General features: G+C 27.5%; 44 protein-coding genes across 44 annotated transcripts; 17 read left to right on the top strand and 27 right to left on the bottom strand.

The window, feature by feature from the left end:
• Positions 1-870: 870 nt before the first annotated feature.
• COX20 (Cox20p) lies at positions 871-1407 on the top strand (the record flags this gene model as incomplete). Its single annotated transcript, XM_011276952.1, has 1 exon — positions 871-1407. The coding sequence occupies one exon, from the start codon at positions 871-873 to the stop codon at positions 1405-1407; it is 537 nt and encodes a 178-aa protein (XP_011275254.1).
• Positions 1408-1935: 528 nt separating this feature from the next.
• BN7_2477 (DODA-type extradiol aromatic ring-opening family dioxygenase) lies at positions 1936-2886 on the top strand (the record flags this gene model as incomplete). Its single annotated transcript, XM_011276951.1, has 1 exon — positions 1936-2886. One exon carries the CDS (start codon positions 1936-1938, stop codon positions 2884-2886), a length of 951 nt encoding a protein of 316 aa, XP_011275253.1.
• A 716-nt stretch (positions 2887-3602) lies between these two features.
• On the bottom strand, positions 3603-5177 carry IVY1 (Ivy1p; the record flags this gene model as incomplete). The annotated part of the gene is made up of 1 exon (XM_011276950.1): positions 3603-5177. The coding sequence occupies one exon, from the start codon at positions 5175-5177 to the stop codon at positions 3603-3605; it is 1575 nt and encodes a 524-aa protein (XP_011275252.1).
• A 359-nt stretch (positions 5178-5536) lies between these two features.
• On the top strand, positions 5537-6322 carry MRPL11 (mitochondrial 54S ribosomal protein uL10m; the record flags this gene model as incomplete). Its single annotated transcript, XM_011276949.1, has 1 exon — positions 5537-6322. The coding sequence occupies one exon, from the start codon at positions 5537-5539 to the stop codon at positions 6320-6322; it is 786 nt and encodes a 261-aa protein (XP_011275251.1).
• A 170-nt stretch (positions 6323-6492) lies between these two features.
• Positions 6493-7398, bottom strand: GGC1 (Ggc1p; the record flags this gene model as incomplete). The annotated part of the gene is made up of 1 exon (XM_011276948.1): positions 6493-7398. One exon carries the CDS (start codon positions 7396-7398, stop codon positions 6493-6495), a length of 906 nt encoding a protein of 301 aa, XP_011275250.1.
• A 724-nt stretch (positions 7399-8122) lies between these two features.
• PCF11 (Pcf11p) lies at positions 8123-9910 on the top strand (the record flags this gene model as incomplete). The annotated part of the gene is made up of 2 exons (XM_011276947.1): positions 8123-8240; positions 8376-9910. The coding sequence occupies 2 exons, from the start codon at positions 8123-8125 to the stop codon at positions 9908-9910; spliced, it is 1653 nt and encodes a 550-aa protein (XP_011275249.1).
• A 2826-nt stretch (positions 9911-12736) lies between these two features.
• On the top strand, positions 12737-14086 carry BN7_2472 (uncharacterized protein; the record flags this gene model as incomplete). The annotated part of the gene is made up of 1 exon (XM_011276946.1): positions 12737-14086. The coding sequence occupies one exon, from the start codon at positions 12737-12739 to the stop codon at positions 14084-14086; it is 1350 nt and encodes a 449-aa protein (XP_011275248.1).
• A 5542-nt stretch (positions 14087-19628) lies between these two features.
• Positions 19629-20405, bottom strand: BN7_2471 (3-oxoacyl-[acyl-carrier-protein] reductase; the record flags this gene model as incomplete). The annotated part of the gene is made up of 1 exon (XM_011276945.1): positions 19629-20405. One exon carries the CDS (start codon positions 20403-20405, stop codon positions 19629-19631), a length of 777 nt encoding a protein of 258 aa, XP_011275247.1.
• A 7198-nt stretch (positions 20406-27603) lies between these two features.
• On the bottom strand, positions 27604-28353 carry ADK1 (adenylate kinase ADK1; the record flags this gene model as incomplete). The annotated part of the gene is made up of 1 exon (XM_011276944.1): positions 27604-28353. One exon carries the CDS (start codon positions 28351-28353, stop codon positions 27604-27606), a length of 750 nt encoding a protein of 249 aa, XP_011275246.1.
• An 890-nt stretch (positions 28354-29243) lies between these two features.
• BN7_2469 (Meiotic sister-chromatid recombination protein 3) lies at positions 29244-30627 on the top strand (the record flags this gene model as incomplete). The annotated part of the gene is made up of 2 exons (XM_011276943.1): positions 29244-29248; positions 29346-30627. The coding sequence occupies 2 exons, from the start codon at positions 29244-29246 to the stop codon at positions 30625-30627; spliced, it is 1287 nt and encodes a 428-aa protein (XP_011275245.1).
• Positions 30628-31068: 441 nt separating this feature from the next.
• BN7_2468 (Zinc finger protein) lies at positions 31069-32898 on the top strand (the record flags this gene model as incomplete). Its single annotated transcript, XM_011276942.1, has 1 exon — positions 31069-32898. The coding sequence occupies one exon, from the start codon at positions 31069-31071 to the stop codon at positions 32896-32898; it is 1830 nt and encodes a 609-aa protein (XP_011275244.1).
• Positions 32899-43866: 10968 nt separating this feature from the next.
• On the bottom strand, positions 43867-45336 carry BN7_2467 (Kynurenine/alpha-aminoadipate aminotransferase mitochondrial; the record flags this gene model as incomplete). Its single annotated transcript, XM_011276941.1, has 2 exons — positions 43867-44381; positions 44469-45336. The coding sequence occupies 2 exons, from the start codon at positions 45334-45336 to the stop codon at positions 43867-43869; spliced, it is 1383 nt and encodes a 460-aa protein (XP_011275243.1).
• A 418-nt stretch (positions 45337-45754) lies between these two features.
• BN7_2466 (Minor capsid protein) lies at positions 45755-46669 on the top strand (the record flags this gene model as incomplete). The annotated part of the gene is made up of 1 exon (XM_011276940.1): positions 45755-46669. One exon carries the CDS (start codon positions 45755-45757, stop codon positions 46667-46669), a length of 915 nt encoding a protein of 304 aa, XP_011275242.1.
• A 227-nt stretch (positions 46670-46896) lies between these two features.
• On the top strand, positions 46897-48432 carry BN7_2465 (uncharacterized protein; the record flags this gene model as incomplete). The annotated part of the gene is made up of 1 exon (XM_011276939.1): positions 46897-48432. One exon carries the CDS (start codon positions 46897-46899, stop codon positions 48430-48432), a length of 1536 nt encoding a protein of 511 aa, XP_011275241.1.
• Positions 48433-49461: 1029 nt separating this feature from the next.
• Positions 49462-50712, top strand: BN7_2464 (WSC domain-containing protein; the record flags this gene model as incomplete). The annotated part of the gene is made up of 1 exon (XM_011276938.1): positions 49462-50712. The coding sequence occupies one exon, from the start codon at positions 49462-49464 to the stop codon at positions 50710-50712; it is 1251 nt and encodes a 416-aa protein (XP_011275240.1).
• A 5352-nt stretch (positions 50713-56064) lies between these two features.
• Positions 56065-57471, bottom strand: BN7_2463 (Nitrilotriacetate monooxygenase component A; the record flags this gene model as incomplete). Its single annotated transcript, XM_011276937.1, has 1 exon — positions 56065-57471. The coding sequence occupies one exon, from the start codon at positions 57469-57471 to the stop codon at positions 56065-56067; it is 1407 nt and encodes a 468-aa protein (XP_011275239.1).
• Positions 57472-70972: 13501 nt separating this feature from the next.
• BN7_2462 (Aromatic amino acid aminotransferase 2) lies at positions 70973-72496 on the top strand (the record flags this gene model as incomplete). The annotated part of the gene is made up of 1 exon (XM_011276936.1): positions 70973-72496. One exon carries the CDS (start codon positions 70973-70975, stop codon positions 72494-72496), a length of 1524 nt encoding a protein of 507 aa, XP_011275238.1.
• A 5693-nt stretch (positions 72497-78189) lies between these two features.
• On the top strand, positions 78190-79911 carry BN7_2461 (Liver carboxylesterase; the record flags this gene model as incomplete). Its single annotated transcript, XM_011276935.1, has 1 exon — positions 78190-79911. The coding sequence occupies one exon, from the start codon at positions 78190-78192 to the stop codon at positions 79909-79911; it is 1722 nt and encodes a 573-aa protein (XP_011275237.1).
• Positions 79912-84083: 4172 nt separating this feature from the next.
• BN7_2460 (uncharacterized protein) lies at positions 84084-84953 on the bottom strand (the record flags this gene model as incomplete). The annotated part of the gene is made up of 1 exon (XM_011276934.1): positions 84084-84953. The coding sequence occupies one exon, from the start codon at positions 84951-84953 to the stop codon at positions 84084-84086; it is 870 nt and encodes a 289-aa protein (XP_011275236.1).
• A 2708-nt stretch (positions 84954-87661) lies between these two features.
• Positions 87662-88033, bottom strand: BN7_2459 (uncharacterized protein; the record flags this gene model as incomplete). Its single annotated transcript, XM_011276933.1, has 1 exon — positions 87662-88033. The coding sequence occupies one exon, from the start codon at positions 88031-88033 to the stop codon at positions 87662-87664; it is 372 nt and encodes a 123-aa protein (XP_011275235.1).
• A 489-nt stretch (positions 88034-88522) lies between these two features.
• On the bottom strand, positions 88523-88867 carry BN7_2458 (uncharacterized protein; the record flags this gene model as incomplete). The annotated part of the gene is made up of 1 exon (XM_011276932.1): positions 88523-88867. One exon carries the CDS (start codon positions 88865-88867, stop codon positions 88523-88525), a length of 345 nt encoding a protein of 114 aa, XP_011275234.1.
• A 775-nt stretch (positions 88868-89642) lies between these two features.
• Positions 89643-90005, bottom strand: BN7_2457 (uncharacterized protein; the record flags this gene model as incomplete). The annotated part of the gene is made up of 1 exon (XM_011276931.1): positions 89643-90005. One exon carries the CDS (start codon positions 90003-90005, stop codon positions 89643-89645), a length of 363 nt encoding a protein of 120 aa, XP_011275233.1.
• Positions 90006-91174: 1169 nt separating this feature from the next.
• BN7_2456 (uncharacterized protein) lies at positions 91175-91555 on the bottom strand (the record flags this gene model as incomplete). The annotated part of the gene is made up of 1 exon (XM_011276930.1): positions 91175-91555. One exon carries the CDS (start codon positions 91553-91555, stop codon positions 91175-91177), a length of 381 nt encoding a protein of 126 aa, XP_011275232.1.
• Positions 91556-93761: 2206 nt separating this feature from the next.
• Positions 93762-94112, bottom strand: BN7_2455 (uncharacterized protein; the record flags this gene model as incomplete). Its single annotated transcript, XM_011276929.1, has 1 exon — positions 93762-94112. One exon carries the CDS (start codon positions 94110-94112, stop codon positions 93762-93764), a length of 351 nt encoding a protein of 116 aa, XP_011275231.1.
• An 833-nt stretch (positions 94113-94945) lies between these two features.
• BN7_2454 (uncharacterized protein) lies at positions 94946-95272 on the bottom strand (the record flags this gene model as incomplete). The annotated part of the gene is made up of 1 exon (XM_011276928.1): positions 94946-95272. One exon carries the CDS (start codon positions 95270-95272, stop codon positions 94946-94948), a length of 327 nt encoding a protein of 108 aa, XP_011275230.1.
• A 643-nt stretch (positions 95273-95915) lies between these two features.
• Positions 95916-96281, bottom strand: BN7_2453 (uncharacterized protein; the record flags this gene model as incomplete). Its single annotated transcript, XM_011276927.1, has 1 exon — positions 95916-96281. One exon carries the CDS (start codon positions 96279-96281, stop codon positions 95916-95918), a length of 366 nt encoding a protein of 121 aa, XP_011275229.1.
• A 2407-nt stretch (positions 96282-98688) lies between these two features.
• On the bottom strand, positions 98689-99042 carry BN7_2452 (uncharacterized protein; the record flags this gene model as incomplete). The annotated part of the gene is made up of 1 exon (XM_011276926.1): positions 98689-99042. One exon carries the CDS (start codon positions 99040-99042, stop codon positions 98689-98691), a length of 354 nt encoding a protein of 117 aa, XP_011275228.1.
• Positions 99043-101723: 2681 nt separating this feature from the next.
• On the bottom strand, positions 101724-102185 carry BN7_2451 (uncharacterized protein; the record flags this gene model as incomplete). Its single annotated transcript, XM_011276925.1, has 1 exon — positions 101724-102185. One exon carries the CDS (start codon positions 102183-102185, stop codon positions 101724-101726), a length of 462 nt encoding a protein of 153 aa, XP_011275227.1.
• Positions 102186-102960: 775 nt separating this feature from the next.
• Positions 102961-103323, bottom strand: BN7_2450 (uncharacterized protein; the record flags this gene model as incomplete). The annotated part of the gene is made up of 1 exon (XM_011276924.1): positions 102961-103323. The coding sequence occupies one exon, from the start codon at positions 103321-103323 to the stop codon at positions 102961-102963; it is 363 nt and encodes a 120-aa protein (XP_011275226.1).
• Positions 103324-104449: 1126 nt separating this feature from the next.
• On the bottom strand, positions 104450-104794 carry BN7_2449 (uncharacterized protein; the record flags this gene model as incomplete). Its single annotated transcript, XM_011276923.1, has 1 exon — positions 104450-104794. The coding sequence occupies one exon, from the start codon at positions 104792-104794 to the stop codon at positions 104450-104452; it is 345 nt and encodes a 114-aa protein (XP_011275225.1).
• Positions 104795-106386: 1592 nt separating this feature from the next.
• On the bottom strand, positions 106387-106731 carry BN7_2448 (uncharacterized protein; the record flags this gene model as incomplete). Its single annotated transcript, XM_011276922.1, has 1 exon — positions 106387-106731. The coding sequence occupies one exon, from the start codon at positions 106729-106731 to the stop codon at positions 106387-106389; it is 345 nt and encodes a 114-aa protein (XP_011275224.1).
• Positions 106732-107187: 456 nt separating this feature from the next.
• BN7_2447 (uncharacterized protein) lies at positions 107188-107574 on the bottom strand (the record flags this gene model as incomplete). The annotated part of the gene is made up of 1 exon (XM_011276921.1): positions 107188-107574. The coding sequence occupies one exon, from the start codon at positions 107572-107574 to the stop codon at positions 107188-107190; it is 387 nt and encodes a 128-aa protein (XP_011275223.1).
• An 897-nt stretch (positions 107575-108471) lies between these two features.
• Positions 108472-108843, bottom strand: BN7_2446 (uncharacterized protein; the record flags this gene model as incomplete). Its single annotated transcript, XM_011276920.1, has 1 exon — positions 108472-108843. The coding sequence occupies one exon, from the start codon at positions 108841-108843 to the stop codon at positions 108472-108474; it is 372 nt and encodes a 123-aa protein (XP_011275222.1).
• An 885-nt stretch (positions 108844-109728) lies between these two features.
• BN7_2445 (uncharacterized protein) lies at positions 109729-110601 on the top strand (the record flags this gene model as incomplete). Its single annotated transcript, XM_011276919.1, has 1 exon — positions 109729-110601. The coding sequence occupies one exon, from the start codon at positions 109729-109731 to the stop codon at positions 110599-110601; it is 873 nt and encodes a 290-aa protein (XP_011275221.1).
• Positions 110602-110636: 35 nt separating this feature from the next.
• HUT1 (UDP-galactose transporter HUT1) lies at positions 110637-111635 on the bottom strand (the record flags this gene model as incomplete). Its single annotated transcript, XM_011276918.1, has 1 exon — positions 110637-111635. One exon carries the CDS (start codon positions 111633-111635, stop codon positions 110637-110639), a length of 999 nt encoding a protein of 332 aa, XP_011275220.1.
• Positions 111636-112019: 384 nt separating this feature from the next.
• SRP68 (signal recognition particle subunit SRP68) lies at positions 112020-113618 on the top strand (the record flags this gene model as incomplete). Its single annotated transcript, XM_011276917.1, has 1 exon — positions 112020-113618. The coding sequence occupies one exon, from the start codon at positions 112020-112022 to the stop codon at positions 113616-113618; it is 1599 nt and encodes a 532-aa protein (XP_011275219.1).
• Positions 113619-118947: 5329 nt separating this feature from the next.
• BN7_2442 (uncharacterized protein) lies at positions 118948-121044 on the bottom strand (the record flags this gene model as incomplete). Its single annotated transcript, XM_011276916.1, has 1 exon — positions 118948-121044. One exon carries the CDS (start codon positions 121042-121044, stop codon positions 118948-118950), a length of 2097 nt encoding a protein of 698 aa, XP_011275218.1.
• Positions 121045-123808: 2764 nt separating this feature from the next.
• On the top strand, positions 123809-125707 carry BN7_2441 (uncharacterized protein; the record flags this gene model as incomplete). The annotated part of the gene is made up of 1 exon (XM_011276915.1): positions 123809-125707. One exon carries the CDS (start codon positions 123809-123811, stop codon positions 125705-125707), a length of 1899 nt encoding a protein of 632 aa, XP_011275217.1.
• A 240-nt stretch (positions 125708-125947) lies between these two features.
• On the top strand, positions 125948-127120 carry BN7_2440 (uncharacterized protein; the record flags this gene model as incomplete). Its single annotated transcript, XM_011276914.1, has 1 exon — positions 125948-127120. The coding sequence occupies one exon, from the start codon at positions 125948-125950 to the stop codon at positions 127118-127120; it is 1173 nt and encodes a 390-aa protein (XP_011275216.1).
• Positions 127121-127251: 131 nt separating this feature from the next.
• Positions 127252-131958, bottom strand: IQG1 (Iqg1p; the record flags this gene model as incomplete). The annotated part of the gene is made up of 1 exon (XM_011276913.1): positions 127252-131958. The coding sequence occupies one exon, from the start codon at positions 131956-131958 to the stop codon at positions 127252-127254; it is 4707 nt and encodes a 1568-aa protein (XP_011275215.1).
• Positions 131959-132409: 451 nt separating this feature from the next.
• On the top strand, positions 132410-134140 carry BN7_2438 (Myosin-XVIIIa; the record flags this gene model as incomplete). Its single annotated transcript, XM_011276912.1, has 1 exon — positions 132410-134140. The coding sequence occupies one exon, from the start codon at positions 132410-132412 to the stop codon at positions 134138-134140; it is 1731 nt and encodes a 576-aa protein (XP_011275214.1).
• Positions 134141-134457: 317 nt separating this feature from the next.
• BN7_2437 (Tubulin-specific chaperone C) lies at positions 134458-134838 on the bottom strand (the record flags this gene model as incomplete). Its single annotated transcript, XM_011276911.1, has 1 exon — positions 134458-134838. The coding sequence occupies one exon, from the start codon at positions 134836-134838 to the stop codon at positions 134458-134460; it is 381 nt and encodes a 126-aa protein (XP_011275213.1).
• Positions 134839-135681: 843 nt separating this feature from the next.
• On the bottom strand, positions 135682-137793 carry HSP82 (Hsp90 family chaperone HSP82; the record flags this gene model as incomplete). The annotated part of the gene is made up of 1 exon (XM_011276910.1): positions 135682-137793. One exon carries the CDS (start codon positions 137791-137793, stop codon positions 135682-135684), a length of 2112 nt encoding a protein of 703 aa, XP_011275212.1.
• Positions 137794-138603: 810 nt separating this feature from the next.
• Positions 138604-140439, bottom strand: BN7_2435 (Siderophore iron transporter; the record flags this gene model as incomplete). Its single annotated transcript, XM_011276909.1, has 1 exon — positions 138604-140439. One exon carries the CDS (start codon positions 140437-140439, stop codon positions 138604-138606), a length of 1836 nt encoding a protein of 611 aa, XP_011275211.1.
• Between the last annotated feature and the right edge of the window lie 2600 nt (positions 140440-143039).

Genomic DNA, 143039 nt, shown 5'->3' with positions numbered 1-143039 from the left:
ATCACTACATTTAGTGATGATGATGATCTTCGGGAATCTATGCATTTTGAGAATTATTAAGGAATGGTAAAATTATCAGGAAAAACTAGCAAAAAAACTTTTGAATTCTTTAGTAGTAATATTTAGATGATTTTGAATAATTTAAAGTGACTTTTAAAAGGAAATCTCAGCTAACATTAATTTATTTAATTTTTCATAATTTTATTGACCTAATAAATTTTATTTTAACTTTGAATTAATAAAATTTCAAAACTCCAAAAAATCCAAAATTTTAAAACAGCTTTAATTCAAAAGAAAAGTATATCATTACAAACTTTATAGAAAAAAGAACCATATAAAGCTTTAAAAATTACAAAATATCAGCAATAATATACTTTTATTTACAAATTAAATCAAGCATATCACGTGATAATCAGATGCATTTTTCACAACCTAAAAAACAGCAAAATTTCACAGATATAAACAGCTTGTATGGCGCAGTGGTAGCGCAGCAGATTGCAAATCTGTTGGTCCTTAGTTCGATCCTGAGTGCAAGCTGTTTTCTTTTTTTTGCTATTTTTCTGGATTTTTGATGCTTAAACCATAGAATAATAGTATCGGTAGTTGTGGGTTTTTTTTCAGAAAAACTGTAGTTATTTTAAACATTCTTTTCGCCTAAATTTAGAGTATAATTTATGTTTAAAGCTGTGTTTGAAATTTTATTCAAACGTTTTTAAAATTCGCGGATTTTTGATGAAATTTTTATACTGACGGGCTTTAACATATTGATTTAATACTGATAACAAGTTTAAAAAGATTTAGATCTCTTATAAATTTATATTGATTCATTAAAGGTTTACTCCCAGTTATCCATAGACATAATATTCCAATATGGTATGGCCATTCAATAAAAAGGAAGAGTCCAAAGAAGAACCTAAACCAGTTGAATCTTCATCTTCATCAATTCAACAAACAAGAAGATCATCAGCTCCAAGATCAGAACAACCATTATTATTAGAAGATACAGAACCAAGATTCAATAATGGTCCTGCAAACCCAATAAATCCATTAAAACAAGCAGTTGATACAATCAAAGCTGATGATTTTAAACCAACTTCTTTAGTTAAAATACCCTGTTTAAGAGAAGCTTTAATGACTGGGATATCTGCATTAGGTGTCCTGGGGGCAGTTATATTTATTGCACAGAAAAATGCTTCAAAAGCTGTTAATTGGGGTGTTGGTGGGTTTTTATTAGGTAGTACAGTATCATGGGAACAATGTAGAAGTAAAAGAAGAAAAGAACAAGCATTTGCAGCAAAAGCTAGAGAAGTTGTTGCAAATAAAGAAAAACCAATGTTACATAAACGTGATGATGAATTAAAAGAATCTGGAAGTAGAGAAGAGGCAAGAAGTTGGTGGAAACGTTAATGAAGGTAATGAAATATATAGTTTTTGGAAATAATATTTGTAAATAGTTAAAATACGTTAAGAGTATAAATATAATGAGTATTAAACATTGTAGCAATTATATATGGAATCCACCTATCTCTAATAATGGTTAACAAAGTGACAAAATTAAATTTTTAATTGAATTATTCAGATTTGTCACAATCATTTCTATTTTTTCAGACCGTTGGGAAATTGATAAACTGATTCCTAATTGAAATTTTACGATTACTAAAATTACTAAGTACGATAAATTTTCTATTTATCCGGAAAATCAAAATCTTTTATACTGAACAATGCATACGTATAAATAAACACAAAAATCCAAAGTTAAACTTGAATTGAAATGTATAAGATGTCAATACTATATAAATGACAAACAGACCACTTTGGATCATTATCATTTCAATCATAGTCTTAATCATCACATTGTTTAGCTCATTTTTCACAAGACTGTTAGGAGTCAATACAACTACAGCTTCAATTACAAGTACAAAAAACTTAACAACCATGCCATCAGTTACCACATTATTTGATCAAACAAAACCTAAAACTCCTGTGTTTTTTTTCAGTCATGGGGGTCCAACTTTTATGTATCCTGATGAAGAATTTGGTTCAGATAAAGGTGCTTATAAAACTGTTAAAAAATTAGGTCATTATATAATAAATGTTATAAAACCAAAGTTCATTATTGTTATTTCTGCTCATTGGGAATCAAATTCATTTAATTCAGGTGTTGATATTGGTATACCAGGATCCCAATCATCTCTTTCAAAAAATTCTAAAAAATTAGATAAAGATGAAATTGATTTAATTTATGATTTTGGTGGATTCCCAGATTATATGTATGAAGAACAATTCCATTCAAAAGGTAATTTAGAATTAGCTAATGATATTAAAACCACATTAGCCAATAATAAAATTGATTCCAAGCTAACCAAAAGAGGTTTAGATCATGGTGTTTGGGTTCCTTTTAAAGTTGCATTCTCATCAAATAAACCAAAAGATCAAGAATGGGATCTTGAAATGCCATTAGTACAAATTTCATTACCAGGAACTGATGATTTTAATACAAATTATGAATTAGGTAAAGCTTTATCTAAATATAGAGAATTAGGTGGTGTTATAATTTGTTCTGGGATGAGTGTTCATAACTTACGTGATTTTAGAGCAGCTATGGGGAAAGGTTCATCAAGTCCAATGCCATATGTTAAACCATTTTCTGAAAAAGTTAAAAGTATAGTAACTGAATATAATGGAGTGGAAAGATTAAATAAATTTAATGAATTAGTGCAAAATGATAAGAAATTATTATATGATGCACATCCTTCATTAGAACATTTTATGCCTATTGTTGTTGCTTCAGGCGCTGGTGATGAAGAATTAGCAAAACAAGTTTATGATAATCATGTAAAATCTTTAGCTTGGGGTATTTATCAATTTGGTGAATACAAAGAATAATACAACATCTCATATATTTATAAATAGATAGAATAAATAATAAATAATAATAAATAAGTTTTTGTGGTTTTATAAATAATAAATAACAAATGGTATATGAAATCAATTCAATACAATCAAGGCTTCTCATTTAACACCAAGTAAACCTTTCAATTCTTGTTCAATTTGAGATTTATCTAAACCTTTCAACTCTTTTTTAACTTCAATCCCCTTTTCAAAACGTGCATAAACAACAGGATCAACATTTTGTGCTTCTCTAATTAAAATTGGTAATTCTGGATTATACATTTTTATAGTTGGATAAGTTTTTGTCAAGAAGTTTCTATCAGACCATGTTAATATTGTATCCTTAATACCCTTAATATATGGAGATCTTAAAACTCACCTTAAGGGAGTACTACCCTCTGCGACTTGTGATAAATGGAATCTGATTTCCTTAACAGTGTTATTGACAACGAATCTAGTGGACATATTGGTATTTAATCTTTCTAAAGTGTATTGAATTACAAATTAAGAGGTGTAAATGGTGATTGTTCAAATTCAAGTTTATTGTCAATATTATTTGATTCTTTGGGGAAATTTTAAACGGTGGGGTTATAAACCCGGGCTAAAAATGACAGAATTCAAGATTTATAAACAAAAAACTACAAAAAAGGTTGAAAAATTCTCATTTAAATTAAACGAATGTCCATTTATTTATTTCTCTCCTACTTCTTCTATTCTTTTGGTAAACTTGTTTGTGAAATTCCTGCTCCTAATTTCCCTATTTCACTTTCATTCCCTGAAGTATCTTGATCTGAATTCCATTCTGAATGTGATGGATATAATTCTTTTCGTAGTTTTGTAGCTGGTGATCCTTGATCTTCATCATCTTCTTTAAGCTCATGATCTGCTTCCTTTTTTGGTGATGAATTATCAATTTCTTTTGGTGTTGATTTAATATTATTTCTTGATGAAGAACCTGGTAATGGTAAAGAAAATGAATTATCATCAAATGAATCATCAATATTATTAGGTTCTGGTGAAAATTGTCTTGGAGTACTTGAATGTAATACATCATTTGAATTTAATGTTTTTTCAAATGATTTTGTTGATGTTGAATGACTTAATGTTGGATTTGATGTTGAAGATTTAGATTGAATAAATAAACCATTTGTTGTTGATGATAAAGATTGTGGTTTCAATTGTGGTATTGGTCCTATAGTATCATCATCATCATCATCAATATCATCATTGTCATTGTCATTATCTTCATATTGTGGTTCTTCCAATTTATTATCATTATTATCATTATTATCATCATTATCATCATTACCATTATTACTATATCTCCCATTATCATAATCATCATCATCATCTTCATTAGTGAAAGGATCAGGACATCCAGCTAATAATTCATCTAATCCTCCACCAGACCAACCTTTCCTTGCTATACCTTCATAAATTTCCACTTGAGCACGAACTATTGAACCAACTTGTTTTAAGATATTTTGAGAAGTATCTTGGACCAAGTCAAATGAAGATTGATAATAATCATGTTTAACTTTATCAATTTCATCAATATGAGAAGTTAATTGTTGTAATTTTGATCTATATGTAATTAAATTTCTTGTTTTCAATTTTGATAATTTTGAATTTTCATATTCTTGTTTTTTCAATAATGTTATTTTTTCTTTTATATTATTTTTGAAAATTTCATCATTTTTGGAAGTTTTCAATTTAAATTGATTAATTTCTTTTAATATGGGTTCTTCAAATGAATTTTTAACACTATGTGCTAATATTTGTTGATGATTTGCAACAAGAAAATAAAGTCCACTTGCACTTAATAATCCATCTGCAGAATTTCCAGAACCTTTACACTTGGCACCATTCTCCAAGGCAGCACCAAAATTTCCAGCAGCTTCACTCACTTTTAATAAAGCATCTCTATATTCTTTTGAAGTTGATAATATTTCATTATAAGCTTCAGTTGTTTTATTTATATCAGTCTTGGTGACTAAAGTTTGTAAATCTAAAGTTGAAGGAGAAAATGAGTTGAATGAATTCATCGTACTAAAAGAAGGTCTTCTATCAGAACCTGGACCACCTCTTGACCTTGGACTTGGACCATCACCATGACCACCTGTTGTTATGGAATTTGTTGATGATTGTCGACTATGTTCTTTTTTGATTTGACCACCGTTTAAATATGGATAAAACTCTGTCAAGTGCGTGGCTTTGGAGTACCGTGAGGGACTAGTCTGTGTAGACGTTGCACTCTTTGGTGATTGACTTGGAGTGTAACTCATGATATTGATTTGATGGTGTTTATTGATTAATGTCTCAATGCTTAAAATGCTTAAAAACACGCGTTTGAAACAGTTGAAAAGAGGGAAATGGCACTAATTGACGTGTAGAATCCAACAATGATATCCAAAACAAGGATAATTCAATTCTAAACCTCAATAATTTGATATTTCCTTGTAATTTCCTAATTGTTTACTTTATTGATTTTTTTCGTTTCTTGTTGTTTTTTTGAAAGTGATTTAAAAATTCTGATTACGTAATTTTTATTAATTTTTCATGAATTTTTCGTCCAAAAAGAATTTTATTTAGAAGTTTATACTAATAAAATTGGTTTAGTTGGTTATTTTCCAAAGGGTTAAAGATGTTTGGGATAACGAGTATGAACAGGGTTCAATGTGTGAACAGAATAAGTGCTCATGGTGCTTTTGTTGGTGCAAATTCCGGTACAAGATGGGCTAGTTCTAAAATTCAATTTCAAAAAGGTTCAACAATAATTCATAAAGATGTATCACCAACAACTGGACTTCCACCAAAGAATTTAAAAAGAGATGATTCTAGAAAGACATATTTGATAAATAGATATAAAACGTTATTACAAGATAGTCCAATTGTATTATTTGCTCATCATAATAATTTATTAAAAAATGAAGAAAATCAATTAAGATCCACAATAAAAGAATCTGGTGGTGATTTACACATTTTAAGAAATAATTTATTTTTAGCTTATTTAAAAGCTGAAAATGAAGAATATCCTTCAAGTATTGAAGCATATGAACGTACCAAGAAAAATTTCCATCCTTTACAACCTTTCCTCAAAGGTCCAACTTCAATGATTATTATTAAAGAACAAAATCCATCAATCGTGGGTAAAATCATTAAGAATTTAAAAAATGCAAATGAAAAATTATTTATAATTGGTGCCCGTGTGGAAAATAATGTTATGGATTTAACTCAAGTTCAAAAATTCAAAGATTTACCATCAAAAGATCAATTACAATCAGAATTGGCTGGTTTATTAACTATATTGAGTGGTGCTGGTTTAGTTCAAACCTTACAAAGTGCTTCACAACATTTATATTTATCTTTAGAAAGTCATCGTAAGAATATTGATCCATCTGAAAAAACAGATGAAGTTAAGGAAGAATAGATATAGGTTATTCATGTATATAAATTGTAATTAGATATGAAGTTTTATGAATTAACAAATGTAGTTAACAAATAATAAATTAGTATATTGAATTAAACTTTTATATATATACAAAAACAAAAATCTATTGACAAGAAGAATATATCCAATAACTTATGTAAATGAATTCTCTATTTGGTGAATAATTTATCAAAAGCTGGGATTAAAGATTGAGCTAAAGCAAATGAAAAAACTAATTTAGGACCAGTAGTTAATAATTTTGGAGTTAAACCTTTGAAAAAAGCAGAAATACCTTCATTCTTAATTGTATTTTTCAAAATTGTTAAACCAGATTCAGGATTTTCAAAATTTTTATTTTGAATTCTTGTTTTAATAACATCTAATGGAGCACTAACAATAAGGGAAGCTGAAGCACCAAAAATTGAAGAAATAAAATTTTGTGACCAAGTAGCTTGTGAATAATCTTTTAATCCAAGAACATATTCTTTAGCAAATGCATTACCACCAAACAAAGCAAATGAACCTGGTGCATTTCTTGCAGCAGTCCAACCCCAACCTCTATAAAGACCAAAACCTTCATCTTGTAAGATTTTAATAAAACCACGACCTCTAAAAGATTCTGGATTTGTTTGTCTTTTAATTTTCAAGACATCTAATGGTAAAAGGACAACTTCACCAATACCAATTAAAGAACCAGCAGTAGCACTCATTAAAGCTTTACCAGTTTTTGGACCAAAAGTATCATCAAAACTTGATTTGAAATTTTTATTTAAAAATTCATTTGCAAATGGTTGACCACCATATTTATAAACTCTTTGTAAAATTTTATAAACAGCAGCATAACCTAAACCTGGGAATAAAGTAGTTAATCTTGAACCAAATGCCTTTGAAGCATGTTCTCTGAAAACAACTGAATTTAATTGAGATAAATTTGAAACTTTTGTATTATTACTCATTAATCTTTTGGAAACAGTATCAACTGGATGGAAAACACCAATTTCACAGATCCCTGCAGAGGCTGAACCAAGGACTCTTGCGATCCCTGATTGTTTCTTGTCGTTATTAGCTGGTGACATTGTATATACTATAGAAGTCTATTAAAAGTCTATGGTTTTGTTGAATTGTTGGTGAAGTTTTTTGTTAATTTAGTCATAATTTTTCAATTTTTTTTCGAAAACGTTGATTTAATGGAAAAAGATAAGATTGACAGGGGTATAAAACCAGAGATATCTCAACCAATAATAATGTGATTTATATATAAATAACACTATGAGAATCCTGAGACTTATAGGATCATTTTCATATAAATTATAATTTCATAACTCCAATAATTAGTATATTCACTGCATAACCATACAAACCAAAGCACCGTGTTTTCACATTTATGCAATTCTGGATTTCAATTTTAAATTCAAACCAGCGATTTTTTTTTCTTTCTTTCTTTTAAAACAACAACAAAACAATCAAATCACAGAAAACACATCAATTCAATTAGAAACTATTGGATATTATATCGGTCGTTGCTGCTGCTGATACTGACTTACTATTGTGTGTTTTTTCCTTGTGTTTTTACTGTGTTTTTGAAGGATTTTCACTATCTTTTTATAAATTGTGGCAAATTGTTGATATTGATTTGATTCAATTACTTTTTGATACATTTTTAAGCTAATTTTTTATACTTATATACATTCTATAATAAACTGTTCTTTTAAGAACTTATTATTTATTGCTTTTTTGCTAAAATTTGCATCTAAAAGAAAATACCCTTTTTTGCTCTAAAATTCTGATATAATTAATATCATGTCTGAACTTGAAATCATTGGTGAAGATTTCTACAAGGCTTTGGAAGACCTAACGTTTAATTCAAGACCTATTATTCAAACATTAACTATTCTGGCTCAAGAAAATGTTCATGCTGGTCCTTATATAGCGAGAGCTGTAGAGAAAAGAATTGAAAAGGTGAGTTATAATAAAGTTAATACAATGAAAATAAGATACTAACATGTTATATAGGCTATTCCAAATCAAAAATTATATGCATTTTATTTATTAGATTCAATTTCTAAAAATGTTGGTTCTCCTTATACCTTGCTATTTGGTCAAAAATTATTTCAAACATTTACACAAGCTTTTTTATTAGTTGATGATATTAATAGGAAAAAATATATTGATTTATTTAAAACTTGGAAAATTGCTAAAACTTCAAGTGGATTACCTTTATTCCCTCCAGAACCAATTTCTAAAATTGAACAATTCTTAATTAAAGCTAGTTCTTTATATAATCCACCTTCTCAAAGATCAACTCCAACTCCAATACCTCAACAACAATTACCTCAACAACAACAATTTATTCCTCAAATACCACAATTCCAACAACAACAGCCACAAATCACTTCATCAATATTAATTCCAATTGTGGATCATTTATTAAATTTGACTTCTGAAAGACAAAAATTAAATCCAAATGATCAAGATATTATTAAAAAAATTCAAATTATAAATCAATTAAAATTTGCTATACAATCTCAAACTTTAGATCAAAATGCTTTAATTCAATTAAAAACAGATTTAGAATCAATGACAAAATCTGAAGAAACTTTTATAAAGAAAAATTCACCAAAAATTCAAAACCCCAAACCAACTTTACAAAATTTATTAAAACCTTCATCATCTCCATCACCATCACCAATACCTATATTACAAGATTCAAATGGTAAAAACCCTTTAGGTTTATTAAATAATATTGCAAATTTAAAAGCTCCAAAAAAGGATTTATCTTCATTAATTTCAAATTTAGAATCAAAAGGTCTTGTTAAAGATAAAAAAACTAGTACATTACCATCAAATTCCATATTAAAATCATTATTAACTAAAAAAACTACACCTAATACAACCAAAAACCAAGAACCTAATGAAATTTCAAATTTATTAACTCCAATAAATCCATTCAAACAATTTAAATTAGATAATAAATTAAATATAGATCCAACTGATTTATATAATAAATTTTTCATTTCTGAAAAACCAAATAAATGTGGTACTTGTGGTATTCGTTTCCCTCAAACAGAATCTGGTCAAACCCAAAGAAGAAAACATTTAGATTGGCATTTCCGTATAAATAATCGTCTAAAAGAATCAAAAATCGTTCAAGCAAGATCTTGGTATATTGATGATGAAGATTTTGTTCAATTTAGAGATTGGGATATTTTTAATGGTTCAAATTCAAATCAAGATGATTCAACCCAGGATGATAAACCTAAAAAGGAAAAAAAATATGTTATTGTCCCCGAAGGTGGTGATATGAATATAATTTGTGGGATTTGTAAAGATTTTATTAAGGCAAAATTTAATGATGATTTAGGTGAATGGATTTGGGATGATTGTATTGAAAAAAATGGTCGAGTTTTCCATGATTCTTGTTTTGAAGAAAGTACTAATGATAAAAATACTACTACAATAACTGGTCTTACTGGTGGTTTACAAAATTTATTAAATAAAAAAAGAGAAAGACCTTTGGATCAAAATAATGTTGATTTTGGGAAATTGAAAGATATTGTTAAAAATGTTAAATTGAATCCAAAGAATTGATATGATATAAATGATGTAAATATATATAAATTAATGAACAGAGAATTATATTCCAATGATTCTGTAGATTCAATATGAACTCTTTAAAAAAAGAGATTGATATTTATACTTTAATTACACCAATCTTACATAATCTGATGACTTTTTCTGATTTTGATAAAATGAAGAAAATTTCAAAGAACGAACAACGAACAATGTTAAATGTTTTAAATTGTTGGATTTTTTGATTGAGAAAGAATTTCTTTCACCTAGTATATGCTTCAATATGAATTTTTGACATATTTAAATGTTTGACTGGGGCTAAATTGGTAAAAGGATTTCATTTATTGTTCCATTAAAGGTTTGGAACTCTATGTATCTGTGTATCATCAAACTTAGTAATAACTTCTTTTGGTATTTGGTTTGATAAGTAAACTGAGATATCGTACGTTTCAGATTTCTGTTTCCAAACTTCGCTTTGCATTTGGAGTTGATTTACTACTAACAAGATTTAAGTATACTATATTAGTATTCCAATACAAATATGGATAATTTATACTTACAAAATCATATTGATTCATATATATCAGATTGTTTGTATGAGGTTTTCACAAATATCGTCGACAATTTGAATTTAATATATGAACTGTACTTTTAAAAGCTTTTACATGTAGATTAGATTAAATTAGATATAATATAAACTTGTTAAATTAAGAGAATACCTTCAATATTATATTACTGTGATGACAACAAAATTACATAAGCAGACCATTTTTTTCCCTTTAAAAGGTTTCAAAATTGAAGAATTCAACGACTGACAAACTAACCACTTAATATATGAATATTAGACTTTGGCCAACATTCCGGTTTCCTTGATTTGATTCAATGTTGGTTCCTTCGAACCTTCAGTTACCTTCAGTTACCTTAACATTAGAGCAATCAGCAAAATTATCTGAAAGCAATTTTCTCAAGATTTAAGTACACTTTGAAATCTCAATTCAATTGAAGAAAACATGAGTGATTTATACTTAACATTAAATCAACAATATATATATATATTTCAATTATGTTCGTATGAAGTTTTAACAAATATCATCAACTAATTCTTGAATAAATATATGTACAATACTATTTTTGCAGAAAGCTTTAATAAACGTAGATTATACGTCATAAGGTCAAAAATGATTAAGAGTACTGTCATTATTTGAGAGAATTGGATCACCTACCTTATATAATTTTAACCTGCAAATAGAGAGACTATATTTAAAGCGGATCGACAAGCGACTATTCAGGTTTATTCATGCTTTTGTGGCATCAACATTACATTACCAAGTAGGGAATTGTTCAAAAATTACCATTTTAGTAAATATCTTCTCTTATCGTAATTATTAATACACGAAAAAAAGTCTAGGTTTTTCTGAAAAATATTACCATTGTATTAATATGGTAGCATGTGTTGAAATTTTGATCTAAACCTTGTTTTGATGTAAAAATAAAGTATGTCTTTCCAGAAGAGTTATCATAGTTGAATTTTTTTTTGGTATTTTCATAAGTTATGGTATGAGAATTGAGATGATGAACAGATTCTTATATAGTTCTTATGCATATTCTTCAACTATTTGGGATGTTTTTGGTGACAATGGATTAACATATAAGGATTACAAGATTTAAGTGTTATTTAGTATCCCTATGGGAAAATTATACTTACAAATCATATTGACTCACATATAAATCAAATATGTTTGTATGAAGTTTTAACAAATATCATCAAGTACACTTTGAATAAATATATGAGCTATACTATTTTTGCAGAAAGCTAGGTTTAATGTAGATTATGTGAGGGTCAAGAAGGATTGAGCTTAATACTGTTTAAAAGAATTGGATCCTATTGCAGATACATTATAAACCCATGTATATTTAAATGAAGAGATTAACAAGTACAAGCTCATACAATATTACATTGAAATTTGATGACAGCATATTACTAGCAATAACACAGACATTATCAGCAAACGTTCCCTTGTACTGTAAGGCATAAGGATGAGCTGTTTACGTACTTAGAGAGATTTATTAACATTATGTCGATATCTCATTTAGTAAATATCTTCTCAACATTTTTATATATTAATAAAACATATAAAAAAAGTCTAACTTTCTGAATTATACTTAATTTAGTTTAAGTTTCTTCAATATTACCACATTTAGCTCGTGAAATCTTTTGATCTCTTATTTCTGTTAGGTGTTCTTTTTTTTAAGTTTTTGCTCTTATTATATCTTATTAGAGCCAACGTTTAATTTTGGTCATCATGGCTGAACTTGATTTGAATGATATAATTAGTTATAATATTGAAAGTTTTGGTTATACTGGTTGTCATCAATATTTTCAGCTTGCACAAGAAATTTAAGTATTTTTTAAAATATCCTATACATTCAATCATGCAAATGAGAAGAAATGGAATATGATTTATACTAATTAATATATTGACTCACATATAAATCAAATTGTTTGTATGAAGTTTTAACAAATATCATCAACATTTGAAATAATATATGTACTGCTATTTTTAAGAATTCTGTTGTAGTCTTGAGTATATAGTACATTGAGTAATTTATGAGAGGTAATTTGAACATCATTTTATGGAGTACTATAATGTTCTCAACAGGAACATTGATACACTCAATAAAAAGCTCATAAAAATTGAGTGATTAATATCATAAATAAACAGAAAATGCTAAGATATTTTGTAATTTAAAATACAGTTCCCTTCAGCTGAATATTGATAAATTCTTATAATCACATTATATTATATAGAAAAAAAACTATCTTGAATTGAAGTATCAAAAACAATGACATACCCATTAAATTTTCTATACCAAAATATAGATTCATACCTAGAAAATAATCCTTCATCAGACCCAAATCAAAGAGGATTAACAACAAGATATAATTCTCAAAATCCAGGATTCCCATTCCCAATTTTAGAAACTGATGATTTCATTTCAAATGAATTAAATCTTTATAATTTATCACTTACTCATAGAAGAAAATATTTTGATGATTATAGAGATTCATATCTTGATAATATTGATTATCAAAATCATTATGGATTATTACCAAATAATACATATATCCCACAACCATTCATTGGATATATTCAAACTTTTCATTCATATCTAAATAGATTTGGTCATAATTATGACTATCAATTTTCATTAATGTGTCCTCATCATGATGAATTCAATCCAAGAATTCCATGTTTGAAAACATTTGAATATAATCCAGATTCTGAAGAATGTTTCCAAGAATATTTTAATCATTTTAAAAATTTTCATTATGATGGAATTTTCCCTATAAATGAATATCAACATCCATTTTATGAAGGTGTTGTTAAAAATAATGATTATGAATTAATAAGAAATAAATTTTTACCAATTGATTTAAAATTATTTAATCAATCAATTGAATATCTTCAAAGAAGTTGTTTGAATGATTCATTACAACCTTTTTATTTATATGGATATGAAGATGTTTTAAAATTTGATGAATTTATTTGTAATGATGATGAAGAATATGAACTCAATTCAATTATTTATGATGAAAATGAATTTTTAGAAAGTATTGACACTTATAAATATTATTATGATCAACAACCAATAGCTTTTGAATTTGATATATTAGATGAAATAAATAGAAGAAAAAGGAATGAAACTTTACTGGTTCAAAATGCTTCTTCTCAAATATCTGATAATGATGATAATGATGATGATGTATTAGATGATCATAGACCAATAAGAAATTATAGTATGATTCCTAGATATGAGATTCATGATCAAAATGATGGATTGACAGAAATTCATGATGGAATTAATGAATTGTGGGACAATTTCCAAGATTTGCAAGATGAAATAAGATTAATTGAAGCAGTTGATTCAAATGGATATCTATTTGATGACATTGATATAGATTTTTATGCTTTGATTATTAGAACTCTTCGACATGATCATATTCCTGAATTATGGGATTTGATAAACATTGAAGAATTTATTAGGATTATGCAATCAGCAGAAGAGCAAATTAAAATTGAAATATCTAATGATCCAAATTATTTTGAGTTTGGAAATTCTGTCAATAGTGATGACTATTTGTTTAATGAATTTATTGATAAAATAATTAGTGAAATTGAATTAAGCAGATGATTTGAGTATGATGTGTTAAGTTGAGAGCATGAATTTATCCATAATCTAATGGTGATTCTTTTAATGATTGTATAGAAATTCCTGTGTAAATCATGTCTTGAATTAAAAGTTTTATAAGGATAATTACGTCCCAGTAATATATTATATATTCGCGAGCCGAACTAATAAACACACTCAAAATATTCAATACTAAATTAAGACATCAAATCCCAATTAAAATGTTTAAATAATTTGATAATCTTACTCCTTATAAAAATCTCATTCTCATCATGTTTTCAGAAATTCCAGAACTTTTATTATTGTTGAGTTATTCAAGAGTTTATACAAAAATACCCACTCCCTGAATTCGTGATTGTTATTAACAGATGTTCTGGTTTAAAATGATGGGTTTTGTAAGATAACACAAGAACTAAAAGTTTCGGAAATTAATTTCAATACAAAAGTATTTATATTAAATTCAGTGCTATTGGATGACACTGTTAATAACATACCATGTTTTCAAAAAATATTTAGCACTTCAAGTCTTCATGTCAAATCCAAAATGACGAAAACCAAATTCGTTCATTTTCGTCAGTCAAATCGCACCAAAAAAATTCGTTTTTAACGAAATTTTGTTTTTAATAGTACGTACTATAAAGAAGCTTGCTTCCAATTCAATTTGATTTAAAGTATGACCGTCTTTTGACAAGGTGTAATTAAGTTTTGGATAGTAACAGTTTTCCCAAGATGAGTTTATCTTTTAGTGAACCAGAAATGAGCGTATGTACTTACAAAAAAGCTTTGAACAAAGGTAACTTTTGTATCATTCTTTCGGCTGTACAATTGAATTCTTTTTACCTAAGGTGCAATTTCTACCTTTGGGAGAAATTCTGGAAATGATTTCTAATTATTGTCATAGGTAAAACATGTTTCATGCTGTGATTGACTCATGAACTTGATCAGGGGTAAAATATCCCATCACAACATTGAAAACATCACATTTTAACATGTATAACTCATTTTATTGTATTAAAGTTGACTACAATTACTTTATCAATGATGAATAAATATATATGATTTTGATTTCATTTTCTAACTCCATATTATAACGTACGTTCATACATGTTGTTTGGGTTTTCAATAGATCAAAAAATTTGTGAGTCGTTATATTCTGAATACAAATTATATGTGGGATATTGAATTGACTTGGGTAAAATCAGTTCATTTTTGTGTCAAGGTCGCATTATACGTCATGGTTAAGTGGATTACACAAAGATAAAAGTCTATTTTTAGTTCTTTTTATGGTTAAGGTTTTGTTACACCATAGATCTTTTTGTGGTTTTGTGGTTTGTGTTTTGTGACGTTTTAAATATGTGGTTTTTAGTTTTGTGTTTCGAAATTTGGAAATATTAAGTATAAAGTCGTCATATTCCCATTTTTTCTTTATACTTTCTTGTTATAACCTTCTTTCTCCATTTCAATCATTGGTTTCTCATTAGTCTTATGGATTGTTGTTCAGGGTCCAGGGGTTTAATCTCTGCTATATATTTATAGCTCCGGGGATTACCTGATATCATTTGTTATCACTCTGTTATTATTTTGTTTTCTTTGGGATGCAGTGGAATTATATTATTCAAGATAATTTCGTTACTATGTACTGGAGTTTTTGATGTATGACCATACTGAGTGATTTGGATGTGCCGGTCCTTTTTGTGACGTGTGTGTTGTTGATTCACGAAGTCTTCTTTCAGGTTCGAATTACAGATTTTGGTAAGTTTATTTCAGTTAAATTTCTGTTACGTCTTTATTGCAACTCAAGATATAAATCTCCATGATCTCATTAGTCTTATGGATTGTTGTCCAGGGTCCAGGGGTTTAATCTCTGCTATATCTATAGCTCCGGGGATTACCTGATATCATTTGTTCTCACTTTGTTGTTATTTTGTTATTTGTTTTCTCTGGGATGTGGAATTATATTGTCCAAAAGAATTTCGTTACCATGTACTGGAGCTCATGATGTATGACCATACTGAGTGATTTGGGTGTGCCGGCCCTTTTTATGATGTGTGTGTTGTTGATTCATGAAGTCTTCTTTCAGGTTCGAATTACATATTTTGAGTATAAGTTTATTCCAGTTGAATTTCTGTTAAGTGTTTATGATTTGGTTATTGCAATTTAAGATATAAATCTCCATGATATCTAGGACTTATTGATAAATGATAATACTGAGTAATTTGGGAGCGCCGGCCCTTTTTATGATATGTGTGTGTTGTTAAATCATGAAGCCTTTAAATCAAGTTTGAATTAGATATTTTGACAAGTCGTCTGGGATTCCAGTTGAAAAGTTTTGTTACATGTTTATGATATTTCAGGTTTGACAAATCGTGTTGGATTCCAGTTGAATTTTTGTTACATGTTTATGTCTTTTGGTGGTGCAATTCAAGAGATTCAATGTGTACATTGTTTATTGATATGTGACTACATGTGCGCATCATTGATCATAAAGTCTTCAAATAAAGTTTGGATTATTTTGACAAGTCGTATAAAAGATTTCATGGATATTTTGAAATCTACTGTTATGATTCAAGATTAACCAATAGCATCCATCATTTAGTGATCATTTCTTGCTGGTACCTGTGAGAATTTAAAGAAATTTTGCCATATTGGAAATGCTATGATCACAAGCTGCTTAAATGTGAACAAAGCCGACGTCAGAACAAAGTGTCGCCAGGTTAGGTAAAGAATAGTTGAATTTGAGTAACGGATGAACCCCATATGCTATTCTCTAATAGCATGATGTCCATATGAAATGATTCTTTGGGCTTCTTGGAACGTCGTTCAAGCATCATTATGGAGGAGGTTACTTATTAGACATTATGAGGGCCAATGTTCGCTATATGCTATATGTCAATTTTTTTAAAGGGCATATTGTCACCTGCTTCTTAATTTCTTTATTTTAAGATCAGGAGTTTTAAAGGTTGCCAACTTCATGGGGACTGTTATCGTGCTGTATCTTCTGCTTCAGCATTGTCAAGCTCCAGATGAGGGTTATAGGTTTGGGCTGTGGACCATGGTTCAAAAGCCCGTAAATCGTCACCTGCATTCATGTTCTCTTTGTGAGTGAGTCAAGTTCAAGTGGTCATATTGGTCTACTAATAAACTTCGTGTGCTCCTAGATAAAATTATCGCCAGCTTATCATTTGGTTGTTACAGATCAACACCATCTGATTCAATCATAAAGATTAAAGATCATGACAAAATAAAATTGATCCATGTCATACTTATGTATCGGTTGGTTCTCCAGTGATATTAAGAAATTGAGTTAGACTCGTGAGTCATGCTTGATTCAAAGTTACATGGAAACACAAAGCCATAGGTGTATTCTTACAGGGGAGACTCAAAATATCCACACCGGAGGAATTCGCAATGGTGGTAGGAGACTGTATGATAAATGGCTCACGTGTAGAGTCTACACACGATTATATCTGAGAATATAATCTCCAGATTTTTCATTAATAACATGTCAGATGTGTTCTCTTTTCTCTCTCTATATATTAAGAAGCTGTATCATGTTAATGTATAATATACGATTTACGATAGTAATGGTATACACCCCAATTATATATTATAATGCATATAGTTCCTAGGTTCTATCTGTTTATTTATATAATTGTTGATCTGTTGAATGTTCATTTTGATTCACATAGTTTTTTTTCTACCATAGTTAAGCTCATAGTTAAGCCCATAGGAAAACTAATTTACTACCACTGCCAAACCAGGCACTTTAGAGAGCTACAAGAGACGGCAATACCACCAAGCCATACCTCAAGAACAAATATATCCTGCTCTGAACTCGATTAGACCACGGGAATATCATCAGAAGCATTGCTTTATCTCTCTCATAGTTAAGCCCGTAGTTTTTTTTATACCATACTTAAGCTCAGAAAGCCCATAGTTAAGCGAAATCTGAAAATTAATTTATTACAACTGCCAAACCAAGCACTTTAGAGAGCTACAAATAGCGGCAATACCACGAAACCCTACCCAAAGAATACATCTATCCAGGTCCCGTCTTGATTGGCTTACAGAAATATATGAATTGGAATGGTATATTTTTGCCCATAGTTAAGCCCGTAGACGTGTACTAACACAGCTAGATAATGAATCAATTCATCAAGCGTAATGTGTAACGCAATAATGATGTTAGATGTACACATATATGTCACGTATTTCTTTTCAATTGATCAATTATATAATACTACACCAAGCCAATTATATAATATAATCACTTCAGTAATACTACATGATATTGTTTGAAGTCCTGAAGAGCATCTAATGGATCAAAAAAATATTAAAACATGAATTTAATTAGTAGATCACTATAATCACAAATGAATCAAATACTATTAGAATTACATGTTCACCTTTTCAATATCAAAAAGTATTATTCAAGTATCATGATATCTTAAGATGATTAATAATGAAGAATTTGAATATCTTGAATTGTTTTCTGCTGCTTTGTTCATGATATGACTGGCCTGAATAAACCCTTAAATTCACAAAGCAAGCTGCAGTCAATTTAAATTAATTACACCAAAAGAATATTAATCATCTAAAATTCCGATTCACTGATAATGGTGCAGTTTAGTTTCATCTGATTCAAGGTGCATCAAACACCAAATTATACAAACAAAAAAATAGTACGTTTAAATTTTACTTCGCGAGCGATCACCACCTAATAACACACTCAAAATATTCAATACTAATTTAAGACAACATAAACAAGTTAAAATGCTCAAATAACTCAATATTTTTACTCCTTATAAAAATCTCATTCTCACCATGCTTTCAAAAATTTCATGGCTTCTGTTGTTGTTGAGCTATTTCGAAATTTATACAAAAATACCCACCCCCTAAATTCGTGATTGTCGCTAACAGGTATCAAGGCTTAAAATAGTATATTTTATGAGATAACACAAAAATGATAAGTTTTGAGAATTAGCTTCAATATAAAACTATACTCACAAAATTTAATAGAATAGCATAATATCCTTTAAAACATCAAATATGTATAAAAAATATCCAAATGTTTTTTCCCCCATGTCAAAGCCAAAATCAAAAATGCGCAAATTTTGATTTTCGTCAAATCGCCACCACAAAAAAAAAATTGTAATTGAATTTCATGGTTTTCATAAGTACATAGTGGTAACTTATAGAGTGATTCTTTATTGTTCCAATGGATCGTTCTGCTATTGAGTTCGCGGTGTTACCAACTGGAGCTGTACCTACATATTCCATGAGACGTGGATCCATGATATAGCATATATGACCAACGCTATGCTATCTCTTGTGAATATAATTTATTCATTTTATCAAGCATGTTTTATGTTGTGAGCTTATAATCATTAATCATTACATGATTAGGGATTAATTGATATCGAAAACATCAAATTAACAGGTATATGATTCATTTTATTGTATATTAAAGTTGACTACAATTACTTTATCAATAATGAATGAATATACGCGATTCATTTTGATTCAGTGTATTTCATTTGTATACTTAATTTGCTAAAAACCCACCATCAACAAATAAAGAATCACCAGTAACGTAATCACTAGCTTCACTTGATAAAAATACAATTGGACCTTTAAAATCTTCAGGTTTACCCCATTTACCTTGTGGAATTCTTTCCAAGATTTTATTATATTTAGTTTGATCTTCATTTGCATGAGCATGAGCAGTCATATCAGTTATAATGAAACCAGGGACTATAGAATTAACGTTTATACCTTTTGAAGCCCATTCATTTGATAACCCTTGAGTAAGAGATCTAATTGCACCTTTTGAAGCTGTATATGCAATAACTTCTTGACCACCAATAAACGAAAATAAAGAAGCTGTGTTTATAATTTTACCTTTTTGCTTATTTGAAATCCAATATTTACCAAATGATCTTGATAATTTATACACAGAGGTTATATTAACTTGTAAAACCTTTTCCCATGTTTCATCTGTTGAATCTTCAGCTGGACTTTGTTCATTATAAATTCCAGCATTATTTATTAAGACATCAATTTTACCAGTTGAAGATTTTGATAAAGATTGTGTTAATATAGTATCAACTTCTGAATCAATCAGCACATCTGCAATCACAGTAGAGACGTTAACACCTTTGGATTTGACTTGTTCAACAGTTGATGAAGGATCTGTGGATTTTCTATGAACTATAATCAATTCAGCACCAGCTTCTGCTAAACCGATGGCCATTCCTTGTCCAATCCCTCTTGTTGCACCTGTGATGACAACCACTTTACCGGTTAATGAGAATAAAGACATTGTTGTTGATAATTGAGTCAATTGAGTTCCACTAATTGAATGTTGAATTAAATCATGATTAGATATTGATTAGAAAATAAGTTAGAATTTTACCAACTGATTATCGGGTCAATATTTACTGTGGTTCCTTATGGTGTAATTTTATTAATCCGAGCCAATATCGATCGCGTAAAAAAAGATATAAGTAGAAAAAAAAAACGCTAAACCTTTAGCTTTGATGCTTTAATGTTTTGAATTGTAATACCTTGATGCACTAAAGCAAGATTTATGATTTCAACTCTGTTTATTTTGATATGTTGAGCTTTCTAGACCAATATCTTTTACTAAATTTTGCAAAGAAAAGAAAACCTAATGAATTTTGGTGATAAATTGGGTGATATAAAATGTTAAATATTTAATATATTTATAAATGATATATTATAAGCTTTCTGCATGAGCATCATACGTTTTCTTTCCAACAAAACATCTTCAATCATTTTTTCATCTAGAATTCAGTATATTATCTGATTGATCTCGACTGATTTGATAATTCAACATATTCAAATTTAAGAATCAAATGCATGTTAAGAATATAGATCAATCACTTTTCATTATGTATAATCTTATTGTCTGTATGAAGTTTAACAATATCATCGACATTTGATTGAAATACATAATTTTGTTTGTTTTCACATTATAGTTGATGTAGTTTTACATGTTATAGCTACAAAAGTATGATGATTAAAAAAGGATAACTATAACAATTGACTATGAACTATGATCCATGAAAAGTGTTTAGGAAACTTAGGTTATAATGATCAAGCATCAGATTGAAATTCATGAGGTGACAAATGTTTCAATAATCTTTTAGAACAACAAAAATGTGGGCTTTTGGATTGATATGGTAAATTCAGTTGTTTTGTGTCACAATCATGCATATCAAATGTCATACTTGAACAAATAAACCAAAAATAGAATTATTTCTAATTATAACTCTTTTTTATGGAGTTTGTGACACAATCAATCTTTTTGTGGTTTTGTGGTTTTGTGGTTTTGTGTTTTGTGACGTTTTGTGGTTTTTAGTTTTGTGTTTTGAAAATTGGAAAAAAGTATAAAGTCGTTATTTGTCCTTTTTTCTTTCTAACTTTTTGTTTTACCTTCTTCTCCGTTTCAATCATTGGTTTCTCATTACTATTATGGATTGTTGTTCAGGGTCCAGGGGTTTAATCTCTGCTATATATCTATAGCTCCGGGGATTACCTGTTATCATTTGTTTTCACTTTGTTACTTTGTCCTTACTTTGTTATCACTTTGTTTTCTCTGGGATGTGGAATTATATTGTCCAAAAGAATTTCGTTACCATGTACTGGAGCTCATGATGTATGACCATACTGAGTGATTTGGGTGTGCCGGCCCTTTTTATGATGTGTGTGTTGTTGATTCATGAAGTCTTCTTTCAGGTTCGAATTACATCTTTTGGTAAGTTTATTCCAGTTGAATTTCTGTTACGTGTTTATTGCAATCCAAGATTTAAATCTCCATGATCTCATTAGTCTCATGGATTGTTGTCCAGGGTTCAGGGGTTTAATCTCTGCTATATATCTATAGCTCCGGGGATTACCTGATATCATTTGTTTTCACTTTGTTGTTACTTTGTCCTTACTTTGTTATCACTTTGTTTTCTCTGGGATGTGGAATTATATTGTCCAAAAGAATTTCGTTACCATGTACTGGAGCTCTTGATGTATGACTATACTGAGTGATTTGGGTGTGCCGGCCCTTTTTATGATGTGTGTGTTGTTGATTCATGAAGTCTTCTTTCAGGTTCGAATTACATATTTTGAGTACAAATTTATTCCAGTTGAATTTCTGTTAAGTATGTATGATTTGGTTATTGCAATTTAAGATATAAAGCTCCATGATGTCTAGGACTTATTGATGTATGACCATACTGACTGATTTTGGTGTGCCGGCCTTTTTTATGATGTGTGTGTTGTTGATTCATGAAACCTTTAGATCGGGTTTGAGTTAGATATTTTGACTAGTCTTGTGGGATTTCAGTTGAAAAGTTTTGTTACATGTTTTTTATTTAGTTTTGCTGGTGCAATTCAAGATTTGTTTTGATAAACGACCATACTTAGTGATTTGGGAGTGCCGGCCCTTTTCATGACATGTGTGTGTTGTTGATTCATAAATCAATCATAAATCAAGTTTAAATTACATATTTTGACAAAAATTGTGGGATTCAGTTGAATTCCTGTTATGTGTTTATGATATATCACTTTTGTTTGTGCAATTCAAGTTATCTATCTCCCATGTGTTCATGGACTATTGATAGATGATCATACTTGAGTAATTTGGGAGTGATGGCCCTTTTTATGACATGTACGTGTATTACTGATTCAGGAAGTCTTCAAATCAAGTTTGAATTACACATTTTGGAATTGCAGTTGAAGTTTGGTACATGTTTGTTTTTCAATTTTGCTGGTGCAATTCAAGATATCTATACATTGTTTATTTATAAATGACCATACTAAGTGATTAGGGAGTGATGGCTCTTCTAACGAAAGGTATGCGTTGTGAAATCATGAGGTGTTCAAATAAAGTTTGAATTATCATAACAAGTAATAATTTAGTGATAATTTATTGTTGGTGCTGTTGGAATCCAGAGAGGATTTACGGGCTTAAATGTGAATTATACAGACGTCACAACAAGGCGTTACCTAGACAGACAAGTCATATTTGTCTATATTCCCATTTCATACCTATAGGATTGGTCAATTTTATAAAATTATTGTCAGCTTCACTTGGCTGTCACAAATCAACGCCAACAGATCCATCATCCAACTATCAACTTTGTGATTCCACACAAATCGTAGTGGAATCCAAGATACGTGAATAATAATGGTGCTTCTACTTTATCATATGGGCAATGACGGTTGCTTGATAAAATATCTTGAAGTTACCTTTCCAGGCTCTTATTAGATCTTCATTTCATGGGATATTTGAGCCGTTGATGATAGTTCCACAATTTGTGATGGCTAGGGTTATTATATGCAAACATGAATTGTTCGAGTTTGTCATGAAATTGTTATATTCTGATGATTGATGGCGCTCAGGCCACTGATTCTCGTTCCATTTCAGTTGAGAGGAAGTTTGGAATGGGGATAAATTAAAGGATAAGTAAAAAGTTGGGCGGTTAGGATCAATTTATATGCTTCGCGAATTTTGTATATTTTCTTTGAGCCCTGGTGTCCTTGAGCTCATTGAAAAACAAAAAATTTTAAATTCTTTAAAGTTATTTGATACATATCCATGTTTGATAATTAGTTGTGATTTTATTATATTATAGCTAAACTTGTCAGAACTACCAGAATGAGAATCTGAATTATTGACGTTGAAAAATGACGTTTTGTAAATGTATTGAAGGAGCATGATTGTTACCCAATGCTCATTTGGATGATGAGGAATTCTGCAAAATGTGACATTATTTAACATCTATTTAAGCTTAAGGCTACACATGAATGGATCTCTAGTGGTATCCATATGAGTTTCTTAGCTAGCTTATCATATTTTATATATTGATCAATTGGATATTAGTATAAGGTTTAAACCAGACTTTATCAACAATCATTGTCTTAATATATACCTACTTTTTGAATAATTACTACATGACGTAGTTCTCAATTAAAATATCATTATATTCTTCTTTATAATGGAATTGTTTATAAATGATCACACCTTCTTGGTTTTATTTGTTTATAATTATACTTTATAATTGATTGAAATAGCTCGATCAACTTTTTGGAGATAAATCTTGAACTTATAAACGCAATATTATATGATCTCTCTATATATCGAATCTGTATCAGATGCGAGCGCTACTGCTTATTTTCATAAGCCATTTATATAATCCTTAGCTGTACACATCATATATTTCATTTTCAAAAATTACACTTGTTACAGCAATATAATTATCAATCTTGCCGATAGTATTAGTACTACATGTAACCATCTAATAAATCATTTAAAAAAGAATATTGAAACATGTATATTGAATAGTAGACCACTGTAATCACAAATGAATCAAATACTATTCAAACATGTCTTTATGAATATTGATAATCATGATATTTAAGTACTATCGAGAAATACTATCATTGAAATAGAGCATTTGAATATCTTTATCAATACGATAAAATACTGATTCGATCTTTCGAATAATATCAGTGTTATGCTATGCTCCAGATTTGATAGTAGATGAACAGTAACATTGTTTGGGTTGATATATTCTTGAAAGCACTTAATATTGATAACATTATCAAGGGCATGAAATACAGTTGAATCAATTTTATGAGTATGAACCAATAAACATAGAGCTCTTAAGTAAAAGATTGGAAATAGACGAAACCATAAAAGAAGATTCTCAAAAAAAAAAAAGGTTGGTGGGACGTTCAAATTAATTTATATATTTCGCGAATTTTAATATATGTTTCACCGTTTCACCTTCAGGCTTCAATACTTTTTAATTTCTCACCGTCAGCAAGAGCTTTGGTTTTGAGGGCAATTAAGGATTGTTCATATGATGAAGACGCAGTCATTATTTGGATATGTTAAATCGAGAGCTAAACGTCCATCTTGAGCTTATGCATCGGTATATTCATGATTATAGCGCTGACATTGGTCTTATTAAACCCTTTATGGCTCAGTGTGTTATTGATCAAGCTAAAAGCTTATACATGAATATCCCCAATGATATGATATTTTATAAGTCTCATAACTTATCTTTTATATACTTGCAAGAATATTACGTATAAGTTTCAACCATACTTTATCAAATATTCATTGTTTTAATATATACTTGTTACATCATCCTCATTTAAATTTTCAGGACACATTAACGAATAACACAACTCCCTTCACGACGTAGTGTACTTTCATTGTGAATTAAAGCCGGGTTCAATTTATATGATTAGTTAGCTTAATATACTAGAATAAGAACATTTTCTTCAAGAGTTAAAGCTTCGGGATAATATTACAAATTTTGATTCAATTGTAAATTCCTAAAAGCATTGGGTCGATTCAGGCAATATAATATTCAGAAACAGAATATAAAGTTTTAATAGATGAAAATTAAATTCGTTTAAACAATTTAAATTATTTAAGGACCAAATTATTGGTGCAATTTATCAACCAGAAGAAACAACTAAGTCGAATTATTTTTATATCATAGACAAGTCTCAAGCTGATAGATCTAGTTTCTTAGATTTTGATGAAGTATGCCGGCCCTTTCATCTGCAGTGAAGTTAAATAGATTTCTCAAGGTGTTGAATGCAACAGCTTTTGGGACTTCATTAAGAAAAGCAGTATATACAAGATAACTCAAAATTATTAAGTATCTTAATATCCAAGGAAAGTTCGTATACATTTGTTTCAAAATGGTAATAAATCTGATAGGGAAAATAGTGATGGGAAATTTCTTTCGTAGCCCAAGACGTCGCGAACGGTAAAGTAAAAGCAAAAATTTGTTTGAATTTTCTCGGAAAGTTTCCAATTAATGACGTTAGAGAAGGATCATAAAATGATCTGTTGTTAATGAAATAAATGAATACGTGCAAAATTCTAAGCATTGTTGTTGAGAGATTGGATAATAGAGCAAAAGACTTTTTTATCATTAATATTAAGATTATTGATGTCTAAATTATGATCATCTAAAATCAATAAAGAGTCATGCTTTATTCAATATGTTAATTAAAGGGTCTACAGAAATTGAATTCATAATTACTTATTGGAAAAACAGGAGACAATTTTTGTAAAGCAAGAGACGTTTTAGAAATCATACGTAAGTCTTATAGCTCATCATCTATATACTTGCAAGGATATTATAGTATAAGGTTTAAACCAGACTTTATCAATATTCATTGTTTAATTAATATATATCTTAATTTTGAATTGTGGTACTACATGTAATTTATTCAATTTATTCGAAATATATTATACGTCCAATTTTCATATAAATTAATATACAGAGTTTAGTTATACTACAAATATTATCATAAAATTGTCAATATTATAACTAGATCTCTTTAATTATTTGTTTATTAATCAGCTATAATTCGATCATTGCATTTATAACATTTCATTTTCGAAAATTACACTTGTTACAGCAATATAATATCCATATCAATCTTGCAAGTATCAATACTACGTCATGTAACCATCTAATGAATCAAAAAAGAATATCAAGACATGTATATTGAATAGTAGATCATTATAATCACAAATGAAACAAATACCATTAAAACATGTTCAGCCTTTATGAGCTGTATTAATTTCATTCATATATCAAGAGATATTATCATTGAAATGAAAAATTAATTTAACATATTTTTAAAGATTTTTGATCTTGAAACCTTGACCATGCAACTTGAACCAGCGTTTTGAAAACAGTTGTAATGTTTGATAATATTATTTTCAAAGACTTTATGAGATATGCTGGAACAATCTCATTACAAGGCAAAATATCGTTAATTTGCAAATAAATTTGATAGAAAAAAAAGAATTATTCTCAGAAACTTTGCAGACTTTACCAATATTAATTAAAGGAAGATCCTTGAAAAACAAAATTGGACGACGTTTAAATTAATTTATATACTTCGCGAATCTTGATATTCCTTCATAAAAATTTAACCCCTGAACTCCAATATATACTTAAATTTAAGATGTTTATTTTGAAATCACATTGATCCACGGTTCACAAGTTTCTTGAAGTTTGCTACGGAATTAAATTCGTGATATCATAGCGTTCATATTTGCATGGTTTCATTAATCAGTTTATAAAGAGTGTGTGTTTTACATTCTTTGCGTTCGTGTTCTATGCTGTTGCATTTGGTACATCACATTGACACGTTATTATCAAGCTTAAACTTATACATGAATGAATCCCTAGTGATATTCATATAAGTCTCATAGCTTATTATCTATATACTTGCAAGAATATTATAGTATAAGGTTTAAACCAAGCTTTATCAAATATTCATTGTTTTAATATATTTTTACTTTTTTGAACTACATGTAATTTGTAATTGAATCTATCAATTCTTATTTATACATTTGATATACCATCTTTTCTTGTTTATGTTCATTCAATCAACATCCTGGAAATCAATTGAGCTAACCGCTCAATTAATAACTTAAATTAATCTCGCTAACGCTCGATTTATTGACCTAAACATTTTAAAATATCACTCCAAACAGTTTTTGGATTTTGACTAGCATCAACACCACCCCAAATACCAGTTTTTTTATAATAATCCACAATTGGTTCAGTTTGTTTATGATAAGTAACTAATCTTTTAGCTAAAGCATCAGCATTATCATCAGATCTTTGGATTAAAGGTTCACCAGTTTCATCATCTTTCATTTCAGATTTTGGTGGATTGAAAATCTTATGATAAGATCTACCACTTGCTGGATGAACTAAACGACCAGTAATTCTTGCAATTAATAATTCATCATCAATTTTTAATTCAACTGCAGATTGTAATGGTTTTGATTTTTCTTTTAACATTAAATCTAATTTTTCAGCTTGTGGGATAGTTCTTGGGAACCCATCCAAGATGAAACCTTTTGAACATTCAGGATTTGAATCTAATTCAGATTTAATCATATTAACCATAATATCATCAGAAACTAAACCACCTTGATCCATAATTTTTTTAGCTTCAATACCTAATTCAGTTTTTTTAGCAACTTGAGATCTTAACATATCACCAGTAGCTAAATGACAAGCACAAAATTTTTCTTTTAAATTTGGAGCCTGGGTACCTTTACCAGCACCTGGAGGACCTATTAAAACCATTCTAATTGAATTTGGAATGACTGATTTTAAACCAGCTTTTTGTTCTAAAGTGGTGATACGGTCTTGTAATTTATGGACCAAGTCCTTTAATTCATCAACGGAAGACATGATTGATTGTTTTGTTGTTGTTCAATTGGGTTATTGATGTATTGATGGTTTGTTGATATGATGGTTTTTCAATTTTGTTGATTTTTTTATATGAGTTTTTCGATCGCACCAACAAAAAAAAAATTAAAGATTTAATTGGATGAAAATTCGAGATCAATAAAGATCCTTCAATCCTTTGATAATTGTAAGGAAAAGTTATATTATTGTTATTTGGTTAGTTTGTTGGGATTTGGTTTGGATTGAGTGGGAATGAGTGTGTTTATTGGATTCTTTGGGTGGTGTTATGGGTATATCATATTTATGTCTGGGTTATCATGTGGGTATAAAACAATGGAATATTGATGTAAGGTTGATAATGAGTATTGATACTAGTTTAATTGATAAGGTGTATCAATTGAGAGTATATATTGATTAAGTTATTGACATTCATATTATTGTACTTAATTGTACTTTATTCCATTTACTCATTATCCTATTATTTAATACCTTTATCAATTATCAACTGATGCATAAAGTATTCAAACACCACAACAACAACAACAATAAAATAAAATAAACTACACAATACACAACGATATTAATACTAATATAACCATATACCATAACCAAATACAATCTATATAGTTATTCTTTATTGTTTTATATATATTAAAACACACAATTTACCCGGCCCTTCACCAACCATTACATAATCAAATGTAGCTAAATTCCATTTCAAGTTTAAGTAAACAAACATCAAATTTCATATTATTCTCATGAATTGAATTACCACAATTTTAATACTTTTACTATACTTTGAATACTTTTATGGACAGCTGGTATTGATTACATTAGTTATAATTCATAATGGGATTCTTGGAAAGAAAAAATTCTAAAAAAGTGAGTACTTTATGATGTATTATATGATTTGAGGTTTTATCCCCAGATAATATCAGTATCACAATGAATCAATATTAACAGCAATTATAGAATAAAATTCCAGATTTATCAAGATATCAAACACAACCAAAACAAGATTATAATTATCTAAGTACAAATGCAGCAAATCAAGCTATAAGAACTTATTCATTAACTTCAAATCCATATACAAATAATCATGGATCATATGGTATTAATGCTGGATCCAGAACAAATTCATTAAATTCAAGATCATATCAAGGTTTTAGATCAAATTCAATAAATGGTTTGGGGAATTATAGAACTAATTCACTACGATCAAATTCAAATTCACTAAGACAACAGAATGATGGAGATGGAACAACAATAGTTCATACTACAAAGACTTTGGATGAATATGGTAGATTAAAATCTATAACAACTGAAACTATCAAAAAAATGGGATCATTTGAATTAACTAAAACTGAAACAAAGAATTTATCATTACCAAAACATCCTGGTAATAAGAGAACTAATTCAATTGATGGAGGATTAAGTCCACCTATTGTTAAATATGCAGGTAGTATAACAAGTTCACAAGAATTAGAAAGTATTAAAGAAGATGATGAAATTAAATTCCCAGGATTTCATAGAGGATTAAGTGGAATTCAAGAAGGTGAAGATAGTGGTAATGAAAGTGGTGATAGTATATATAGTGATGCATTTGATATAATACCCAAGAATTTACAACAAGATGAAGAGACACTTCAACCTCCTATATCTCCAATATCACCTGAATCAAGTTCTAAACCTTCATCAATTATTAAGACATCAAATTCAAAACCTAAAACAAAGAAAAGAGTTAGTATTGAAGATAATGTATCAATATTATCAAATAATTCACATGTTTCTAAAGGTTCAAAATATAAAGATTATAGTGTTAATTATTGGAATAATGAACCTAAATTAAAGAAAAAGATTAGTGATCAAGAAATGTATGATAAAGCATATCAATTAGCTTTGGGAAAGGTGTATGGAGAGCAACAAGTACCTCCTCCACAACAACAAGCACAACAAATGCCACCGCCACAGATTAAAATCCAACCATATCAAACAAAACAAGAACAAGAACATCCATATAAATCATTACAATCAAAGACTGGATTCAAGAGACATTCAATGAGACAATCAAGCATTCCAAAGAATGAAAAAAATTATAATTATCAATTGAATAATAAATTTGGACAGGAAGAACCACAACAAGAACCACAACCACTACATCATACAATAAAAGACACACCAAGTGAAGAAACAGCAGTTGAAGAACCTCCATCTAAAACTAAAACCACTAAAAAGAAGAAGAAGTTTAATTTATTTAAATTATTCAAGATTAAATAATCACTTATATAATACAATATATAATATAACCGAAATCGGAATCCGTAATAAGTAATTCTTATAAAGTTAAACAACGCGGTAAACAATTTAAGAGGGGATGAACTCCACAATTATTAAGTGGATATTTTATTTTATTAGATTTAATTGATTGTATGGGAATAATAGGACAATAGTATAGATATATGGTATATTATGGTATATTAGTAATTGATTGTTAGTTAATCGTCTCTTTGTATCAGCTGATATGTGTCACAGGAGTCCGATTGGTTTACTTATTAAAATCTTTTATACTCGTTGATTGTTTTATACTCAGATCTTCTTTAGTGGGGAGTAAACTGTGTCTCCCCTCCATAATTAAGCATATATAAACTTTGATATTTCACTTGATACAACAACTATTATATGATCAGTTGGTTACTAGTTCATGGTTAGTTGTTCATAATGCCCTCTCAACGTCGTTATATCTGTTCATTTTGTGCTAGACCATTCTCCAGGTCAGAACATAAATCAAGACATGAAAGATCTCATACCAAGGAAAAACCATTCCATTGTGATCAATGTTCAAGTTGTTTTGTTAGAAGAGATTTATTACAACGTCATTTAAGAACTGTTCATTCTAAAGAGAAATTGATTAAAAAGCAGAAAATTGAATCAATAATACAAGAACAAGCTGATCCAGTTGTTAGTGCTTCAAATATTCATATGGATGATGATATATTCCACTATAATCAAGATTCAATAATAACTATATTAACATTATCTAAAAAATTTCAATCAAAGGAGATCTTGAACTGGGCAACTTGTCAAAATTTCAAACTACCAATAGTTTCCAATAAGTTATTATCATCATTAGATCAACACTTAGATTTATTATATGTTATCAAAGCATTTGGTATTATTGAACATGATCCAAAACAAGCTGATTTTATGTTATCCAAAGCATGGTCAATAATATCAACTATACCACATCCAAGAGATTCAATAACTTCTTTAACAATTATTGCATACTTAATGTTAAACCACAACATAAATTTCATACCAATTGGTATTATAATGAATAAATTAAATGAATCAACTTGTTTCTTGGTTGAAAATGATATGATTTTATTTAATTATTGGATAATTTATGATTTATTAAGTGAATATTCATTCCATTTTAATAAATTACCAATGGGGATTCATGATTTAGTCCTAGAGAAATCATTACCAAATACTAACAATTCATTAAAATTAATTATAAATTCATTTACTAAATCACAAAAAGTTGATATACCACAAGATTCTCAAATATTGATTAATTGTTTAAAGAATGAAATTCAATGTTTGAAATTTAATTCAAAAAGTTTAATGTTTGATAATCATGAAGTTTTACATAATGTGATTATAATGTTTACAAAATCATTTCAATCTAAATCCATAAACCAAGGGACCCAAGGAACACCTATAAATGATTTAATAAATCTTGAAAAAAGATACCTTTTGTTGAATTGTCCCTTAAAATTCCAAGATTTGATTAATGAATACTTAACACCAATAACATCTAAATCATGGGATATATTATATTTGAACTTGTATGAATTTAATAATAATTTTAATCCAATTTCAATAAATCAAATCATCAAGGCATCAAATCATAATGAAAGATTAGAATTAATGCAAAATTATATGGATTCATTAAATTTATCAAAGTTTAATAATAATTTAGGTATTTTGGGTATACCAATAATCTTCCTAAGTAAGATTCAAGATTTTAAACCAAATTTTAAGTATTCAAAAGAATTGATTATTGAATTTTTCTTGATCCTGTTGAAAGTATTCCAATCAACAACAGAGGTTGATAATCCTGTTATACAAAGTCTTGAATATTTGATTAATGAAATAAATCCAAGTTCTGAAAACATTCAAACAAAGATTATAAGATGTTTTGACAAATGGATTGGAAAATTGAAATTATCTTGGGATTTAACAAGTTTGAATCAAACTAATAAAGTGACTAGTCCAATTTCACCAATAAGTTCAATTGAATTATTACCATCTTTATCAACATCCTCAACATCCTCATCCATCTCCTCAACATCATCAATCATGAATGAACAAAATTATAATTTCCAAAAAATGCCAGGTTCAATTAATCAAAATGATGTTTTTAAAAGTTCAAGATTTGATATAGAAATGGGGAAAATTAAATTACCACCTTTAAATATTGGATCAATTGGTTCAATTAATGGAATTAATGGAATTAATCAAGATTTTAATTCAAGGTTTGTTTAAAGTTGTTGGGGTTTTGCTATTTATTTATTTATTATGCATATTCATATTCTATGATTGGTTTATTGTAGTGATTTATATTGTAGTGTTTTTATGATTTGATTGATTTGACTACGTTGAATGTGGATCTGAAAAATCAGGATATATATTTAATGATATTAGATAAAGTTATTTCACCTTATACTGTAATCAAATTTTATATCTATAAGTAAGAACTTAAGCTGGATTAGGTCATTTATAATTTAAGTATATGAATCTTTAATCAACTTCTTCATTCTAAGGTTCTAAAACAGTTATATTCACCAAATCTTTGAACGTTTTTGGGTCATCCTTTTGAAAAACAACTGAACAATCAATATGTGAGAAATATCAATGGCTATCATCATCCATCTTTGTTAAAACCATTTATAAAAGATCCATTACATAACTTTTTAGCTGAGATGATCAAAAACTAAATTATATCAATTTCAAGTTAAAAAAGGATACTTCTAGACTTCATTTCAAGAAGTGTACAATGTGTTAAAGTTTAAGTTTATTTTGAAATTTTTAATTTTTATATAGTGGCAATTCTCGCGAATTTGAAAAAGTATTTAAACAAGAGATGAAGAACGAAATTTCAAATATTATCAATTGTTTAATGAAAAGAATTTAGTTGGTGAAAATAACGTCGTTATAAGTTGTTGGATGTCATTGTAATATGGTGAGATATGTTAGTTACAAAATCTAACGAGATAGTTTTCGTATCATGATGCATAGTTTAATTTTTGTGAACTGGTGTACAACCAGCGTTAATGGTATTGTTATTTGGCCCATTTTTTTTTAAATAACTAAAGGGGGATTCACATCAAAGCTGATCTGATTTTTCAGTTTTAGGTCAAACGTACTTTTGTTACTGATAAATATTAGCTAGCTAATTGAATCATATTATTTAATATTACAGAGAACATGTTTTAATAGTTTTTTGATTCATTTGAAATTATAGTGACCTGCTATTTATACACATGTCTTACCTTCTTTTTCTATGTGATGTAGTTATTATAAGATGGAATATATCTATTATCATTGTCACTTTCCTATATATAAAATCACCACGTTCATTAATATATTCTACATGGTAATACTCTTTGAAAACAGTAGAAGAACATATATTGAAAATACTTGATAAAGTTGATTGAACCTAATACAAAGTATCCTCTATTATATTCATAGTATGTCTATAAAACATGTTAGAATCTTGAGATAATGTTACTTGAAGTTCTTTAAATTCTCTTCAATTAGAACATGTTGATAGAGAATTTTGTTTCAAGTGATTTATAAAAGAAACATTCAAAAGTTACTTTTAGGTACAACCTCCCCCACAATGGCTGAGCTAAAATCTCTCCTGCATCTTGGAAATATTGATATTTGGTAAGAAAACACTTCGGATATTCACATGGCACATGGTGTATAAACCACGATCCACAGCTATGAAAACGTCAAGTATAATTAAACAATTGTTTAAATATCAACGATCATTCGCGTATCAGAACGCGAAAATTTGAACCAATTGGAAAAAATTTGTCCTTCGAAATTTTAAGTATCTCAATTTTAACCTATAATGCAATTATAATTCAGATACACAATATGGATCTGATGAAAATTTTGGTCAACACTATCGAATGCCTTTTTAAATTCTAAGGATATCATGGTTGGTATCCGAAATATTTGCCTTGTAGTTGGTGAATTTAACTATTATAAAGTAAATCGGGAGTTCAAAATTACAGCAGCTGATGATCCTATATCATTAGATGAAAGCTAAATATCTGAAATAGATATGGTTTTATCTTATATATTTGATTTTTCCGGCATATATACCTAAGAGAATATGTTATATTAGTTATTGATTCATTTGTGATTATAGTGATCTACTTTATATACATGTCTTATCTTCCTTTTCATGAATTAGTATTCTGTGTGTCAGTGTAGCTATATAAAGTAAAATAAATCTAAAGCTACTTGTGCATAACTATTTATGTAGCTGTTTAACAGTCTTTAGTACACAGATATCTACATTATTGATAGTAATTTGATGAAAAATCAAGATATATATTCAACAATTAGATATTAGATAAAGTTTTTACACCTTATACCGTTATCAAAATTTAGATCTATATCATGAAAGAGCTTGATAATAATCACATATAATCTATAGCTAGTTATATATCAAGTTCTTTAAATAAACATCACAATAGATGGTCTTATTTCTTAATCACTTAGTGAAGACGTGCATCAGTGATAGAACCGAATACAAAAAAGTTTATTTAATAGAAATTCCTCGACCCTTCAAAAAATTCACAGATATAAGTACCATGATCCATCAGATGGAGAGACTCAATGAAACTTGGTTGATATGAATTTGTATCCTGAATTTTTCATAAGGAAATTTGGTGAACAGGGTAAAAATGCGCGCTCGCGCGCGATCATCATCAATATTATAATGATTGGACGTTCATCGCAATTGTTGATTATACGTGAGAGACACAATTTGATTCTTGGTTCATGATCTGGAAAAAGTATGCTTATTATGTGTGGACAATATCCTATATTTGTTGAGGCTGTCATTTGTGCAATAGCTGCTCTAAGTATTCATTTCGATGGTTAGTTATTATTTGATACATATATTGTTCCATAACGCAACCAACGTCAGTATAGGTATCACTATTTTATCCAAAAGAATATTTCTTTAATATGGCATAATATTATAGACTTATGCAGAACATGTTGTAATGGTATTGATTCATTTGTGATTATAATGATCTGCTTTTATATATACATGTCTTGTTGTTTTTCTCAAGTTATTTTCGTGTAGAGATCTTGAAATCTCAAGATCAGTTACTAGTGGTGACTGGTGACTATACTCGAAATCTGGAATTAATGTCAATCAATATGTCCATAGCTTATATTAACTACTAGTAGTTTTTCGATCTATATATGACAATTGAACTTTTCAAAAAATATAGTAAAGAATATATATTAAATATACTTGATAAAGTTGTTTAAACCTTATACGAAATACACTATATTATATATCTATAATTGATATGGGTGCTTATCATTCATTATACTTTATCCCCAATATATAAATTTGATATTATCACAAGCTGGTTTCAAGTAATGAATAAATATAAGCTCTGTTCTATCATGAGAACAACATAGTTTTTCTCATCATACCCAATTAAGTTGTTTTAAATCACAAATCAATTACTCAAATGCAGAAAGGGAATGCTAGCTGCCTTAATAGTTCTAGAAAAAAATTACCACAATTTGTTTATAATTAGTTGGAAAGACATGTAAAAGTTCAGTGCAAAGAATTTTTTTGAATGAATGCGCGGAAGAAATTTTTCCAAAAAAAAATTATGGATTCTAATTAGAACTAGTACAGCTATATAATAATATTGACCAAGTAGGATTAGTTGTGAAGTCTTTATCCAGGTATTTTGTAATCGCTTTAGTGCATTGTCTATAATGTGAGTTAGGCACAGGTTTATTTCCGTTTCACCCTGAAAGAGCAAGCTACAATGATGAAAATATATCATAATAATCAAACCATCAAACCGTTTTATTGATCAGTTCAAACGAACCAAAAACGATTGATTGAGAAACTTATATGGTTATAGGTATATGATTATTTGATATCATTAATTGCATATACATCTAAAAAACATGTTGTATTGGTGTTTGATTCATTTGTGATTATAGTGATCCACTTTCATATACATGTTTTTAATATCTTCTTTTTTAATATTGTGATGTAGTAAAGCGTTCTAATAAGGTAAGATGGACTATATTTCTTTCAATTGTCACAATTTCCTTATATAGATAAGAATAATATAATTCTACATGGTAAAAATCTTAGCTTGATTAAAACAGTTGAAGAACATATATTAAAGATACCTGACAAAGTTGATTAAACTCTATACGAAATACCCTCTATTATATTCTTATTAAATGGGCTATGGTACTCTATCATATAACCTTAGCTCATATAATAATCTAACGGTAAATAAACCGCATACATAATATTCTCACTTTAATACCATGGTAATGTACATGGTATATATAAATTGATGAAACATAATTTTGATTATCAGATAAAATTGATCAGCTGTAGATCTAAACAATCAAGCTATGACTCATTAATGGCTTATGTGTGAATGGTTTTTCAGAAAACAATCCAATTCTAATTGATGATGATGTCTATCGATTAGAGATGTTCTTTTGCTCTTGGTCCTCTATTTTTGGCCCGCAAATTTTCAGATTACATAATAATTTACATAAGCTCCATAACTTCAATCGCACCAAATGAGTTTAATTATTAGCTCTAATGGTTTCTAAGGAAATACAAGCGTTTAATTCGATCGGAAAAATCGTATAATAGTCTTATTTCTTATAAAATACAGACAGAACTCTTGGTGAGGACCAAATTTTGGTCCTGCGGACCAAGGACCAGGGGACCACGGACCAGAAATTTGTGAAATATAGAGGTCCAGCACATCTCTACTATCGATCACTTGATTTATACCTGATCTATAAAGACAATTCTATACAAACAAGAAAATTAAGACAATTCCAAAGATATTTATATAATCATAATTGAGTTCAAAAGAAAAGGTTAAAGTTGACGACGTAATTTAAAATTAAAAGTAAGTTTAATCATAAGTTAATTCTAGTATTATAATCCATATCGCATGCATCATGATGATGATAAATTTTACCCGGTCATATCACGATTCACATGAAGAAAGTTAAAAGTTGTGGTGACATTATAATATAATAATTAGTATAATGTCGATTATATCAAGTTGAATTTTTCATTACCAATGAACCCAAATCATGCAGTTTCCTTATGTTAAAGACCCAAAAAGTTTTTTTTAAATGATAGTTGTTGTGTTTTTGCTTAGCTTGATTCAAACGGTACTTCATTTCAATCGTGAAGTATCAATCTTGCCAATTATTGAACTCGTCTCTTTCGAAGCCATATTTGAGTTTATTTGTGCAGTACTCTATAATATATTATGAATATATGATATATAATGATACGTTCAAACTAAGAATATATTAGTGAACCTCCGGGCCGTGATGTTGAAGTATTGATTCATTTGCGATTATAATGATCTACTTTTATATATATTACATGTCTTGTTGTTTTTCTCAAGTTATTATTTCTTTTTTTGTAGATTAAGTATTCATGGAATATCGAGCTAGCTAATACTGATGACTATGATCTATTCTGGAATGAATATATTGCCAACCATATACATAGCTAACGTAGTTATATAAATTCTACATGACAAGCTGGACTTTTAAAAAATAGTAAAGAACAATATATATTGAAGATACTTGATAAAGTTGATTAAACCTTACACGAAATACCTTCTATTATATTCTAATATTGAGCAAGCGTGTTATTTATAATACTTTATGACCCTTAGGTTCACTTTAAGTTCCCTTTAGACGTATTATAAAATTAAGCTTATGATATTGTATGATACGTACAGAAAAACGGAAATGATTGTTTATCATTGTCCTTAACGATCTCACAAATGCAAACATGTTAAACATGGAAAAATTCATCGGTAAATACCTGACTCCAGCAAGAATAGCCCACATTCTTCTAGAATCCCATTTCAAGAGACAATTGTGAATCTTTGAGAATTAAAGAACATTTTGGTAGAAGTAAAAGTAAAAGTAGTAAAAGTAAAAGTAAAAGTAAAAGTAAAAGTAAAAGTGTAAAAGTAAACAAACATAAATTTTATAAACAATAATAAAATCGCGATCGACACGCGACGCGCTCTGATAAAATTTACCCGCATACATCACGCGAATAAAATCAATTAATTGATCATATTATGTATCGCGATATTCTGATTTTATAACATGCACATTGTAAGTCGTAAGTTGTAACTTGGGCTCTTTGTATGTTAAGGTTATATCTGGAGCACTGATATTGTTGTATATTGTCTAGTTTTTTAGGTATCTTGCAAATTTTTCGCTGTCGTGTTTTACTAATTAGAATAATATTACGTATGTATTTTTAGCTTTTGATTCAAATGCTAGGTAGTTGGTTAATGATGATGATTTTCTTATTTGAATCATTTTTACTTAATTAACCAAAACCCATATCTGAATATGAATGTATTTACAACTTTTATACATGAGTTAAATATTAACAATGCACAATTAGCTTCCGTGATATCCAATTCAAGGGCTGATCAACTCTGGAATTTATTGTTAAGAAGTCGATCAAGTCTTTGCATCATAATGGATTACATGTTGGATATATGGATAAAGGAAATATTTGTGATTATAGTATTCGATTCATTTGTGATTATAATGATCTACTATTTATACACTTGTTTTACGTTTGTTTTTTTGCTTGGATCATCTTAACGTAGACCTAATTATATAGAGAAATGTACCTCCTGAAATCGATGGTGAATGTCAATTGTATTCATAGTTAAAGTGAATATATATTCTACAGCAATAATCTTTCTGAAAATTGAACAAGAATATATTATATTAAAGATATTTGATAAAGTTGATGAAACCTTACACTAAATATCTTCTTATAATATCCATATTAAGTAAGCTATAATCAATACTTTAAAACAGTACCCATTGGTTTCAATCAAGATGGAATATGATTTCAAATAATGTATAAGTTTAAGCTTGTGAAATATTTAAAATTAATGATGGGTGAAAAATAATCAAGGAAACAAAAATACTGGGTGAAAGAATTTGAAGCCAAGTGTATATAGATGAAAATATTTCATCTATTTTGTTAACATTCAATGAAATATAGTCCGATCCAAGCATTTTCAATTCTTCTCCTTAAGCACTAGATGATCAACAAACGACTCATATTCTTCAACAAATTCATTTACCATGGAGAAATACAGGGAGTGTACTAAGAAAGATCCAAAAAAATTGTTCAATTTTTCAATGTTGGTATAGAAATCGCGATTTCATTAATTTTACCTGCCCAACACCCAACCCAGCTTCTTAAGGGTATTTTAATTTTGAGTTTAAAAAGATTGAATGATAGATCTGTAATTCATGTGGCTAGATGTCTCTTAACAACCATATTTTGGTGGTATCGGCTAGCATATGATGTATTATTGGTTTTGACTCTGCAAACTGGACAATGTATATAAGCATTGTCAATGATGTTCTTTTGTTACAAATCTAGTATCAATTTGAATTTAATTCATATTATATATTTAAAGATCAAGATATGTTTAATTTATCTTTTTGCTACTAATCAATTCTAGAATGTGTTATATTAGTGTTTGATTTATTTGAGATTATAGTGATCTGCTTTTATATACATGTCTTACCTTCTTTTTCAATGAATTGTAGTGATAAAGTGGTGTTATTATAATGAATTATAATATATCTCTTATAATGATTGTAAAGTTCTATAGCTAAGTATTCTACATAACAATAACCGTGCTTGAAAACAGTAAGGAACATATATTAAAGATACTTGATAAAGTTGATTAAACCTTATACGAAATATCATATTTATGTATATCTTTATTATGAGCTTGATATTGATATGTCATAATATTATAATATATTAATGAAACAATATATGAATTTTTGTAAACTCAACATGGAAGATCATATATAATATATGATCATTGATCAATATAAGCTAGTTAATTTTATGTTCTATGAAATATAAGTTCATATATGAATTAACTTTACACAGCTGTACTTGTTAAGCTGCGGAATATATCCAACTATCAATAAATTTCCGAGCTGTATTTACAAGAGCTGATGTGGACAGAATTCGAAGAACGCACAAATATTTATGAACTTTTGTGAAATGATTCAAAAGTAAAAGTTAAAATTTTCAATATCAATTATTTAGCTGTGTGCGCGCGCGACGTAACCCTTGGTAAAATCGCGATTTTATGGAACAAGCTGAGATAAGAGACAAAATTTTTTGAACTTGTTTTAATCTTTAGCTGGTTCAAATAAGGTCATGGTGAAATCTTCTCAAACTTTGATTTTATGAATGGTTTGAATTCAAATGTGGATAATTGTCATCCATCTGGTGTTCTACCTGCTTTCCACCTTCACATCCCGTCGCTGTTTAGCAACATAATCTCTGGATGTTACATCTATAAATTGGATACATAAGATCAATCTGTTAAATATGATATATTTACTTAATTTTAGATCATATAGTATATTAAGAGGACTTGGTTCTAATAGCATTTGATTCATTTGAAATTAAAGTGATCTGCTATTTATGAGTACATGTTTTTCAGTATTCTTTTTCATTCATGAGTTGTAGTATGGAGATCTTATACTCGATCATGGATATCTACATTGTAACTATTCTTGAAAATGTATAAGAATATATATTGAAGATAATTGATAAAGTTGATTAAACCTTATACGAAATATCCTCTGTTATATTCATATTGTGTAAGCTTTTTAATTTATAATACTTTATGAGTACTAATTTAGATTCACTCTAAACATATGATTAAGCAGCTTATTTATTTTATACGCATGAAAGCAAGGAAATAAATACGATTGTGGTCTATGGACATCATTCATGCGTTATCAACCAAAATGTAATTGTTAGCAAGTATCTGATTACAGCCATAATGAAACATGTTAGTTTGATATTCCTTTCTTAAAGAGTTGGTAAAAAATAAGAAGGAAAAAGTAAAAGAAAACAAACTGGCAACAAAAATAATTTATAATTATATAATAATTCGCGATCGACGCGAATGTTTTGATCAGCAATTATTTTGATTTTATAACCAATTAATCACATTTCCATGAGTTAACCAGTACTCATATCATTAATCAAATCCATAATTTTTTTTGTAATACTAGTGTATGTGAATAAGTATACAACATTTAGACCGTGGAGTTATAAATCTATTTGGTTAAACATCTGCAATTGAAAGGTTTGACACTTAATTCTTTTAGAATGAGATTTGCTGATTCAAGTATATACTGATACATGAATTAAAGCTAAGTATGGAACTTAAATACTAACAACAATATTTATTAGTTCGATCTGGCAGCATTATAGTTCCTAATAGTAACAAACCGTTGTTTTTTAATCTTTTTCCATGTAATATTCACTCTTTGAATATTCTCTGATTGATTGTCCATTGTTAAAGGAACAAAACCTTTACATGATGATAGATGTTCAGTATCCAGAATATATAAGAAAAATATGTTATAGCAGTATTTGATTCATTTGTGATTATAATGATCTACTATTTATATACATGTCTTTTGTTCTTTTTCAAGTTATCCAGTAGATTTCAAGATGTATATCATATAATTGTTTCTATAAAATCGACTGGCCATGGGATATTTATATTTTATTCATAGCTGAAATAGTTTTAGTGCTACAACATCAATAATCTTTGGAGAACAGTAAAGAATATATATTAAAGATACTTGATAAAGTGGATGAAACCTTATACGAAATATCTTTTTATATCCATCTAAAGTGAGCTTATAATTAATACTTAATTAGCACAACCTCATTTTAGTCGAAGTTTAATTGAATGAAGTATAAATTCAAGTTAATTATGAAAATCAGTGACCGAGAAAACAATCAAGGCAGATATGATACAAGGCCTATATCCTATATCTGAAAGATATTGAATCATGCTCAGTGCGTTTATCAAAAAAACCTTGGCCAACAGTGTTTGCTAATCTAGCTCTTGAGTGCATGAAATGAAAGAGTGTATTGGAATGAAACCAAAATCTATTAGATTCATTAAAGATACGGTATGTATAAATTGTCGAAGTTTGTAATTACATGTCAACAATATTTTAAATTTTTCATGAAGGATACAAAAATCGCGATTATCAGAAATAGTTTCAACCAGCCAGCTAGCTTTTGAAATTTAATTTTGATTATAAAAGGGATAGAAAATATCCATGTTGCACACTTATAAGGTTTATAATTTAGGATCAAGTTTTCTTTATTGTCTAGATTTAAGGACATACTAGAAAATTAATGTTTTGAACTCGTCAAATCTTACCGTTTTGATCATATAAGCTTGATTATCATAGATGTTATTCGTATTGGTAAAATCTAAACAATATCAAATTAAATTAACAAATCCTAAGCTACTATATTGAATTTAATTCATATCAATATGCAGATATGTTTTTATCTTGTTTGATAGTATTCAATTCCATAATGTGTTATATTAGTATTTGATTCATCTGAAATTATAGTGAACTACTATTTATATACATGTTTTGATGTTCTTTTTCAATATGTTATTGTAGCTATATTCTCTCTATTAGATCCCACTTTCATACAATACTCGAAATCCAAGATAAACTATACAAAATTGGTGGAATTTTGATAATATAATTGAAGTTCTAATGATGTACTGGTGTGTTTATACACGATTAAGGGGCCGCGCTTTCAATACTTATACACTTTATATATAAAAAAATTTCGTTCGATCATTTATACAGACTGAAGATGATTTCCTTAAATTAAAAGTTTGGATTTTAAGTTTACCCATTTGTCTTTGTTTGTACTTTCAGAATACGTATTCCTGTACTACAATAGTAAGAAGGTGATTAATGTTCCATTTTACAACGAATGGTCCCATTGTGTCGAAACCAAGCATTTCTGATGATATATGAGAACATATAATTGATATTAACCAATTTGTTTATAAATTGACTTGGTTTTACATTATATTGTTATTCCCATATAATACACAAGGAATATGTTATGATTGTATTGATTCATTTGTGATTATAGTGATCTACTTTCATATACATATTTCATTCTTTTTCAAAATCTATACAAATGTAGGTCATTATTATACGATTTAAAGTAACCAAAAAGATTCATAAATTCACACATATCAACATCTATATAAAAACTATTAAATCAATACTGGAAGTCACTATCAATATTTAACATGTATCAGTACCATAATCAAGATCATAATATTCTAAAACAGCTTTATCTAATCTATCAACACCTTCAATTAATTCATCAACTTTATCAACATTTGATAAAGTCAATCTTATAAAATCACTATTTGCACTATATTCATTATCAAAACTCATTAAATTACCCAATATAACTAAGACACCATATTTAATAAATTTAAATCTTAAAGCTTCAAATTGTCCTCTATCAAGTTTAAAATTGAATTTTATAATGAAAAACATACCACCTTGTGGTTTTATTGGTGATATTAATTTTCTAGTAACAGATTTTAAGGTCTGGAAATGATTGAATAAACCTTCAGATCTTTTGGTATATTCTAATGAAACTTTATAAGTCCATGATAAATAACCATCAATTTCTTCTCTTTCATCACCATCTTCAATTATAGAACTTATTGATTCGTTCCAATGTTTAATCAAATTTGTTAAAACTAATTGAGATAATCCTGATGGTGCTTTTGTTGTGGTTTTAGATACTTCAGTTAAACGATTAATGAATTTTGATTAATGAGCAGTTATAAAACCAAGTCTAATCCCTGGGAAAATTGTTTTAGAAAAAGTACCTAAATGAAGTACACGAGGTGAATTTGTTGATAAATATGATGAATTATGTAAAGATTTTTTATATTCTTGAAATTTGACATTTGTGATAATTTCTTCATTCTTTGGGATTTCTGGTAAATGACGAATAAATCCATCAGGATCATCTTCAATAATTAATAAATCAAATGTTTCCACAATTTTTAAAACTTTTTGAATAATTTCAAATGATGTTAATAAACCTGAAGGATTTTGAGTTGGTACTGTAAATAAAAATTTTGGAAATTTTAAATCTTTATAAGGACCTTTATGCCAATTTTTCAAAATATCTTCCAAAGTTTCAGGATTCAAATGTGGATTAGTTCCACTAGGATCAAATTCAATAGGTAATGGGATCATAATACCTTTATTAAATTTAAAAGTTGCAAAAATTGGTGTATAAGTATAATTTTCAACAAGGATTGTATCATCAGGATCGATAAACCCCTGGAGGATCTTGTTTAATGAATCTCCAGAACCAGAAGTTATTAATGATTGGAATTCATCTATATTAGCACCATGGAATTGGGTAAACTTTGAAATTTGTGATAATAATTGAGGGAAACCTTGACCTGGAGCATATTGTAAACCTTGAGTAATATCTAATTCACTTGTTGATCCCTCATTATCAAATGGAATTTCTAAAGATTCTGTAGTTGGATTCTTATCAAATGGTGATTTTTTCAAATTAAGTGATATTGATTCAACAGGATAAAATCCTGAATTTGGTCGACCACCTGATAAATTGATAAGATCTGAATGAATTGGATATGGTTTTGGTGGTAAAGGTAAATAAAAATCTGATGATTCAATTTCTTCTTTATTGAAATATTTCTCTGGTTCAAATGACATTGTGATCTAATGATGATATTAATGATGATCAATAGCAATATAACAATGGGATAATAGATAAGATCAACTTCTTTATATATTACTTTTCAATCTTTTGGTACTTAAAAGTTATGGCCTATCTTTCCAAAATTAATTGTGTCTCATCGGCTAAACTTCCCAAAATGGTAATTCACCCAATCAGGAAACCAAATGAGACGCGTTTTAAAGTTTTAAATTTCGTTCTTAATTTGGAAATTTCTTAAATATTTTCGTTGCTTAAAACGCGAAAAAAAAGCGTACCACTCCTGCCAAAAATGCAAAAATTTGTTTGTTTGGTTGTAAATGAATATAATTTTGAATATTCTTTATCTTTTTAATTAACTACATAATCTATATTTTAAGGGATATTAACAGAATAAAGGCAAATACATAAGAAATAATGAGCAGACAAGAAGATATAGCTGCTGAAAGTATCTTAAAAAGAGCAGAATTAACAAGAATTACAAAACAATTAAAATCAAGATTATCTAAAACAAATTTAAAATCCAAGTTGAAGGAAAAATCTTTAAATTCAAATTCAAATTCAAATAATATAATTCATAATGGTGGTATAAATAAAATTAATATAACACCACAAAAATCTTTAAAACATAAGAAATCTATTGATTCAAATTATGATGCTTACAAGACAGAAGATGAAAATTCACCAATTAAATCTTCAATTCATCAAACAAATTTACCACCATCATCACCATTATATGAAGAATTTCAAATTCCAATCATACCTAAAACTCCACCACAACAAAAAATCAATTTAAATACAGATATTTATAATTCAAATTCAACAAATAAAACACAACCAAATTTTTCATCACCAGTTAGAGGTTCTGCACAACAGGGTCAACAACAAGGTGGTCAACCACATTTACAAACCCCAAAAAGAGGAAATCATCATGATGAAGGCGCAGATTTATTAATGTTTTTAGCAACTTCACCTTCACCAATTCAATATAAAAATTATCCATCAACTCCACAAAGATCTCAATCTCATTTAGCACTAAATTCTTCAACTTCCAAACAACCTCAACATCAACAACAATCATTACCAAATTCATCATCAATAAATTCATTAAATAAATTTGCAACACCAAATACTCCCAAGAGAAATCCATTAATTAATTCAAATAATTTAATTAATTTATCCAAGACTCCAGGATTTAATATGAATGATTATGTTAATTTATTTAGTCCTTCACCAAGAATCACAAGAACTCCTGGTGGGTTTATTAATAATGGACAACAAGTTGATTTGAATGGTGAAAAGGATATTAATGGTAAATTAATCAAGTTTTGAACATCATAAACTTAGGTTTTTTTGGTGGTTTTTATGGTTTTTAGTGATTTAAGGTTTTATGGTTTTATGGTTCCCGGTTAAATAAATGGGTTTTATTTATCCGGTGTTTTTCTTGTTTTTGTTTTTGATTACATCATCAATTCGGGGTTAATTAAAATTTTTAAATAAATAACAATCCTGGAATTAAAGGGTATTAATGGGTATTAAATCAAAAACATTGGTAAAATATGAGTTTATCAAGAGCTACATTAGAACAAAAAATTGAAGTATTAGATTGGTATTATTCAAATGGTACAAAATCACAATTATATACAGTTAAATATTTTCAAGATTTAAATTTATTTAGTATAACAAAATCAAGTTTTAATAGATGGTTAAAGCATGAAGATGAATTAAGAGAATCATATAAAAAAGTTAAATATAATGATTCATCCCAATATAAAGTTGCACCAGTTTTCCAAAATGAATTGATTTATAAATGTCTTGAATTTTGGTATGAACAAAACATTTGGTTTAATAAAAATTTTACAGAAAGGGAATTAATTTCACAATACAAGAAATTTGGTGAATTAATTGGTATAACAAAAGATTTAAATAAATCAAATGGTTGGTGTTATCATTTTAAACAAAAACATCAAAAACGTAAAGATGTTTTAATAGATTATGTTAATTTAAAATTAAATTTCGCAAATTGTTTTACAAGTTTATCTGCAGAGAGAAATTCTTTTAAGAAGAGTTTGGAAAATATTGAGCCTCAGGATATTTTCCAATATGAAGAATTATTAATTAATGATGGGAATAATTTGAATAATTCTTCATGGAATTTCCATGTTGGAGTATTAATAAATTATAAAAATTCAAGGAAATTTGATCCAATTGTTGTTAATTCTTCACATGATGTTGAAGGTCCAGGGTATTATCAAAGTTCCCTGGGAAAGATTTCAAATGAAATTTTCCTAGATTGGTTAACCCAGATAAATAATAAATTGGATAAAAAGATATATATAATGTTAAGTTTAAAATTTGAACATGTCCTGAGTTTAGAAAAATTTGATAAAATTGGTATAATATGGTTTAATCCAAATTTACAAACTCAATTAAATTATTTAGGTTATGGAAGACAACAATCAATTGAATATCAACCTTTTTATTTAGGGATTGGACAATTGATTAAAATGTTGATTAAGATTAAGATTTGGCAAATTTATTCACAAAGTTTAGAAATTAGGATTACATCACAACAAATATATCAAATTATTCAATGGTCATTGGATAGGTTAGTTAAAGATTATAAAAATTTGGTTATTTCATGTTTTGAGCATTCAGGTTTATTACCTTGGTTTAATGAAGAATTAAAATATAGTAAACCAGTGATTGAACCCAAGATTTTAGATAAATTTATTGAATATTATAATAAATTTAATAATGATCCAATATCAAAATTTAAACCAAGTATACAACAATTAAATCAAATTTTATTCCCCATACATGATCAATTAATAAATAAATTTTATACAGATGTTGAAATCATAGCCCTTATGAAATTAAAATTAAAAGATTTTGAATATAAATCATATAAAACAAATACACCATTGGTTAATCCACAAGAATTAATTAAAATTAATAAATTTATAAATGAAGATTTAAGAAATTTTTTTAATAAATATGGTAATAAATATCATAAATTTAATAAATCAAGTTTAAAATTTAATGAATTCTTGAATGAATTTTTACAAGATGAAGATGATTATAATAATGTTTAATATAATGATATAATAGTAATAGTTTATATGTATTATGTAATCTGTGTACCTAAAATTTAGCGCGACACGTATTTTAATTTTTAATGTACGGTGAAGTGTACCTTAAATCTAGATCTGGGATTTTGAAATATAAAAGATCTATGAAGAATGAGGTAATGGATATTCAACTAGCTAGTATAATAGTATAATAGATGTAGTATAGTATAATAGTTGGTATGTAATAGATCATATAATATCATTAATCAATTTATGACTGGTATCTTGTATCACTTTGTGACAGTTTGGCCAGGCGTTCGTTGATCAATGGTGCGATGATCATGGTATGTAGAGAATGTTTTGAATCATTAATTAATCGTGTTTGAGATACAACAGACAACAGAGATCCGTGTAGCTGCCAGTGTCTAGACTCTAACTAGTAACTAACTACTAGTAGTCTACTCCTAGATCTCTTGAATGCCCTAGTTCTTCTCTCTAATTCTGTCTACTTCCCTTTAAATTACCGTGTTTTATGATTTCATTTGACGTATCAGATTTCAAATTTCAGTTTAAAGTGTGAAAATGCAAGTGAAGATTGGTGGTGTAACAGTGTGTTAGGTGGGAGTTTTAGGCTCTAGGCAGGAGTGCTAGGTAGAGTCCTAGGCAGAGAACCGTACCTTGCCACCGGCCACGCACAGATAGCCCACCCACGCTTCCCGCGCAGCCCATGGCCCAGTTCTAGACCGCTTCGATCTTAAGCGAAATCTGAAATCAAAACAAAAAAAAATTGTCAACAATCAAAATCAACAACTTTTAAAATCTTAAACCAGTTCAACCACCAAGTTCAGAGAGTATCAACATTCATTAAACAAAGTACACACAATATATTCATTCACTTCCATTCTCTTTAGTTTCAAAACTACATTTCATTCATTACATTCATACACTCTTTTTTTTTATATCACTGCTATTCTTTTGGCTATAATTAGACACGGATAAACAGCATCAACAACAAAACAAACAACAACACCAAACACCAAACAAAACACAACCATGAAGACTCAAATAATACCATTATTATTCCTCTTCGCTTCCCAAATATACGCTGCTGACTTCAGTGAAAAAGGTTGTTATTCTAAAAGTGATTTACAATCAATATTAACTTCAAAAGGTGATTATACATGGCAATCAAGTAGTTATTGTGAAAAACAATGTTCTGGTTATTCTGTTGCTGCTTTATATAATGGTAAAACTTGTTATTGTGGGAATAAATTACCTTCAAACTTAGAAACAACTGATGGTTGTGATACAAGTTGTTCTGGTTATCCTTCTGAAACATGTGGTGGTAGTGATTCATTTACTGTTTATACTACTGGTGAAGAAGATACCGATAGTGATGATGATGATAATAGTTCAAGTGAGACCACTAGTAGTACTAGTACTAGTTCAACTCAACAATCTACAAGTTCAACTTCAACAAGTTCATCCACAAGCTCAACTTCTTCAAGTACTTCAACTTCATCAACTTCATCAACTTCATCAAGTACAAGTACTACAAGTTCTTCTACTTCATCTTCATCCACAAGTACTACAAGCTCATCAACTTCAACAAGTTCTAGTTCAACTTTTACAAGTCAAACAACAAGTTCTACAAGTTCATCATCAACTTCAACAGCAAAACAATCAACACAAGTTTCCATTATAACTTCATTAATTTCTCAATCAAATACTGTGGTTACTTCATATCAAACTGCAACTCCAACTGAAAATCAAAATTCAAATCAAGTTTCAGCATCAGCTTCATCATCATCCTCTGCTTCTTCCTCATCATCATCATCAGATTCAAATAAAAAAAATAATAATGGATTAAGTAAAGGTGCAATTGCAGGTATTGCAATTGGTGCATCAATTGGTATATTAGCAATCATTGCATTATGTGTTTTCTTATTCATCAAATCAAGACGTTCTTCATCTTCAGAAAATTTAGAAAAATCACCAACAACAACACCAATTCATAATGATATGTCATTTTATCCCCATGAATTTAAACGTAATGATCCATTAACAACATCCCAAATTTCAAATGGTTCATTTAATGGATTTGATCAACCAACTCCAATAATAAATACTGATAATTTTGGTAGAAAAAGATTAAGTAATGGTTCATTACCTGATGAAAGAACTCAAAAAACTCTTAGGGTGGTTAATCCTGATGAAACTACTTTAAATGATACTACTTTACATAATGATCATGATGATTTTAATTTTAGTGATGATAGTGATTTTGAAAAATTTAAATCATGAATAACAAAGCATATATTTATAAATCATAGAATATTTTAAAAAAGGTTATGATTCAAAAAGACATTCATTTCATTTTTCATTTTTATAAAGTTATTTCTTGATATTCTTTTTCTTTTTTATTAAAAATTTGGTTTTAAAAGGAATTTAGGGGTTTGCATTTATATCAATATAATTTGATACCAATTTTTATAAAAAATAAACCTTAACAAATAACAACATTTTATAGATAAATAAAATTAGGGTTTATTTTTTTCTTTACATTCTTTATCACATACATTCAAACAACATTCTTTATGTTCATTTTTTTTTTATTCTTGCTCAGATAATCATGTATTTTTAGTTTTTATGTTAATTGTTATTTTCTTTTTTTATATTTTTAAGGGTATAATTTATATATATATAGTTTATAAATGAAAAAAAAAAGGTTACAATATAAAGTGTAGTTAGTTTGCTGGCGTCAATATTATAGTTGAAACTTGATATATTGATGTTGATACTCGGTAAAGACACGTATTTTTTCACGATCCGTTGAAAAAAAAAATGATATTGTTATAATATTCTAGTGAAATAAGGAATTATTACGACAATATCATGTTAGCTTCTGTTCAAATGCGCTTTAGCTTTAGTTATTCTTTTTAGTAAGTTTGGAACATTAGATCCTAACATTCAATACTAGAATTGAATTTTCATTAATCACGTCTTTAATATAATCATGTTATACGTACGTTTTTCTGTGGTGATCATATAATCTCCAATACTTCTTTTAGTTAATGTGTTTGCAGTTATGTTTACATTGAATTCATGGAGGAGATGTTCTGATATTTTGGTATTGACAATTTGAAGGTATAATATAAATTATATTTGAGATCTCCTCTATTTGATATAATATTCAACTTATATAAATTGAAGTCATGTTATGATTGTATTTTGAATCATTTGAAATTATAGTGATCTACATTTATACACATGGTTTGTTATTCTTTCAATTGTCCATGTAGTGATTATATATTCAAACATACTGATTTGAATGAATTGATTACATATTTCCACTTCATTCAATATTATAAAATTGAAATTGTGTGAAATAAAGGGATCAATATATGTAACAATATATACATTAAACAATGAGCTATAAGCTCAACAATCAATGAATGAGCATGAAAGATGATTCTCGAATTGGCAATACTATCTTGTTTCAGCTTTGAGCCAGCTCAACGTTATAATTTGAATAAAATCTTTTAATGTGTAGTATATTGTTAATACTTGGTACACACACGTAATTTTTAACGATGCAGCTGGCAAAAAAATTTCTTGATCTTTGTGGCAAATATTTATAATTAACATGAAAATATTGTTTTTGAACGTAAAGTGTTGAGTGGTTTCACATTTCAGCTGGCTGGATCTTTTAAACAGCTTCTGCTTTATCTTATACACATGTATATTGTTAGGTACATCCCCGGTATATATTGATGGTTTCACAATGTTTATTCCTTATCTATTAAGTTTAAGGTGACATAGTTTATATTGCATCTTTTAAGATCAGTATGAACTAATATTATGATGGTATCAACTGATAATGATTTAAACCTATCGTTGAAATGATATTATACATTGCGTATATTTAATATATATATAAGATTTTATATTGATATTGAAATTTACTCTTGTCAGTGATGATTTTAATACTTTATGATCTTGTTTCTTGTCTTTTGAATTGCTATTTAATTACTAAGTTGTAGTTACACTTAAACTTCAAACATAACATATGATTGATTTATCGAATATATCTACCGCTAATTGATCAATAGTTCTTATATTGATTTTAAATACTTTGTTGATTATAGAGAGGCGTCGATTGTATCTTAGGGTGTATTATGTAATGCTTTATGTAAACATTTTCGACCAATTTTAAATTTAAGTGCCATCAATGAAAAATTTGAAATTTATTCAACTAGTCATGAAGTGTTAAGATTGTCTTAGCAAAAACTTTGAAGTTATGAATCTTGAGGATTAGAACCTCTAGAAAAGATATGATTTCTACTATCATATCAATGATAATATTCTCAATAGTGTCGTATGTCTTGTATCGACATTAGTTTTAACGCTTATCTGATGTTGGATATTTGTTATCATAATTTTCTAGTTTTTTGTTATGTTTATTTATTAACGAGCTTAAACTAGTTGAAGTATTGTTTATGGTTGTGCAGCTCATATTCGATCCTATCCAATTTAATTGCGTTATTAATTGTCTCAGCGCTGTTTGATGTAAACATTTCTTTGAAATATTGAATGATCATTTGAATTCTTGTGAAACTTATCTAGACTTTATGAATTATAGGTCATTGTTTAATCATAGGGATTATGATATCTTCGACATATGTGATATATGTTGTTTATAACTTCACAAGTCATGTTATCATTGTACTTTGATTCATTTGAAATTATAGTGAACTACAATTATATACATGTTTTGTTATTCTTTTCTGAAATGTTCATATATGTAGTTTGAATTATTGGTGATTTGATACTAGCGAATTTGTAATATAACACTCACTAGTTAAAACATTATATTATATATATATATATATATATATGATAACTACAAGCGCCTTTCCGAAAAAAGTAAGTCATGTATTTTATCAAATGTTGATGATATTTGTTAAAACAATCATACAAAACATAATTTGATTTATACAATCAATCATATGACAATCGACATTCATGATCATAGGATAAGTTATAAATGAACTAATATAAAATCAATTTTATATTATAAAATATATCAGTAATATCAAACATGCTTATCTTAAAAATTCATGAATACCATGCATAACTATTGTATTATATCAGCTAGTGAAAACAGGATAAATCTTTTACCGCAGAGTCAAAAACAACAAATGTAGACGTGTATAATTATTCTATGAGATGAAACCAATATATAATCAATAGTTTCAGTAGAATTGAGAATGAAATCAGCAGAAGAAAATTGGAGGGATATCAGAACTCATATGACGAAAAAATATATTTGATATCAATCAGCATTCATCAATATATTAATTGTAAATTGTCAATGCAAGCTCATGAAAAATATTTGTACTTTTCGCGAATAATATGTGTATATTTTGAAAAATTTTAACTATCAACTTTTCTTAGTATTCAATATATTTTAAACTCATATAAATTAAATTGCTTCTCATATTGATGACATTTAAACTCGTTACTGATATATTGATGTTTTACTTTGTCATATATTTCAAATAGACCTATGTTTTCTTCGAATTTTTCTTTTACTTATAAACTAAATGTCCCCAATATGATTACTTCTTACGCTCTTACCAATATCAAAAAAAACCTTTTGAATATTGTTAATGGATTAATGAGATGGGTCAGTTATTATATGCGGGATATACAATTTACAAGCATGTTTGAATAGTATTTGATTCATTTGTGATTATAGTGATCTACTATTAACTTATACATGACTTGATGTTTTTCATTGATTCCATATAATTGTAGCATGTAGCTGTTTAATTATCGATATGCTCTACAATAATAATAAACAATTGATATCGGATATATATTCAAATATATCGAATTATGATGGAACTTTGTGACCACTTTATACTTGACCTACTGATTAATATATAACATAATTGATAAAAGGATTGGGATATAAGAGATTGTTAATGATGAATTGAATAAAATCGTATCAAGTTTCAACGTCACTTCTATAATATAAATAAAACTTACATAATCCCCTATGTGCTCATAACCAAGATCCCTTTAAATTATAACTAATTTTCCATTTCAATTAACTTCTATATTATACTTGTTTAAATAGATCATGTGCAATACTTGATTATTTGAAGGCACTTCACCAGGATATTGGACTTTATCATTTTCACACATCTTCCATTCAAGAATGAGCTAAAGGGATTGCAGATGATGTTATTTTAAGGTATGACCTATGAGATATGAATTACATGATTGTTCATCAATTGATATGATTTTAATGAATCATTCTTGATATTCAAATCATTGATCAGAGTAACTACAAATCAATCAATATCAGATCATTAGATTACGTGTTAATCTATCTGATTAATAATATGATGATTATGTGTTTTTTGTGTTTGTTCAATTGAATTGTTGTAGAATAAAATTAGCCGCTGTCATGAACTTGTATAAATAAACCACAAGTACTCCCAAAAATTTGATCTAATTCCTTAACCTTTGTAAATTTGGATCTATATATCAAAAGAAGTTCTGGTAGATGCTTCGTCACTTGTGTTGAAAAATTCGTTTGCGTATATCTCAAGTTTCATACTTGCTAATTGATTCAAAAAATTCTCATGATCTCTGAATGCAAGCTTTGTTGATTTGATCAAAATTATATGAATAATATCTATTTAGATTCAGATATACTTTAAGCTAAATACACACTATAAGATTGATCTCATTCATGTTCATTGTGAAATTCATTGACATTAAGATTAGATCTTATACTTTTAATTCTAATTTAATTTAACAAATTGTAGACTACAAATTATCATATATATCGTAAACACGCCATAAACAGTGTAAAACAATTGTCACTTTCATCAATTATAACTGGGACCTTTAACTATATCAGATCTTTGTAACTATACAATCATTCAGAAGGAACAATATAATGACTAGAATGTTTTGTATATAACTAGCTAAACTGATCATAAAAAGATTATAGTCATGAATATATGGTTAATTTGTTATTTTGTATCCAATTGATTCCATGTACTTCATTCGATGCTCTACAATAATAATCATAAAATGAGGATCATATATTCAAATAGAATGTTAAAGCTTTGATACCACCTTATACTGGATTCTATTGATTTATATTCCATTATGTTAAAAGATTGTGACTGATCATCAAATTTAATTGTTTGATTTGAGATTGAAATGAACCAATAAGTAACAAATTTTAATCAACAATCATGAAAAAGTCCAATTAACAAGACGGCTTTGAATTTAGGAGCTATACAAAATGATCAGATATTTATTTCAGTTCCAAATGTGGTATTACGAAAGTTTCCAGAACAGCATCTAGTAGAAGTAATAGTAAAGAATTAAGAATTAAGGAGCTGATTCGGATTTGTGATCAAATATTTATATGATTTTTAAAACTAGACACAGCGGCTAATTAAGCTTAACAATAAACAAAAGTATATTATATTATCCATCAGATCATGTAATTATATATTCAGACTAGTTGAAAGAAATCAGATTGCCATATATTGAGCTTCAACTACAATTAATGTATGGAAAAGATCAAGTCTTTCTAGTAGTATTTATTGCTATATTAAACAAACTTCAAAGATCAGATTCAAATTCTTCTTTTGTCTTATCAGCACCCCATTTAAACTTATAAGCAGTATGATCTTCCCTTAAAAACTTTTGACCTTCTTTATGATTAATATTTTCTCTTAATGTAGATGATGTATAATCTTTATGGAAAATACCTCTTTTTTGTAATTCTGGGATCAACAATTCCACAATTGATTCCAAATCATTAGGAAATGAATCAACAACAAGATTGAATCCATCAACATCATAATCATGCACCCATCTTTCTAATTCATTTGCAACTTCTGATGCTGTACCTATTAAGTTTTTATTTATTGTAGCAAAATTATCTAATAATTGTCTCTTTGTAGGTTTACTCTTTTTAACTTTCTTACTAATTGTATTTGTCCATGTAGCCATCTCATTAACTTTGGCAATATTAACTTCTTCATCATCTTCAAATATACTAAGATCAATACCTGAAATTCCACTAAGCACAACTTCACTGTAATCTGGGATCTTAAATTTTTTAGCTTCTTCCAACTTGTTAAACGCTAATTCTTCTCTAGTTTTCCCAATAGTGGGTCTTATCCCAACAATAAATTTAACTGATTGAGGATCTCTACCATAAGTTTCTGCTAATCTTCTAATTTCTTTAATATCACCTTTAATTCCTTCATCATATCTACCATCTAGAAAAACAACTTCAGCGTATTTAGCAGCAAGTAGTTTCCCTTTAGTTGAAGTTCCAGCTTGGAAAATCACAGGAAATCTTTGTGGAGTTGGTTCAGTAATTCCAGGACCTTCAACATTAAGATATTTACCCTTATGATTGATTTTTCTGATTAAATCTGGATCAGCAAATATACCTTTCTTTTTATCATATTTGATTGCATCATCTCTCCATGAAGATAATAATAATTTCAAGACAACATCAACATATTCTTCAGTTTTAACATATCTTTCATCATGTTCTGGTAAAGCCTCACCATTTAATAAATTTGGACCTAAACTTGTCAAATAACTTGATACAATATTCCAACCAATTCTACCATTAGTTAATAAATCTAAAGAAGCTAATCTTCTTGCAAAATGATATGGATGTTCAACCGCTGTACTAAATGTTATACCAAATCCAAGATTATTAGTAACACTAGACATTGCAGTAATTGAAATAGCAGGATCAATTCTTGGTGAAAAAGCACCAATCTTAGCAGGTAATTTATAATTCCCAGGTCCTTTATAATCATCAAAAAAACTTAAATTATCAGCTATAAATATAGCATGAATTTTACCCTTTTCTGCTAATTTAGCAAAATTTATCCATGATTTAATATCTCTTGTAAATTCTCTTGTTTTATCTTTTGGATCTCTCCATGAACCTGGTGATGCATTTGTATAAACATTGATGATTAAAGACTTTGAAATTGTCATAATATAGATTGTTTTCCTTTTATTAAATTTGAATATCTTTGGTATGTTTGGACTTATGCAAAAGTGAACATTGGTATATTTGTGTAAATTGATGACTTGATAGTTCAGTTATAGATCCACACTCATGTATAAATAGTTATTAGTCAAATCACACAGTTCGGATCATGCTCATTTCGGATGGTGTGTGTGTAGAATTCATGGGTAAGCTTTTGGGATATTATAATTGACACTTAATATAGATCCAAATTTGGTTAATCAAGCGAAGAATGAGTGAATAAGTGAACATTTAACAATGGGCAATTTATTGGCATGTTGATTACATGAGTCCAAAGCGTTTAAAAGAGCTTCATCTCTTCATCTCCTTTCTTAACCTAAAGAAGTCTTAGAAAACTTTAATTTTGATTTTTATACGTACTTATATACTTAAAATCCTCGACGTATATAAACGGTCTTTATGAGTCGTTATTCGTTACACACACGTATTTTTTATAAAATATCATAAATTTGTTGAATCAAAATTTTATTCAAAATCATTTACACATCCTAGTTATTGTTTTGGATATGGTCAGTTGCTCCTCTATCGATTAGATGTTGATTAATTTGGCTCACTTCTATATTATTTATTCTGCAGCACAGCAATGCCGGTTGTGGGTATAATTTGGATTTTAAAAGCTTTAATTATTACCTATCAGCAATTAAAATGACTTTATGATGGTATCAATTGATAATGATTTAAACCTATCATTGAAATGATACACGTTCATATATCAAATATATATACAAGATCTTATTGGTATTGAAATTTACTCTTATCAGTGATGATTTTAATACTTTATGATCTTGTTTTTTGTTTTTAGAAATATTGCTAAGTCATGTAGACGTTACAATTAAATCTCAAACATAACATATGATCGATTCGTCGAATATATATATAGAACGCTAATTGATCAATAGTTAGTATGATGATCTAAATACTTTGTTGATTATAGAGATCGAGATTGAGTTGCTAATGTTTTGTGTATTATATAATGTTTATATAACACTAGATTTCAAGATGCAAAGCTCCTTAGTGGAATTATTAAATATCAGCTTACGTTGTACGTTGATGTACCCCCATGTTCAATATTGTACCTAAGCGACTTGTGTTTTGTTTGCTAATGTAACTATAACTGGGTCATAACGTATGTCGGTTAGCTTGGGTGAATTTTATCAACACTACTGTTTGTTGAAAACTTCGATTGAAATTTAATGTTCATATGGCTTCAAATTGTGAAGTTTATCAGCCTTTCTATGAACTATAGGACATTTTTCAATCATAGGGATTTTTCAATAATGTTAAATATTAATAAGCTGTTAATACAGTTAATATTTTCATTGAGATCTTCTATTATTTGATAATATAATATTCTTCAACATATTTGATACATGTTGTTGATATATTTCCACAAGTCATGTTATGATTGTATTTTGATTCATTTGAAATTATAGTGATCTACATTTATATACATGTTTGTTATTCTCTTTTGAATTGTTGTAGCTCAGTAAATGTGACGATATTTATAACATGTTATATAGTGGACCATGTTTGTATATGTGCCGATCTAAGATTAGATCTAGATCAGAATTTATCATATGAATAAACTACAATCAATAATTTGAAAAATAATGAATAATGTATTCTATCAAATGTTGATGATATTTGTTAAAACAATCATACAAATTTTAATTTGATTCATACAGACGTATATGTCAATCATTCATGATAGGTACAGGATTAGTAAATGAATTCTGATTGATTAATTTTCAAAAAGATCATTAATGTTCTAATATCCCAATCTATCAATTTGATTGTGTTGAATAATCCCAACTGATCCCACTTATACTGAATACAAGATGATCAAATAAACACTTCACACAAATAATATATATAATCTAATTTGTATCCCATAAAACCAATGACGCTTATCGAAGCTAGCTGAATATTTCCAAAAAATGAAAAGGGTTTTTTTGAATAATGTTGACTCAGAATTGAAGAAAAAAATAAGAAATATAAGATCTTGGAGAATATTCGATATTAACAAAAATTCATTTCATTTCAACCCCAATTAATCATCAATACTAGACGTTTGATTTATATTTCAATGTGTATTAAGTCAAATATATTTAATTAATATGGTGATGAAAATTTTAATAATTACTCCGCGAAGTTCGTGTGCCTGCATATTTTGAAAAATTTCAAAAATAAACATGCCCCCTTTTTTTGCTTCAAGATATGATCTTATTAACAGTAATTCAATATGATATATTCCATTGTTTTGGATGATATTTCTTATTGTTATGCTTATAAGTTGAAAATCAAATTAGATATAAATGTTATCGTTATGTTATGTTCGGTTAGTTGTTCCTTCTATGTGTTGTTTTTTAACACCCGCTTGTTCTGCACTGATTTCTTAACTCTGATATAAACTGTGGATATTTAGATCTCTTAAGTGATTGATATTATTGAAACAGCTATATATATAATATATTCAAAGGGCATGTCTGAATAGCATTTGATTCATTTGTGATGGTGATCTACTATTTATATACATGCGTAGTGATCTTTTTCATTGTCTCGTTGTAGTGTAATCGATTTATAGTCTAATAATGAACAAAAGGTCACATTAATATTTTCAAATTTAGCTAGATTGATAAAATCTGGCCTGTATCACACTATATAAGGTACTAATATTGATCTATTCTTGATATTAATTCAATTCTATAATTTAAGACTGGGAATATAGTTTTGTTAATGATCGATTGAATGAAATCATAACAATGTTAATATACAAAACTTCAATTACGATTAATCTATGGAAAAGAATGACAAGGGGTATATCTTAATAAATGAATTGATAATGTCTTGTTTCAACTTTATACGAATTCAAATCATATATATCCTAATTATTGAGCTGATCATCATATATATTTGGTAAGATCAATTAAAAGCGAGTTATCTTTTGCCAAAATTTCAATGATGAATGTTTAGATATGTATGCATCAATATCAATGTTTTTTCTGAAGAAACAATTGGAACCAATGGCCGGATCTAAAAGGATTGGTAGATATTTATTTCACAGATGCTAAATTGCTAAAACGTAGATGTTCGTGTTCACACTCTATCCAACCAGTGATACACCATTAACTGTTATTCCCATCACTAAACCGTTGGCATATGGATTATATAGGCCCTTTCAATACGATAAATCAACATCAAACATGGTTTAACCCTGTATATTTGATACAATATTAATTTCAATTCAAACTTCGTTGTTTTTTAATAAGAGACTTATGTAATCCATTACGTGCTTGTAACAATTAAATATCTATCTTTTACACAAAATACAACTTCTTTTTCTTCTTCCAATTACGCTACGTCGTTAAATTTTCTCCATTTCATTATAATATCAAATATTTGTGAGTTTTATATCATGCGTTTACATTGCACAGTTATATTCATTTGAAGCATAATTGGTATTAAGCTTACTGAATTCACGTCATATCCTTTATTTTTCATTCAGGCTTTGAAGATTTCTGTTAGTTCTAAATTACATCATTCTTTATATCAATTACATGTGATTTTAATATTTAATTAATGATCATTCAATTGATATTCAAATCATTGAGATTACAAGTCAATCAATTATCTAGGATTCATTTGATTATATAGTGATGAATTATATTGAACGTCTTGTTCTTGTTTTCAATTGTTGACATATTGTAATTTAAATTAAGCGCCTGTTTCCCGTTCCCCGTTGTAGAAAAGTTTCAATTTTTAAGGGGGTAAAATTACGTGTATATGTTGTAGCCCGCCAACTCGATCGTCCCGCTAACTCGTACTAGTAAGCGGTGCAGTATACCAACCCCATCCCGCCAACTAGTACCAGTAAATAGTATGGTAAACGCAACATACCACCAACTAGTCTAGTAAATGGTATACCACCAACTTCTTGAATGGATAATATACATCATATCAAGTCCTACATGACTATAAAAGCTGCCAGGTTCTTACATTCCAAATATCAATTCATATCCATTAGCTCGAAGCCCTTTATGGCGGAAATATTGCAGCAGTCGTTGATTTAATGTTCGTATTCGAGTGATTGGTATATCGGTTCTAGGTGATACTATAGCTTCAAATTTGCTTACCCCATTGAACAACCATGCAAATTGGCTTTAACATGTATTAAAATGAGCTACAGTACAACATATATTATCTAGCTTAATCTGGAAATAAATTGTATAATGTAAGATCATCTCTAGTTTATTATATATAGCCCTGTAAAATTTAGGTATATTGTCAAATCAATATGATTAGAGAAGTGATATGTTTCTTGTACTAGTGCTTTGCAAATTTAATCAGATCTAATATAGTAGTATCTTAGCTATTCTTTCTTATTAAACCAGTTTCATAATAGTTACCAGTATACCATCATGAGGCTCCTTCAAATTCTGTTTTAATCAACAAAAACACCATAACGACTTTGAATGCAATAAGCTTATTACTTGACGAATATATGCTCTTTATCCCCCAAAACAGTCCTGTAAGTCTGCTTTATCAAGCTCATAAACATAGCATTTGCAGCTTTATGATCTTCTCTAGTGTATTATATGACCCTTTGGATGTTCTTATAAATATAAAAGTGTAACATTGGCATAAATCATCAAATTTCCATTCAAGAAGTTGGTGGTATACCGTTTACTTGTACCGTTGGCGGTAGACTGCTCTTACCATACCATTTACTGGTACTAGTTGGCGGGATGTTGCGTTTACCATACCATTTACTCGTACTAGTTGGCGGGAGGGGGTTGGTGTACTGCACCGCTAACAGCAACAAGTTGGCGGGATGATCGAGTTGGCGGGCTACAACATATATAAATAAAAACAGAATCTCGATTTAAATTCAATCTTCTTTTGTTTTATATTAGAATGCAAGATTCTTTCTATATTAATCCTGTGATGATGTTTGACACTAACATTAAGGAAAAGCCAAAAACGGAGCCGTAATTAAGATTTTTTTCTCTTTTATCATGTCAATGATTAAAATATATGATCAATGTTTTGAATATACCCAATGGTTCAATTATGATCGGTATATATTATCAATTCAGTCAATATGTTTTGAATTCAATACATATGTTATAGATTAATCTTATCCATGTTCATTTGGAATTACTTTCATTGACGGAATGATTATATCTTATACTTTTATTTTTTTAGTTAATTTCAACAGTTCAAAGCTAATTTGTAGAATATATTACACTATATTAGATGTTTAAAGCGCTGGTAACTTTCCATCCCAATATATAAAGAATCAATTTAATTCCATGTTATAAAGTTAATGATTGTGCTTAATTGATTCATTCCAAATTGTATTATTGGTCTATACTCTTTTATTTTTTTTCCTTGATAATTGTTTATGTAGTTCGAACATCGTTTGACGTATAGATCTATATAACAATAAATATAAATAACTACGTCATGATTCTTCTAAAAAACACTAAATTATCATGTATAATATATTTATCAAATGTTGATGATATTTGTTAAAACAATCATACAAAACATAATTTGATTCATACAATAATATGTTAATTCATTCATATAAAAGATTAGTAATTCAAAGTTAGCTCATAGTATTGATAAAAGCTTTCTCTTAATAATCCTAATCTTCGAATTCAAACTTAGGATATAATGCATTCCAACAAAAGGTGAGCAGGCAATAATTACATCAGCGATTGATGAAGCAAAACATAAACCAATGAATTTCATATCATATCTTGTGTAATATGAGAACTCTTAATCATCCATATAAAAATACAAACTTAGTTTGAAACTTTCATTACAAAAGTCAATAAAAAGGATCTATAGTAACAAATTTGAATAAATTACTTTAATTGATTCCTTCAGTCGATTTATAAGTACAGCTCATTAACTACTAAAAAAAATTACGTGTCAAGGGGTAATTCGCGAATTATACAGTATTTTGAAAATTTTCGGCCATACATAGTACAATCATCAATGTACTTATCTTTCCTTTTAGAAATGAATTAATCAACTATTGGTTAGTGGCGCTTCTTGGCCTATTTGAAAATTGTTGTGTTTTTACTGTCTCAATCTGCAGTGCATCGAAAGGCCTTTTTTCATATTGCTTATGAATTTAAAACATCAAATTATAATAAATTTATATATACAAGTTATGCATAGTATACTGTGAGTTGTTTGAGTTTTTAGCAGCTAGATGGGCTTAGTCTTGAAATTTCTCCTTATTATAATTATTATCTGAACTATATAATATGAAAAGTAATAGCTTTTTAATTGTTATTGTTGAGGTATATACAGGATATATTTACAGACATGTTAATTGAATAGTATTTGATTCATTTGAAATTATAATGATCTACTATTTATCCATACATGCCTTGATGTTTTTTTACTGGTTGGCCTTTTGACATGTAGTTCAATCGATACTCTACAATAATTAATAAACAATAGATGGATATATATTCAAATAGATTGATAAAACCTTGATATCACAGCTTTATACTTGATTCTAGTATTGATATATACTCCATATCTTTTAATATAAAAGTAAATTGAGATTCATAAACTTGTTTGATCAATGATCTTAAATATGAGATCATAAATCATAACAAATTAAATCCAATTTGATGGTAAAAACCATTATAAGCTGCAATATGATGCTATGAAATCAATGAGATCCTACCATATCCACAGTTAATCAACACATCCCAAAAATCTAATATTCAATGTGTCAAGCTGTAGCTGAAGCAATTGGATTTTATGTTATTCTATTAACTGTTATAATAATTGAACTGAGCTTTTATATAAATTGAATTGGATTATCACATACAGGATATTCAAATCTATTTATATTGAAAATTTTGAGATTAATTAATTCAGCGGCTAATCTAATTAAATTACTTTATTAAGAAATATACCTGATTTGTAAATTAATTGATATTTTTATTTTTCAAGGATTTTCAGTAGTACACAAATTGAAAGTTGAATATCAGTTCAAAGTTTTTAATTTCCTTATTTTTACACCACATGAAAGCTGATAAGCGAGAGATAATAATGATTCTATCTTTAGTTTGTAAGATGATGAGTTCCAAAAGTTCCAATGGTATCTTTTGAAAATATAATAACCTGATATGGATCATTGATACATGTTGTTTTGATCAATTACAATAGAATTCAAATGTATCTCACACTAAATACATATCTTATATAAGATTAATCAGCTTATTCATACGTTCATTTGGAATCATTTCATGATGAGGGTTGAATGATTATATCTTATACTTTATTCTTCAATCAATTCAATTACAATTTGTAGATTTCAATAATATCCTCAATAAATCATACCGCTGTTTTCCAATTGATTTCATGTAGTTTAATCGATATACTCTACAATAATAATAAAGAAAAGATAAATATATATTCAAATATATCAATAAAGCCCGTACTTTATACTTGTTTCTATTGATTTATATTCAATTGGGTTTAAAGATTGGTCTATGATTGAAATGAAATTAAATCAAATTTATCAGTATACCTGCAAACCAAGTTCAAGATATTGTATATTTTTAATGATTCAGCTCATAAAATATCATAAAATCATATGAATAAACTAAACGAAAATTACACCGTTCAAATTGAAAAGATATTGCACATCATGAGTTAAATTCTGTTAAAAATCAAGTCATAGTTTGGGCATGAATTTCAAAAGAATTGTAAGATGATTGAATCATTTTTGAAACTAGACACAGCGGCTAATCAGAGTTTGTTACACAAAAACAATTAATGATTCAAGGTATATATAGATATGCTTTAAATAACAATCTTAGTTTATCAAGTTGACAGCTTGAAGGTTATCTTCAATTAGTTTGTAGTAACGTCCAACGTCCAACTTCAACTACGATCAATACACATGAAAGAAAAATGTTAAGTGTATATATTGATAAATGAATTGATAATTTGTCTTGTTTCAACTTTATACAAATTCAAATCATATATATCATTAGTAAGATCATTGCATATTTATATAATAATGGAAAAGAAAGCAATCTTTTACCAAAATTTTAATGATGATGATTCATGAAATTTAACGTTGATGAGTTCATTTATATCATTCACAATGAGCTTATTGATATAGGTTTGTATCGGATCATTAATAGATCGTATGATGATTAATTCATGCAAAATAGATTTCCAAGATTGATTAAACTAACTATACTAATTTTTAAATATTGGGTTATTAAAATCGAATAATAATCGATAACAAAAATTAATGATCTCCGCGACCAATGTTAACAGAACTTACGTAATAATAATTTAAACGTGTTCTTAACAAATGATTTCCCTTTTTAAAATACACACAATTTTTTTCTTCTTCTTTTAATTTAATTTTGTTTTCTTATAACTGATCAAAGTAATTATACTTCATTACTGTTTGGTTGTGATCACTGATTAAACAGATGTTTGTCTTATGTTCAATATGTAGTGTTATGGGAATTCCAGCCGGCACACATTGTTTGATATATGAGTTACATCATACATGATTATACATCAATTGATATGATTTTAATAAATCATTCTTGATCTATAAATCATTAATATTATAAGCTAATCAATATCACATCATTAGATTGGATAATATGATCTCAACAATTAATAATATATGATAAGCTATTTGTGTTTTCCATAGTTATAGTAGATGATTAGCCGCTGTGATAAATCCAACTTTTCAGGAGTGTTACTATAAATGGGACACAAAATCTCATTTAGTTTTTAAAAACACTTCCTTTGTTTTGAAAGATTAATTAATACTGAATTTTATAAGGCACATACCTATACCTAAAGTACCAATATGACCTAAATTAGTAGTGGTAGTGGTGGTGGATTTCAGTGCAATTACTACAGAGATTGTTACTCAATATTCTTATGGTTAAGTCAATTACATCTGAATTTATCAAACTAATTGATACCAGCTAGCTTTGAATTAAATATTTATTGATATTAGCTTTGTCTTAATACAAATTATATTTCAATTAAAGCATGTTCAATCAATACATTTATGAACAAGTACAAATTTATGTATTATATACGTTTGAGATCTTATTCATGTTCATTTGGAATTATTTTCATGATGATGAGGAGGAAAAGATTAGATATCTTATAATACAGCTTTATTCTTTTAGATAATTAATCAATTCTTTGTAGATAACATTTGGTACCAGCGCTTAATCTAGGGTTTAATTATTATATCTTCGGTTTCCAATGGCTGATATTATGTTATATTAAAGCACCTATACTTCAACAAAGCATGATATGATTGATTAATACTAGTATTTGTTATTTATACAACGTTTGTGTACAGTAGAATAATATAGATCATAACTACATGCTTTTCAAAAATAATAAATCATGTATTTTTCAAATGTTGATGACATTTGTTCAAACAATCATACAAAACAAATTTGATTCATACAATAAGATATATCAATATAAGATTAGTAGAATAAAGTTATTATAATGAAAGGAGTTAATCTTATAACTTTGACTCTATCTTTAAATTAATTGATCTTAATAACCAAATTTTATCATCAAACACTGAAGTTCCTTTAGACAACTGAGGTCCGAACTATAGTAGGCGCAAATGTTTCACAAAATAACAAATGGACAGATACATCAAAACTGTTTAAAAGCAATAAACCTCTCAAAAGATTAATCAAACATGTCATATTTCTTCAACAAATAAATGAAAATTATATAATTAGGGGGCAAAATTATTAAATTAATTTAGCGTGACGCACGTAATTCGCGAATTAGTTGGTGGTTATGTTTTGAAAATTTTTGACTAAAGTTATCTAGTATCAAGATTTTAGATACGGCGTATGATTAACATATATGTTTCGGGGACCTGTTATAAGGTTTAGTAAGAATGTCTGCTGGGTTTTTGTTGCAGCTTTGGCGTATTCATTAATTGAATTCAAGTAATAATCACAATTAAAAAATTGAATTATCTTTAGCAATTAAATAATTTTGATTTTTATATAAGCTATGTACATGGGATATATCTATATTTGATACTAGTATAGAAGCAGCTTATAGCTTACAGATCATTATACTTAAATAATTAAACATGTAATTTCAATAGTATTTGATTCATTTGTGATTATAGTGATCTACTATCTATATACATGTCTTGATGTTTTTTCATTGTTTCCATGTAGTTGAATTATTTGATTGATGTTCTACAATAATAATAAACAAGGGATGAATATATATTCAAATAGATTGATAAAGCTTCTGGGGTCACTTTATACTTGATTCTATTGATTAATATTTCAATTGGGTTTTGGAATAATTTTACTTGATCTTTGAAATGATCAAAACAAATCTGAATCCAATCAAATATTAAATTATTGATCACAGAAGCTATACTTTAATAATTATGGTTTAAATGGTTTATATGAACTACTTAATTTAAATAACCTGTTCAGGATATATCAAAGGTGTAGGACCCATTTTCAGGAATATTATTCAATAATTCTTTCAAAAATTAAGTCTGAATATGAATCAAGAGAAATGTAAGATATTTAAATAATTTTTGAAAAGACACAGCGGCTAATTATTAATAAACGATGTTTTGTATTACACAAAGACGATCAATGAAGGCTAGCTGACAGATACACATCAATCTTTATCTAAATATTCATATAACATATTGACAATTGAAGGCGGTATCTTCAATCAGTTTGTATTGGTTTGTAGCAACCAACTTAAACTATACGATATTGTTCACTATTCATCAATTGATATGATTTAAATAAAGATACATGGTGATCATAACTACAAGTCAATCAATCATTAGATTACGTGTTAATATCTATTTGATTAATAATATGATGATATTCATGAGCTTTCTGTGTTTGTTCAATTGAATTGTTGTAGAATAAAATTAGCCGCTGTCATAAACTTGTATAAAAAATCAAAAATTCCCAATAATTATAGATCTAATTAGATATCAGCTCTTAATGTTTACAATTTGGATATATTATGTATTTCTATGTCAAAAAAAGTTTCTGGTGCATCATATCTGATAATTCAATATCTAAAAAATGTTTATTCTCGTACAAGCTTTGTTAATTTGATATTCTAAATTGATTATATGACCAATTTCTATTTAGATTAATTCAAATATACTTTAAGCTAAATACACATTATAATAAAATCAATCTTATTCAAGTTCATTGGGAAATTCATTGACAGAAAGATTAGATCATATACTTTTATTCTTTTGATTTAACTAATTTGTAGGCTACAAATCATATCACAGGCTAAACACTCCATAAACAGTCTAGCAAGTCAAGATAACAACTAAAACTCATGTAATCATTATATCCTACATTTCCATAAATAGATCCAATAATTTGATAACGAGTACTAGTTACAATCATCTATAACCTAAACAGCCCATAACATACTCTATACTAGGCTCATTAACAATATTAGAATTGATTTATTAGTGCACATATGTTAATACGTTTTAAAAATCGGAGGTCGAACTCCGCCTAATATATATTTAATTTCATATTGTAATAATTATAATTTAAGCTAGATTAAGCTAGATAGCGCAGCGCAAGGGCCTAGGCCCTACTAGAGCATGGTGTCATGAGTCCTGCACAATTAATCTTCAATAATAATGATTTCAATTTTTTCAAAATTAATAAGTATACAGAAAAAATTATGGGATCCTAGACACTTTGGAAATTGGAATTATTAAAATAAGGGGGTATAATTGTCGGTCATATTTGTTATAAATGGGACCTAATCAGATTTTAATTATTTGAATCTATGTTGCATTTATGTAGCCGACTTATTTCTAAACCCGGTCGGGCTATATAAATGGCCGAAAAATCATTTATATAACCAGCTCAGGCTAATTCAATATTTATATAGCTGGTACCAGTTATCTCAACATTTATATAAACAGCTCTGGCTATCTCAATATTTATTTATGCAACTCAGTCTACCACAATATTTAAGTATGCAACTCGGTCTACCACAACATTGAACTATGCAACTCAGTCTATATCAATATTTACATAACAAGCTCGGGTTATCTCAATATTTATACACCCAGCTCTATACGTCTTACAATAAGTGCACGGTCATCATATTTATACCTTTAAATGCTTCAGATCAAAGTTTATATGACCATTTTGACTTCCCTAATCAACTACTCTCTTTGACTAATATAGATTCTTATTACAGATGTATTATCAGTAACTTCACTGATACAGCACCATGATCATATTAGTTCCCTACAATATTGTAATATTGTTTAAAGGGATGAATATAATAAGATCATTCATTACATGACGTTTTTGGTTTCAATAACTCATTATATTTTCAAGTTAATTCTTTTTAATTATAATATTAAAGCATTTGAATTGGCCTTGTGAACATATATAAAAGGAATTAGCAATGCCAGCAACGTGAGTAGATGGCTTAAATATTATAACAAACCGATCACTTGTATCGACTCATATATTAATTCTAAAGCTGTATATAAAGTATCGAATCTGTGTCATCTAGATATCTATATTAGCCCAATCGCTAGACTTGATATTGACACAATCAAATGACCAATTACACCACCAAATTCACATTAATAATGTTCTTCGAAGTGTAATACTCATTGCAGTGTATTAATTCTGCTGTTGGAAAATAGAGCATTAACGTTAGATTTTCTATCTAAAGTGTTTAATAATCATTGATTCAAGTAATCACAGCTATCCTTAAGACTTGTGGTATACATTGATTATTTCCATGGTTATAGGGACTTTGATAAAAGTTGATCGATAACTAGGAGCTGGTTATGGAAATATTGATGTAGACCGAGTTGCATAGTTCAATGTTGTGGAAGACCGAGTTGCATACTTAAATATTGTGGTAGACTGAGTTGCATAAATAAATATTGAGATAGCCAGAGCTGTTTATATAAATGTTGAGATAACTGGTACCAGCTATATAAATATTGAATTAGCCTGAGCTGGTTATATAAATGATTTTTCGGCCATTTATATAGCCCGACCGGGTTTAATGATGAACTGGCTATATAAATGCAACATCTATACTCATTCGGAGCTATTTCCATATTGGGAACATGGCCGCTATCTAGATTCGTGAATTATAAATCATGATATCATGATATAATCCTGGACACAAAGGCATGAGGCATGAGGCATTAATGATTTATTAGATTAATATGAATCACTCAAAGAGATAGGTATCTGTATACACCTGGTTTAATAATCTTATCTAATTGAATTCATGTTTCAAGTTTCCTCACATATAAATTTTTCCAAAGTTTCTTATGTTTCAATAGCTTACCATGTTTCAATACAACTTACCATCATCATCATCACAATGACATTTAACCCAGAACAATATTTTAATAAACTTGAAATCAAAGCTTCAGATTTTTCTTTACCTTTACCACCAAAACCTCATCCAATTCATCCAAATATTGTTAATTTATCAAATGCTAGACCAAATGTAGGTTTTTATCCAATTAAATCAATTTCAATTGATTTGAAAAAATCTCCATTTGAACTCGATAATGACAATTCAACTTCAACTTCAACTTCAACTTCAACAAGTTTAAAAATTCCATTAATTGATAATGAAGAATCTTTAAAAAAATTAGATATTACTAAAGGTTTAAATTATGCTCCATGGCAAGGTTTCCCACAATTATTATCACATATTGAAAATTTTACAAAATTTCATGGTGTTAACTTGGATGAATTTAAATCATTAATAACTTCAGGTTCTGGTGATTCATTAAATAAGATTCTTCAAGGGTTTATTGATCCTGGTGATACAATCCTTGTTGAAAGTTCTACATATACTCCAATCTTTGCTCCTATTGAGTTTAATAAAGGTATTATGATTCCAATACCTGTTGAATTTGATCCAAAAGGTGAAAAAACTCATTTAAATCCTGAAATTATTGAAGATTTATTGGAAAATTGGTCAAAAGGTCCATATAAAGATTTAAAATTTCCAAAAATTTTCTTTACTGTACCAACACAAAATCCTTCTGGATTAATTACATCAAATGAAATTATTCAAAAAATTATTAAAATTGCAGATAAATATGACTTATTAATTATTGAAGATGATCCAGATGGATTCATTCGTCATTTACCAACACCTTTAGATGAGTCATCAACTAATAAATCACAATATTTATTTTCAAATTCCAAATTTCAAGAATATAAAAGATCTTTACATAATTCATTATATTTATCAACAAATTCACCTCGTGTTTTCCATTTAGGTACTTTTTCCAAGACAATTTTCCCAGGTATGAGAATTGGTTATATAACTTCAAATAATAAATTTATTGATCGTTTACAAGAAGTTAGTTCTACAACAACAAAATCACCATCTGGATTTTCTCAATTAATTTTAACAAATTTATTTAATCATTGGAATGAATCATTAAGTTCCATTATTGAAGGATATAATGAAGATGAAAGAGAAGGAGCTGATGGATTTTTATCATGGACTTATCAAGTTTCAATAGAATATACAAAAAGATTTGATATTGTTTTTAAACATTTAAAAAACTTAAAATCTGTTACTAGAGATTTAATATCACCAGTTAAACCACAAGGTGGGATGTTTTTCATTATTAGATTTAATTTTAAACTTGATAGAGGACAATTTGAAGCTTTAAGATATAAATTTATTAAATATGGTGTCTTGATTATCTTGGGGAATATGATGAGTTTTGATAAAGAATATAGTGCAAATAGTGATTTTATTAGATTAACTTTATCTAATGTTGATAATTCTGATCAAATTATTGAAGGTATTAATAGATTAGATAAATCTATTTTAGAATATTATGATTTTGACTATAAGAGTCAAGCTAAATTATGATCTCATTAATTAAGAGGATTAATATAGTGAATTTCAATTTGGCTATGTATAGTATAATAATTGGTCGTTTTTTTTATATCTAGATATTTATATATAATATATGAGTGAATTTATGTTTTTTTATTAAGTATATATCAAGTGTAGAAGCTTATATGACTTATATAACTTACTACTACATCTGTATAGATATTGAAAAAGATTAAAATATGTATATAAATAGTAGATCATTATAATCACAAATGAATCAATACAATATCAGAACACATTCTGGAACAGTTGAGCTGTATCATTAATAAGATACAGACATCAATTCAAATCAATATGAATCAAATTTAATATTATTTCTTAAATCAAATTGATACTAGATTTGTAATGCAAAACAAATCAATATTATTGGCTATGACCTGGAAACCCATAACAAACAAAAATGATAGTTCAGTGTATAACGCACAACACTTATGGTAAAGCGAGACATCAAATACACCAGCTAATAGTCTTTGCCAATTATTTACGTCGATCTGTACTAAATTTTAGTTATATTGGTTAAATTTCAAATTCAGAGCTGATGTGGCTGCGGCCAGTGCGCGCCAGCTAGTTAAAAAATTTCCAATTCGCGAACATTCATGGTAATTTGAAAATTTTTGGTACTACGTTGCTTACTCTTTAAACAATCGAATTAGATTTCAAAGGTTAGTTTGACGCTCAGGATTAGACCTTTTTGTGCGTCACTAATTACTCTTATTTTTTTTATGGTTTACGCTTTTGGTAAATAGATCTGCAGGGTTTTTTTTACCCGTTAAATCATGTGATACGTTTGGAATTGCTCAAAATAGATGTTTCTCAGAATACCTAAATGTTAGATATGTTGAGCTTATATCTTCAGAAATGGGCATTGTGGAAGCTGCTATATACAGAATTTATATAGTACAGCTTGAATTCCGGCATGTTTAATCGATAGTATTTGATTCATTTGAAATTATAGTGATCTACTATTCATATACATGTCTTGGTGTTTTTTCATTATTTCCATGTAGTTTAATCGATACTCTACAATAATAATAAAGAAAAGATGAATATATATTCAAATAAATTGATAAAGCTTCTGGGATAACTTTATACTTGATTCTATTGATTATATTCCAATATTGGTTTTGGAATAATTCATGAGTATTTGTAATTTGGTTGAATGAAATCATATATAAATAACAAATGAATTATCCAATAGTAAATTTATGTATATTCACAAAAGGTACAAAGTAATATAAGTAAAAAACGTCAATTATATCCAATAACAACATGATTTAAAAAGATCAAAAAATCTTGTCACATATGAGATTAATACATTCATCCAAGAAATAAAAAACATCATGTAGGTATGAATTGGGTATAAATTTATATGAATTTATAAAACATAAATTTATATGAATTTATAAAACGAAATTTATTGCAGTATAACTGCAATGATATTCATATATATTTATTCACATATGGTTTTTGAAGACACAGCGGCTGGTAATTAAATTAAATGTTGATATTTTTGTGTTACACAAAGACAATTAATAAAGCCAGGTATATATACATCAATCTTAATCTAAATCTTTGGGTATCATATTGACTAGAAGGGTATCTTTAATTAGCTTGTACTGGTTTGTAGTACGTACCAACTTTAGCTACGATATTAATCAATATGATTTAAATAAAGATATGTTAAACTACAAGTCAATCAACATCACATTATCATATTATATGATCTCAATTGATAATACGTATATGCAGATGATGATCTTTTTGTGTTTCGATCTTTAATTAAATTGTTGTACATTGAAATTAGCCGCCGTGATGCGATCTAAATTTTAGACGTATATATAAATAAACCACAAATCCCAATTAATTTCTAATTTAATATTTCTTAATTCTTTTAAAATTGGATCTATATCAAAAAAACAGTACCTGTCTGTTTCTTATTCATGTGCTGAAGAAGTCATTTTGTATATTTTTTTTTTATATCTGAACACCTTTTTAAATTTGACACTGTTGATTTACAAACTTTGTTAATTTGATCAATATGAATGTGATCTATTCAATTTCAAATATACTTTAAGCTAAATACACATTATAAGATTGATCTTTATTCTTGTTAATTTGGAAATATTCATTGACAGAAAGATTAGATCTTATACTTTTATCCTTTTAATTTATCTAATTTGTAGACTATATAGAAGTCAATCGATATCAAACATATACCATAAGCAATTCAACAAATTAAGATAAAGACTCGATGATTAAAAATGATTTCAAGGCGGTATATACGTACTATTAGCTCCAGTGATACATGTTTAACTACAATAAATATTATTTAAATCAGTAATATATTGGATCTATATATTCAAAGATTGATAAATATTTGAAATCAATTCTAGCTTGATTATAATCCATCTGTATAGTACATGATATAATTTAAATTAAAAATGATGGAAACTCAATTGATCATTAATACATTAAATCATGATCAATGCAATCCAATCAAAGTTATAATTTAAGCTGTTATATAAATTTAAATTCACCACCTCTAGTGCAATTTTCCATGACAAAAGGTATATAAATTAATGATATCTCAAACCAACTGATCCTAAAAATTTTAGTTATAACCAAGATCACATGGTACAAAACCTTCAGATCCACTTCAAAACTATAAGGTTTAATGAGTACACGTATGGTATGAATTAGTGATCAAAAAAATTGGGTTTGATCAAGATATTTAAATCTATTTAAATGAAATTAATTCAGCGGCTAATTTAGTTAATTAATTAAATTACTTTAATGGGAAGTATTCCTAATTCGTATATTTATTGATATTTTCATATTTTTCAAGGAGCTGTGAAAAACAGAAATCCTTCTATGAAACGTTAAAAGATTCTACAAATTGATTCATGATATACTGGATCGTGCTCTAGTAACTCCACATGGTAGATTTTAAAGATTAAATTTTGTGTTTTCTTTCACTCCTGAATATGTCAATATCAAGTTATATTATAATTTCAATAAAATTTAATATATTATATTAATATATCATGAATTTTCATTATTAATATGATCAAATTTTAATTCAATAATATCAATAATTATCCAATTATTCAACTTCAAATATATTATTTCAAATTAAATACATATTATATTATAAGATTGGTCTTGCATTTTGCTCATTTGGATTAATATTTTGATGACAAGAAGATTATATCTTATGGTAAATTCATTTTTTCAATTCAGTACTTCATGTAGAATACATACAAATTACTACTCAACAAATCAATTCACTCAATACACTCAATACACTCAATCAATTATCATCATATTCTACGTCGTATTTCCATAATCAATATTCAATAAAACTACATTATACTCTACAATAATTATAAACAAGAGGTGGATATATATTCAAATAGTTGATAAATCTTTGGAACTACTTTATACTTGATTCTATTGAATTATATTCCATTGTGTTTAAAGATTGGGATTGATCAAATTGTTTGCAATGAAATGATATCAAAAATCAAAACAAATTAATCAACAATCATGATGAAGTCTTTCACTAAGTATAAAAGGAAATTCCCAATTGCGGTTATAATAGATATTATTGTTATATCTGCAAATTAACTTTCTAAGATTACCTTATGAGATACAACACATTGTCATGAGGTTAATGAGAGATCGAATAATTATAATAATTTGAAGTTGTACTCAGATATTTATATACTTTTTGAAAATACACAGCGGCTAATTTAATTAAAAGATGAATTGTGTTAACACAAAGACAATTAATGAATTCGATCTTATATTGTTTCTTTATACAAACCCAAATCATATATATGCTTACATTAACGAACAATATTAAAGATCTATGATTTATAAGTGAGATCCCTTGTTTATTGTAAATTGTGCTTTTACCAAATATGATCCCTTTTAAAATAATTTCAACAAAACAAACTTTCTACACTTCTACTCTTTTTAATGAAATACAAATTTCGGTTTCAGTGGATTCAACACGCTTAATATATAAGGGAACATTTCAAGCTCAACATGCTCTAATCTTTCTTTAAATTTGGTCACTTCTGTTTCCATGAAATTATCTCATATTAAAATTACAAAATTACATGATTAATATCCATCAATTGATACGATTTTAATAAATCATTCTTGATGTTTAAATTATAGAGATTACAGCTACAAGTCAATCATTATATTCATTAGATTAAATAATGATGCAAAATATTTATGGTGACCTTAATTTGTGTTTAATCGAATTGTAAAATAGAATTAGCCGCTGTCATGATTTGGTATAAATAAACCACAAATTCCCATTTGATCTTCAATTTCCTTTAAATCTTTATATATTTGATCATCTATAACTTAAACCGCTTCTGGTAAACTTAATTTGTATTCATGTTGTTGGTTAATTCCTGTGATTTTATGCATTCCACTGATCTCAGCTATACTATTTAATATTTCTAGTTATTCATGGTATATTGCTTTGTTAATTTGATCAATTAAATTTTAGTATATGAAATATTTATCAAACATATTAAACTAAAGCTAAATATATATTATAAGATTGATCTTATTCATGTTCATTTAGATATATTCATTGACAGAAAGATTAGATCTTATACTTTATTCTTTTATTTTAACTTTGTAGATTACATCTAGAAGTTGATCGATAATATTATTGAACATTTACCATAAGCAATTTAACACTTCTAAAGATAAATACTCGATGATTAAAAATGTGTCCACTAGCGACGTACTAGTGATGTTGTACTACAATAATTGTATCATAAAAATTGGTAAAGTTTGGATATATATTCAAAGAATTGATAAATATTTGAGGTCAATTTATACATGATTCTATTGATATATAATCCATCATGAGAGAAAAATTTAAATTAAATTATTGATGAAACCCCAATTGATTATATTATTGGATGATCCAATCTAATATATAATATATTTATAAGCGGTACTCTTTATGGCAATTCATTCAATTTGTTACATATCAGATGGTGAGTTTTTAGAGAACTAGTAAAATTCACAAACACAACCTGCTCAATTCTATTGGACTTTTAATGGATTAAGTTAAACCATGAAATAATTTTCTTGATATGAATTGATAATTAAAAATTGGATTTGATTGCAAGATATTTGAATCTATTTATATGAAATTAATCCAGCGGCTAATTTAGTTGATTAATTAAATTACTTTGATGGGAAACATTCCTGATTCGTATATTAATTGATATTTTTATAATTTGAAACTATAATATAATATCTAGTCTTTTTCTGCATTTAGTTAACGCTACATACAATATATCTCATCAAATCAATTCACTCAACCAATCACTCAATCAATCAACAATATAATAATCTACATTTCCATAATCAATATCCAATAAAAATTCATTGTCTTAATCAGCGCTTAGCTCAATTCAATTATATTCAACAAAATTCGGGATGTTTATATACATTTTTGAGGGGTCCTCGTATTTTCAATAATGTAACAAGTGTTAAATCAATATGTAAACAATTATGATATTGACCTTTGATTGTTATGAGTCTGAGGTATAAAAGGGTATATGATGAAGCTATGATAATTAACAAATAGATTGAAAATGTAAATACCAATATCACAACAACTCCTCATGCTGTTCTTATTTGCTTTGCTAACTTTAGTATTAAGCTCACCAATCTCAAATGATCAAGACGTCAATACCCCCATTGTTCAAATACAAAATGGTACAATAAGTGGTAAATATATCACCAGTTTCAATCAAGATGCATTTTTAGGTCTCCCATTTGCAGAACCTCCCTTAGGTTCACTTAGATTCAAACCACCTCAGTCATATAATCATTCATGGGATTCCACTAGAAATTTTACTGAATTTGGTGATGCTTGTATTGCATCAAGTGGGATTTATACATTCCCCAAGTCTGAAGATTGTTTAAATTTGAATATTGTTAGACCTCATGGTTTAGGGAAAGATGCTAAATTACCTGTGGGGATTTGGATTCATGGTGGTTCATTTACTGAAGGATCTGGAAGATCACCAGAATTTAATTTATCATGGGTTATACAAAATTCTATTGATATTGGGAAACCAATAATTGGTATCACAATAAATTATAGATTAAATGGATTTGGTTTTTTAAAAAGTGATGAAATTCAAAGGAAAGGTTGGACAAATATTGGTTTAAGAGATCAAATTAAAGCTATTGAATGGATTCATGAAAATATTGCTGAATTTGGTGGTGATCCAAATCATTTAGTTTTATGGGGTGAATCTGCAGGTTCTGTATCTATAGGGAAAATTCTAAGTCAATCGAAATATCTTGATACAAATTATATCAAAGGTGCAATAATGCAAAGTGGTTCAAATATTGTTCCTTTAGTTAAACCTGCTGATATAAAACCTAGTCAAGATGATTTTTTATCTGTGGTGAAATATGTTGATTGTTTTAATAATGTTAGTGATTATATTGAATGTTTACAAAAAGTTGATTCTGATAAGCTTAGGGATGCTTTTAAATTAGCAAATAAAATTGTTAAAGTTGGTTATAAATATCCTTATTTGGATGGTGATGTATTACCAAAATCAAGTTATGAAACTTTGAGAAACAATGATGATGATTTCATGAAAATTCCTATACTTTTAGGTACAACAACTGATGAAGGTTCAACATTTATAAATCAATCATTATCAACAAAACAACAAGTTAAATCATATTTATTAAACAATTCACCAAATATTAATAATGAAACAATTGATCAATTATTAAATTTATATTCTCCTGATAATCCAGAAACTATAGTCCCACAAGATCCAACTTATAATAATACACCAATTGTTTACCCTGAGGGTATAACAGGAGATGAATATAAAACTTTAGGTATGCTTTATGGTGATTTAATTTTCATAGCAGGTACAAGAATAACATCAAGAATTTATTCTCAACACCAAATACCAGTTTTTAAATATCGTTTCAATATTCCATCTCATAAAACTTTTTCAAAACCATATGTTGGTGTTACTCATGCTCAAGATTTAGTTTATGTATTTGATAATAGATTAACCAACAATGAATCTGAAGAAGATAACCTAACAAGTTTTTATCCAGATCCAAGAGCTCCAGATATTGCAAATACTATATCAAAAGCATGGATTTCATTTATTTATAATCTTGATCCAAATATTCAAGATAGTAATAAATTGAAAGCTGAATTACCAAATTGGACAAGGTATGGAGATACAAAACCTGGTAAGAATATGGTTTTTGATTTAAAGGGGAATCATTTAGAAGATGATGTTTTCAGAGTGGAGCAGATTGAATTTATTGAAAGTATTTTAAGTCAATTGAATGCATAAATTTTCAATTAGTATATAAGTTTATATGAATCTATGTACTCTTATCTTTTACCGGATCGGGATCTCGTAAATTTCCCCGAGATTCCATAACGCTGCAGATCAATTAAGCGCCCTGTTAAAAAGTATAAATACTTTCGAGAATCCACTTTTTTCAAATCTTCATTCAATACTTTTATCTTCTCTTTGGACCATTAACGTATATTGTTTCGCTTTGAATGATCTTGTTCTTGGTTTACGTCTGAATCCTAGTATAATTGGGGGATAATTCTTATTTCTAGTCCTTCTACCTCATGTGAAAGGTTATAATGCCATCTTTTAATTAGATTTTGAGTTTTTGAATTAAGTAAGTATTCATATATTATGAAGTATAGTCCTATTGATATAGCTCAATTAAAGAGGTATAAGATTAGTTTATGATCTAGAGGTTTTATATACATGATCAGAATCATTGTCTTGTTAATATCATTTGATTACAAAAAGAATGGATAATAGGACAATTTGTGATTTTGAATTATTTTCAGTATGTTAATTGGATTGTAGTTATTCTATATATTCATGGGAATCTGTATATATATCATGAAGGATTGTTGTTGTTACTAATCAACACTTTTAAATTTTCCCTATATAAATTGAAGATACCCCTTAATTTTCAACCACTAATCTCACTGTTAAACATTTATTCAAGTCCACGTCCTAGGCTGGTGAATATAAATGACTCTTGCCCAGCTGAAACAATTGGCATAATCATGTTATGACTGATTTTTAAGCTTTTAAAGATTTCTACTTGTCTGTTTAGAGCTTCCTTTACTGCTGTATCAAGCTTCAATTAGTATTCTATGGTTACTAGCTATTTCTTTTATGACTTGTTAGAATATAATCATAAATAACTTATAATATACAAGTCATAAGAATTATAAATTGATTACTTCATTTTGTTATTAAAATGAGAACCAGATTGATTATGGCGTTTTTGTTTTCAATGAATCGATTGAAGTTAATTATAATACAGCGGCTAATTTATATTTTTAAATATAAAAGTACACGAATTTCCCACTTTTTTTGAACTAAGCTGATTAAAATGATTTGATTTAATCATTACCTGAAGTACGTCGACTACCTGGCAGCTGGATGACTATACTTTTCTCAATTCAAAATTGAATTAAAATTATATATATTTCCATATAAAATCTATTCGTTTCATTTATATTATAGTGGAGCTAATCACCAGCTTAATATATGATTCGTTATGAGATTCCAATTCATTGATGTTGTTATTGAATACACATGGATTATAATATACAATATCTTATTCTTTGTTATTCATTCATTATCAATTGTAGAGCTGTTTAGACAGCGGGTATATTAATATCATCACCTTTTATTATGACGGTTAATTAGCCGCTGAGTATTTCAGATTATTATATAAAGGATTCAAATTCCCCTTTTTTCATTTTAGAATTATCTACATCAAACTTTTATCAAACTAGTATGTCTCTTGATTTATAACATTTGGCAGACTGTCTTTGACTTCAAATATCATTTAGAATATAGCAGCTATGTATCATTATTATATTATTGTGATCATTTATTAATTATATATTAAGATCAAATATTGGTTACATATAAATTAATCATGATTTAATATACATATACATCAAAAGGAATTTTATTATCATATTCATTCATACAAATAATTTTGAATGAGTTGTATGGAGTTCTAACAATTGGTGTTTCATAATATATTGTTTAAATTTAATGTAGAAGTTAATAACTTGATTTTCTAAATCGATTTATAATTAAGTGATAGATTCATCCCTTTACGTTTGAAGATTTAACTAATTCTACGAAAATTGCATATGTAAAACATGAATCAATATCAAGTATAATGATGAATCAATTTAATCCAATCATTAGATGATATCAACATTTATTTGAAATCTATATATCTTCAAATTGAAGTATTCATATGACAAATACTATCTATAATTTGAAAGGATAGATCAAATTAACAACTTTAAATTATTATAAATATCATCATGCCGCTGGACAATCATTATATGAGAAAACGAAAATTTATAGCATCATTCAACATTACAACCGGCCTTATTTGCAAGTTCAATTATACACAACTCTTTCAATGATGAAAAGAATTGATAATATAATTGAATTTTAGGATGAAATGTTGGGAATCTCTTGTACTATTTATATGGAAAATTAGCCGCTGTCGATGTCGATAATAATTTACACAAAGTGGCAAATAAAAAAACCTACAATTCGTACGTAGTAAACAAAATCAAAGAACACATTCTATTTGTTTATATTAAAAAATCTTGTTCAAATCTTTAATTCCCAAATCATGAGTTCCATGTTATATTAATTGATTCATATTAATATCCATGACTTTGGTATTTGATTGTATATAGTTAATTAAAACCATATCAAGCTGAGGTTGAACAAATACCAAATACCTGCAATATCTAAATGAAAATATTGTATTAAGACACATGCATGCACCCAAACCTAAAGAAAGTACATGAAAATCTGGCTATATCGACAGTACTGCAAGTTAAGATCCAGGTTAATATTTGACCAAAATGTTATGAAAATAATTGTTATACGTTAAAGTTTAAAGCTCCTGATAGTTTAAAAAAAATAAAATACTTGATATTTTGGGGTATAAAAATTATATAATATTTATGATGTGTATTATGTAATAATTGAGAAGTAGTTCAGATCTCCGAGATTCTCCGTTATTATATAAATACTTTGAAAAATCCCTTTTTTTCAATTTTTCACGATCAGCTTGATTTTATTTTTGCTTCTACATCAAGTGTTGTTTTCATTTTGTTTGTTTGGATAGTTTTCTATTAAAAAATTTTCTATATAAGGATCAAACGTTAGCTGCTGGCGATATGGTCAGCTAGATATTATTTCAGATCATTAATTATTAATTTGTCGAAAATATTCAATTAATTCAATTAAGTGAGTATTCAAATGACATGTTGAAGTATAGCTCTACTGATATGGATTAATTTCATGACTGTCATGTTTATTATAAAGATTATTCTATGATATAGAGGTTTTATACATGTGAGATCAAAATCGTTGTCTTATTGATATTATTTGATTGGAGAAGAAATTATATGACTGATAAGACTTTAATGATTTTGAATTATTTTTAAACTTATGATCTGTTTTTAAACTGTAGTTACTTCATATCTTCATTGTTCTCAAGATCTATATAAAGGATCACTCTTTAGCTCTTTACTTAAGTTAAGATCACGTCTAATTATCAGTAGCCGCCATTTTAAAATTTTCTTGTGGAATTTTTCATATATAAACTCAAAATTCCCCCTTAATTTCGAACTCACTTATACTTCTATAAAAATACGAAGAAAGCTATAAGCTTGACTTTGACCATAGAAACTTAAAGAACAATTTACACCTCTATCTAATTCATAATTTTAGTTGAGTAATTCATTAACTGGTGTTTATTACTATTTTGATCTAATTTGTTCATTAATATTGTAAATATCATTATAGATAACAAATTTATACAATATACAAGTCATTATGAAATCATTGATTACTTCATTTTGTTCATTTGAATGAGAATCAGATTGATTTATGACATTTTTGTTTGTGTTTGTGGATTCTTTTATTAATTAATTTGTAGTTTCAACACAGCGGCTAATTTTCAAGTATAAAAGTACAAAAAATTCCTGTTCAATTTATTAATTTAATATCTTTATTCTGGTGGCAATTGTTTTTTCTGAAATGCAATCCTAAGTATAATGTTGTTTTGAAGTTTGTTAGAATTCCTAGGCTTTGCTCCTGCTGTTTATCATATATGCTAAGCGTTTGACACCATTTTAACTTAATATAGTTCAATTCAAATCAATTTACATATTAGGGAGTTATAAATTACCTAAGGAATATGATTTGTTAATTGAGATTATAATTAATTGATGTTGTTACTTGAATATAAATTTAGAATATACAACATCTTTTCTGTTTCCATAATAGTCATGATATAATCAACTGTAGAGAATTATTATACACAGCGGTAATTTCAATGAGTTACAACAATGATCAACTGAAAAATAAAGATAGATTAAAAGTAAGTTTCTATATTGATTTCATAGAATGTAATTGATCCACTTGATCTTAACTCATAACTCATTAATAAATGAATTAACTTGTTTAATTAAAACTTCAACACCACCTTCTTTAGAACCTTCACCAATATTATGAGTAGCACCATCAATAATTAAACTATATTTTGACCAAATACCTGGTTTAGTAAAACTTTCCCATCTTTTTAAAACATTTTCAAATTGAATACCTTCAGGATAAAATTCATCATTACCAGAATAAAGAATTAAAGTTGGTTTAGTTAATTTTCCAAAAGTCTGGGATAATCTTTCATCTTTTAAATCTGTTGAATAATAATCATCATCCCCATTTGGTATAGTTAATGATAACCATCTATAAGCACTTAAAGAACTAGCATTAAATAAGAAATTTGAAAATCTTTTTGGTAATAAAGCATCAGCACCTTCAGTTTCAAAAATTTCTTGAGCTTCTTTATTATATGAATCTAAATCTAATCCAATTTTTTTAGCTTTTTTATAAGCAGCTTCACGATCACTAACAGGAGCTTGTAAAATAATTGCATCAATACCATAAGATTTTTGCTTTATAGCATAATGGAAAGAATCCTGGGTCCCAGTTGAATGACCAAGTAAAACAATTTTCTTCTTTCCCAGACCACGTAAATAATCAACAAATTGTTTTAATTCATCAACATCACGATCTAATGAACCTGTACCCCAACCTTGATGTGAAGAACTAATTAAAACTTGAAATAATGACCAATTGTTAGGTAAAGATTTAATAAGTTGTGGTACATATGGAACTGTTAAATATCCATCACCAAGACCACCAATAAATATGATTACATTATCTGTTGGATTTGAAGTGAATTCAAAAGCTGTTAATCTTTCATTATATTTATGAAGTTTACCAGAATATGATGACATTGCGTTGTTGAATTGATGTTTGTTGAGTTGAATGGTTATTAAGATTGATTGAGATAGTTATAAACTGGTAATATATTATCCTTTTATAATAACTTTAAATTGCACCATCCTTATTCAATAAATAGGAGTTTGAATTATTAATCTTTGACACCACTCAGCCATCCTTCTTGACCCCTATCTCTTTTAGATAAGAGTAATATGCGGCAAAAAAAATGAATTGTAGCGGCAAATATACATTTTAGTCAATCGGAACTGGTACAAATGTTTTCAGATCAATAAATTGATAGGTGATTCAATCTTGAGTTTAATCAATTCAATAATTAAAGAATGAAGTTCTACAAACTGCATATATGTAATACATGAATCAATATCAATCAACAATGAGACGTTTAATATCATCATTATATATGATATCAACATTTATTCAATCTATGTATCTTCAAATTGAAGTATTTATGTGATGAAATACTATTTATAATTTGAAATGATTGATATTCAAATTATTTCAATAACCAATTACATGATATCACAATTATTAATATTCAAATCATAATATATTATATATTCCAATATTTCCAAATTATCAAACTTAAGTCAATTACATGAACAATTATATTATACCTAATATTGATTTTGTTAAACTTGCACTAATTGCTAATTACATTTACAATTTATACCAAGTGAATACAACATATAATTTCTAAACTGGTTTTGTGGTATAATTAAGAAATGTTGGGAAGCACTTGAACTATTTATATATATGTATAAAATTAGCCGCTGTCGATATTGAAAAAGTTTATAATTGAATTACACAAAGAATTACTCAGCGGTCAATATTTCAAAGACTCAAAGCATGAAACACATTTTCATTTGTTTATAAAGATCCTGCTCAAATCATATCATTAGTTCTTGACCGTAAACATATCATATATTTCTGGTAAATATTTAACCTACCATCCATACAGGATATCTGTTAACTATGAATACAAGTTCATCTCCTCCAACTTATTTGTTTAGTTAAAGAGCACATACCATAGTACAAAGGATATAATTAAGGGTAGTTGAGCTAGACGTTTCTGTGGATCTCGTAAATTAACAATATATAGCTGATGTCCATGAATATTAACCGCGCGCTTGAATTATAAATATTTTCCAAAATCCTGGTTCAAATTTTCATCCCTTATATACTTTTATATTTATTCATTTGAATTAAAAACGTTAAAAGAATACCTACAAATTATCTTTTTAACCATTAAATGTGTTTCTTTACTGTTTTGTATACTTGCTTTGTGCTGTGAGGAATATTTTCAATTCCCGGTTCTTGATCATCTGGTTCATGATATAATATCATACCTAAAAAATTAGTATTTTCAGGTTTGATTAGTATGTTATAAGTGAGTATTTACATGGAATCAATGAGCCTATTGATATGGATTAATTCAAGAGTTATAAGGATTATTTTATGATATAGAAGACGTATTATACATGATTAGACTCATTAAGTTTTATCTTATATCATTTGAACAAGATGATTGATAAGACTTTAATGATTTTGAATTACATTTAAACATTTATGTGTTATTGTAGTTGTTCAATTTCTTAAGCATTACTATCTAGATCTATAATTATCCTCCTTTAGTTTCTTACTTATATGCTACGCTACTAATCCACCACCTTTAAATTCAATTTTCCTTGTTGTATTCTTCATATATAAACTCAAGATTTCCCCTTTTTTTGACTTAAATTCTACAATATATCTAATTGATGGATCATTAAATCCATAAGATTACTAAAATTGAATCTATACTGCAGTGAAGTACTAAATGATCTAATATTTTTTCTTGTGCTTTGCTAGTTTTATACTTAATTGTTTGTACTGTGATATTTACAATAACCTACAGTTATTCAATTGATGGTTCTGTACTATTTCTTTGATGGTTTGTTAATGGATATTATCATGAACAACTCAAAATATACAAGTCATAAGAATACATTGGTTACTTCATTTTATTACACAAATGAGAATCAGGCTGGTTAATTTAATGACATTTTTGTTTGTGGAATTTATTGTTAAAGATCAATTAATGTAGTTTCAGTACACAGCGGCTAATTTTAAATATAAAAGTACAAGAAATTCCCACTTTTTTAAAAAAATTTCATGTTCAATTGATTAAATCGTAAAGGTTTTTATATCTTTTTTTGTTGCAAAATTCTACGGTGATAACCTTCATTCCTAAACGTGGTGATATATCTATATATAATTATTGGTGTTCATAGAATCAATTAATTACGTTTCATTTATATTATAGTAGAGTTTTGAATTACCTATTATATTGATTCGTTATGAGATTCTAATACATATTGATGTTGTTTTAAAGGACATAATATGCTTTATAATATACAATATCTTATTCTTTTGATCATACTGATTATGATTCAACTAATTGTAGAGCTGTTTATACACAGCGGTTGTTATTGTTATACTTGATTAATTATAACCTTTTTGTGGTATCCAATTAACCGCTAGTATAAGTTTCCAAAATTATCATATATAGTCAATTGATTACATATAGCTGATAATCATAAATTTATACATGAATTATTAAATAACCTATCAAAAGAGTATTATAATTACATATTCATTTATTTAATAATTTTGAATCATGATTTGTATACAGATCTCTAATTTGATATAAAATTTTCTAATTTCAATCATCTTCGGCTAATACTTCACTCAAACCTTTATATAATTCTTCAACTTCATTTTTATCATCTGTTTTAGCAAAACCCATCAAGTTCATCTCATGGAATACAGAGATAAATGAATCATTTGAATTATAATTTTCATAAGGACATACCATTAATTGATCTTTAATTTGTGGATTATCATCAAGAGATACTCTATAAAAAGCTTCTTCGATATTCTTGGATTTGGCCTTAGAAGCTATTTCTTCAAAATATTCATTTTGTTCCCTTGAATCAATATCACCTTCATTAATGAAATTTATGTGAACAAAGGAACCATCGTGAGCTTTGAGAGCCTCTTCGACTTCTTCAACATTATTGAGCTGAGTAGACATTGTTATCTGAATGTTGTGGTTTTATGACTTTTAATTCAATATGTTTTAATAATGAATAATTGAGGACTGATTTATAGAGAGGGATCCAACGTATTTATATAATTTCATACATAATAAATCCTTGTTCAATTTTTTCTTTGTCGATCGACGATCATACATAAAATAATTATCAGTATGATGCAATGATCTACACAATCAAATAAGATCAAGATTTTTCTTGCTGTTGGACGGTAATCCTCGAAGAATGATAAAAATGAATTATGGAAGAAACAAATTAAGCTCAATTATGTATGAAAAGACTTTAAGAATAAGAACATTAATGTGTATAAATAAACATCAGTATTCCTATGAGTACTCTGGCTATAATCTGTCAAGTCAAGTTAATGAAAAAGTCATTACATATATTCAATCATACTGTATTATACTATTATAACTATGATCAATCATCCAATATTAGTACCCCAACAGTTTGTTCTATTGAAAAGTTGTTTAAACATTGAAAATGTTATCGAATTCTTCTTCATTTTCCGCATTAGCATACTGAATCAGATCATCACCACTAAAAGCAGCAAAGAAAACATTATCAACTTTTTCATCTTCTCTATGATAAGTCATAAAACGATGTACATCAATATCACCAGGTTTTTGAAGATATATCTTATAAAACTGGTAATCTGCATTATTAGCATCTTCAAGAGCTAATTTATCAAATTTTTCATTTGTTTTTTTGGAATCTGGATAATTTTCTTCATCAATAAACATTATTGCAATATACGCATCTGGATTATTTAAAATTTCTTGAAGTTGTCTCATACTCCTAATGACAGTAGACATGATGGTGTGTTTTTAGCTTAACTTTATATCAAATTTACCTTTATTGAGGCTCTTTAGCTACTAAAAATAATTATAGGCTTAGCTGAAGAGGAGAAACTAGTCAATATATATACAATTTAATATTGATCTAAAATGATCCTTATCCACTTACCACTTACCACTTTATTGTAGATCGTTTAAAAACTGATGTAGCAATGATTTTATAAATAATTACAAGCTTGATTTTGACAAAGCTTCATCACTTCATCATTGGACGTACTATGGAGAAGGCCGATAACCATACGTCATGAAAGAGACATCAAAGGTCAACCATGACTCATTATCCCTTGAGTATCTACGTATACACTTTTGATTTAAGAGTTTATAGATTTTATGATTTTGTTATGAGTATTACGTAAGGATTATATAATCCTCAATGAAAATTGTTTTGAGGTCCATATAATCTCACCAAGTATCCACCTTGATATTTGATTAGCTGAGAGTGTTTTGCTTTGTTTTCTTTGCCGTAATTACTAAAAACAAATTAATTTAAAGGTGTTAGTAGATTCCATGAATAAATTTATTGAAAAGTGATGGTTCTTGAGGTTAATTAACTATTGGAGACTTGAGAGCCTGAAGCCTGAATCTAATCCAACGTTTGGTGATTGTGAGAGATTAGGTAACATATCTGTACAGAGATCAATATGGTTCGATTATGAGGGGTTTAACATGTATTGATCTAAATGATGTCAAATTAAAGTATAATACAAAGTGGATTTTCATACAAAATTCTTAATTATTTAATAATTTTGACTATGTTTTCCATTTCTTTATAATCATTTTCCGTATTAGCATAATGAATTATATCACCATGATCAATAAAGCCAACATAGAAAACATTATCAATTTTTTCACCAGTGTAACCATCTTGATCACTTACGTCAAAATCATGTAAATCAATATCACCACAGTTATTAAGATAGACCTTATAATAACCATGATGATAATCATTATTTTCAAGAGCTAATTTTTCAAATATTTCATTTGCTTTTTTGGAATTAGGATAATTTTCTTCATCCATAAACATTACTCCAACATACAAACTATGAGATTCTAAAGCTTCTTCAAATTCTGTGAAGTTTTCAATGACAGTAGACATGATGGTGTGTTTTTATAAGCTTAATTAGATATCTTTTACCTAAAAATTTAATTGAATTAGGCCCTTATACTTAAATATGAATATTATCACGAACTTAGCAGAAAAAAAGCTCATTATTTATACAATTCACTATTTCTACAATGATCCTTGCCCACTTAATACTATTGTAGATCATAAAAATGTAACTAGCAATAGATTTACACTTGTTTTTGACAAAGCCGGCCTTCGTCACTTAATCATCGTGATTGGACGTTATGGAAAAGGCCTGTAGCCGTACGTCATGATAGTAACATCAAATCTCGATAGTTATGATTGTTTATGATTAAACACACCTGCTATATTGAATAGACTATATACTCTTTGAATTCGTTAGCAATTCATTAGATCACTCAATAGATTATAATGTTGGCCTTTCTTGTATAATAATTTATTAGTACCTTCAATTTTGAGATCGGGATTCGATATTGATTTCAATTGATCTACGTTTTCCATCAAGCCCTAAAATATTTCAACAACGAACAGTTCAAGCAAGATGAGAACAACATGGGAACAAGAATGTAAGCTAATTGAATTCTAAGCTGTCATCAAATGTAATGAATCATAAAGTCGTCAATTCGATCATGAATATACTTCCTAATTCAGAGATTTTGTACTACGATCTATATTACTATTTATCTTTAATGTGGCGGTTAGTTAGCCGCTAAAATTTTCATAATTATTATATAAAGGATCCAAATTCCCTTCTTTTCAATTTTTATACTTTTATCAATTCAACACCTTGTACACGTTTTTGGTTTGGTCCAGCGCTTGTGCGTGTGCTCGTCATTTCAAATAAATCTTCTGTCGATATTGATTAAAAGGAATAATAAGTAAATCAGTATAACTCGTTGTATTAGATCAGTGATTTATTATAGTATTATCAATTAATTATACATTAAAATTACATACGATTTTAGTCACAAACATCATATTAAAAGAGTTTCATTATCATATTCATTTAATTCTATAACTTTGAATAGATTGTATAGATCTCTAATTTTATACATTTATTTATTTATAATTGTTTAATCTCAAGTGTAGTACATTGGCGCTTATCTGATCTTTTAATCCCTCTTGTACCAGAAGCATGCAATAAATCCTGATGGTCTGTAACTGTTTGTTAGTACTATTTACTTCTTTTCCTCATCATCATTCTCTTGTAAAGCAATATCACGATTTTTCAAATATTCATAAGACAGATATATCAATATCAAACCTCCTAAAAATTCATACCCTAATGGACCTAAAGAATCATTGAAAGTTTGTTCTCTTGAATTATAATAATCCCATTTTTTATATAAAATCTTTGAATATTTAACAACATGATTCAGTTTCATCAATATACATCCACCCCATACCATTTTCATAACTTTAGAATTATACGATATATTTGAAATATCTGGTTTAATAATTGATAATGCAAGGAATCCACTCATATAAGTTTTTGGAACTAATATAAGTATAATTAATGAATGTATGATTCTTAGAGGTAGTGATTGTGATACCGACATGATAAGCAATTGATATTGTGTTGTTTTATAATCAGCCTTAAGCTTTTAGTCCAATCTTCTATAAGCCACTAGTTTTACCGAGTGGGAAGGTTTTTTGTAGTTAGTGATATGTTGGTATGTTTAACGCACAATTTTTGCACCAATTGAATGTCGAAAGTTTGTTACGCTCACGTAAGTACAATGTTATGTTACCAATCATATAGGATATCTGTTAACTATGAATACAAGACTCAAGTCCATCTCCTTCAACTAATTTGTTATAGAATACAAACTAATGATACAATACAAAAGAAAAAAGCTAACTAAACTACACGTTTCTGTGGATCTCGTAAATTAACAATAGATGTCCATATCTCCACAACTGTATTATTTCATGAATCGCGGCGCTGGAGCTAAAAATATAAATATTTTCCAAAATCCTTGGTTCAAATTTTCATCCCTTATTTTTATTTCAATTATTAAAAACTTCAAGAGCTCATTAAACTTACTTGTGTGTTTTTTGGCTATATTTAACGTTTCTATGCGATCTTGTGCTTTATTGAAAGAAAAGTGTGTTTTGATACTGTTTTCACTTCTTTACTGTTATTGAATATTTGGTTCATCTTACATTATCAGTGTTTAGTTGCAGGTTCAATTTGTTGGTTAGTTATACTAATTAGTGAGTATTTACATGAACTCAAGTACATGAACCCTATTGATATGGATTAATTCAAGAGTTATAAGGATTATTTTATGATATAGAGGTATTATACATGATTAGAATCATTAAGTTTTATCTATATTGTTTGAACAAGATGATTGATAAGACTTGTAATGATTTTGAATTACCTTTAAAAATTGATATGTTTTCATGATTGTAGTTGTTTCATACCTTCATCGTAATCTGGATCTATAAGCTGGATCATTGTTTAGTTCTCTACTTAAGCTGCAGCTACGTCATTACTAATGATCCACCTGCCTTTTCAGCTTTTTCTTTACTAATTTTCATATATAAACTCAAAATTCCCCCCTAATTTTAAAAAAACCAATATATACATTCTCAAATTAAAACTTTTAAAAGAAATCTAGATCGTTAAGAATGTTCTAATTTGTGTTTATAACATGATTTTGTTTCAAATTCTAAGCTCTTCATGTTGAAAAGTTTAATTGCTAACTTTCTGGAGGCCTCTAATCACTCTTGTCTAATATATCAATTAGCTTGTTACATCAATTACGATGAACTATAGTTATTCAATTGATTGTTCTTTACGTATTTCTTTGATGGTTTGCTTGGATATTATCATGAATAACTTACAATATACAAGTCATAAGAATACATTGATTACTTCATTTGTTTATTTGAATGAGAATCAGATTGTTTATGACATTTTTGTTTGTGGATTGTTTTATTGTAGTTTTAACACAGCGGCTAATTTTTAAATATAAAAATCAAGAAATTCCCACTTTAAACGATTAATTTCAAATCATTTTGATCTTATTTCTATCAATTATTAATATTAATATTTAAAATTGCAATTACGTCTTTTTTTATATCATTACCAATAAGATTACATGGTTGGATTTATTATGCTTTTTTCTTTAATTTCGAAATCAAATTATATATTCATAAAATCTATTCGTTTCATTTATATTATAGTGGAGCTAATCACCAGCTTAATATATGATTCGTTATGAGATTCCAATTCATTGATGTTGTTATTAATTACACATGGATTATAATATACAATATCTTATTCTTTTGATCTTATGATTGTAATCTAATCAATTGTAGAGTTGTATCAAACACAGCGGTTGTTTTAGTTATATTACTTAGTCAATTAAAGTATCACCTTTTTGTGGTGTCCAATTAACTGCTCAGCGCTGAGCAGGTTTCCAAAATTATCATATACAAAGGATTAGGAACTGATGATATTAAGCTAAGCGTTTCAGTTAATTAGGTTCTTTTGAAACTGATTATTTCTTTAAAACACTAATTTTATATACTCTTCTCTTGAACTTATATGATTTGTTATAATTATAATATAGTGAATTGATTACATATAGCTGATAATCATGAAAATTTATATAAGAAAATTACAATATAACAAGATAGTTTTAGACGTATCATACAATTCATTTATTTAATAATTTTGAATGATTTGTATAGATCCCTAATTTGATATAATTGTTTTAATTTCAACTAGTAGTATCTAATTTACTTCATATATTAATTGAGACTTTCTAGTAACTCTTCAACTTTATTTTTATCAGTTGTTTCAGCAAAACCAATCAATCTTGTTTGATGAAATATAGAGATAAATGGTTCATATGAATCTTGATATTCAAGAGGAGATACCCTTAAATACTCTTTAACATTTGGAACATCACGAAGAAATACTTTATAAAAATATCCACCGAAATTATTGGACTTAGCCTTAGAAGCTATTTTTTCAAAATATTCATTTTGTTCCCTTGAAGCAGTATCACCTTCATCGATGAAATTTATGTGAACAATGGAACCATTGTGAGCTTCTAAAGCTTCTTGAACCTCTTCAACATCATTGAGTTGGGTAGACATTGTTATCTAAACGGTGTGGGTTTTTGACTTTAATTCAATCCTTTGGAAATAAAAAGTTAAAATGACTGATTTATAGAGAGATCAAACATATTTATATGATTTTATAATTTCCTTGTTCAATTTTCATTGTCGATCATATAAAATAAATTAGCAATGATGCAATGATCTAAGATTTTTCATGTTGTTGAACAGTAATTAATCTTTGAAAAATGAAGAAAAATGATTCATAAAAGAAACAAATTAAGCTCAATCATAAAGTATTACTTGTACTACTTAGCAAACGTACTTCTATTCAAAACTTTTTTTGTAATTATAGAATTTTGTCTGATTATATAATCCTTAATGAAAATTGTATTTTGAGGTCCCATATAATCTCACCAAGAATCACCTTGATATTTAATTAGCTGAGAGTGTTTTGCTTTATTTTCTTCGTCGTTAATATTGCTACAAACAAATTATTTCAAAGCTATTAGTAGATTCCATGAATAAATTCATTGAAAAGTGATGGTCCTTGAGGTTTTTTAACTATTGGAGAATTGAGAGCCTGAGGCCTGAATCTAATTCATGAGAGATTGAAAGAAGAATAATCAACAATATTAAGAGATATAATTTATATTTGATTAAGGCATAACGTTTGATTATTGTGAGATATTAGTTAACACATCTTTACAGAGATCATTATATGGTTGGATTATAAGGGTGCTAACATATATTGATTTAAATTATGGAAAAGAAAGCGCTTACTTTTACAGGTATACTACGCTTTCAATTGAGGAAGATTCTTAATTCAATAAATTGATTTTATGTAAACTATTGATCTCACTAAAGATATCTTACAGATTGTCAAATCCTTCTTCATCTTCAGTATTAACATAATGAATTAATTCACCATCAAGAAAACCAGCATAAAAAACATTATCAACTTTTTCACCATCTCTATGATGAGTTATAAAACCACGTACATCAATATCACCAGGTTTTTGAATATATATTTTATAACAATCACAACCACGACCATTTTCAATAACTTTTTTTTCATGTTTTTCATTTTGTTTTTTGGAATTAGGATAATTTTCTTCATCAATAAAAATTATTCCAACATAATTAGTTGAATCTAAACTTTCTTCAAGTTGTCTCTTACTTCTAATGAGAGTAGACATGATGGTGTGTTTTTAGCTTAATTTGATATCTTTTATAACCTTAATTCAATTGAGGCTCTTTAGTTACATATATAAATAGTATCATGGACTTCTAGAGTGATTTGACTCAATATTTATACAATTCTAAATTGATCTAAAATGATCCTTGTCCACTTAATGCTATTGTCGATCGTTCAAAAACTGACGTAGCAACGATCTTATAGATTTACACTTGTTTTTGACAAGCTCCATCGCTTCATCATTGGACGTTATGGAAAAGGCCGATAGCCGTACGTCATGACAAAAACATCGAAGCTCAATATTCAATTATAAATATAACACCTTTTTTACGGTAACATTATACTACTGATATATTTAATAGTCTTTTACAATTCAATAGATTACTCAATGGATTATATATTGAACTTATGGCAAACGTTTTAGGATCTTTTCTTTTGTTATAATTACATGATCAGTTCCCCAGCTTTGAGATATATTTCTACCATGATCAGAGCTGACCTTTTACGATTAACAAAATAAAATTTGATAACCATCATATAACTAGTTTTATATTCCCATTTATATATGATATAATTCAATTCAATTAATTTGTATATAGATTTCCAGTTTTTATATGCCATTTGATTTTTGAATTTAGTCAAATTTATAGATACGATAGTTTATAGTCAATATCGTTAAATAAATTTTTGACATGATCTTTATTATGTGTTTTAATAGCACCTCTATAAGTATATTTAGAATAAATTGCAATAAATGGATCATCATATAATTCTTTCGGAGTTTCAGTAAATCTTCTTTGAATATTGTGTGTATCTTTAACATCATTAAAATTTATATTATAAAATGCAATTTTGGGACCATTATATTTAGTAGCTATTTCTTCAAAAAAGTCATTTTGTTCTTTTAATTCAGGATCATCATCAGAAAACTTGAAATTTATATACATTAAATAATCATTGAATTGGAAAATTTGTAAAAATTGTTGAGCATCATGAATTGTAGTGGACATTGTTAATGGTTTTATGATATCCTTTGACTATAATGATTAAATCCTTTGAGTTAATGATGAATTGACATTTGTGGATATTGATTAATATTTATACATAAAATAATCCTTGTCCTCTTGTCAATTTGATCTATTGTAAATCATTATAAAACAGTACGTAGCAATGATTTCATAGATCAACGTTTGATCGTAAGTATATGTCACTTTAAATGAGCTTCACATTATAATTACACCTCATTAAAGAAACAGGTAATCTCAATCATGATTCATTATCCTTTGAGTCTCTATACCACTTTTAATTTAAAAGTTTATATTTTTGAAGTTATTTATATTACGTAATGATTATATAATCAGACTCAATCTTTCTTAGATCGCGTCACTTAATTTTTCATATATAAACTCAAAATTTCCCCTTTTTAAAAATTCAATTTGTATATTTCTTGAAAACTCTTAATATGGGAGGAAATCAAGCCTCAAGAATGGTAATAACATTATTGTCTCTTGCAAAACTGTATTCAGTAAAGTAATATTGGGAAGAATTTCAGACTGTAATTGAGACTTCGTTTTAGTAACAAAATACTTTAGATGGTTACAATGAACTATAGTTATTCAATTGATGGTTTCTTACTATTTCTTTTATGATTTGTTAATGGATATTATTATGAATAACTTAGAATATACAAGTCATAAGAATACATTGGTTACTTCATTGTATACAAATGAGAATCAGAATGTTTATGACGTTTTTGTTCTTTAAAGTATAGTTAATTGTAGTTTTAATACAGCGGCTAATTTTCCAATACAAAAGTACAAGGAAATTCCCACTTTTTTAAAAAATTTCCAACTATAGCTCAATTAATCAATCGAAAGTTCTGTTCCTTCATTGGTGTTGTTTGCTGGTTGGGTGGTTAAAGCCAAATAAACCAACTATTTTCATAAAATCACATTGTTTCATTTATATTATATTGGATTTATAAAAATTACCTATATATTATATGATTCATTGAAATTGATTTAATCAAGTGATGTTGTTATTAAATACACATGGATTATAATATACAATACCGACTTATTCTTTTTATTTGGTTCCATTGTCAATTGTAGAGATCTATATCATATACAGCGGTTAATGTCTTTGTTTTATTCAATTAGTTTATATCACCTTTTTGTGGTATCCAATTAGCCGCTGAGTTTTCATTATAATTATATAAAGGATCCAAATTTCCTTTTTTTTTATTTTCAATTTCAGATTTAACTATATACTTTTATCATTACAACTGGACCTTTGTACTAACTTTTGTATGATGGTACCCCATTTCAACCAAATTTTTCCCAATATCGACTAAAACTGTCTTTTCAATTTCATGTTATATTATCAGTGATTTATTATAGTATTAACAATCATGATTATACATTAAATTATATATAAATATTTAATCACAAACATCATATTTAAAAAGGTTTGTTATCATATTCATTTGTATGAAAAAATGGATTGTATAGATCTCTGATTTGATACATTTATTATTTGACTTCAGGTGTAGTAATTTAATCTTATAAGAAACTCAGTAAATTGTGTTCTTCAAGTAATTCGTTTAACTTTATTCTTATTTTCAGTATCAGCAAAAGACAATTGAGCTCTTGTACCGAAAACATGACATCATGGTCTGTGACTGTCTGTAAACACTAATTCATTCTTTTGTAAAGCAATATCACGTTTTTTCAAATATTCATAAGACAGATGTATCAATACCAAAGCCCCTGAAAACTCATACCCTAATGGACCTAAACAATCATAAAAGATTTCTTTCCTTGAATTAAAATAATCCCATTTTTTATATAAAATAGTTAAATATGTAGCAACATGTATAAATTTCACCAAAATAGATCCATACCATAACATTTTGTTAGCTTTTGACCTATATGATATATTTGAAATTGTATCTGGTTTAATAATTGATACTGCAAGGAATCCACCTATACTATATGGAAGTAATACAAAAACAATTAATGAATGTATGATTCTTGAGCCTAGCGATTGTGATGACATGGTAAGCAGTTAGTATGGATGATGTTGTGATTTCTTGAGTAGCAGATAGTGAATGAATGGATATTCAATTGCATTCCATTGTGTGAATATGGTTGCAGAATTATTTTTTTTCCAAATTTTGACAACCAGATTACGGAGATTACAGGCCCCCTAACAAAAACTGGTCTTGACTCTAGTTGACTAGTAATATTATAGTTGTTCAAGTTCAAGAATACTATAGAATAGGTACAAACTTGTATATTTCCATGCTACATAATTGAGACAGATTTTTGAAATAATTTGTATTGATTCAAAAGTAGTATATTATATATAATAATAATTAATTTATATCCAATTTGATACACTGGTTATAAATATCTCTTATGCATGATAACAAAAAAGTTGATCAAATGCTTCTTCATCTTCAGTATTAGCATAAAGAACTGCTTCCTCATTATCAGTATGAAAACCAACAACGTAAACTTCATCCCAATCACCCATTCTATAAGATACATAAGGTTCAGGACGAATTTCATAATTATCAAGATACGCCTTATAAAATTTCCGATCTTTTTCTGATTCACATTCAACTGCTATTTCTTCATATTTTTCATTTTGTTTTTGTGATTTAGGATATTTATCAGTATTACCAATGAAATTTACGAAAACATATGTAACACTTAGATCCCTTAAAGCTTCCCTAAACTCATCCATGTTATTGAGCTCAGTGGACATGATGGTGCTTTGGTGGTTTTTTGCCTTGATTTATTTAAACCCTTTAGCTTAATATAATAGTATCATGAACTCTTAAAGAGGAATAACACTCGATATTTATAACACAGACATATAAGCTAAAAAAATTATCCTTGTTCATTCTCTATTGTAGATCATAAAAATATGATGTAGCAATGATTTTATAGATTTACACTTGATTTTGACAAACTTCTTCGCTTTCATCATTGGACGTTATGGAAAAGGCCGATAGCCATACATCATCAAAAAAACATGTAATCTGAATCATGATTCATTATCCCTTGAGTATCTACGTATAACACCTTTAATTCAAAACTTTATAGATTTTATAAGTTACTAGTATTATGTAATGATTATATAATTTGATTTGACGTTGATTAAAAAAAAACTGTTTACTTTTTAAAACACCTTGTAACCAAACATCAGTTCTCTTCAAGGGTTCCACTTCATATGTGATTTTTGTTGATGCTTTAACCTTTTGCCCGAATTCCTGATACCAGACTATGTCTAGTGACTCTGGCAATTCTTTTGGATTAACGGTTGTTACTACTATTTCACCCAATTGTATTCTATGATTCTGTGTTTGATTTCATAAAGGCTATTTTACTTACATGGAGATTTTTCAATAATGTCGAAGTTATTTTAATCAGCTTAGACGTATTGCCCACAAGACATGTTATGAATATTGTATTTGATTCATTTGAAATTATAGTGATCTACTATTTCTATATACATGTCTAAATGTTTTTCCATTGTTTTCATGTAGTTTATTTAAATAAGTTGTTCATTGATCTTATCTTTATCCGGATCGGGATCTCATAAATTTAGCTCCGAGATTCCGATCTCCACAAATTAATTAAATTAAGCTGCCATCTGCATTGAAAAATATAAATACTTTTCAAAATCCACTTTTTTAAACGTAATTTTCAAAAGTCGATTTTTGTTTCTTCAGCTTAATGCTTATTGGTTTTACAAATATGTTCTTGAAGTATTGATTACACATTTTATTAATTGCTTTTTGGTAATTGTAAGAAAAATACATTATTGTATACTTGTTGCATGCTAATAGCCTTAAAAGAGTTATAAGGATCATTAGTTAATGATATATAAGTATTATACATGATTGGAATCGTATAGTTTTATTCATATCATTTGGTTAGATTGAAGAATGATCGATAAGACTTGTAATGATTCTGAACTACTTTTAATCAATTGATGTGTTTTCAATTGTAGTTGTTCAATATCTTCATTGTAATTTAGATCTATAAGGAACACTCTTTAGTTATCTCATTAAGCTACTTTACTAATGATCAGACCACGTCGACTAATTTTTTAATAATTTTCTTATTGAGTTTTTCATATATAAACTCAAAAATTTCCCAGCTTTTTAAAAAATTCAAAAAATTAATTGTACAATATCAGTAATTCTGAAATACTTTTCTCATCAAGGATAACATTTATGAAGTGTTTTTGCAGTGCTACAGAACATCCTTTTGGTTATTTTTTTTAAATTTCTTGACCTCAGATGGTTACAATAACCTATAGTTATTCAATTGATTGTTCTTTACTATTTATTTAATGATAATTGTTTGAGTAGATTAATCATGAATAACTTAGAATATACAAGTCATAAGAATATGATTGATTGCTTCATTCTGTTATTAAAATGAGAATCAGATTGATTATGACGTTTTTGTTTGTGGATTGTTTTATTGTAGTTTCAACACAGCGGCTAATTTTCAAATATAAAAGTTCAAGAATTTCCTAGACTCAGCTTAATTCTTCAAATTTATATTCTAGTTCCATTAATTTCAATCCTACTTTAGTTACTAATGTCAATTCCAGGCTGAATGTTATTTTTTCTAATGTTTCAAAAATCTTGAATTTGGTATATTCATTAAATTACATATCCTTTCATTTGTATAATATATTGGAGCTATAAATTACCTATAATTATATGATTTATTGAAAGATTTAATTAAGTGATGTTGTTATTTAAAATGAATTTATAATATACAATATCTTATTCTTTTTCAAATGATTATGATCTAATTAATTGTAGAGTTGTTTATACACAGCGGTTATCTTCTATAATCATTATCAAGTAAGTTAGTATCAAGTCATTTCAACTGTTGAAATATATTAGATTGATTCTACAAAATGAATATGTAAAATATGAATCAATATCAATCAATAATGAGTTCAATATCATTATATGATATCAAAATTTATTCAATCTATATATCTTCAAATTGAGGTATTCAAAAATACTATCTATAATTTGAAATTGATTGATCAAATGGTAAAGCACATATGCAAAGACTGCTCAAATGGTACAAATTATGAATCAATCGACCAGCTGTTAAACCCAAATATTGGTGAAAGTCTTTAACATTTATATTAGAAACAATAATTACATCAAATTCTAAATTGAGTTCATGATTTCCGTATCTATTCTTGATTTTGGAATTTGTTCAACTTATAATTGAATTTTGAAAATTTGAAATTTTGGGAATCTCTTGAACTATTTATATCATGAATGAAAAATTAGCCGCTGAGATAATTTACACAGGTATAAATCAAAATTAAAATCAAATTTAAATGTTAATAATTATATATAATTGTTTATAATAACACCTATAAACTTTGATACCATGTTATTCTCAGTAACATTTACCACTTGTTGGGGTTTTACCACTTCTTGTGGTGAACATTCTTTCAACTTGTTTTTCACTAGTTGTTAAGGCACACCCATATATTTTTTTATCATAAACTTCAACAATAAACGGTAATATCGTCATTTTTCCTTTCAAATTAGGATCCATTTTAACTTCTTCAAAATGATTATAAGGTTGTTGATCTTCACTTTTATAAATAATTTCATCAAAAATCTCTTCAACATCTTGAATATCATCTTTTAATGCTCTGTAAAACTTTTTACGTCTTTTATTTTGTGTACTTTCTAGAGCTATTTCTTCAAAATACTCATTTTGTTCTATTGAATTATCATAATCAGTATCAATAACATTGATGTATATTGTGGGAGCATTCATTCCACTTATTCTAAGAGTGGAATCTTTTAAGATTTTTTCAAGTTCTTCCCTATTGTTGATTAAAGTAGACATTTTGTAAACCAGACGTTGTTTGATTGTGCTAATTTTCCTCTCTATAATTATATTTGCTTGAGAATCTTTCAAAATTGATAAATTGAATATGGATATTTATATAATAAGTTATTTAATTCAATATTTATACAATTTTAATCCTTGTTCATTTTCTATTGCAGATCATTAAAATATAAAGTAGCAATAGATTTACACTTGATTTTAACAAAACTTCATCACTTCATCATTGGACGTTATGGGAAAAGGCCGAACACCATACGTCATACGTCATGAAAGAAACATTAAAGCTCCAGGTAATCATGATCGTTTATGATTAGACACATTTTCATAACACTTATACCATACCAAAATGATTTTTCCAATCCATAATATTAGTCAATGTATTCCCTTATAACAACCGTTTCTGATCATTCAAAGTTATAATAATTATACATTAGTACCCCAGTTTTAGTACATATTTTCACCAAGATCAGTATAGATCTACAATCCACCATGAGCTGGAAATATTTCAACAAACAATTGAAATTTCAAAATTTTGAGGTTATATTTGATTTTTTACGAAAATCATCAATTATATAGCATTAAACATTATATAATGAATTATATTATGATTATGATCAATTGATTGTACTACATATAAAATTATCATACATGAACATTCACTAATAATATACGTCAAAAGATTTGATTCTCATATTCATTTATATATAATTTTGTATAAAGCAGCTGTATATAAAATTTTCTTCAATTTGATATAATTATTGTTTCATACAGCTTAACCACATTGATTAAAAAAATCTTCAATTTCATCGTCACAACTTGTCTTATAGACCAAACGAACACCATGATCAACATAAGTAGCAATTAGAGATGATTCATTTATGTTTACATTACCAAGTTGTGATGAAACCGGAACAGAACCCCAATCATATCCAAAAGGTTTAAAATCACCAAGATATGCTCTATAACATGAAATGTCATCTGAATTGGAATATTCAGCAGCAAATTTCTCAAATCTTTCACCTAGTTCTTTTTCTTTTCCATAAAGGTCGTTATAAATAAAATTTATGTAAATTTCTCCATCAACTTCTTCTATAATTTTTTCATATTCTTCAAAAGTTTTAATCAAAGTAGACATATTGTAATTTGTTTAGCTTCTTTTATTGTGATTTGTGATTTATGATCCTTTAGAGATGATATGAATTGAAGTAAATTGAAATTTATGTGGGGATTCAACAAAATTTATAATAAAATTTTTGTCCTCTTGTCAACTTGATCTAATGTAAATCATTATAAAACAGTAGCAATGATTTCATAGATCAACATTTGATCGTAACTTGTAAGTATATGTTTAATTTCATGTTATATATCATGATTACACCTCATGAAAATAACATGTAATCACAATCATGATTCATTATCCCTTGAGTATCTTTACTTATAATACTTTTAATTCAAAAGTTTATAGATTTTATGATTTTGTTATGACTATTACGTAAGGATTATATAATCTGGTTTGATTAGTAAGATATTAGTCATATTAAATTGCAAAATCATATTAATATACCAGAGGATCAAGAACCTTTTCTCACACCAGACGAAACACCAATGTTTTTTAAGTTTTATAAATAAAATATTAACCAAAAGGATACTAGAATTAGATTAGGAAAATTTCTGGATGTGCTCATTTAATCATCAAACTCAAAAATTTGGTTTATTGTGAGCTCTTCAGCGTTTCAACCTTGACCACTTGACCAGTTCAAGCACCAATTTTAAGGCAATGAGATCAAAGATCCAACCCAATCCAACAAATTTACTCAGGTTAGATATCAACTATTGAAAACAAAGATTCACTATATTTACACGTCAAAATATATTGAGTATCATTTCACCTGGGAAAGAATGGCAAAATAACCTTTGCCAAAATTTTCAAGAATATATGTTAAATTGTTAAATCCAAATACAGAATTTTAGCACAGTGTATTTACAAAGATCTTTCACCCATCTACTAACTCATTGAAGTTTCAGCTCAAGAATTATTGATCTCGCTATTTCCTCTTGTCTAAGAAAAAAATATTTCATTGGGTACTCATATTAGTGAGTATTTGAAAATTAGTTTTATTAACTGTGGGGGTATGTTGAAATATATATTAATCTCAAGTAATCTAAGATAAATTGTTCGTATAAAAGATCATACACTAGGATATGTAACAATATAATATATAATGAATTAACATACTATATACATTATTAATCATTCATAATCAATGACCATAGTCATACAAATTTTCTTCTTCACTATCTTCAAGACCTTGCAATCTCTTATCATAAAAAGTAGCAAAATATATATCATTATAGTTAACCTCTTTAGTATAATTCACATAATCAAGTGCATGTTTTGGTGTAACTCCACTTTCACCAGGATAAACTCTATAAAAATCTTGATTATTTTCTTGATAATAATTTTCTGCAACTTTTTCATATTCTTCATCTCGTTCTTGTGTATCTGGATGATTTTCAGGATCAATGAAAATTATGTTAACAATTCGACGAGAACTGTTGTCTAAAGCATAATAAAGTTGTTGAAGTTCTTCAATTACAGTAGACATATTGTGTTGATGGTTAATGGTTTTGCTTAATATTTTCGTTTAATTAATTGTTCTTAATTGAAGTGAGTTTTGGAAGACAGCTAGTACAACTTTAAAATATATTAATCGAAATTAGGATATTTAATAAACTATTTATATATAAGATACAAACAAGCGTGTAGTAACTACACGCTCACTTTCTATTGTCGATCATGCATGATAGAGTCATTTATAATTTATAGATCTGCTATACAATTTTGAAAAGCTTCCTGAATCTATTGCATGAGAAGACTGCCTCATCCGTTTCATGATCCATGACCATTAATTTTTGTGCTGAGCAAATAGTGAACACTAGTGATTCGTGAACAACTAATTTCAAGATGATCGATATTTTCATTATATTTAACTGAACTATTTATTTACTCTTTCATGCATACACATGTAACTTGTTTGATTATATAATGCACACCTTGTTCTGCATTTTGAGGTCCATGCTTTTTTATGATTAGTTTTAACGTTTTAGCTTCGTTTCTTTATTGTTACATGTGTAAGTACTAAGGGCTTAAATTATGGAAATATAAGATATATTACATGTCATTGTGGTATTTCTATGAATTGTAATAGCCTAAGAGAAGCTTTGGCATTGTTTTTATTCATCATTAATGTTACGATCAATTGTTAAGCTGTCTATACGAAGCAGTTATTCTTGAAGACAATAAATCAATCCTTTCTGCTGGGATTTGAATCTATAAAGGATTCAATACAATATTGTAATCAGATGTACATGAAAACTGAAATATATTGTTTAAGTTTAATAATTTCATGCAAACTACTAGTCATTATAATATAATAGAGTAATTTAACTATGAATTATTGATATACAATATATAGGGCTACAACATATATAAATACCATAATTGTTCAACCTCAATCATCAAAAATTCAATATCTATTAACTTTTATCAAGTCTTCTCCATTAAAATCTTTAAGATACAGTGCTGTTCCATCACGGAAAATACCATGTTGTACATCCAAATAGTGAACATATTTCCCTCTCGGGAAAGTTACAAGTTCCATTGCATGTCCTGCTGTAAGCCCACTTTCTGAATATATTACTTTATACCACTTTATATCATTATCTGGTTCTTCATTATAAGCAGCAGCGATTTTTTCGAAAGCTTCATTTTTTTTTTCTGTGTTTGGATGTGCTTCTAGATTGATGAAATTTATATGAATAGTTGTTCTATTACAGCTCTTAGTTAAAATATCTTTGAGTTCTTCTTCTGTATCGATTGTAATAGACATGGTGGTACTTAAATTGTTCTGTTATTAGATCCAAATGAGTCCTTTTAAGAATGTTAATTGAAGAATGTATGAAATTAAAAGAATTAATTCAATATTTATATTTACATCCATGATCTAATTCATATTTAATTATACTTCGTAGATCGTGAAATTTGAATTATCTATAATTTTCAGTACATACTACATAGTACATAAGTAGTAATCATAATACTAAAGTGATTATGCAAATTATTGATATACACTATTTTTTGAAAAATTAGGTACGTACCAAATAGTCATAAAGCACCAACCTCAATTTTATCAATAATTCATTGACCATGTAGCATATCACCTCCATCAATATCTGCAAGAGTAATTACTTTTCTATTTTGGAAAACAGCAAGATATATATCATATTGATCAAAAAAGTTCCTTTTATGATGATGTAAATAAAGAAGCGCATCACCAGGATAAATCCCACTATCTGTATATACTTTATAAAACCTATGATGATAATGATCTGGTCCATAACTAGCAGCTATTCTTTCAAAATCTTCATTTTTCTCTTCTGTGTTTGGATGTCTTTCTGGATTGATGAAAATTATTTGAATAACTAACTCAGGTTGATCTAGAACATTTTGAAGTTCTTCTTCTGTATTGATTACAATAGACATGATTGTATCTGAATGGTACCTTTGATAGTTAATTTGAATGTGTCTTTTTTTTTGGGAAATGAAAGTTTGGATGTAAAGGAAGTACGAAATTAAGAGATTTATTTCAATATTTATACAATTTTAAATTTTTATCCTTGTTCCTTTTCTATTGTAGATCATTGTAAAAACTTTTCCATTAATTATTCATATACATTGGTCACCGGGGCATTAGGTACTCTCTGTTGTATTACTCGATCATCATAATATCGTGATTAATTAATATAGTCATTTGAACATTACTTATGGATCATAATCGTTATGATAAAAGGATCACATATTTTATAGTCATATATACAGCAGAAAGAAATCATCATAATCATATATTCATTTGTATAATATTGAATGGATTTTTATAGATATTCAGCTTCAATATACCATATGATTGTTTAAATTTATAAGTAGAAGCTGTAATATTAATTAATATTTATTTTCAATTTCTTCAAATAAATCTTTAACTTGATCTTTCTTATGTGTTTTAACAAGACCATACAAATTGTCTTTTATATAAAAACCAATAAATGGATCACCATATATATCCTGAGTACCATAATTTTTAAAAAATATATCACGAACATCTTGTGAATGTTGATAAATTTCACCTGTGAGGTTCACTTTAAAAAAATCAAATTTTTGATCACAAGCATTTGGATTATTATAATATTTTGCAGCTATCTCTTCAAAATAATCATTTTGTTCTTTTAATTCAAGATCATCAATATCATAAATGAAATTTATATACATGAAACTATCATTGTTTTGGAAAACCTCTACAAATTGTTCAGAATCCTCAATTGTTTTAGACATATTGTATCAAGGTATATGGTTTTGTTCTCTGGTGATGAAAAATGATCAATTGATTTATGTGGAGATTCAACAGGGTATTTATAATAAAATATCTTGTCCATGCTTCTATTGTAAATCATTATAAATCTTGCATCTTACATCAAACATAAGTAGCAATGATCTAAATACACATGTACTATCATACGTCATCTTGATTACCAGCTTTACCTTGTTTTCTTAATCATTTTTACTTGTTTTGTGTATTTCAATAATACGGTAATAAATAGATAAGAAACTTGTTGTTTAGTTTTTCTATACAATTATTTTCAAACAATGAATGAAAAATCTTTGAAATAATTATTTATTGGAGTACCTCAAAACTCAAAACTTCCACGACGGTTGGAATGTTGAATTAACGATGTGGCATTTATGCATTGCAATGTACAATGTGCATCCTATGTTTAGATCTACTAGTTAGCCTTTCTTGTTACCCCTGCGTAAGTATAGTGTTATATTTACTATAAATAGGAGAACATTTCCCTCTTATCTGGCCATTATGATAGATTATAATTATACATTAGTACCCTCAGCTTTAGCCATACAACTATTTTCACCAAGATCAGTATAGATCTATATATCATGACGAGCTGAAAATAATTCTTCAACGTCAAACAATTGAAATTTCAAAATTTTGAGGTTGTTTGATGTTTTTACGAATATCATATCATGAATCATAGAATTGAACATTATATAGTTATTTATATTATTATTATAATCAATTGATTGTACTAAATATATATAGATTTAATCATATGGCCATCAATTACAAAAGTTTTATCGTAATCATATATATTCATTTATTTTACTTTTGAATGAATTTGTACATATCATGATTGTTTAATTAAAATTAAAAGTTAACTAATAATCATTATCAACATCTTCCAAAAAATCTTCAACTTGTTTTTTTTGATCTGTTCTAACAAAACCACACAAACTTCCATTATAATAATAACCAATAAATGCAGAATAATATAGTTCAAAACGTTCTTTTCTAAGTAAAACCTTAACTTCTTCTATGTCATGAAATTCATTAAGGTTTAATTTATATAAATCAATTTTTCCATCAAATTTTTCAGAATTATAATATTTATCAGCTATCTTTTCAAAATAATCATTTTGTTCTCTGAATTTAGGATCATCATTACCAAACTTAAAGTTCACATACATAGATTTATGATTCTCTTGAAAAACTTCTAAAAATTGTTTAGCACCACTAATTGTAATAGACATATTGTTATCTGAATTGTTTTGTTCTCTTTCGACGATATAATTTTACATATGAAGTCAATTGAAATTTGTGGAGATTTAACAATATTTATAATAAAATAATCCTTGTCCTTTTGTCAACTTGTTCAATTAATCTGTTGTAAATCATTATAAAACAGTAGCAATGATTTCATAGATCAGCACAACATTCGGAAGTATATGTCACTCTTCCTGGTATGGGCCATGGTAATGAATTACACTTCATAAAAGAAGCATGTAATCACAATCAAGTTTCAATCAATGTCAAATCAAGAACCTTTTACAAAAGTTTGTTGAAGTTCTTCGTTATTAGTTGGTTATATAATCTGTGCATTGCTGATTATGTAATATATAATTAATTTTATATACTTACATTTTATAAGTCTTACTGAATAATATTGATTGTTAAATGGTTTATGATACAATAGTAGCTGAATATTTTAATTTGATTATATTTTCATAGTGTTTAGATGAGTTTTATATTTGAAAATTCAAATTTTGTTTTATGGAAATTTAAGTGACTTAAATAATTTTATATTTACTTCAAAAATTTATAAAAGAACTTATTATAAGTCAAAAATTATATTATATATTAATTATTTATTTATATTGTTTATTCATTTATATTATTTATTTATTTATATATATATTATACATTATATATATTATATATAACACAATTCATTATTTGGTTTATAGTTGTATAATAAAAATTATTTAATTATAATGATTACATAATCTGCACACCTTTAAATTATATAATCTAAGAATGTCAAATCAAAGCCATAGTTTTATAAAGATAAGAATTCCAATTCAATTCAATTCAATTATACACTATACAATACAATACAATACAATCACAATCAAACAATGTCCTCTGGTAAACTTCATAAATACAACGATAACTTAGTCGCTTTTGAATTTAATTCCACTACCCCTAATCCAACAGATAATGCAATCATATTCATTGGTGGTCTTGGTGATGGATTATTAACTGTCCCATATTTATCAAAATTAAATGAATCCTTACCAACCAATTGGTCATTATTTCAAATATTAATCAGTTCTTCATATCAAGGATGGGGTACAGGTTCATTAGATCGTGATATTAAAGAAATTAAACAATTTGTTGATTATTTACATGGGTTAGGAAAACAAAAGGTTGTCTTGTTTGGTCATTCAACTGGGACTCAAGATTCAATTCATTATGCTTTACAAAACCAAGGTCAAGGGATTGATGGGATTATTTTACAAGCTCCTGTTAGTGATCGTGAAGCTATTGTTAAGAGTTCTAAAGAAGACGGATTAGATTTAGATTCATATAATAAAGAAGCTCAAGAATTTTTTGATAAACAAGGTCCACAAGCTGTTTTACCTAAAAAGTTTAGTGATTTTTTGTTTGGTGTTAGTGCTATTAGTAGTTATAGATGGTTATCATTAACTTTGGAAAATGGGGATGATGATTATTTTTCAACTGATTTAAGTGATGAGAAATTACAAGAAACTTTTGGAAAATTGAATAAACCTACTTTGGTTCTTTATTCTGGTGAAGATCAATTCTTCCCTGATGGCGTTGATATTGGGAAAGTTTTACAAAGATGGGAAAGTTTTACTAAACCTGGTGTTTGGTCAAAATATAGTTTAGTTATTGATGGTGCTACACATAATATTGGTGAAGGTTCTAAAGAAGGGAGTGTTGACGTCTTGATAAAGCAAGTACAATCATTTATTAATGAGTTATAAGAATCTATAATATCTATCTATAATAAACTTTTTTTTTATTTTTCTTTCTTGGTATCTGTAGTTATTGTTGATTGTTTTTTTTGATTCAATTTTAAATAAGCTTCTAAACCAATCCCACCAAATACTAAAAACAACCCACTCCATTGATTTAAATTCAAATCATGACCAAATAAAAAGACACTTAATAACATTGAAATCATTTTTCTTGTAACTGTTATAGTAACTAAAATTAAAGAACCAAATTTTTCCAAAGTAATAAATATAAATATTTGTCCTAAAGCACCACAAACCGCATAAAGAACAATTTCTTTTAGGATTGATGGATACTGGGATATAAAATCAATTGAATATTTTAATTGATTTGATAAAATTGTTGTATAACCCAAAGTTAAAATAAATGAAACTAGGTTTAAACCAGTCATAAGATGTGCACCTGATAAATTTTGATTTTTTTTAAATAAATCATCTTGTAAAGAATTTGTTAAACCATCTAATAATAATGAAATAAATATATATAGTAAACCAATTGATAAATTACCATTAATATCTGAGCTATTTTTTTTGGATGGTAAACCTAGAGTAAATAGTACAACACCTATAGTAACAATCCCCACCACCAAATATTTATAACGAGGGAACCTTTTTTGATACAACACATATTGAACAATCATAACAGGTATTAATTTACAACTTTTTGATAAAGTATATAATAAATAACCTAAATGATTTGTTGAACTTAGTCCAATAGGCGAAGATAATGATTGTGTCAAAGAGATTAATACCAATGATTTGATTAGATTCTTGTTGAATATGGATACTTTGATTGTTGAATTACTGGTTTTCCAGTATAAATAAATATAACCAACTATAAAACCAAATAAATTTTGAACCAAGTTAATTATGAATGGAGCATGGAATTGTTCATTATTTGGTCCAAATTTTTGGATTGTGATTTGTTCCTGGAGGTAACCCCATGTTATGAAGGAGGTGTAGATACCTGTGATGCAGATGAATAGAGTGAGTGTGTTGTTCATTGTGATCTCATGGGTGGTTGTCAATTGGTGTAATATTGGTAATATTGATGATTTTGAGTATAATTTATTTTTCACACGTAGCGAATTTAATTAAAACAATGAGAATAATAAAAACACAGAAATATCAACAAATATTAAAACATGGAATAAAATAATGATAATACAACTGATTATTTTATAATTTAATAACTATTATATTATATTATATTACTATATTTACTATTAGATCTATTACTATTATCAGTCTATTACCACTCTTCCCAATCAGGCAATGGTTACGCATACACTGTGTCAATTTTAATACTCGTTGAAAAATTGGACAATTGAAATCACCAATATTACTATTATTACTATTATTATTGACAACCATCAACCAAGTCAAAGATGAGTGAAAGCCCATTAGCCCTTACCATAGGGCAAAGAAACAGTGCATTCTTATCCACTCCACAAGATTTCCATAAACAAAGAGTTAAAATAACAAGAAGAATTCATAATTTGAAAAGATATTTAAAAATTCAATCAAAAAATACTAAAGATTATAAACCAAGGGAATTAACTATTGATGATTATCAAACAGATAATAAATATTATTTGTTATCCCTTTTGTTAGTGGAAAGAGATTATCTTTATGCTTTGGAACTCAAAGCATTCTTGGATTTAAATTCAAATAATAATGTCAATTCAATTAAATCCAAGACAAAATTAATCTTGACAAGATTGAAAAAATCAAAACAAAATGGTAATTTATTAGTCAAAATTAGTAAAGATGAATCAGATTTGACCAAAAGATTGGAAATTTTAGTTTATAATGAATTAATTTCAGGTTTTTATTCAATTTTAAACAAAAATTGGTCCCAGGCTATTCAAAATTATTCAAATTCAAGAATTGGTTTAAAATTCTTGGAATTAAATGGTGAACAAGAAAACAAGATCTTATATAAAGATATTATTGAAGAATTAATTGATGATTCATTAAAATTAGCAATTTATAGATTTCAAAACTTAAATTCAATTGATTTAAATGAATTTACTAAAAAAATTATTAATGAAAAAACCAATGATTCATTAATCTATAAATTGATCCATAAACAAGATCCATCATTCTTAGAACCAACAAATGATGATGATTTAATCAAATCAATCAATTGGAGAAATTATACGGCCCAGATAAATGATGATTTAACATCAAAATTAATTTCATCAATCCAAAAAATAAAATTAATCAATTTAGAATCTTTTGATACAGTTTTAAATCAATGGCAATCTGCATTAGAAAATCATTTATCTTACATCTCCAAAAACCCAGATTCAGAAGACCAAGATGATGAAATCTTATTATCTTATATAAATTATAATCTTTTAATTGTTAGATTACATAGAGATCATACATTAATTAATAATAACCAGGCACAAACTCTTAGAATCTTGGATGGGAATTTATCAACAATTGATGAGATTAAAAATTTACCAGGTGTTTATTCTGATGATGAATTAATGGAAAATTTAGAAATCTTGGGGAATTATTATAAAGTTTTAAAAATTAATTTGATTTCTAATAAGTTTACTCAGGAGAAGAAATATAAAGAAGGTTTATTATTATTAACAAAAGCTTTGAGCTCATTACAAGACTCTCAATTCACAATTGATTTTAAATTCTTAGGAAATGATGAATTATCTAAACTTATCAATGATTTGAAAACCCAACATCAAAAAATCCATATCCTTTCAATAATTCAATCTTCATCAAATTCTTCTCAAGCGGTATCAGATGATTTATTTAAATTTAATAATCAATCCGTTTTCAATTTTAATCCTGTTAGTATCCCTGTTAAACCTGTCTTATTTGATGTTGCATTTAATTATATTTCTTATAATCCAGATCAAGATGAACCTAAAACTCAACAACAACCTCAAACAACTACAACCAATGATCAAACTGAACAAAAGAAGAAAGGGTTTTTTGGATTATTTGGACGTGGTTAAAGAGTTATTGTATAGTATTTTATGTTTTAATCCTACGTTTTTATTGATTTTTTGAAAAATTATGTATATGAAGGTCTGCAATAGTTTCAATTCAGGTTAAGAATTAGTAGACTATTGAAATATTCATAAGTATGTTCATTCAGTTATATGGTGATAGTATTATAACTATCTTTTTATATAATGAATGATCTAAAATTTGTATTCATCAATTAAAGGTGGACAATGGATTTAAACACAAAAAAATTTCAAAGCTTTTACCCAATACTCAGTGCTCACAAAATTTTGGAAATTTGTCAAATGTTTAATTATGAACTCATATACGAGAGACATCACTGTTTACTATCAATATTCGGACAATAACATAATGGTACAAAAGCTATTATATACTCATAAATTATAATTAACATAGTAAATTGTAAAATTAGAAAATTTTTGTTTTGTTTTGTTTTAAAGTACTGCACAATTCGCGATGATGACTAAGCATATTTTAATTTTCAAAAATAAATTTAAAACTTTTCGATTCAATTTCGTACACTTTTTGTTACAAGTTTATTCAGCAAATTGTTTTAGGTTCTTGATGTTTGAATTGAATTGTTCTGCTAGATTTGATGTGAATATTTCATAATATCTCAAAAGGACTTCATTTTTGGGATTCTTTTATATTTGCGTCTGTGTTACAATTAATATTAAAGTTTTGTGATAATAATATATGATTGATAAAGCAAAAGAATTTTGAGGGAATGATTATATTTAAGCAATAAAAGGATTATTGATAACTTTCAAACCGACTTAATTAATCTGGAAGGACATTATGATATGTTGATTAAAACTTAGACTTTAAATGTCTTGTAGTTAAATTAATCATTATATAACATTAACTACATATAAAGTTATATGTTTAAAGTATATATCTTATTTCAAATTTGATGATTGTTGGATTAAACAATATGATCTCAATTTAGAATATATGATATATTTTGTGTTTATTGATCATTATAGTAGTTTTTCAATATTATTGAACCAAAAAAAAAACTTATACGAGATAAAAATCTGTAGTACTAGTACTTTTAATATGTATTTCTATATAATGAAATGTATCTGTTTGAATGTATATAATATTCATGAAAATCTGTATATATAGGGCCGTCGTATGTCATATAACCATCTTGATCTTTTGTATCTCAAATTTTAAATGGGGTTAATTATATTAACATATTGAGCAGCTAATATATACTAGAGGTTTTAATTGTGTATATATAGTTTTGTATGGACTAATCCTACATTAATTTATTGTTTTTATGAAAAATTATGTATATATGAATTAGGTCAATAGTTTCAACTCGGTTTAAGAATTAGTAAACTATGATGCATTCATATTTTTGTATTTATTCAATTATATATATTAGTCTTAGAACTATTCTGTTATATAATATGAATATGATGAAATTTTTCACAAAATCCATGGAAGAATCTCTTAAGCTTATGTCTACTTTAACAAAGATTACTTCAAACGAATCACTCATCAATTTTATGGGTTTGGAAAATTGCATAATCAAATTTTTGTCATGAAACTGTCAAGTTAAAAAATAAAAGCAAATACCATTAATTCCAAAACGAGTTCGATATCAAAGCCTTAGTGGTCATATTTCTGTACGAAAGGGAACATTCAACACCAATATTTCTCTGAAATTACAAAGAAAACACTAAGAAAACATGATCATGTAACATGTTGATAAAATTTTAGTAATTGAAAAAGATCAGAGCGTCGCGAAGATATGACTGAGCATATACTAAATTCTAAATTCTAATTATGTGAACAAATCGGTTTTGAAACAGCTTATGGTCCATCGAATGGTTGCATTGATTTCGTTAATTATCTTTAAGTAGTCTGGGAAGTTTGCTAGTAAACCCATGCTCATCTGGAATTTCGTAATTAATATATTGCGTTCAAATAACCTAGGGAATATGTTTTGATATTCAAAGATTGATTGTTCATTTTTATAGTTATATTAAGCCTACATCTGTTTCTATATTGTATTTTCTTGTGAAAAAATTATGTATGAACTTATCAATAATTTCAATTCGTGTTAAGAATTAGTAAACTATTGAGCCATTCATATGTATGTTTATTCAGTTATATGGTAATAGTATCATAACTATCTTGTTATATAATGAATCAAATATATCCCAATCAATTAAAGATAAGACAAAAACTTTGTAATTTGTACCTTGATAACTTTCATTTTTCCTGAAAAGCTGTAGTTTCTTCGAGAGTATTAAATTTACTTTAGCCCATGTATGAACGACATCATTGTCTAATACCAAAATACTGAAAACAATGAAATGGTTCAAAAACTTCTAATACTTGACATAAAGTAAATTGTTTGTTAAAATTAGAAATTTTTTGTTTTGATTTTTATAGTAATAGAAAAAAAAAAATCACAATTCGCGGTGATGACTAAGCAGCAGATTTTTAAGATATCAATTTTTCTTGTAATTATCAAGTTTATAACAAAAAGGTTTATAACAAAAGATGATCTTTGTTGTTTGGTCAAGCTGTTATATTGTTCACTTGTGTTTCTAGTGAATACTTAACCAAGTCTTGCTCGAAAGGTTCTGGCCAGATCTAATTGACTTTTTACATTGAACAACAGAAACCTTTTAAAAACATAAAATGATTGATAATTTTAAAAAGATTTATAAATTAATCTTGAAGGAAATGATATCATTAAAACATGTCAACTACATATAAACTTATATGTCAAACCATATATATTATTTTAAACTTGATGATTGTTGAATTAAACAATACAATCTCAAGTTAAATAATCATAATATATTTTGTATTTTTTGGTTATTAATATAGTAGTTTTCATTATCATGAACAGAAAAAGCGTTGTACTGATACGTGGTATCTATAAAGCTCCGAAGTATGCTATATACTTTCTCTAAATTAAATAAACGTGTATCTTCAAGTTGTATATACTTGTCAGTAAACCTAACATCAACTGGTGCCATTACGCGTACTCAAGTACTCAAGTACTCAAGTACGTACTAGTGACGATATATAAATGTCTATAAGGAACAAAATGAAAAAAATAGGGTTTTCAAGTTGGCTTTGATTTGATAGTTAGGTGTTGAATTTTGTGTTCATTTGTATTAAGTTTTGTGTTGACTCTACATTTATTATTGCTTATGTTATAAAAATATATGTATATGACTTTATCAATAATTTCAACTCGGGTTAAGAGTTAGTAAATCATCGACTATTCATATTTATGTATATTCAATCATATTTGTGATAGTCTTGAAACTATTTCATTATATAACGAATATGGATTACTAGGTGAATTCCTTGATAAAAAGAATCAAATTAGCAATATTGTGTTTAAACTTCATCTCATAATAATCATTCATCATGTTTTAAAACAATGCTAATAGCACAAAAGCCTAGAAAGAGAACATCAGGACTAACAAGAAGCCTGTATGATCATCTAAATAACCACAACAAAGGAAACGGTATTGAAAATAATTAAAAAATATTGGTAAGTTTGGTTTGTTTATATGGTGAAATAAAAATTTCAATTCCGCGAGGATGACTAAGTATAATTTTCATCATTCCCTTTTCCTAAAGATTTAATTGATTCTTATACTTAATCAACTCTCAACACATAATAATAATAAATTCAATACCTAAAGTGAAGAACTCTTTATAGCAAAAACTCAAAAACACTTATTATAAGTGAAAGCATGAAAAACACTTAGATTAAATCCCAACTTGAAAAAGTTCTTCAGATCTTTTTAAATATCAATCTGGATTATGTTCATAATATATCTTAATTACAGATTAGTACATTTTGATATAATTTGATTGATAATTTTTGAGAGACTTAGATCTTGAAGAAAATAATCAAAATGTTATCAGTTTAATAACTATATCTAGCTATAATATGTTGAAGTATATTTTGTTTTAAATTTGTTGACTGCTGAATTAAACAATACAATCTCAATTTAGAATTACAATATATTTTGTGTTTTTTGATCAATATTATAGTTGTTTTCATTATTGAACAAAATATTTGGCGTAGTTAATAGTTTATTCAAGTATAGATTCTACAAATTTGTTTAAGTTGAGGGTTTAAGTTAAAAATTTATATATAAACTTATCAATAGTTTCAACTCAGGTTAAGAATTAGAAAACTATGATGCATTCATATTTTTGTGTTTATTCAATTATAATCAAACAACTGAAATAACAATTATAAATTATCACTTTAAAAGCTGTAGATTATTATTAAGTTTATAAGAAATATCACCTTCCTAACCAGAAACGAACGATACGCAATTTTATAATATAATGGGATCAAAGCGAGTCAATTTAAATCCACAATCATTTTTTGAAAGATTAATTTGGATGATCATCAAAATGTTTCAGTAAATACTTAATTTAGCTGATGTTTGTCGATATAAATATATAATCGCTAGCTTGAATATTTTGCTAATTTTTTAGCGAGAGACATACAATCAAAGGACAAAAAAAAAGTTCATTATATAACAATTCTAGAATTACATTAAGTGTTATTGTTTCATTTTAGCTTATTGTATGTATCTTCAGGTGATATTACTCAGCTAACATAATATAGCATCAAGTGATGGTGGATTTTTATAGTATTAATCCTACATCTGTTTCTATTGTATTTTTGTGTGAAAAAATGATGTATATGAATATTATCAAAAGTTTCAATTCGTGTTAAGAATTAGTAAACTAATGAGATTCATATATTGTGTGTTTATTCAATTATATGTAATAATAGTATTAATATTATGTTTGTATAATTATAAAAATAATGAATACAATGATGCTAAAGATTTATGAAAGATGCTCTTGATTTCATGTCCACCTTGACAAACTGTGTCATACAGAACTCTTCATTCATCTCATGGATTTAAAAAATGTCAAACAAGATAAATAGTACAATACAACTCTAATAGTGGCACAACGTGCAATCAATTGATTTTATCTAACCAAATCAAAAAAGTGAATAATCTCCTAGTAAGTTCTATAATCATTCGTCATATTGTTTCTTTACGAACAAGAACATTTTGTTATAAAATTCCTGTGAATAAAAAAGTGAGCTCGCGAAGATATGACTAAGCCTATTTCTAACAATTGAACAACTTTTGCATTTGAAAGTAGGTTCATTTTATAGAGCAAGTTGTAAGGATTATAATGGTGGTGTTTTTGTAAGCTCCACCCTTTGGAATATTACAATTAGATCAAGTTTAAAGCTAGGTCATATGATTAGATATATAAAGAACTATATAGATATCAAGATTCTTGATTAATCTCTGATAACCCCCAATCTAATATGAAAGGTTTCATCTCCATATCTAGAACCAAGTTCCCCAATTCTGCTAAATTATTATGTTTGATTCCCGAGTTCTCCATCACTGATACTTGTCTTTCTAAATCTTGGAAATATGGTGTATCTTCAATTATAGGATTCAAACTGATATCAACATGATCAATTTTTTCCATTAATATGGCATATCCAAATAATTCAGAAAACTCTGTTGATTTGGAATCTGTCAAGTCTATTATAAAATGTTTATAAATTTTTGGTACATTGATTATAGCATCTATTGATCCTTCTTTTTCACATTTTGAATTATGCTTGTTGATAAATTCAAGAGATTTAACCTCTTTTCTAAAGGCACCATATTGAACTTCATCTTCAAATTTATTATTAACTAGTAAATTTATATCGTATACTTTTAGAAACATTTCTTGATCTAATGGAATCCCTTCAATTTCATAACCAAATTCCTTTTTAACATTTCTATGTTTAACCACTAATTCTTTAGTATGATACCTATATTCATCTTCTGAATCTTCGTGGAGAATATCATTTGAGAAAATCTTGGGTAAAGGTTTTGTTATAAAATTATCAATTGAAGCATTTATGATATTTGGAAATTTATTAGACTCATTCACTGCTTTTTTATCTTGTAATCGTTCATTATCACTTATATGAAACTTCCAAAGAAATTGAATCATTAGTTCATCCTTAACATTTGGATCGATTTCTTTACCAAGTTGTTTAAACAAATAAATAAACGCCCATCTAATAGTAAGGTATTGATCTTCCAAATTTATCATTCTATATCTTAGTTTAAGATCAAATAATTTTTCTTCATCAAAATTAATTAATTCACTTCCATTAATATCTAATTCCAAAATAATCATTGTTGATAAATTTGATATAACACCCAATGTGGAATTTGATTGTTTACAATATAAAACTGATTGTTTAATTAAATTACGAATAACTTTAAATTCTTTTAAAGAAACCTGTTCCCTAACAGTGGAATTAATAAATCTAATAAAATCATTTTGTAAATATTTATACCTCGTTGTTTCAATCATCATGATATTTCCCTTTTTGGAAGAACTCACTTTAATATCTATATTAAATGATTTTGGATCAATTATCTTCTCAGTGGATAGATCATAATTACTTGGATCAACATCTTTTGGAGAAAAGCTTAAGAATTCAAAACTTTTGTTCACTTCACGCATTGTTAAATTAACTTTTTCACAAATTTTTAATATTTCCAGATATATATCATAGCAGCTTGATAATGGAGATAAATTAATATCAATTTCCCTGTTTAATTCTTCAATTCGAGTTTCAATAGATTTATCATTCATTGACATGAAATTATCATTCAAGATTGTGTTTTTCTCAATGAAATATTTTGATCTATTGAAATTATCAACATCAGATCTAGCGCTGCGAATATAACACCAAAGTGATGAAATGTGTTCCCCAATTTCAACAACATCTTTCTCCTTATTAGAATGCAGTGAATATTCATTACATTCTTTAGAAATCTGGTATAAAGGAATTTCAGAACAATTTGATATGACAACATCTCTATGATAATCCAATAATTTATTTTTTCTTAAAGGTTGTGATGGATTTGTGAATTCTCTAATATATGGATCCTGACGACAAATTTCCCGATCATTTTCATTTGCGAATGATTTACTAATTAAACTTTCTATGAATGAATTATTAGGATCTAATATTGGATTTGCCAATAACTCAGGTTTTGCCATTGACATGTTAAACCATGAAAGTTTATTGTATATGCTTTCATCATATGTGAGTTTTAAGCTTCCGTTACGTATACGGTGTCTATCTCCAAATGAGAGTTGGAATAATTCATAGATATCTCTTACTTCAGAAGTGTAATCATAATTTGTATAATCACCATCAATGGTATTAGCTTCTTTAATCATATCAAAACTAAGATTGAGAACAGGATCATTAACTTGACAGACTTGTTTGACCCGTTCTCTTCTGATATTTTCGATCCTTTGATATCTTAGCCTCTCTTCATGATCATACCCATTCCACATTTATTATACTAGGATATATTCCTTATTCATCAACATTACCCATAAGTTAAACTTTTGGAAGAAATAGATGTAAATTTATAAACTTGAGAGAATATAAACTTTGATTACATCATCATGACATAATCACCCAAAGACAATAGGTCTTGAATATTTACACACACAATTCGCGGTGATGAATAAGATGATAAATTTATGAAAAAAAAAAAATTGTAAATTTTTTAATTCTAAGTTTATTAATTAAAGGTTTATAACAAAAAAAGGATCTTTCCTGTTTGATTATTGCATTGTACTGTTCGCTGGGATTACTTGTGAAAACCTTTAAGGTCTCAAAAAGTTTGACCTGCTCTATTTCATAACAGAGTCATTATGATAATATGAAATGATTGATCTAATTTTTGAAAGATTTTGATCTTGAAGGAAATTTAATGATATCATTATTATATTATAACATTAACTATATATAAAGTTATATGTTTGAAGTATATATTTTATTTTAAACTTGATGATTGTTGAATTGAACAATACAATCTCAAGTTAAAGAATCATAATATATTTTGTGTTTTTATATTCTTAGTAGAGTAGTTTTCATATTGTTATCATGAACAGAAAAAGCGTTGTATATATATTCTTCGGTGAACCTAACATCAAGCTTACTGGTGCACTTCAGATATTACGCGTACTCAAGTACGTACTAGTGTACTAGTGATGATATTCAATGTCTATAAGGAACAAAATGAAAAAAAAAGGTTTCAGCTTATAATTTGGTTTAATTTGATAGACGTTAATTATTGAATTTCTAGTTCATTTGTATTGTTTCGTGTTAACTACATTAATTATTGATTGTTTATGTTAAAAAAATTATGTATAAATTATGCAATAATTTGAACTCAGGCTAAGAATTAGTAAATTATTGAACATTCATATTGTATGTTTATCTAATTATCTGTAATATATATCGTGTAATGAATATTCAAACTGTTGATCAAAATGAAAATTCATAAAAGATAGTATAGAAGCAAATAATATCATGTTGGTCAGGAAGACCACTTAGTGCATTTGAAATCAAAGTCAGATCAAACATTTTCCCAAAACATCTTATGTTTACCAACCAATCTAAATCCAGCAATATTTATAATTATAAGGGACAATTTATTGCTGATAGCTCAAATTCATTTAACAAATGGCGAAATTAGAAATCTCATGATCAACATAAACGATATAATATCACAAATCATGAGCTCAAATACTTCATTATTCTTGAGAATTAAAAAAATTCATGTTTATTTAAATCATTATTTTTATATACGTGTAAAAAAATGGAAAGGTTTTTTTCAAAATTCGCGAAGATGACTACGCATAATTTCAAAAACTTTTTCTTCATTTCATAGTTTTTATCAATTTTATAACAAAAGTTTATAATAAAGGCTGTAACAATTTTGTGATCTTTAGTTTGCTTGATTTTTGCCTGAAATTCACGATCAATGAACGTTTGAATTGCTTTGATATAATTATATGGGAACCACAATTTTGATATTATTCATGATTGATAATTTTTATATGGAGAAAATATTCAAAATGATATTATTACATGCAGTGACTATATAAACTTATATACGTTTGAAGGATATATCTTATTTTAAATTTGAATATTGTTGAACTAAATTACAATACAATCTCAAGTTAGAATTATGATATATTGTGCTTTTTGATTATTATTAGTAGGTTTCATTATTGAACAGAAATTACAAACTTGTACAAGATATTAGTTGATATATAGCTAACGTAGAATATTTACAACCGTCCTTGTTTAAGGAAACGGTGGACTTTAAAAATTATATCTCGAGGTCTACCAAAGAGAGAAGAAGGTGATTTCAATTGAATGGTTGATGAGACTTGAATATATGTCATTCCGTATATTTATCCTTATTGTGATCTGTGTATATAGAGTCATATCATCACTCCCCTGATCTCTCGATCTCTTCATATACGTCAAATTTGGAAAGATATTATTATGAAAATTTTGAATATATAGAACTTAAACTAACTGCTACACAGACAATAATCCAGTAACTATTAAGTAATGAATTATGAACAAAATCAATTAAGGAAAGGCAAAAAAAAGGCTTAATTAATTTGGTTCATTTGAATTCGTTAATTGATCATTTGCATAGTAATATAAATGCTACATCTGTTTGTATTGTTTTTATGTGAAAAAATTATGAATATGAATTTGACCAGTAGTTTCAACTCAGGTTAAGAATTAGTAGACTATTGGGTATCCATATGTTTAAGTTTATTCAAATATTATAATCAATAGTATAATGAATAACAACGTGAGTTTAAAACAAACACGCAAAAAATCAAAAAAATCCTGCAATTGGGATTAAGAAAAGACACATTTGAATCCTAATTCATTTATGTACTAGCCAGACATTTTAAATTTTTCATTAGCCAAATTCAAATCGAAAGTTATATAGATTCTAGCTTCAAAAAGTATTGCAACAGTATCTTATTGTAACAGTACCTTTCTATGATTTCCATTATTCACATAAAAAGTTATTTCATAACGGAGTTGATGCTGAGGTCCATTTATACGTATGATAATGTGCTAATTAAACAATCAAATTAAAATTAAATCAACGAAGAAATTCGCGAGGATGACTAAGCAAATGGTTTTCCCGCGAATTGATATTTATTAAAGGTAAATAAACTTGAATTGTTTCATATTATACCATTAGTTTCATTGGTTCTAGGTCATTTCATAATGGATCAAGAACGATGTTATATATGCTTAGGGACATCACAAGACTCACCGCCATTATCTACTTCCAGGGATTCTAAAAAACTAATTAGAGTATGTCCATGTTCTTTAAGAGCTCATAAACGTTGTTTAATAGATTGGATATCAGATTTTGAATTTAATAAACTGAGAGATTCAGATGATTTAACAAATATGGTAAACCAGGGGAATAATCAAGGTGGTTATAGATTTGGTGTTCCCTTGGGGAATATAGGTTCAAGTAGGTATCAAGTTATTCAAAATCAAATTAAATGTCCTCAATGTTCAACTCCATTAATTTTGTTTATGAAACCAAGTAAAATCTTAAGTTTACATGGATTAATAAAAGCTGGATTAAGTGATTTTTCCAAGACTGGTACTTTAGCTATATTGGGATCCGCTGGTGTTTTCACCGTTTCTGTTACCGCTTTGGGGATATTAGTTTCTCTTGGATTGAAAATGTTTAGTTGGTTAGCTCCTGATAGTGTCTTGACTAAATTATTAGGTTTTAAGAATAAATCTATTGATAAAGCTTTTAAAAATGAAGAAGTTGGTGGTAGGCAATTAGGTTTAATTGGTGGATTCCCTGTTTTCCTTTGGGGGTTAAGAAGCTCAAATCTTTATATGGATATTTTTGCCACTTTATATCCAACTTTATTATTTAAAAACCCAGAAGAAATTCAAAATCTTAATTGGAAAAATCCTAAATTATATTTATTATTAAGTCAACCTTTGAAAAGACTTTATAATTTGGGGTTTTCTTTAACTTTTAATAAAATTTATTATAATTGGACAAGATTTATAAAACCAATTTTTTTAGCTGATAGAATTTCTTTAGAAGAATTAAATGAAATTGAAGAAGAAAATTCTGAATTAAATGAATTAAAAGATTTAAAATTTTTAAAAAATCAAAACTCATCAAATCCTGCAACCCAGAATTTAAATTTTATTCAAAAATTATATAATAAAATATTTGGTTCATCACCAAAAGAAAGATCAATAATCCAGAAAAAAAGAATAAGAGATCTTAAATCAATTTTGACAAGAGATTATTCTCAAGTTTTCCAAAAACAAAAATCCATATCATTAAAGATTTTAACCACAATAATTTGGCCATTAATAAGTTCTAAAATTTCTTTAATTTTATTACAAACTTCACCAAGTTATAATGAATTTATTAATAATTTTAGTGGGGGAACCCCGGATGATGCTACTTATTTATCTAATTTATTGATTAGTTTGAGTTTAGTTTTGATTAAAGATTTTTATAATTTATTTATTGCTTATAAAGAAGTTAAATTTTTATCTGGGTTAGGTGTTGTGGAACATGAAGAAGAAGCAGAAGAGGATGAAGAGGAAGAGGATGAAGAGGAAGAATCAGAAGAAGAATCAGAGGGAGAAGAAGAAGAATCAGAAGAGGAACAAGAACCAAGACAACAAAGAAATATTACAATTCATGATATCCCTTTCGAATTAATGGAAACTAATTCAGATTTCCAATTTAATTTTGATGCTGAAGATGAAATGATCAATACAGTATTCAATTTTGATGGGAATTTAGCAAATCATCCTGAAATGGAAGATGAAGTTGAATTATTTAGGAAAAGTTTTAGATTAAAACAATGTGAATCTGAAACAAATCGTCGTTTGATTCAATATGATATAAATCATCCAAATAATAAATTATCTTCATTATTTACTACTGAGGAATTAATAATTGTTAAGAAATTCATTGTTGCAAGAATATTTGTATTAGAACAACGTGAATTTTTTGAAAATCATGATTTAGAACATGAAATGGATTATGAAGTGAGTCAAAGACATATTCCAGAATCAACTAGAACTTCTCCGGTACAACGTGGTGACTTGAATCTTCCAGAATAATCAAATGCAAACAAATATAAACAAACCAATATAAATAATACCAGTATAAAATAATTGTGAATAGCTTTTAATGAAATAAAATTTTAATGATTATATGTTTTACGTAATCACCGCGAAACGGTTTTTTAAAATTTTAAAATACCGTACAAAATTTCAAAAATAATTTCAAATTAAAGCATAAATATCAAAACCGTAAAGTACGCTTTGTTTTGACACAATTTAAACTTTTATACTAGTACTATGTCATCATCTAATATCAATAATGATAATCAAAATTCAAATAATAATTTAAATAATTATATCATTAGGAATCTAGATGTCTTGAATGATGATCTAAATTCAATTAATCAAAATTATATTGATCCTTCAATTGCAAATGATTATAATAAAGATACACAGAATAATGATAATAATAATGATACAGTACAGAATAATAATGAGAATAATGATGATGATGATGATATAAATCAATTGATCCCTCCATTACCACCAGGTTCAGATCCTAAAAAAATGTGTCCATTTTGTCAAAGAACTTTTTCTCATCCGGGTTCAATGGGTCGTCATCTTGATTTGAAAAAAGGTAGTGATGGACATCCATTAGATTTAATTAATAAATTAAGATCTGATGTTAAAAGACGTGGTGATTTAGTTAAAATACGTGAAAGAAGGAAAATTAGAGCTAAAAAATATAATTCAAGATTAGATGTTAAGGAAAGATCAAAATTTAAAAGAAAAATTAGAGATCGTTTACAGAAAGGTAAAAAAATTGGTATAAATAAATTTTTATTAAATTTAAATAAACCTAAATTATCATCATTTGATAATCAAAGTTTACCAAGTTTCCCTAGATTAGTACTTTATTTCTTACCACCAATTCAATGGCCTCAAGAACCACCAACTTTAGAAACTTATAGAATTCTTTGTGAATTTTTAAATGTAAAATTCTTGAATAATGAAAATTTATCAAATGAATCAATTGAATTAAACTCAACAATTTATGATGATTTAATGGAAAAAGTTCATTTAGCTTCGGAAAATTGGTTAACTTTATCTGAATTATCTAAAGAACAATTATGGTTAAAAGAAATTAGAAAATGTGCAGAAGATTCTTTAACAAATATATCTTTATTTGATTTAGCTAATAGAGATCAATGGATTTTAGATTATGCTAAAAAAACTATCCAAATGGAGGATTATAAAGGTGAAGGAGATGATAATGAAAGTGAAGGAGGTGAAGATGAAGGAGAAGATGGAAGTGAAAGTGATGATCAAATTAATGTCAATGAAACAAGTCATGGGAACCATCAAGATGATTTAATGAATGAAAGAAGAAATGTTGGAACGAATTTTTATAATCATGATGATTTAACTGCTGTTGCTGAAGCTGTTATAAATAATCATCAAGGTGCATAAACATCTACATGTTAACAATTTAATAAAAGGTCCTTAATTATTAATAAACAGTGTAATATATTAATATAATTGTCAAAAAATAATTGTAAAATGAATGTTAAATTGGGTATTTGTATATATTGGAAAATGATTTAATTTCCTTCACTATAATGATAAAATTTCTTGAAAATAAAATTAATTAAACAATTTGTATCAAATTTAACCATACCATCAAATAATGAAATTGATGGATTATTTTCAAATTGATATTCTAATAATTCATCTATTGTTAGCGTGGCTAATGATCCATTAACTGCTAATGTACCACTTTTACTTGATATTGTAAAAATTCCAGCTTTATCACAATTAAACATGAAATCAATTTTGGGGAAATTAAAACCTCCAAAAAATGATGTACCTGATGATCCTAAATTTTGATCTAATCCACGTAATTCAACTAATATACCTTTTTCATATAATCTTTTAGATGAATATTTATATGCACCAAATTTTGGTAATTTACCAGTTTTTTTCAATTCTCGTTCATAGAAAAATTGTTTTGTAAATGGTAATATTCTTTTAGTTTTAGTTGGTCTTGATTGTAATTCTTCCATTGATTTATCAATATGTGAATTATATGCATTTAATTGATCTTGTAAAAATTTCTCTTTTTCATCTAATCTAATTAATGTATTTTCTGCAATTGATAATTGCTTTTTACGTGAAATTCTTTGATCATATTTTGTTTTAATATCATATGCAATTTCATTAATTAAAATTTGAAATGAATTATTTCTTGTAACTTTACCCATTGATTCTAATTCTAAAATTCTTTCTAATGATAATTGTTTTAATTTATGATATGTAACGTTACTTAAATCACCAAGGAATCCTTGACCATCATTAACATATTCACTAACTCTATTCATTTGAATATTTTGTTTTTCATTATTAATAATTTGTCTAAATTTAATTTCATGAATATTATCAATCTTAGATCTAAGTAATTCAAATAAATCATTTTGATCTTGTTGAACTTGAATCATATATAAAACACATCTTTTAGCTTGCATAAATAATGCTTTGATTTTAGTTTCTTCAGGACTTGATTTTATACTTGATGGATTTAAACTTAATGTATAAAATCCACTAATTTTAGAAATATCTCTTGCATTATTTGATTTCAAATCATGAATGATTTCTCTTAATGTATCATCTTTATATGGTGCAACAATTTGGATTTCTTGTTTAATTAATTCATCAATTGATAACATATCTGAAATTCTTAAAGTTAATTTTGGTCTATTACGTGCAGTCATATCATCATAAACTGTCATATTATAAACAGTATCAATTTCACCAACATCAATAATACTTTTAATTAAAGAACGAACACCATCAACCGAGGAATTTATAAATTTATTTAATGGTTGTAAATAAATGTCTTCTGAACCAAATGGTTTCATTGTGAATAATTGTGAAATTAATTTTATAATTGCATTCAAATTTTTCTTGTAATTTTGTGAAATATTAATTGGTTTAATTTTGAAAAAATCTGGTGATTCAAAAATTGAACTAACAAAACCTTTAATAATAACATGTCCTGCATTAGCTAAATGTTCTTGTTCAACATGATTTGGATATTTTTTCAAAGATGCCTTATAAGCAATATTACCTAAAACTCTAATATGAATTGGCAACTTATCAAATTCATCACTTAAAACCCTGAAAATTTGTGAGCCAAATTCTCTTAAATGTTGTAAATTTGCAATGAATTCAGCTTTTGTTTCAGGATCTTCAATTGCCTTATCAACAGAAATTGGTCTTGGTGTATTTTGAACATATTTATAAATAATGACCGGATCACTTTCAATGTTTAATTGTGAATCACTCATTATATTTTCAATCATTTCACCAAATAAATCAATTAATGGTTTTCTTTGAGTTTCATTAAAAGTATTTAATAATCTTTGCCAACCTGATGAAGAATCAGTTTTTTGTAATGAATCAATTGCATTTGATTTTGAAATAGAATCTTTAATACAAGAATCAATTAAACTTATGAATAAATATTCTTCTCTTGTTGGTAATTCTTCAGATCTTAAATTATTAAAAATTTTCAATGCAACATCAACACCACGATAATCATTATGAATCAATCTTGTTAAATAAAGTGGTTGAGTTTGTAAAAGATAGAAAAATTTCTCATATAATTCCATTCTTGTTTTAGCTTTTCTATTTAATGAACTAACATCAATAGTTGAATGATGTTGATTTGAATTTGAAGATAAATCTGTATTTTTTTGTAATAATAATTCATCTAAAGTAATTTTATTTTTTTGTAATAAGGCAATTTTCAAATCTAATTGACCAATATGTTTTTCTAATGATTCGTTTGATGCAGTTTTTTCATTAATAGATTCTTTAATTCTTGTTAAATTAACTTCTTCTTCAAAATCAACATCACTATTATTTAATAAATGAGCAAATTTTTTAATCACTGATAATGGAGGATTTTCCATTGAAATTAAAGATTTATAAGCATTACCTAAATATTTCCCTCTTATAAAACTTTGAATTTTAATAATTGAAGGTAAATGTTGTTTATAATATTCCATAACTTCATTTTTAGCTCTTCTATGTAAATAACCACGGATTGAAGCTTGTAAACCTGTTGTTTCTTCAGCATAAGAATCTAAGGTATCTAAAAATAAATCAAATCCATATCTTGATAAAACACCACGTACTGTTGATTGAACACAAATCACTGAATGTGTTAAATATTTTAAATTTTGTTTATCTTGAATCATTTGTTTTCTCAAAATTTTACCTTTACCAATTGCAACTAATTTTTGTAGATTTAATTCTTCATAATCAATAATATCTAAAATATTATTTAATTTATTTCTACCAAATCCACCTCTTATAATTGATTGTAATTCAATTAAAGTTGGTGTGAAATCTCCCAAAACGGTAAATTTTTCATCAACTTGACGTCTTATAGTATTTGCACGAATAACAGATTGTAAAATTAATAAAACATCTTCTGAAGAATGAGCTTCACTAACTGCAGTTTTAATTTTTTTGGTATATAATACACGACGTGCTTGTGATTGGAATTTAATAATATAGTCTTTAGATAATTGTGATTTTTCAAATTTATCACGCGAAATTTTCTTTCTAGAAGCTGATTGAATATCAATTATATTAAATTCATTTTTCAATAATGACATTTTAATTTCCAAAACATGATCTCTAATTTTTTTACCACGACAAAGACTTTGTAATTCAATTGTTTTAGAATCTGGTTGTGCATTTGTAACACTTGAAATTCTTCTTTTTTGTAATTTAGTTCTAATTGTTGATTGTAAATTAATAATATCTGGTACATAATTAACAATTGATGAAGTATCTTTAAAATAACGTTTCTTAATAATACTTCTTCTTATTAAAGATTGTAATTCCACAATTTCTTCAGTCATTGATCTAAGCATAATACGATCAACAAACATACTATATCTGAAAATAGAACCTCTTGAAATTGATTGAAATTTAATTATTGTTTGTAAATAATCAAATTCTGACATTTTTTGAGTTTTAGTTGGTGATAAATTATAACCACTTCTTAATGAATTTTCAAAATCAGGTTCATTTTCTAATTCAGGTTCAGGTTGAACAGTTTTTTGTTTAGGGATATCAATTGGTTTAGTTTCAATTTCAATTGGTTTAGGATTTGAATTAAATTTTTTCAAACCAAAAGTTGGAGGTTTCCAATCTGGATTATTATCAGATTCTAAAAATGGATTATCAGAAAATTTACTCATTAATTTTGAAGGAGATTTTGGTGATCTTGGAGGTGGTGAAGGTAGTTCTCTTGTAGTTGTTGTATTTAATGATAATGGTTCTTGTTCTAAAGCTGCTTCCTTTAATGAAGGAATTGATAATTTTTTAGGAGATTTTGGAATTTCACGACCAAATTGTTTATTCATTGAATCAAAATTTGGTAAATTAACACCAGATAAACTATGGTTTGATTTTTGAATATCTTCATCAGTAAAATTTAATTTTTTTTCATCTAATTTTTCAATTAAAGGAGCTTGAGAATCTTGAGATAACATAAAACTTAAAGCATGAATACAAAATATAACTCTTGGTATGTTTTTTTTATCATAAAGATCAGTTAATTCAAATCTGAATAAATCAGGCATTCTAACAAAATCTAAGAAATGGAAAAAAACATTAATATTTTCAGTATGTTTAAATTGTAATCTTGTACCTGAAGGAGTTATTCTTCTAACCAATTCCGGTTTAAAAGATTTGACTAGTTTAGCTAATATAACACCATCTCTCAAAGCATCTGTTGCCAGTTGAGATGCAGATGGGATTTCTTCACCAATACATTTTTCAATCCATTCCTTAGCTTCACCAATTCTACACAGATAATCATAACCTTTTTTCTCTTTACCAGATACAGGAGCCGATACAGCACTTGGTTTACTTTCCACTGGCTTGAATGTAGTTCTTTTCAAAGGTGAAGGACTATCCAATTTCAAGTTAGCCATGGATTGTTGAATTCTTTGAGTATTTGGCGTAACAGGAATAGCATTAGCATTAGCATTAGCATTAGCAGCAACGGGACCTGAATCAGCACCATTATTTCTTTGTTCTCTTTCAAAAACCAGTCTCTTCACTGGTGATAATTGTTCCTTGTAGCTCTGTTCAGAGTTTGTAGATTTAGACGGGGTCTTTGGACCCATTGGTGAAACTTGAGCATTCAGCTTAACCGATGGCTGTAATGGACCACCAATGGTCTCCAGATACCGCGACGCGACGTGTTTCTTTGGCGGCGAGCTGGACATGACCTCTTGAATAATACCAGCAGCAGCTTCAACACCTTCTTCTAGATCTCTAAACCAGAATAACAAGCCAAATTGAAGTGAAAAAGCAGTAGAATTTCACAATTTCACAATTTCTTTATTGACATTTTTCTTTGTTTTGATTTTGAAAAGTAAACAAAAGAATTCGCGAAGGAAATATGATTAGTCGAAGATGACGTAATCAGAGAGTTTGTTTTTGATTTTTTTAATGGCGAAATTTAAAATGTTAGGGAGAAACATTGGAATCAAAAAGATCAAAAGAGTCAAAACAACACGCTGATTGAGGCTGCTGAGACTGATTGGTAGGGAGTGCTGCTGGAAAGATACTGCTAGGCTGGACACTGCTGGACTGGACTGGACTGGGTGCTCAATTGCGTTGGATAAGCTGCTTTTCTTTTGGTTGGATATTGTTGTTAAAGGGTATACATAGATCATGGAAACTCTTATACAGACACTTACAAATAGAGCTTCAAAAGTCAATTTTGAATTAAACCATTCTGATAAATACTTGGAACATTTCAAAAATGATGAATACTATAACAAATTAGGAAATAGATTAGATGATTTATTAAGAATATCTTATTTCTTAACAAAATTCTTAACTTCAACTCCACCAAAATATCAAAAAATTGAATCAACTAATCAATTACAAAATGGTGAAGAATTAATGGATTATGGTGAAGAAAAACGTGAAACTCCTGCTCCAATTGAATATATTGATAAAGATTTCACTTTATATGATCTTGAAGATCTACCCACTGAAATTGAATCTGAATTTGATTTTAATTATTTTGCCTTTTATTCATTTTTATCATATTTAAAACCTTCTTTTTATTTCATTCATGATCATGAAATTGTTCCATTAGGTCGTTCTGAAACTAAAAAAGAAAGAGTTACAAGAGTTTTAACAAATATTGTTCAATTATTAACTTTTACACGTTCAATTCAAATTAATAATGAATCAAATTTCAATTATAAAGATTCTCAAATTATAATATCAAGTTTATTTTTCAGATTTGAAAAATTATTTTTAATTCAACATGAAGAAACAATTTATGATAATTATATTTTTTTCCAAAATTTTGCTGGTCATGCTGCAAAATTTACTTTACATAGTTTATTATATGATAATGAACCAATTGAAGATTTAAAGAAAAACATTGCAATGTTATTTGAAATTTATTCCAATATACCAGAATGTGATGATTATAATATGTTTTTACAAGGTTATAAATATAATATTGAAAATGCATTAGAAACAAGTGAAACAACTGAAGATTTCCATAATAAAATTAAAGAAACTATACCTTTAAGTGTTTTTAAAGAATCTTTAATGAAATTATCTCATCAATTGGCAACTGATGCAATAAAAGAAGCTTTAGAATTAAAACCAATTGATTTAAATAAATCATTTTTATCTGTTAATTATGATTATGAAATTCAATTACGTGAAGATGAAATTTCAAAAATCGAATTGAAAACAAAAGAACAAGTTGAATTAGAACAATCCAAAATAAGAAAAGAATTAATTAATGAATTAGAATCAAAAGATCGTGAAATTAATATAATGAAAACTGAACAAAATGTTAAAGATGAAACTATTGAACAATTAACTCAACAATTAAATAAAGAATTAAATAATAAATCTTCAAATTCAAGAAGTTTCCAAAATATTGATGAATTTAAACAAACTTATCCAAATATTTTCCAAGACATTTCTATACAAAGTTTTAAAACTTCTTCACAAAAATTTCAATCAAATTTAATTGAATTAGAAGCTGAAATTTCAAATTTAAAAGTTTCTGAAAGAAAATTAAAAAATAGAAATAAAGAATTAGAATCTCAATTAAAAGAATTTCAAAAACAACAAGATCAAAATAATCTTGATGATGAAGATTTAATTGAAACAACTCAATTTCAACATTCACATTCACATTCCCATTCCCATTCACAACCACAACCACATCCACATCCACATCCAGGAAGTGTTAGAGGAAGTATAGGTGATGATTATGGACCTCCAGGAAATGGTTCAAATAATGGATATTATGGAGCTCCAAGACCTGCAGGTGGATCAAGTTATGTACCACCACAACCAAGATATAATGGTTTTGCTGGTGGTGGCGGATATAGAAATCCAAGATATAGAGAAGATTATCTATGATATATTATATGAAAGTATGAATTTGATGTTTTTTTTGGTTTTAAATAAACTTTTGCTAATTAGTATCAGCTTGTCTTTATTTTGTTTTATTATATAATTCTTGGAAAATTGCTAATAAAAAGTTTTGCAGATGATATAGAAATGTAGTGCATTGTATATATGGAGCTATAACCCTTGATTATGGAAAACTATTATTTTAATGATGGCTTAAACTGTATGTATTGCAACTACATTTCGATATTAAAGGTCAAAAAACTATAATGAATTAAGGATACACAACCCCAATACAAATATTAAAAAGTATAATTACTTGTAAATCATTCTTTAGCCTTATTAATAACCATCTCCAAATCTTGTAAAGCTTTTTCTAGATTCTCAACATCATAATCTTCCAATCCTTTCTTTAATTCTAAATCATCTTCTGTAAAACTTAATTTCTTAAAACTTGGACTCTTATCACCTAATCCAGGATGATCAAAATCATTAATCTCAATATCTCCTTCCAAAGGTTTGAATATTAGGCCTGAACTATTTTCAATTATACCATTCAATAATTCCATAGTTAAAATTATTGAATCTGTAGTATTATGAATTCTTAATTGATGAGAAGTCACGAAAATAATTGAATTTTCAATATCTTGTAAAAAAGCAGGTCCTGATGAATTTATATAAATTATTGAGTTCTTAATGTTTTTCATTGTTATTGAATCAGTTTGTGGTATTATTATTATAGAATCCTGGATTGATTTAATGAATTGTTTAGATGAGTTATTTATTTTATGGATTTGGGAATTTATGTTTTCTAAGCTTGATATTTCTTCAGTTTGTAATAAATCAGGTCCACTAGGTGAAACAGGGATGGGTTTCTTAGTCTTTTCAGGTCTTTTAGAAAATTTAAACCTTCTTGTTGGAGTTTTCTTTTTTTCAAATTTATCAAATAATGTCCTTATTTGCTTATAATATTAGTATATTAAAAAACTGTAGTGTAGAACATTTTGTTAACTTACCTCAGTATAAGATAATTGTTGATATGATGGTAATAAATGTGAAACTTGTTCAATTTCTTTCTTCAATTCATTAATGTTTGATTTTGATTCAATTGGATCATTTTGATCTATAGATTCTTGTATTTCTGTATTAAGGTTAGTCAATTGTGGATCTTGAGCTAAAGTTGATTGAGAAACACTCACCTTTCACTCTTTTGTTAAAATCATCATGGATCCGGTTTATATCTATTTTCTCTGTCATCATAAAGTTCAATTGGTGTAATTTATGATATATTGTTTGATTTGGTATATAATTTGAAGTCTAAGTACGGTATTATTTTCACTTAGTAAATTCGCGGGTATATAAACAAAATTTTTCAATATTCTTTCAATCTACAATCAATTTCTTTTTAAAACGAAAATAATACTATATTAAAATCAAAATGAGCTATTTATCAAAAACTATATCCAATTAAATTAAAAAACAGGGTAGTAGTAATATAATGTAATTTTTTATATATATAAAGCAAACTTAATAGTAGGAAAGAATTAAATCTAATCAACTTCTTCCATTTCAGTTTCAGCAACTTTTTCTTCAGTTGGAGCTTCAGTTGAAGCTTCTGGTTGAGATTCAGTTGATTCTTCTTCATCAATGTTTAAACCTAATGAAATCAATCTGTTGATTCTTGAAGCAAATGAAGTTGGTTCTTCTAAAGTGAAACCTGAAGTTAATAAAGCAGTTTCATATAATAAAGTAGTTAAATCTTTAACAGTACGATCTTGAGCACCATCAGATTCAACTTTATTTTTCAATTCTTTAATAATTGAAGATTTTGGTGAAATTTCAAAGATTTTTTTGGAAGACATGTATGAAGACATTGAAGTATCTCTTAAAGCTTGAGCTTTCATAATTCTTTCCATATTTGCTGACCAACCAAATTGAGCAGTTCTAATAGCAGCTGGAGCATCAACTAATTTATGAGAAACAACAACTTTTTCAACTTGTTCACCCAAAATTTCTTTCAAAGCTTTAGCCAAGTTTTCAAATTCAGCTTCTTCTTTTTCTCTTTGAGCTTTTTCTTCTTCAGTTTCTTCTAATTCGAAATCCTTGGTAATATCAACTAATTTTTTATCTTCAAATTCTTTTAATTGAGTGAATGCATATTCATCAATTGGATCAACAAGGAATAAAACTTCAAAGTTTTTAGCTTTTAAGATATCTAAGAATGGAGATTTTTCAACAGCTTTTAATGATTCACCAGTAATGTAGTAAATATTTTTTTGATGTTCTTGCATTCTAGTAACATAATCAGATAATGAAGTTAATTCTTCAGATGATTTAGTTGAGTTATAACGTAATAATTTAGCTAAAGAGTTTCTGTTTTGAGAATCTTCATGAACACCTAATTTAATGTTTTTACCGAAAGCAGTGTAAAATTTATCAAATTGTTCAGCATCTTCAGCAATTTCATTAAAAGTTTCAATTAATTTCTTAACAATGTTTTTTCTAATAACTTTTAAGATTTTGTTTTGTTGTAAAGTTTCTCTTGATAAGTTTAATGGTAAATCTTCAGAATCAACAACACCTTTAACGAATGATAACCATTCTGGGATTAATTCTTCAGCTTCATCAGTAATGAAAACACGACGAACGTATAATTTGATGTTGTTCTTCTTCTTTTTAGATTCGAATAAATCAAATGGAGCTCTTTTTGGAATAAATAAGATGGCTTTGAATTCTAATTGACCTTCAACAGAGAAATGTTTAACAGCTAATGGATCTTCCCAATCATTTGAGATTGATTTGTAGAAAGCATTGTATTCTTCTTGAGTAACATCACTTGGGTTTCTAGTCCATAATGGTTTAGTTTTGTTTAATTCTTCTAATTCTTCAACTTGTTCTTTAATTTTTTTAGTTTCTTTTTCCTTTTTTTCATCAGATTCTTCATCAACTTCTTCTAATTTTGGTTTTTTATCATCAGATTCTTCATCTTTTTTTTCTTCAGTTTCTGGAGCATCTTTTTCAACTTCTTTAGTAACTAATAATTGAATTGGATAAGAAACGAATTCAGAATGACGTTTAATAACTTCTTTAATTCTTTTTTCTTCCAAATATTCTAATTGATCTTCTTTCAAGAATAATCTCAAGATGGTACCACGGTTAATTCTTTCATTAGTTTCATCTAAAGTAACAGTGAATTTACCACCAGCGTTTGATTCCCAAATGTATTGTTCATCAGCATTGTTTTTAGAAATAACTTGAACTCTATCAGCAACCAAGAATAAAGAGTAGAAACCAACACCGAATTGACCAATCATAGAAACATCAGCACCAGCACTTAAAGCTTCCATAAATGATTTAGTACCAGATTTAGCAATGGTACCCAAGTTGTTAACTAAATCTTCTTTAGTCATACCAATACCAGTATCTCTAATTTCCAAAACTTTTTGTTCTGGTTTTGGAGTAATTCTGATGAATAATTCAGGTTCAGTTTCTAATTGAGATTTATCAGATAAAGATTGATATCTAATTTTATCAATAGCATCAGAAGCATTTGAAATCAATTCTCTTAAAAAGATTTCCTTGTTTGAATAAACGGTGTTGATGATCAAACTCATCAATTGAGTGATCTCCGCTTGGAACTCGAATGATTCAGCTTTAGACATTGTGTATAGTAATATTTGACTTTGAATGAACTGTGATTGTCCTCTAAAAGATCAAATTCAAATGGATGGCAAAAGTGGACGTTTTGTTGAATTTATAAAATTTGGTTTTTTTCGCATCAACGATTTTTTTACACTCGCGAAATTCTCTAGAACATTCTATCAGGAAGAATCAAAGTGGGAAAAGAAGGAAGAAGGATCTTATTGGTGGTAAAGTGGTGTGATATTACTTGACAGTGGCTAGGGGGAATTGGAATACTCTGGAAAAGAAGAAGCATACATCTTTTTCTCAGAAATTCTAGCTCATTCTGTGTAATTCCAATCTATTATATTTTATTTCCATAGACTTACCATTACATAAGCAGTTACCCTTTATACGTCAAATCTTTGTATCCACATATAATTCATATATAAATTGAAAGATATTTGTCCTTTTGGAAGCTTTTAATCTCTAATTTGATTTAAAAGTAACACCAAATTCTCCCTCTTATGGCTCATAACCTGTTGGATGGCAATTGATTTTGCGTTAAAATCTCAATACTTGATATGACAATGATACAGATTTACAATGCTGATGTTGGTTTGATTTAGTTTGAATGCACACAGCGTTTTATTAATAAGTACAATATTATACTGGTATATTAAGGTGGATGTGTGTTCATGGTCTTTACAGATAGTGACCATTCCACTCAATATACAATTACATCTTTTTCTTTTACACCACATTATTTGTAGAACTTCAAAAACATTAATTATTAAATCTTTAACGCGTGTACGTCATTCTTTTATATATACAACAACCAGCTAGGTTAATCACTTTCTAAATCTTTTAAACCATCCTAAAATGGATTCATCATCACTTTTTTCCTTATCACTTAATTCAACATCTTCAATTGCAACAACACTAGTTAATTTATGATCTCTTAATAACAATGCAAAGAAAATTAATAATATACAAAAACATGTCCCAACAATACACAAGATTTTTTGAATATGTCTATAAGCTAAAACAACAGCTTGTCTTTCCACTGTATCCCATGTATAAGTTGCAATGAATGTAAAAGGTGAACCATAAGCTAATGCAACTAATTCTGGATCATCTAATCTTTTACTCAATTCATTTGGTAAAATATTTGTCCAAAGACCACCTGAAACTGCTGATCCAACACTTGTACCAATACTATATGAAGCTAAATATGTTGCAAGAACACCAGCCATATGTTGATGATTAACACATGTTTGAATTGAACATTGAACTGTATAAGTTGATAACCCAGCTGCAAACCCCAAAAGACATAATGATCCAATAATACCAGAATGTGAAATATCATCACCACCTCTAAATTTAATTAATAAACCCATAGCTAATAACCACATTGATGAACCGAAAAGAATAAACATTTTCAAGTAACGAACATATGAAATTAAAACACCAACAACAAACCCAACGATAACTGAAGTGAATGAATATAATTGAACAATTCTTGTTGCTGATTTAACTGATTCATTATTTGCAACAACTAAAACAGTATACATATAATCACCTTGTTGATACCAAATAAAATTAATTAAAACAGCCATTGCTAAAGCTGCAAAAATACCACGATCTTTGAATAAATAACCTGGGAAAATTGGTACTCTAGCATATTTCGATTCCCATAAGATAAATAATGGTAATGCTAAACACCAACCTAAAACTTCTGGTACAATAATTTTAGCATGTTTCCATTCAGATTTTAATCCACCACCTAATGTGAAAGGAACTAAGATTAAACCAAATGTTAAAATTGTTAAAATTAATCCAACAAGATCTAAATCCCAAAAAAAAGTTTCAATAAGAAATTTTTTCCAACCAGCATCTTCCCATTGAGCTTTTGTTTCTTGTTTAATCTTGGCTAAATCACCATTTTTTCTAGCTAAATATTGCATATGTAACATACATAATACTAACGGGATACAAGCCAATGGTAAAATGAAAGCCCACATACCAATACCAAATTTCCAATTCATACCACCAACTGCAGTTTGAACATTACCAGAAACCCAAGTATTAATAATAAAAGGTGATGCAACAACAAAACTTGCTACAACCCTCCAATTTAAATTTGAAAAATCAGATGTAATAACTTCAAGCATTAATGATAATGAAGTTAAACCCAAAGAATAAAAAACTGCACCTGCTGCAAATTTTTGAACATTTGTTGCTTGTGATTCGATTATAGTACCCATAACATAAAATATAACAACGATAAAGATTAAAGTTAATCTACCGAAAACATCACTAATTCTTGCAAATGCTAATTGACCAGCTGCAGCAATGACTGCTTGGATACAATTAACTGTTGATAATAAAGAATGTGTAGAGTATGAAGATTGAGCATAAGCTAAATTAACAGAACGAACCGATGAATCTAAACCATAAGTATAAGCAATTAAGAAAACTGAAAAAAATAATAATAATTTATAAAAAGGATGTTGATAATATTTTGAATAAGCTTCAATTTTTAAAACACCTCTTGTTTTTTGCTTTTTTGTAGAAACTTCTGAAGGTAAAGCTTTTGAAATTATTGGTTCTTCATGATCATCTGAATGTTTTGAATTGGTTTCTAAATCATTAATGACATGATCATTAACATATTTATCAGTCATGATGTTGATCTATATTTGAACTGATTGATGAGATTAGATAAATTTAAAGCTTGAAATAATAATCAGGATAAAGAACCGTTTTTATAGTTTAAATACTTAACTCAAACGGCCCCCATTAAGGTTTGCATAGAATAAGAAACTTTGCACACAGGTATTCCAAGCATATTCTCAACAAATCATGGTTATATCCATAATGCAAAAATGGTAATAATACTCATAAATGGTAATAAAAATTAAGCATAAATTCATGAATAGCCGTAAATCATCAAACAATCTGGGAATATTTTAATAAAACTTGCATTACCGCTGACTCAGTGCTTATGTTGTGCCAGATTTCAATCAAATATTTATGCTTAATGCTTATCCATTTCTAGAACAGCCGTTGGACGGGGTTATAATAGAACATCAGGGAACCATCATAAAAAAAAGCGGGTTTCACATAGTTATTTGAATATATCCATAGAATAGAATTAAAACATCATTAATACTCGATAACATATCACATAACTAGTCAATTCATATGTAAACATGGTTCTTCTTCCCCAAATTTGGGTGTTTTCGTCGTATTTTTTCACAAATTTTTGATGATCACCAAATTTAAATTTCCTGGGCGGGTTTTCTTTTGCAGGGCCGTTCAAAAAACTTCAAATTAAGCATAAACACTCAAAGAATATTAATTATAATATCAACTTGAGAAGTTGGTTTTTGTATGGGCGGGATTATACGCTATACCATATTGAAATTCTGTTTCAAACGTTGTAATTGGTTGAGTTGCAGGAAACTTATGTATTTCGTATCTTAGTCTGAGATTAAAGGGCAATGTACAATGTACATGTTATACCGTTATGCCGATGGCCTTTAGAATTGAATAAAATCATCGAATCAGCCTTTCAACGGCCTAATTAATATGTTCATATCTATAGACATATAGAATTAGGTTTTATGATATATATGCTTGTATTATGGGGTGACTATACGTTATACCATACCACTTTATGTGGATATATAATGATCATGAGCTTCAGATGCCGGATATATTTTCAAAATCACCAGCTATAGTCTTGAAACATATTTTGAGTAAAATTAACGTCTCATGGGACAAACATAGACATAGGCTATAATACCCATATATTTTGTACATATAGAAGCAAGGGATCCAGGTTGTATAGTTATTGGTAACAGTTTCTATTCAAAAAATTATTCAATTGGAAATATACCAAGTAATTCACTATACTATTGAAATCAAAAGCTCAGGTTCTTCAAAAATTAAAAATAAATTATTAATCATCAAAAGAGCCTTTACCCACAGTTATCGTAATGTATCATCGTACCACCCATAGACCTATCCTTGTGTGGAATGGGTTACTATACAAAACCGAACCAAAATGTAACTGATCTAAACATGGATTATAATTCATTGAAATAACATCACTAATAGTAGACGTGAATAGCTTATATTTTATCATATATAAAACATTTGGCTATATAAAAGCACAAATTTCATCATGAGTTATAATATATTGATTGATATTATCATAATAATTATAAATTTAGACTGCTTTAAGAAAGTTACTCCCTATAAAGCCAATTTTATAATAAACCAGAAGACGATGGTCAAATATTCACATACAGTGAGGTTTAATCATCTACCTAGATCATATTGAGCATGATTTGTTCACATTTAAGCATCAGAAAAGTTTGATCATCCATGTATCTTAACATTTTGATATACTTTATAATCAATCCTATTGAATCACAACGTCTCGAAATTTCTATATGATCATTCACAAAAAGGACCTTGATACCAAAGAACTGCTATACCTATCTAACAAACAATCAATATGATTAGTTTGATAGCAAATAATTGTATAACTTCGACGTTACCATTTATACCTAAAGATTAAAATGGAATATTTTTCTAGTATGGTAGTTTGATCATTTAAAAAAGATGAATTACGTCAGCTATCAGTTTATATATAGGGAAATACTATTGGAATATCACCGCCAAATCAGATTGAAAGAGTACTTTATAAATGATTCCATTATAAGCAAACTGTACCTCAGGAACACGATCATACAACTTTCATCCTGATTGGACTACGGTAATGCCTTCATAAGCATACACATTTTCTCAAATTTCCACATAGAAGGGAAAGGTCTAAAAAGTATGAGTTTTTGGGTATAGGGGACAAACAAAGATATTTAAGTGATAAATTTTCATATAAAGTTTATTTAATAAAATATTTTAAAGATCTTTGTATATGTATTTTATAGCCATCATTATTTTAAATATTCATCATTAGAAGTACTTGTCCCTTTCGAACTTTTAGTTGATTTCTGCGAAACTGCCCTGGGTAGAAATTTGACTGTTGGCGTCCCCCGCGAACCATAAGATTTGGATATGAAAATAAAATTCTTTGAGTTGTTGCTTTTATTTTAGATGTTTTAACGGACAATTTGTTTAAATATGACATGTTGGTATTTTAGTAACGTTATTATAGCTATAAAATATAATGCAGCTTCTGAAAATTTGAGACCCATCAGATTGATTAAAATTATATTGAAAGTTATTCTTTAATCCATACGTGCTGTTTTCAATA

This window comes from Wickerhamomyces ciferrii, contig 00057 (assembly GCF_000313485.1).
Source record: "Wickerhamomyces ciferrii WGS project CAIF00000000 data, strain NRRL Y-1031 F-60-10, contig 00057, whole genome shotgun sequence".
Taxonomy (NCBI): Eukaryota; Fungi; Ascomycota; class Saccharomycetes; order Phaffomycetales; family Wickerhamomycetaceae; genus Hansenula; species Hansenula ciferrii.
This window is presented reverse-complemented; position numbering and strand designations above follow the sequence as displayed.